This window comes from Erpetoichthys calabaricus, chromosome 1, assembly GCF_900747795.2.
Source record: "Erpetoichthys calabaricus chromosome 1, fErpCal1.3, whole genome shotgun sequence".
Lineage (NCBI taxonomy): Eukaryota > Metazoa > Chordata > Cladistia > Polypteriformes > Polypteridae > Erpetoichthys > Erpetoichthys calabaricus.
This window is the reverse complement of record NC_041394.2, coordinates 320894332-321038510: the sequence shown is the minus strand read 5'-3', so window position 1 is coordinate 321038510 and position 144179 is coordinate 320894332. Positions and strand designations below refer to the sequence as shown.

Below are 144179 nucleotides of genomic sequence, written 5' to 3'. Positions count from 1 at the left end.
CGTGAGCAATTGCTCAGTCGACACAAAGTCAAACCAACAGTACCCAAGGATTCTCCGAAGAGACACTGTATCAAAGGAGTCCAGGCTTCATCTAAGGTCATTGGATAGCATCCATGTCTTGCAACCATCTAGCAAGGTAGGAAGCACCAGGACTCTAAAGACTTGGACCTTTGTCCTTTTGCAAAGATATCAGGAGCACCACACAACCCTTTCTGGTGACCAAATGACCTCTTCCAATCGTCATTAAAGGCCTGGATCTTGGTCTGTGGATGATGGAGTGAATTTGTGTCTGAGCTTTATTTAAACACCTTAATAAGCCAGGGGCATATGCAAGCATCTTGTTTGTGGACTTCAGCTCTGCTTTCAATATAATCATTCCAGAGCTCCTAGATAAGAAACTCACTCACTTCAACCTGCCATTGGATCAGACTTTCTTACAAATAGGAAACAGTATGTATGGCTAGGCACACACATATGTCTGACCCCATTAGCCCTTAGTTCTGGTGTCCTTTCCCTACTACTCTTCTCATATTATACAAATGACTTCTTCTACCAATTTGTCAGTCAAACTTCTTAAATCTTTTGAGAAGTTAATTAAGCCAATTTTCACTCAATCCAGCCCCACATTTTACTCAAGAAACTGATTAATTCTGTTTGGACCCTAACTTGGTGGTTAAGTGTCAATGGCTGTTTCTCCAATAGCCTAAGTTCATCTGTTGGCACTCTACAAGGCTGCCATTTTTCTCCTACTTTGTTTATCATGTATACAAATGACTACAGGAGTTTATACAAAGATAGACACATCCTGAAATTTGTAGACGGAGTCTGTCATTGTGTGTCTTTCGCAAGATACGGAAGACCGCCATTGACCTATTGTCAATGAGTTTGTATAATGGTGTGATCGCTCTAATTTACAGCTTAATATTTCTAAGACAAAGGATATGGTTGCAGATTTCAGGTGCTCTCCACCATCCACTGTCTCAACTTTAATTAAAGGGGAGACATTGGAGATAGTAGAGCAATACAAATACCTGGGAACAATCATTGATAACTAAACTAAACTTTGATCATAACACAGTGCAAATCTGTAAAAAAAAAAAAGGGCAGTCACAATGTTTTTACAAGTCCTTTACTGAATCCATTGTTACATTTGCATTTATATATTGGTTTGGCAGACTCCACAATAAGAATATAAATCATCTCATCAACACTTTGTAAAAATTAGCAGTAAAATTATTGCTTCACAGCAGACCTCTATCACTGAAATGTATTGCAAACAGGTTAGAAAGAAAGCCAACTTAATTCTGTCAGACAGTACTCCGCTCTAAATTCCAATTGTTGCCATCAAGCTGCAGATTTAGATTTCCAAAAGGTAAAGAGCAACAGATTCAAGAACTCTTATTCCTAGAGCTATAAGCATTTTAAATTCTGTTACTTGTAGGGATGCTGCTAAATGATTATTTTTTTGTCTACTGTTGAAAATAATTATTCTCCGTGTACTAATCTTGAGGGGGTGTTTATGAAATATCATTGACTGACAAATGTTTATTTAATGGATCTCTGTAACAATGTCTTCTGTTTTTGTAATTTCCTGCTGCAAAGAACTTTCCCTCTGGGATAATAAAGTCTACATGACCTAACCTAAATTTGCAGATGACATAACACTAATAGGCTTCATCTCAAACAATGAGGAGTCCATATACAGACAAGAGGTGGAAAATCTAACATTATGGTGCAGCCATAACAATGTGTTACCTGAAATCTATGATCATCTCCTGAGGTTTTTTTTTTTTTTTTTGGAATGTTAAGGTCCAGTCTCCTGCTCACTTGGTTTAAATGGCTCAGCCATTGGGATGACATAATCATTTAGGTTTCTGAGCACTATGCTGTCACAAAACATTATGTGGGACAATAACATCCCGTGCATTATTATGAAAGCCCATCAGAAAATGTTTTCTGTTTGCATCAGCTGAAGAAATTCAATCTCCCTCAAGGAATATTGGTCCAGTTCTACACAGCCATCATCAAGTCCATTCTGACCTCATCTAGACATGTCTGGTTTGGTGCTGCCTGTGTTCAGGCTCAGGCCAATCTGTAATGCATCATCAAAGCCTGTGAAAGGATCATAGGCTGTAACTTACCGCACACTGAAGTCCTATACAAGTCCAGTGTAAGGTACAGGGCCACAAAGATCATCGCTGATCCGACTCACCCAGGGCTTCATCTGTTCCAAAGGCCTAAAGTTTGTTTTCCCCCCATATGCAGTTATTCTTACTAACCAGGTCTGAGCTTCTACACAGCATCTATGTATACCTGCACACAACACTTCGGATTCTGAAGTGAAACAGATCACTAAAATTCCATGAGGAAACAACAAAAGCATATGACAAGAGAGCTGCATATGATATTATTCATTCAGCATAACAGATTAGTGATTAAAGTAAAAGAAGTTGGACCCACCTACACACTACGCCCTGAACTCCAAAATGTTCTGGTGCTGAATGGCTTACTCTGCTTTCAAAAAAGTGTGCACATGAATGTTCTACAGCACAAGACTATCATTTATTTTGCACGGTATAATAAAGTGGTCAAATTATTAATAGAGAGATTAGAATAATTACAACAAAGTACTACTGGCAACTTTAAAAGAAATTTTTAAAATAGTGAATAAAAAATTGTATGCATACAGTGGGGCAAAAAAGTATTTAGTTAGCCACCAATTGTGCAAGTTCTCCCACTTAAAAAGATGAGAGGCCTGTAATTTTCATCATAGGTATACCTCAACTATGAGAGACAAAATGAAAAAAAAAATCCAGAAAATCACATTGTCTGATTTTTAAAGTATTTGCAAATTATGGTGGAAAATAAGTATTTGGTCACCTACAAACAAGCAAGATTTCTGGCTCTCACAGACCTGTAACTTCTTCTGTAAGAGGCTCCTCTGTCCTCCACTCGTTACCTGTATTAATGGCACCTGTTTGAACTCGTTATCAATATAAAAGACACCTGTCCACAACCTCAAACAGCCACACTCCAAACTCCACTATGGCCAAGACCAAAGAGCTGTCAAAGGACACCAGAAACAAAACTGTAGACCTGTACCAAGCTGGGAAGACTGAATCTGCAATAGGTAAGCAGCTTGGTGTGAAGAAATCAACTGTGGGAGCAATTATTAGAAAATGGAAGACATACAAGACCACTGATAATCTCCCTCGACCTGGGGCTCCACGCAAGATCTCAACCCGTGGGTTCAAAATGATCACAAGGACAGTGAGCAAAAATCCCAGAACCACACGGGGGACCTAGTGAATGACCTGCAGAGAGCTGGGACCAAAGTAACAAAAGCTACCATCAGTAACACACTACGCCGCTAGGGACTCAAATCCTGCAGTGCCAGACGTGTCCCCCTGCTTAAGCCAGTACATGTGCAGGCCCGTCTGAAGTTTGCTAGAGAGCATTTGGATGATCCAGAAGAGGAATGAAACCAAAATAGAACTTTTTGGTAAAAACTCTACTCGTCATGTTTGGAGGAGAAAGAATGCCAAGTTGCATTCAAAGAACACCATACCTACTGTAAAGCATGGGGGTGGAAACATCATGCTTTGGGGCGGTTTTTCTGCAAAGGGACCAGGACGACTGATCCATGTAAAGGAAAGAATGAATGGAGCCATGTATCGTCAGATTTTGAGTGAAAACCTCCTTCCATCAGCAAGGGCATTGAAGATGAAACATGGCTGGGTCTTTCAGCATGACAATGATCCCAAACACACCGCCTGGGTAACGAAGGAGTGGCTTCGTAAGAAGCATTTCAAGGTCCTGGAGTGGCCTAGCCAGTCTCCAGATCTCAACCCCATAGAAAATCTTTGGAGGGAGTTGAAAGTCTGTGTTGCCCAGCGACAGCCCCAAAACATCACTGCTCTAGAGGAGATCTGCATGGAGGAATGGGCCAAAATACCAGCAACAGTGTGTGAAAACCTTGTGAAGACTTACAGAAAACGTTTGACCTCTGTCATTGCCAACAAAGGGTATATAACAAAGTATTGAGATGAACTTTTGTTATTGACCAAATACTTTTTTTCCACCATAATTTGCTAATAAATTCTTCAAAAATCAGACAATGTGATTTTCTGGATTTTTTTTTCTCATTTTGTCTCTCATAGTTGAGGTATACCTATGATGAAAATTACAGGCCTCTATCATCTTTTTAAATGGGATAACTTGCACAATTGGTGGCTGACTAAATACTTTTTTGCTCCACTGTATATACACAATATAATGTACAGGTGCTGGTCATAAAATTTGAATATCATGACAAAGTTGATTTATTTCAGTAATTCCATTCAAAAAGTGAAACTTGTATATTAGATTCATTCATTACACATAGACTGATGTATTTCAAATGTTTATTTCTTTTAATTTTGATGATTATAACTGACAACTAATGAAAGTCCCAAATTCAGTATCTCGGAAAATTAGAATATTGTGAAAAGGTTCAATATTGAAGACACCTGGTGCCACACTCTAATCAGCTAATTAACAAAACACCTGCAGAAGCCTTTAAATGGTCTCTCAGTCTAGTTCTGCAGGCTACACAATCATGGGGAAGACTGCTGACTTGACAGTTGTCCAAAAGACGACCATTGACACCTTGCACAAGGAGGGCAAGACACAAAAGGTCATTGCTAAAGAGGCTGGCTGTTCACAGAGCTCTGTGTCCAAGCACATTAATAGAGAGGCGAAGGGAAGGACAAGATGTGGTAGAAAAAAGTGTACAAGCAATAGGGATAACCGCACCCTGGAGAGGATTGTGAAACAAAACCCATTCCAAAATGTGGGGGAGATTCACAAAGAGTGGACTGCAGCTGGAGTCAGTGCTTCAAGAACCACCACGCACAGACGTATGCAAGACATGGGTTTCAGCTGTCGCATTCCTTGTGTCAAGCCACTCTTGAACAAGAGACAGTGTCAGAAGCGTCTTGCCTGGGCTAAAGACAAAAAGGACTGGACTGCTGCTTTCTGATGAAAGTAAATTTTGCATTTCCTTTGGAAATCAAGGTCCCAGAGTCTGGAGGAAGAGAGGAGAGGCTCAGAATCCACGTTGCGTGAGGTCCAGTGTAAAGTTTCCACAGTCAGTGATGGTTTGGGGTGCCATGTCATCTGCTGGTGTTGGTCCATTGTGTTTTCTGAGGTCCAAGGTCAACGCAGCCATTTACCAGGAAGTTTTAGAGCACTTCATGCTTCCTGCTGCTGACGAACTTTATGGAGATGCAGATTTCATTTTCCAACAGGACCTGGCACCTGCACGCAGTACCAAAGCTACCAGTACCTGGTTTAAGAACCATGGTATCCCTATTCTTGATTGGCCAGCAAACTCGCCTGACCTTAACCCCATAGAAAATCTATGGGGTATTGTGAAGAAGAAGATGCAATATGCCAGACCCAACAATTCAGAAGAGCTGAAGGCCACTATCAGAGCAACATGGGCTCTCATAACACCTGAGCAGTGCCACAGACTGATCGACTCCATGCCACGCCACATTGCTGCAGTAATCCAGGCCAAAGGAGCCCCAACTAAATATTGAGTGCTGTACATGCTCATACTTTTCATGTTCATACCTTTCAGTTGGCCAACATTTCTAAAAATCCTTTTTTTGCATTGGTCTTAATTGATATTCTAATTTTCCGAGAAACTGAATTTGGGACTTTCATTAGTTGTCAGTTATAATCATCAACATTAAAAGAAATAAACATTTGAAATACATCAGTCTGTGTGTAATGAATGAATCTAATATACAAGTTTCACTTTTTGAATGGAATAACTGAAATAAATCAACTTTGTCATGATATTCTAATTTTATGACCTGTACCTGTATACAGTACAGGTCCCTCCACAAGTACTGGCACCCCTGGAAAAGAGGAGTAAAAAGAATTATAAAAATGAAATAAAAAAATCACTTTTTGGTAAATTTCTTTAATCTTGCACTGAAAAAAGAGAGAAATCCAACATTTGAGTGAAGTAAATTTATTCTGAAAAAAAAAAAAAAGAAAAACAACATCCTCATCAAGAAATAATTATGTTTAACAAATACACAACCAGGATAAAAAGGTAATAAACTTTATAAAAGTCAATGAAGATACTGTATGTTCAAAAGCGGGAAACTTAAAGGACATATTTCACTACCTGAGGCTACAGTCTGAGAGACCAGAGAATAAGGTTAACATAAGGAACTAAATAAGTATAACACTAACTTTTAATATTCTTAAAATTTTAATGAAAAATGACTGATCTAAAAGCTGGGCTGCTATGTAATAATTTCTAATTTGTATTTAACAACACACAAATTCCAATTCATTACTATTAATTCTGTTAAAAATTAAATTAAATTTTATGCATAATTTATCCATCCATTTTCTTTAAGCCACATTTATTTATTTAACTATTTAGGGTTGTTGGGACAGCAGCCTAAAGGCTAAAAAGCAGGGACCAGTTCTGGAGGGAGGTTTGCCATTTGTTCTTGTAGAAATAAAAGCAATGAGTATCACACAAGATTGACATTTTGTGTTGGTGGCAAAGACTCCCACAAACCAGTTTAAAGGCACTGGGCCTTCATGGCCAAAATAAGCAATATCAAGAACCGAGGGTACACAAAAGGTTGCATCACATGAAGAAAAATCCACAACATGGTGTCCAAGCTCCATCGAGAGGCAAAAGGTACCTGATTTAATAACCACACCCAAAACTGAAAAAGTATACATTTACTCTGATAATATAAAATTAAACATCTTTTTACAAAATTTCCAAGACATCAGCTACAAATGTTATGTCTTCAATGTAGTAGCAAAAACAGGTCCAACGTAAAATGAAAGCATCACAAACAAGATAAGTGTGGTGAAATTTAAATATACCACACATTAAGACCACATAAATTAATTAGTTATCTACCGAGCAGGCCAATAACAAGAGGAGGATGAAAATACATTTTAAGGTTTTTCTCCTCCTTAACATAAAATGCCTCATTTTTAAAATCTATTCACGCTGCCACTGTATAAAGATCAGACACAGTCCAGGAGGTGAATTCCCTTACTGTAAAAATTTCAGCACATTAAAGTTTACTTTTCTTCCTTTTCTTGCCATTTGCAGTGTCCTTCTGAGCCACCTCAGCAACTGGAGGAGCTCCCAGCTTCTTATTCTTGGCTTTCTTTACTTTCTCCTTTATTGCCTGAACATCTATTTTATCTGAAATTGCAACTATAAACAAAAAAAACAGTTTCAAGACAAGTTATACAGAGGGCATAACAGGAATAAAATTTTTTTTCACAAAGGATGAATATCTGAAGATAGATGAACAGTAGTTTGTTGCATTATCATTATCTGAGTAACAAAGCATATTGTTGTTTTTCTAACTGAATCAACATTCCTGGTCATCCAAAGTTAAAATAAACTGGATGATAAATTAACAGAAAAAAAAAAAGTTAAAGCTGATATAAATACCTGCTTGTTTCTTCACAACAGGTTTTTCTTTGGGAGGAATAAATGCTTTTTGTCTTTCTTCTTGCCTTTTACTTAGTGCTTCGGCTTGTTTGACCTATTAGTAAGATTCCATCAAAAAGAAAGATAACATTTACATGTCACTGAGCTTTAATGTAATACAAGATTGAGAGAAAAAAAAAAGTCACATAAAAAAGTAGCATGGTGACACAGTAGTTAGAACTGCTGCTTCAGAGGTCCAGTATCTTAGCTTTGAGTCCTTCTCCTATGTCAAGACTGCACATTCTCCACATGTCTGGCACGGTTTTCCTCCTGTCTTCTTAAAGACATGGAAGTTAGGTGACCAGGTGATTCTAACTTGCCTGGGTGTAAGTGTATATGAGTGGGTCCTATGATAGACTTGTGGTGCCCTGCCTAGGGCTGTTCCCTGCTTAACATTGGGGTTAATCATCTCTTTTTGAAGCTGTAGTGTAAAATAGAAAGGAGAGTGTGGGTAACAAGCTGGCCTAGGTCTCCAACATTGCAGACTTTAATATCTGTGTGGATCCCCATAAGTTCAGTTAATTTTCCCCCCTCATGTTTACCTCTCCTGCATTGTCAACTGGCCATATCATATCTCAATAGACATTATTACTGTCATGATGAGTTTCATTAATATAAACTGAAACTGCTCTGTTTAACTGGATATTTATATAAATGCTATACACTTTTACATAGTCACTGCTAATGCATCATGCCTGAAAATTTGTATTTCATTATTGATTTCAATTGTTCAAAATTATAAGGTTACAACAAATCCTGTATACTAACAAGGTGGATAGGAATTCCTCTCTAAGTGAATAGGTACGAATTACATTTATTTTATTAATATTACCAGTACTCAATACATTTACTGAGCACTTTTCTTTAAAGTGAATAAAAAAAAAAAAAAAAAAAACACACATGCAGTACAGGCAAATAAAGTGACTTGGACAGGGTCACACAATGAGTAAGAGGTGAGAAGCAAATCAAAAAACCTCAAGAAGCCTTAGAAGACTCTGCTATCTGTGCACTACAAATTTTAAAATAATATAATTCTGTAAATATCAATGCATGCATATAATTTTATCTGAAGTTTTCCATAATAATAAACCTACATATTTAGATATCATTAATACTTCATAATGAGTGATAACTACGGCCCAGGAAAAGTCTGTTTACCTATTATTATTGGAAGTATGCAATTCCAGCTTTGAAACATTACAAATTTAGACTGTGATTACTGTCTGGATTCCAGACCAATGTACTTTTCAAAACAGTTGCAGATGCACATGGAAAAATAATCCTTCCTATTAGCAGAAAATGTAATAATTACCTTGATTTCTTCAATCTTTTTCCTTCTCTTCTGACTCTCCTTGAGGAAGAATTCACCAGAAGCTAGTTCTTTGTCCACCTATTCAATTCAAAACATTCAAACAAATGTTAGAACATTTATCTCCTGATTTTTCATAGCTTCCAAAACTACCCCATCTTAGAATGACAAATCCCAATAAAACCAATTGCTATATACACAATGCCTATTACAGAAAAACTGAGTGCAAGGAGAGGGGAACCAACACTGAAAGGACCACCACCCCATTGGAGGGCAAACCTATAGACACCCACACATACAGGGACAACTTAAAATTATTCCTCCTAGCCATTAGACAAGGAAATTACAACCAAATAAAGGAATTGAACATTCAAAGTCCAATACAGCTTCATTCTACTTCCAGTGCAAAACGTGTGTACATGTATATCTAAATATGTCCACACCAATATTTTTTTTTTGCTTGAATGGAGACCATGTGCACTTCTAAGAGACAGAATAATCACAAGTATTAGAATTATACTGTGACTATTGCTTGTTTTTTCAATTACCACCTTACTCAGAGCTCAAGTCCTACCCTTTATTTCTCAGGAATTAAAACAAAACTGAGTGCCATTATGAAAAATGCTGCACATCCTCTCAGATATTTTCTTTTCAATTTTCTTGTTTTATAGTCACTCTGTGTGTGTTCAGACTAAAGTGTATGTGTATATATTTATCTACGTATTTATTTAAAGAGCTTCAATAAAAAAGCCACAATTTTCCCCTGGGAACATGTAAATTTCTCTCTCATTTTAGGCATGTTACACATTTTCCTTTATTTTAGAAGCTTGACACTTCTTTTCTTAACTGCTTTTATATAGTGCATTTTAACATCTTTACCATTATGTTTACCCTCAGAAACAAGAGATGAACAGAACAAAAATGGTCAATTTTTTTCAACAAGAGGTTATTACTTGTAACAGAAACACAAATTCCATAATGTCAACATAAAGACAGCAGACAGAGATGTGTAGAGTCCACTGCTGTAGTGATGCAGATTTAGAACACGTCCATCATGTAATATTTTGATACCATCACCAACACACAGCCAAAGTATGTTTCTTTGTGCACTTTTCTTATATTTTTTCTGTTGCTTGCATACAATGGGATAGAATAACAGTTCCTCATCCACACAATCAACACGTCCCTTGCGTTATTGTAGGCTACCAAAGCACAAGGCTTAGTGGCTTCTACATTTCCAACATGAACATTGACAGTCACTACACTGTGAACAACATCTTTTTGTCCTTGCACTTTATTTAACTGAATTTACCACAGTAGAACCACAGTAGCTAATCATAAATAGCAATGGTAGTTTCCCCATTGTCCTTTATTATATTTATAACAGTGTTCTGATGAGTGGCATGTTGATGTAGAAGTCAGCACTGCTGCCTTACAGATCTAATCAATCCTAAGCTACCCTGTGGTCCATGTGGAGTTTATAAATTCTCCCTGCGTCTATGTGGATTTTCTCCAGGTACTCTGGTTTTTCTCCCATACTGAACATCCACACATGTGATTGTTATGTTAGTCTGTGATTGTACATTAGACTGGTGTGTTGGCACTATGATGAACTGGTGCTCTGCCCAGGGCTAGCTCCTTAACCTCAAAGTTATGTTATCGTGATATAGATTTTTCTGTAAACTGCCCTGTACTAGCATATACCATGTAGGCAGAGAAGCAACTTGCTCACTGTTATGTTTTAGCAACAAGTTTTGGTCATAATATCTGTTTTTAAGGAATTTTAGCAAAATACTGACCACAAAGTTAGTAAATGGAAGTTAATGATGTCCTGTGCAATAAAAAAACTCCTACTGCAAGAAAACTTTATTTCTATCAATTTATACATTTTCATAACTGGAGCACTCAATTTAAGTGGTGTTTAAATATTAACGATGCCTTACTGCCAACAGTAAGCTCTTTAAACTTATTTTGCCAAGTATCCATTTCAACCTAGTGACCAAGTATAATGCTTTAAACAGTAATCAAAAATTCAGAACTCAAAACATAGCTCTGATATATGGAGTCAATTGGCCATATCTTAATTAGAATGTTAATAGGTCTTTATCATTTGTTACAATTTCTTCAGAGTGACATGCAAACCTTGGGGTACCCCTAAGTCAAAATTTCTTTTACTGATAATATTTAAGGAACAGATTAACTGATCTCTAGAAAAAGTATACAATTAAAGAATTTTAAGCAAGATTAGTGTTTTTGTTTTGTACAACTGCAAAGTGAAAAAAAGAAAAGGAGCACCATGCAAAAGTTCAGGCACCCGAAGGGATTTGAGGTCTTAGAAAACTTTCACCAAGGTCTCAGACCTTAATTAACTTGTTAGGGTTATTGCTTGTTCACAATCATTGTTAGAATTGGCTAAGTAATGCAAATTTCAAAGATGCATAAATATTCTGCAACTCCACAATCCAGCCATGGGCTCCTCCTAAGCAGCTGCCTAGCACTCTGAGGAGAAAGAAAAACAACACATGCCCACAAAGCAGGAGAAAGCCATTAAGAACATAGCAAAGTGTTTTCAGGTGCCCGTGTCCTCAGTTTTTAATGTTGTAATGGACAGCCGGGTCCCATGCCCGGCAGGGACGCCCCTGCTGCATCTGTTCCGGGGGAGCAGCCATGGACAGTTCAATACCTCCCCTGGGACGCTTGGTGGCAGCCTCCCTGGCAGACGATGATTCCCCAACCCGGCGCATGGCTCCATGGGAGATGGAGTCCTCCACAGCCTGGTTGGGGGGTCGGATGGCCGCTAGGGGGAGCTGCATGAAGTCTGCATCCCGGCTGGTCGAATCTTCAGCCCCACCCGGAAGTGCAATTAGAACCAGGTGGTCAAGCACCTGGAATGCTTCCGGGTGGGTTATAAAAAGGGCCAGCCACCACCACTCAGAGAGCAAGAGTTGGGAGGAAGGAGACGAAGCTTGAGGAGGAGTGGTGGTAAAAGGGAGAAACTGTTGGTATTGTATGGTGTGGAAAAGAGTGCTTTTGGGACTGTGTATTGCCTGTGGGTCATGGGGAAGACGTGTGCCCACGGGTGAAGTGAAAAATAAAAGTCCTTGTGCTTTATATGTGCCTCTGTGTCCTTCTGTGCCGGGTCGGGCGCCTATATAGCGCCTTTTCTACAATGTATTTAAGAAATTGCAGTTAAACAGTGGAGATCAAGCTGAGGTTTGGAATTCCAAGAAAACTTTGTCAGACCAGCTCATAGGATTGATAGAATAGCATATCAAAACCTCCATTGCACTGCAAAATACCTTAAAGTAGATTTAGCAAACTCTGGAGTGGTGGTGCACTATTCTACTGTGTGGCAAAACCAGTACAAATACATCCTTCATGAAAGCGTCATCAGGAAGAAAAAGAAAGAAAAGCAAAAAAAAAAAAAACCCTTTCTTGCATTCTCACCACAAAAAGTCAGCATCAGAAGTTTGCAAATGAACATCTTAACAAGCACTTTGGAAGTAAGTCCCAAGGACTGATGAAGTCAAAGAGTTCCATGACTAGAGCACCTCTGTAACTGTTAATTATGAAGGTAGACCAATCATGGTTTGGGTTTGTGCTGGAGCCAGTGGTACATTTCATTGGTATAGGGTAGAATGGAATCATTTAAATATGAGAAAATTCTGAAAGCAAACATCACACTGTCTGCTAAAAAAAGCTGAAGATGAAAAAGCAGGATGGCTTCTACAAAAGGGTAATAATCCAAAACACAACTCAAAAATACATAATGGACTGCCTCAAGAGGCGCAAGGTCAAAGTTTTGGTATAGCCCGCACAGTCCCCTGAACTAAACATCATTGAAAAATCTGTGGATAGACCTCAACAGAGCAGTACATGCAAGAATCTCACAGATCTAGAAGCCTTTTGCAAGGACGAATAGGTGAAATCCTCCAAATAAAAAAAGCGCTTAAAGGCTGTGATGCTTGCCAAAGCGGGTGTTAAGTACTGACAGTGCAGGTTTCCCAAACTTTTGCTTTGGGCCCTTTTCCAACTTTATTATTTTGAAACTGTAAACAATAGACATAAAGTAATCCTGCTAAAAATATTAAAGAAATGTGTTATCCGTAACATTAAGCCTTTTGGAAATACAGTAATCTTTCACTTGCTTAGCTATTCATAGTAACAGAAATTTTGACGACTGGTATCAAAACCTTTGCATGACAATGTTACGTCAATCATTGAGAATTCATTATTCTGTTTTAGCACGTATTTAACATAAATTGCAATATACAATGTGGGATTTAAAAAATGTATTTCAGTACCACAAAAGCAAGCAAGTTTAAGCCTGTACTAATTAAAGCACTAAACAAAAATAAATAGAACTGAACTGGTTTTGCCACAGACTGTGATATGGTTTATGATAAAATTCTGCAGACATTGCACATCTCTGGTTCAGTCTCTGAGTAAAACATTTTCAATAAAGATTCATTTTTATTTGTTAGGGCAATCACTCAAACACATTAGCAGTAACACTAATATTCTGATCAGCGATTACAAGTACATACAGTATAGCACATACCTGACTCTCTGGCTGTGGTGGCGGGAATGGTGTGTACTCCTTCTTCACCACTTTCTTTTTAGGAGCCTTGCGTTTGCTTAGATTTTTGGGTTTGAAATTGGGTAAAAATCTTTCCCAGCTTTGCATTCTCAGCTCAGGATCTTTTGACAATTCCCGCTTGATCATTAAAGTCTAGTTTATTGGAGAATAGGGAATAATTCAAGGAATGGAAAAATGTTACAGTTAATATAAGGTTATAAGCTATAACACAAAAAAAAATCAATGAAAATAAGGCGTTTATTTTAAGTACATCAAAAGTCTTACACAGATGTAATCAAATCAATCTTTTTATTGATTTAAGGCTAAAAATCAAAACACAGCATTTTTGTTCTGTTAAAGGAGAAATATCAACCAATTTACATTTTTACCCTATCTGTGAAAAATCAAGAAAATATTTTGTGGATCGGGGTGATTTACCATTTAGTCTATTACCTTTAATTTTAAAAACTGAATTAGAATAACTAATTATTTTAAAATGAACAGAACCAAAACTCAATATATTAAATTAGCCAATCACGGTCAAATCAACACAAACAAAACTATGTGATATTAAGGTAATCAGTTATTCTAAATAAGTTAAAGGATATAAAAGTTGGGGAAAAAAAGAGCAAAAAACGATGAAGCAAGAAAAATACAGCTGTATGGGCATGAAAAGCTATGACAATAAGTATATTTTTGGAACTTTCACAAGGTAGGAAAACCCAAACAAAATGTTGTGTGATAGAAAATAGAGGGTTGTGACAAATCATCCAAATTAAATAAGTATAATTAGGTGCAGTGGCTTACAGTAGTTGAAATTAAGAAACTTGTACTGAGCACCAACAGCCACAAGAGGGAGCCCTGGACTAAAAAAGATTTGGAACGATGGACAGGAACTAGCAGGCTTGAACAATTTGCTATAATTGTTCCTTATACTGTATTCTCTTTGTAGAAGAATGAATTAGAGACTGAAACTAGATAATAAAATGGTCCACTCTAGAAACAAATGAGGTACCTTAATGTTGTATATAGGATGAACATTCTTCATGGTATCCACCACTACTTTTCTGACCTGCAATTTTAAAAAAAAAAAAAAAATTTTATATAAAAAATGTAATAAATACATACATAAATAAAATAAAATACACAACACACATACATATACATATGCATAAAACACACAAATTTAACTTTCATTTAAAAATATGCTAACTACAAAAGTAAAATTTGACCACTGCTAACTGTATTACTCCACTCAGGATCATACACTTGAAGGAGGGGCAAGAATACAACTGGGAACCTTGTGCTTTACATCTTTCTGTGCTTAGCTACTAAGATGCAATCAATGCCCACTTACAACTGGATATAACTAAAACAGAAGCAAGAACAAATACATAGTTTGTGCCATGATTGCTTTTACTTACTTCCTTTAAGCCACCATATGGTCCAAGTGCAGATACAGTGTTCCCCTGTACCATAACATAACAGTTTGTCAAAAGCTCTAATGCCTGCAATGGAACAAAATAAGACAATTAAAGCAATACTGAATAATGTTCCAACAGCATATGATAAATTTAAAGAATGACATGCTTTTTGTTGAAGAATGATTGCATAATGGTGACAAGGGCTACACAGCAAAAAATATGTCTCTAATTTTGTGTTTTTTCTGTGTGGGGATAACCTTTACTTTTTTAATAGTTTTAGTTTTTTTTTTTTTTATATAAAGTCTTATTTGTTATGTACAGAATATTTAATAGCATTGCAAAGTTAATGATTTGTGTGACAGAATTTTGAGTTCAGATCCTGGTTGGAGCAGTCTCTGTAGGGGAAGATGACGAGAGAAACTAAATATGTTTTAGTTTGTTATACTGGTGAGTGTGCATTATACACATTTTCTCCTTCTTGTGCAATACTGATAGGTCTTCTCAGTTAGAACTGCACACAAGAAAATAAATTGGAATGAAGTCACATGCTGCTGAGACATCTTTGTTGATTGATTGTCAGGAAGAGTAACAAACAAGAGTACATGTAGCAAAACATCTCTGATGCTTCCCAAAGTCTGCCTGAAAGTTAAAGGCCTTTTTATAAAGCCTGCATTAACTTTGTTTGTCATTTCTATTAACCAAGTAGAAGTCCCTATCCACATAGCTCCTAAACAATCACAAAAGACACCATACTGTTGAAATATGTAAACAGAAAAATAATAAAAGATCAAAAGTAACACACTTGTGCCCCATAAGACACAAAAACAAATTAACTGCCAAAAATAGCAAGAAAAATACTATCAATCTGAGAGAATGCTGTTTTGCAAAAAAATTAAGAATGTTGCTGATCTATCTATACTTTCTGTATGGGTGGCTTGGAGAGTCAGTGACTGCTGAGGCATTTCACTGTTGTGTCCATCTTGGATAATTGAAGATGGTCTACCTTCCAAAACACAATAGAAAACTAAAGAAAACAAAACAAACAGTGGCATGTTCAAAAGATCATGAAAGTGCATTCAATCGGCTGTTTAGTGTTAGATTGACATGCCTCATAACCCTTTATTGGAGTAGGTGAGCATGGAAAGTAAATTATTTACTTTAAATTACTTTTGCAATGAGATTGACGCATTGATTTTTATACAACCACAGCATCCGTCCATCTGTCTTGCAACCTGTTTATCCAGTTCAGCATTATTGGGACCTACTCAGTCAACAGTGGGCATGATCCAACCACACTCATTCATTCATATTAGGCCAACACTATCATTATAGTACCAATAAAATGTATTTGGTCTGATATAAACAAATGTTTTATTTTCTGTGATACTTGTATGCCGAGTTAAGTATTAATTAGACTATATACTATTAATTCCACGGTACTGGAACCGGTTACTAAATGGTCATTATCTCATTGTTATTACTCTTTAGAATCTTTAGTAGACCTCGAGCCCTTGATGTGTGCTCTGGATTGTACATAATAAGTTCAGAAGTACTGATGAGAATTGATTCACATCTAACAAATTCCAAAATTTTACCCTAATATTTATTTGTTCCTTTAAAAAAAAAAAAAAAAAAAAAAAAAAAAAAAAAAAGAGCTCCCAAGGAAACACTGTTTCTCAAGAACAAAAATGTACACAATTTTGTGCAGACCACGTACTTTCAGATGCGCAACAGATACTATGGCATGCACCTATACATCATATCCCGAAAACCAAATGCACTGCTTAATAGTTTGATATTACATGATTATTTACCCTCTACAAAAATGGATATTGGCAAGTTTATAAAAGTATACATTCAAACTTAGGATGCTGTATCGATGAAGCAGCAGCTACCATGTAGTTGCTCACAGCCAGCTTCCTATTTGCACAAAGAAGGCTATACATACTCCACATTTTGATTGCTTGGAGATTTTTCGCAGTCAAAGGTAAGTACACTAATTAAATTTTCTGGCAAACTTGGCACACTCTATGACAATGGACTGTAGTTTTTATGTAACATGCACTGTAAAATGTTAAATTACAATTGATGGTTATTGCACAGTAGTGCTGCTGTCAATCTTCATTTTCTTTAGAGTATAACTGAGCATGAAACATCAAACTATTAATGTGTGTTCTGTCAATCAGAAGATATATATAGGTGCACATGACTGTATCTCGTACACATGTGGACGTATCTGGTGTGTATGAGATCTGGTGAGCATGCAATAGTTTCCTAGAAAAAAAATCTGTCAACTTCTCTGCAAACAGTCTAAATTGCCTGCTTGCTTGCTTTGCCAAGTGAGGCATGTTGCAAACTTTTTCTGTAGCAGAAAGTAGGAGACAGAGCTGGAAGCAGCAGAGTTAAAGATGATAAGATTTGCACTGGGTGTGACGAGGATGGACAGGATTAGAAATGAGTACATTAGAGGGTCAGCTCAAATTGGACAGTTGGGAGACAAAGTCTGCGGGGTGAGATTGTGTTGGTTTGGACATGTGCAGAGGAGAGATGCCGAGTATACTGGGAGAAGGATGCTAAGGATAGAGCTGCCAGAGAAGAGGAAAACCTAAGCGAAGGTTTATGGATGTGGTGAGAGAGGACATGCAGGCGATGGGTGTAACAGAACAAGATGCAGAGGACAGAAAGATATAGAAAAAGATGATCCGCTGCAGCAACCCCTAACAGCCGAAAGAAGAAGAGTAGTACAGGTAGCCAAGTGCTTCAAGAGAAGCAGCCTTTACTGGACGTGCCAGCACACAAACTGCTGATTGATGCGATGGCACAATGGAACAGTGCTTTAGAAATGCTGGAAAGGTTTTTGGAACAACAGCGAGTCATCTCAGCAGTTCTGCATATAGGCAGCAAGGCTGCTTCCGGTGTGACTGGCGTGCAGTGCGCTTGTCTGCAACTCATCCACCACAGGTTCCCAGTTATTTGTAATGTGCGATTGTCATGTAGGACTGCCCTGGGTGTTCAGCTATCCACACATCTGATTTAAGTGTCGAAGACAGTGATTTCTGTTTAAGAGGACACACCATTTTATGTGAGATAGTACAGTGCATTTCTCCTTAGAAAGCCTACAACAAGCACATTAGCGACATCATCATGATTAGACGCCCAAAATGAAGAGAAGCAAAAATCTACATATAGTAATTGAGCAGGATAGAGATTGATCTTGAGACTTTAAGAATCGATGTTGAATTGTTTAAATAAAAAAATAACCATTAACCTGAAAAATTGATATTTTTACCCAGGCCTAATAAGCATGTAGTATCGCTTTTCTGTATGTCCAAGTATTATCTTTGCTTTGTGGGTTATTTGTAACCAGCTCTATAAGAAATTTGGTTCTTACCTTGTTTGTGGTCTATAAAAAATGTTTTGGAGCTCTTTTGTGTTTCTTGTGTGTCGCCTACCAGCTAATGCAAAATCTTGTTTGGATGACTGAATTTGTTATACATAGTATGATGGCTCTTCAGAAATTTTGTGCCCTTCGATTTTCAAAAATATTATGGTTAAGTTGTTTTACATTTTTAATTCATTAATTCACAATTTGGGCTGTTTAATTTATAAAATCTGATTTCTCTGCACAGATAATGTGATGTAATGAACGGGAAAGTGGAACAGGGCACACTTTGCATTGCATCTCCATCCATCCATTACCCAACTCGCTATACCCTATCTACAGGGTCACGGGGGTCTGCTGGAGCCAATCCCAGCCAACACAGGGCGCAAGGCAGGAAACAAACCCCGGGCAGGGCGCCAGCCCACCGCAGGCATTGCATCTCTCTACTTTTTAATGCACATAGGAAGTTCAAACAAAACTGCTTATGACTGCTAAAATCCATTAAATATAGTAATTTTTACCAACTATTTTGACTCTCTATAATTGTCCCATTTATCTTTTTTTTACAGTATATAAATACATTGTAAGTTTTTAAAATGTTCTACAAGTGAAACAAATACATGTAATAAATTACCATTATAATGCAACATATAAGTATTTCATTTATCAAACTACTTAACAAAAATGTACAAAAAGAGTTTAAATGTTAATGGGGAATGACCTACAGTAGCTAACGTGTAGCAAAGAAAAATATTAAGAGTTTTATTTTAATGTGTTGTGAGTTGCAAAAAATAAAAATAAATTAATTTGTTCATACAAAACAAAAGGCTTTGTTCTACCAGTATGCAGCAGCACAGTGAATTGACATTGTGGAGAAGTGACAATCAAATACTGCATATCACACTCACTAGCCATATCCTGACCTAAGTTGGCAAACTATATCATAATGAAGAAACCCAAAACACTTGCAAAAACGAGCATGAAATATCTTAAAAGAAACGTCCCTGGTGAGTTCTGTTGTTAGGCATGGCCTTGGTTGAGAAAGCCAAGCCATTAATGTTCATATGACTGTTAGCAACATTGCACTGAATCTAATCTTTCAATGTACCTGGTGGTTAAAAATTTGTTCTATTCAGCAGTGGTTTGTCCAAAATAAAAGACATAGAGAAGATATTGCTTACCTTTAAAGTTGACCCTTTAGGACCAATTAGACGATGCCTCCTTTTCACAAAACTTTCCCTGTTTCTTACTAAGGAACCAATTTTAATTATATCACATGCCACATCATCCTGAAGAATTCTCATAGCCTAAAAAAATAAATAAATTCTCAGATATTTGAAATTATAACACAATCTTGAAAAGTGAGACCTAGATGGGGTGAAATATAGTTAGTCTAAATCAGTTATGGTTCTTCCCAGGGAAAGAATGGGCTATTCCATCCATTTATGAATGACAATTTGCCTCTTTTGGATGGTTTGGGTAAGTTGGACCCTTATTTACAAGATACATATTAGCAATCCAAAATGACTTCAGAGTAGTGCTGCAGTATCGTTCATCTCCAACCCTGGAAGGATGCAGTGGCTGCTGTAGGTTGTCCTTCCTGTCACTTTCTTAAGCGATGTTCAATTTCTGCTGTTAATTGATTTCTTTTCTCTTTATTTTAATTGCCTTATTTTGTAAGATTCAGTTCTGTAACTTGATTATTTTTCCTTACATGGCAGCAAAACAAAAATGTTGTTAAATAAGCCAACAGATAACCTGCCTCAAACTCCAAATAATTTCCCTCCAACCGGTTTCTAAATTAATTAGAGACAGATTTTTGTTGTTAATTAAACACATTATTTAATTACATGTCTTGTTAGTGCTCTCACTCTACTACAGCAGACATTTTCAAAACTCTACATGTTTGGTGGATCTTAGCAGATCATTATTACTGGGATATTCACTTTTCTTTATTTTCAAATAGTTTGATGCATGCAGGTTAGCTGAATATTTGTTGGCTTGATATCTCGATATTGTTTAGTTGCCATGTAAGGAAAAAATAGGTGGTCTGCATCTTAAAAAGAAATTAAAACTAAGACAAAAGTCACTAATTAACAACATGGCTAGAATGAAAATCTTCAGCCATTACGGCCCCCACGATCGGGGTAGGGCATCCAGCTAGACTATTACAAGTCATCTGAAGTGCATGATATGGTAAACAGGTGGGGATTTTATGTGGATATCTGCTGTTGAACTTAATGGTAAACAGGTGGGGATTTTATGTGGATATCTGATGTTGAACTTAATGGTAAACAGGTGGGGATTTTATGTGGATATCTGATGTTGAACTTAATCTGTGAAATCAGATCACAGCTTGAGAACAACTGCCAGAGGCACTAAAATGTATAGGTAGGGAAAAACGGGGTTTTGGGTCACCCTACTCATGAGGCCAACTGGATTAGAAATGAAGGGACAAATAGATAATATTTCTGATATTAAAATACAGAAAGAGAAAAGAGACTTCATGAAAATACACAAGACCTAAATAAAGAACATACCTGTTCAAAAGGAACACTTCTTGCAAGCAGCTTTATCAAATCTCTAGCTTTTATAATACTATATGGGTCAAAAGTCTTCTTTGACGTTGATACAGTCATACTGCCTTCAATCAAATCCAAGTCTGCCTTAACATGCTTAAAAAAGGCAAATAAAAAAAATAAATGAGTCAACAACTTTTTGCACAATACAATGTTCATCTATTCACTCAGTTGCTATCTTAACTACCTCAAGAACACAGGAAACTGATGCCCATTCCAGAAGCAAGAGGTAGATGATGGAAACCACAACAGTGAAAGGTACAATCTTATTTACTCAGTTAACTTGTTTTTTTTTTTTATTAAAAAAAACCCACATGAAATAGTCTCATTGCCTCTGATAATGTGTTTTTTGGCTAAGCACAGCCATGTATTAATTTGTACAAAGGTAAGAGGAGCTTGTCAGTTGGATTCAGGCAAATACTGATATTTACTCTAAATGTATAGGCCCAGAAGCTACTTTATATTGTGAATAAATGCTCCCAAATGGCTTTGTCAATATAATGTCATTTTTTTTTTAAATTGGAAAGGCAGGGCACTGCAAAAACCTGTAAAACACAATTTTACAGAAATTAAATATTAGCATGTGTTGCTCTAGATACATATTTGATGAAGATGGCAAAGTGATACTAACTGTAACTAAAGGACCCTGCCACCAATTCTTTGATGTTAGAAAATAGTCTATGCTTCTATTGTTTTGATTATCAATTGAACTCTGATTTGATGTGTAATAATGTATTCAAGTTTCAACTACAGTTATCATTTTTTCCCCCAGTCTAAATTCATTACCTTAACATTCTCCTGTTATGCTTCATTTTGGGCATCAGCATTTTAGGAACCAAGATATACAGATTATAGCCATGTTTAATTGTTCATTAAATATGCATTATATTGATCCACAATTTAGCCCTAAAATGTATGCTATCATATCCACTGTCACTCTTCAGATCTCAATTGCGATTTGTTCCACAGAGACATTTTCTTCTGTTGCTGACAGCCAGACATTAAATCATCTTGGACAAAAATCGCTGCCAACAACTGTAAGAAAGCCCTTATCTAAAAGATATATCCCTTTCTCACTACACATTGACAAGAACAGAAGAAATGAAGTGTAATGTTCTGTAGTTTAGAAGTTCAATGTCAGTATGTCTTTTGACTTTGCATTTTTCACCATTCATGCGGACATAGCTCTGAAAGAAAAAAAAACATTCAAGTTTCTAGTAAGCATATTTTAGTATACAATTACTACTCTTTGGCCACTTACAAAAGTTCCACCACTGAATACACCTTTCAGGGTTAAAACTTTTTTTTTTTTTTTTTTTAAACTACAAAGGATCGCCTATCAAAGAATCTCCACCCCAACCCACTTGGCTGCCTCTGATTCAAGCAATGACCTTGAGAAATGTGGTACTTCCTTTTTTGGCTCACCTTGTACTTGGATGTTTAGGGTCACTGTCCTGCAACATCACACGACTTCTAGTGTGTTTCAGCTGACAGACGGCCACTCTGACAGTATCTTGTTAGATGACCCGATAAACTTGAGAATTCATTTTTCTCTTAATAAGGACAAGCTGTCCCGATGTACTTCTTGATGTCCTGCATTGGACATCATGCCTGTTCAATACTTTGTGCATGCTAAACTCACAGACAAAGATGTTAACTTGTTGCAATGATTCCTTCAAGCTTTTCTCCGTTACTGTAGGGTTCTTTTTTTAATCTCATTGAGCATTCTATGTTGTGCTTTTTGAAGCATCTTGGCCGGGCATCCACTTCTAGGGATAGTTGCCACAATACTAAATTGTCCCCATGTATATAGAGGTTGTCTAACTCTGGACTGAGGAATATCTAAACTCTTTGAAGTTAAATTTGTAACCCCTTCCAGCTTTATGCAAATCAACAATTCTTGATCAAAAATCTTCAGGGATCTCATTTTTGCACAGCCTGTTTGTCATCAGCAGATGCTTCTTACGAATGGCAAAATAGTAAAATGTTGGAGTCTTATTTTGTAGTTCAAACTTCTAAAACGCACCTGCAATCCGATTCTATAGATTGAACTCCAAGTTTACTAAATCTTGACTCCAGTTAGCTTTTGTTAAAGTCATCAGCCTAGGAGTTCACATATTTCTTTTTGATCTACTCTTGTGAGTTTTTGAACAATGTCTCTCTATTATAAAAGAAAATCTAGAGATGAGACGAAACTATTTCCAAGAGATTTTTTCAAGTCCCGTGAGACAAGACTATTGCCAAGAGATTTTTTCAATCCCGGCCTCCTCTCAACCATTTACGGTTAACGCCCCACGCCCACGGTCCTCTCATTCATGTGAATGCTTTTGTCAAATACAGTTCCTGCGCTCTCAGCTCTTATAAATTTTTACATTTTCTTCACTTTAAGTTCCCAATAAAAGAAGACGTATTATGTCCATATCTAAATAAATTTCATCCTGAAGGGCTACCAACAGAAGAAATGAGTACACGGGCAATCCTAGCGCCAAGTAACGATGAAGTCAAATGAATTAATGCGAAAATTGTTGATTGGTTACACGGCAAATTGGTTAAATGCGTATCAATAGACTATGCTGAAACAGTTGGTGGTGATGGTGCGGAAGACGAAAACATCAACTTACAATAACCCGTAGAATATCTACAACCGTTAACACCGTCCAGTCTTCCACTGGCCGAATTACTGTTGAAAGAAAGATGTATCGTAATGTTATTGCGTAATTTATGTATGAGTGTTGGGCTATGCAATAGGACAACATTAGTTGTATTCAAACTTGGTTGAACAATTCTGACATGTAAAATTTTAACAGGCAACAAGAAAGGTAATGTAGTACATCTTCCGCGGAAAACGGACACCAATGGAGATCTTGATATGCCATTCATAGTAAAATGTGTACAGTTTCCCGTTAGAATAGCTTTTGCTGTAACAATTAACAAATCACAGGGACAAACATTTGAAAACTCGGTTTATTTATTAAAGAGAAAGAAACGATATTCACTCACAGGCAGTTACACGTTGCATTGTCACGATGTAACTCCAAACACGGAATCAAAATTCAAAGTGATACTGATGAAAAGTTAATTCCAAATATTGTTTTACTGAAATTTTAAAGTGTAAGTTTAAAAAGTATTTGTGTGTTAATTTCAAAGCCAAACAGAACAAAAACATAAAATGCAACAAATTCCTCTAATGCAACATAAGACATAATTTTCTTTCAATTTATTGTGTTTTATTGTTTTTTACTATGGTTAATTAATCACTGTAATGTAAAATAGTTAGGACTATTATGCATATGTAACAATTCCCATGAAAATAATCTGTTTAAATTGTACATCTGCTTCCCCATACGCAAGCGGCAGAGCCGCAAAGTGGCTAGCGCCCGGACGGGGTTGGCGAGCGAAGAAAACAGGAGGCAGAGCCATCTAGTATTCAATATGGACAAGAGCAATACAATAATGTGTGCATTATTAACTAAAGCAGATTGTGTGTATCAATATATGCAAAGGTGACCGACTCATTCACTTACCAACAAAAACACAAAGAAAGAGCATTCTGATACATCAATACTTAGGGGTTAAAACAACAAAAGAAAAACTAAATACCACAAAGTCTTAATACCTTAACATTTATTATTGAAATTTGGGGATGTTATAGAAATAAATTAGCCAAAGCTTTTTTTTTTTTGTTTTTTTAAATTCCCAAACATTTGTTGGTAATTAAGCTTTAGTGAGTGGGGAGCCCTTAAGGAGCATGTCCTTCTCTGCTTCAGCGGTGATCATGCAGAGAAACGGGGTTGTGCAGTTAATGCAAATGAATGCTGAATGCAGAACAGTGCTACTTAACAAGCGGAGGCTGTAATTGCATAGAGACATGGGGATGGCAATGAGTGAAAAGGGGCAAAGAGATGAGGTGGAGAGCTGCATGGATGAAGTTTTCCACTATGAAGTGGATGAAGGAAAGTTAGGTGTAAATTAAAGACGACATGGTTAGCAAGCAACCTCCTAGAGTACATACGGTACTCCCTATTTCAGGGTTTCTCAAGCTAGGTCCAAGGGACCCACTGTGGCTGCAGGTTTTTGTTCCAACCAGCTTCTGCTTTTAATTGCACTCCTGGGCTAATTGAGTGAACTGTTATTTCCCACTTTGTGTTTTGGGAATAATATAGAAATTAGAAAAACAAGTTTGGTTAAAAAAAAAACATATATATTATAATGTACTCAATGAGAAGTCAAGCAGAGTGATACCTTTTATTGGCTAACTGAACAGATTACAATATGCAAGCAACTTGTAATGTAAAAAAGAAGGGGCCTAAGCTGCCTCAAAAGCTTGCATATTGTAGTCTTCTAATTGCATCCATCATGGCTAACACAGAAAAACACCATTATACTATTAAAATGTACCAAACAGTTATATGGGAATAATATATATTTTTAACAATATTTTCATCTTGATTTTCATTCTACTTTTGCAAATCTTCTAGTTGTTTAATTAATCCATTTTTACTAATTAGTGGGTTTGACACTAAAATGCAGCTTCTCATGATTCAGTGTCATTTGTCTGGGTATCTGTTCGTTTTTAATTATTATTATTAAGATACAATGTAGGGAGCAAACTGCAGAGAGAAAGGGCAAAATATAATGAAAATCAACAAAAGAGAGTTAAGCATTTAAATCTATAGCAAAAACAGAATTATTTCTAAATATCTTACAAATGTAAAAATCATGCCGCTTTGCTTTTGTGAATGTAGAGTAAGAGAAGAGGAAAAAATACCAGCTAATTATTGGAGATCAGTGTTATCAGTTGTTGTCACGGATTACAAATCTGATTGGAAAAAAACCTGAAGCCATAGTGGGCCCCCAGGACTGACTTTAAGAACCTCTGCCCCATTCGGCTGGCTTTTCTTTACTCCTTCCAATGCAGTAGAAAAGACGTACAACTTCGAGCTGGACTGGACGTTGAGTGCTCTTATATAAATAAACTTCAAACAACAGGGGTTTGTGGGGCGGTTTGGTGGTAAAATACAAGCGATATAATGGAGACCAGGATTTCCCATACGAGGTCAGACTGTGATATGCTGCCACGCTCTGGCTTACAAAGATGAAACAGAGAACGGCCAGTACAGCACACCAGCCCACTTGAAGTGTTGGGTACAGCACAAGCCAGGAGCAAAGGCATGCCTTGGTCAGTACAAACACTTGCCCAGCTCAGTAAAGGGCAGAATAAAATTAATAAACTGAACATAGAGGAGGTAGACACTGTACATAGTTCACAATATTATTTCCTTTCATCTTTGTCTTTCTATACAATGCATAAAACATTGAAATCCACGGAACACAAAAGCACAGCATGTAAATGCCAATGCTGTATGTAATAAGATAAAGGAAACCACAATTCAACATTTATTGCTTTTGATCTAAACCCTCCAGCAGTTTGTAACGGTACAAGATTACAGATCAAAGCATTACATTCAAATCTGACTGAAGCTACCACTTTTACAGGACCATCTACATGGTGAAATAATACTTGTACTCAAAATTCTCATTATTATTCCTACTAATTAGCAGTTTGAATTCAAAAGAATAGTTTTCTGTGTTTTGCAATGACTATCAACAAAAACCAAGTCACTAGGAAATGCAAGAATTCATCTATGGCTGGGACATTTTAGTCATGTGCATTTAATTGTATGTAGCATGTTCAAGAGGAAAAAAGGGCTCCAGCGAGCTAATATTAGCCCACACGGAAAAGGGGAGGAGGTAACTGTATACAAAAAAGAACTCCGTTACTTACATAGCACTTCTCTTGCATTTGATTAACCCGCTGCACTACAACTGAGGCTCAATGTCTTAAGAAATTTAACACAGCCACTTTATACATAGTACATACAGTGATTTCCAAAAGGTTCACGTAATTTTTCTTGACACTGTATTCATAAATTTGAATTATGTTGATCATGCAGTACAGTAACATGCATTAATTTCGTGTGTTTATATTTATGAATGACTGGCCTTTGAAAGTATAGTGCTATCAATACTCTCTGCACAGCACAAGCTTATGAACGATGAGACTGCGGTAACTCTGACTCGACTTTTTAAAGCATTTAAAAATTTTGGTCAGGATGATTACTTACATTTATGACTAGACTAATATAACAAAATCCAAACTTTACAATATTTACATTTACTATACAATCATACATTAAGGAATAAAAATAAATCAAATATTAAAATGCATATAAAAATATCCACAATTAATCATGCTTTGTAAGTTGTTAAAAAGTAAAGAGTGTAGATTGACTTAAACTGGTTGGCATCTTACATGATCAGCCAATGCCTTCTGCACTAGAGGCCAGCATTCTTTTAAATACGCTTCTCTGTATTTAGGGAATAATGTTGCAAAACTGCTCTCTTCCAGCAATCCCCGAGGATTATCTTCTTTTGTAAACGGCGGTTCTTTCCATCCATCTGGTACAGTGAGCAGCTCGGATTCGTCTACTTGGGAAACGCATGAAACATAAAAGTTTGAAAAAAGCAAAATACATTTCAGATATAACATTCCAAAGCATAGTGTATTACTAATACTTTCAAAAATTGAGCTTTTCGTACAGCTTTACAGTAAACTTTTAGTTTCCACCTCCACGAGGAATACGTTTCAAATGTATACAAACTGATACCTCTACATAACAAATAAAAGCTGTAGTTCATTGTTTCAAATATTCACACAACAAACAAAACACGTTTGCACAGGCATTCTTCAGAAATGCATAATTGAGAACGCAAGCCCATACAACGATTGGTAAACAACAAAGAAACGCACACTCGCTCTCAAAATGCATATGCATTTAACATATAGAATCACATATTTTTTTAAAGGAAAAAAGAACAAACCTTCATCGCCTTTCTTTTTCCTCTTCTTCTTATCTTCAACATCCTGAGCGCTGACATCGTGCGATGTTGTGGACGACGCCATGCTGCCGATTTCACCTTCGACCTCAAAGTCAGCCAATAGGCCCTGATTAGTTCAACTGAAAACGCTGTCCGATGGGAAACAGCTACTTACCGTTCCAACCGGTAAGCTAATGTGATGTTTTGTATTCGATGATGTGTATATAGAAAGTCACTGTTTCACAGTCTGGTAGGGAAACCCGCTTTGCAGTATGTTTTGTCTCATAATCTACCTAGACAAAAAGGCAAAACTGCACTAAAGGCACACTTATACATTGCACAGTGGCATCGTCTCGTTGTCCCCTTGCCAAAACACACAAAACTGCGAATTCCAGTTTCTGAAAATGTGAAGAGTTAGCGATACGCGTATCGCCAGAATTTCATTGATGAGCGCTTAAACGATCTGCCTTATGCAGTGGTCAGCCTGTTAGTATTTTAAAGTTTAGTACGCGTTTATTCGAGTATTACGGTAGACTGCCGATTACTGTATTACAACCATGAAAAGAAGCCACCGCTTGCATTTTTGCGATGGGTCTATCCGCCGCTAGACTCTGTTGGGCTTTTCCACCTTCCTCCAGTCACAGTTTTTTAATGAACTTAAGAGACGTTACATATACAAACATTCAGCCTAAATTAAAGCTTGCATCCAATCCTTTTACACTTACGAATGAAATATTTACCATTATTGTTAAAAATTGGCCAGAAATTGCGTGGTATAATTAATAGACGTGTTCCAGTTAAAGAAAATAATATCCTTTAATTCGAAAATAAAAATAAATAAATAATAGAGAACAGTAAGATATGAACAAAGATGATCCGCTGTAGCGACCCCTAACGGGAGCAGCCGAAATAATAATAATAAATACTTACGTGCAAAACAAGTAAACATTTCTTTCCATAAGTTTCTAGAGACAGGAAAATTAAACAAAATATGTTGAACTTCTTCTGGTTTAGAATAAGAAAATGTGCAATTGATAACCTATAGCTGGAAACGGTTTACTTACAAGCACATTAACTGGGTCAATTTTATGAAAATATTGTTTTGGACTACGCATACCTTCAATAATTAATCAAGATTTCGGCCAATTGATTTTATTTCTCTTTATAATCGTCCCAAAACCTCCCATGTGCACTATACGGTATTTGAATTAATCAATTTTTTTTAAGGGAACATGAATCCTGATATATTTGTTACATTTTTGTTCTAAATATGTATAGAGCGCCAATAGATACATCAGGAAAGCTTGGGAACCTGATTTAATAGGTTTTACATACAAGTTCACTGGAATACCATTTAAAAATAAATTCCGGGAAAAACGTATTTTGAAATACATTAGTGGTCATCTGAAACACTGCCATTTGTATCAAATACTGTACATCCAAAATAAAAATAACCTTGTTATCCCCGCTGCAACTGCTCCGTTGATGAACTGTGTCCTCAGTTGGAGTCTTTTGGGGGTTCTTTAAATATGCCATGAAAATCAAAGCACACTAGCTGGTTAGTAGTGCTGGCTCTGCCTTGCTTAGTCATTCACTGTGTTGACTTTACAGGTTTTCCCCGTGTTCCTGTGGAGTTTCCTTCCATATCCCAAAGGATAGTTGATTCTGTATGCTGTGTGGGTGTACTGGAGCTCTGTCACAAGATGCGTTCTGCATTGCAACGCACGCACAGGTCCATTCACCCTGAATTTTATTTTAATTTAATTGGTGATGCTGAATTGGTACAGTACGAATAAGTGTACGAGTTTGTGATGGAGAGCATGATTTAAAATATACATGTAATATCAAAATCAAAATTATCTGTTTTTTCAAATTTCAAATCTATATAATATAGAATTAAAATTATAGGATAATTAGGAATTTTGAACAAATTACAATTTTATATAATTAAAAAATCCTAATTTTTCTATAATTTGAATTATATATGTATTAAAAAAATACAATTTGTTCCAAATTCCCGATTATTTTGTATTTATACAAGTAAAAAATCTAATTTGTAACAAATTGCTAATTTTTGCTGTAATGCTGGAAATTTTTACACTGGGCGTGTGCTGAAAATGTAATGCAGAGCTTGCCAGATTACCATGTACCTCCCCATTACTGTGTATTTAACATGCCAAATAAAAATTAAAAAATAAAGAAAAACAATTGTGACGTGCAGTGATAAACTCTGCTGCATTACAGATCAAGCACTCTGATCGAATACCCCAGTCTGAGGGTAATTTGCATCTCTCCACGTCACACATTGGAGTTTACAACATAACTGCTGTCCCGTCCAGGTCTGGTTGACCTTGTGCACAATTAAATTAAGTCAATCTGCGGAAATGGTGTTTTTGTATTGGATGTTTAACAGCTGTAAAATATATTTTCCCAAATAAACTTTTTTCCTCGATTGTTTTGACCATTTCTCACTGCTCCGTATTTTAAAAGCTAGTGGGAAGTTGTAGCGTAGTGGTAAAGGTTTTGGAACTAAAACCCTGAAGTTGTGGGTATAAATCTCGTAACTGACACTGTGTGACTACGAGCAAGTCACTTCACCTGCCCTTGCTCCAACTGGAAAAATATAAATTAATGTAAATAGTTGTATTTCAGATGTTGCAAGTCGCCTTGGATAAAGGAGTCCGCTAAATAAGTAAATAATAAAAACTGGATGCTATCATGAACAGTGCTGCCCCTTACCTCCAGGGGGTGCTTTCTTTTCGCCACATGCTCCTCAAATATGGTATAATAAGCAGCGCTCCTGGGGACCGTTTTTGCCTGCAGTCATAGCAGTTAACCATACAATACAATTTATTTTTGTATAGCCCAAAATCACACAAGAAGTGCAGCAATGGGCTTTAACAGGCCCTGCCTTTTGACAGCCCCCCAGCCTTGACTCTCTAAGAAGTCAGGGAAAAACTCCCAAAAAAACCTTGTAGGGAAAAATGGGAGAAACCTTGGGAATGGCAGTTCAAAGAGAGACCCCTTTCCAGGTAGGTTGGGCGTGCAGTGGGTGTCAAAAAGAAGGGGGTCAATACAATACAATACAATACACAGAACAGAACAAATCCTCAATACAGTATAAAAATTTTAGAAGTATGGAGCAGAATTTAACAGTAAATGATATCACATAAGAAGACTTGGATATATTTAGAGTCCTGGAGACCTCATCCATCAAGCTGCCTCCCCCATTTGGCCATTCCATGGCTGAAACAGCGCTGGGCCAGCCAATCTGATGAAAGGACCCCTTCCTTCCCCTGATTCCTGCGATCCTCCATCAGGGATGACTTTACCTTGGGCAGGCAAAACAACTTGGCAGGTGGGCTGTGGCACCAAGTGCCACATTTGAGTACCGAGAAGAGAAACAGAATAGGTGAGGGTTAGTATTCAATTATGACTATCATGTTATTTATGTTTTAGTGCTAATGACTAACAACAGAGATTCAGTCTGTACAGTTAATCAGCAGCTCTAGTCAGGATATGCTAAACTGAAGTAGTGAGTCTTCAGCCGGGATTTAAAAGCTGAGACCGAAGGGGCATCTCTTATAGTAGCAGGCAGACCATTCCACAGTTTAGGGGCCCTGTAACTAAAAGCTCGACCTCCCATTGTTATTTTATTAATCCTTGGAATCATAAGCAGACCAGCATGTTGAGATCTTAATGTGCGCTCTGGTTTGTAAGTCATGATAAGTTCCAACAAGTAAGCCGGACCTTGGCCATTTAATGCTTCATATGTTAAAGGAGGATTTTGAAATCTGCCCTAATCTTAACCGGGAGCCAGTGTAAGGATTTAAGAACTGGAATTATGTGTTCGTATTTTCTTGTTCTTGTAATAATTCTTGCAGCCGCATTTTGGATTACCTGGAGGCTGCATAAAGAACAGTTTGTACATCCAGTGAATACTGCATTGCAGATGTCAATCCTACTAGAGATAAATGCATGAATTATTTTCTCAGAATCCTGTTTATTTAGAAAGCGCCTTAATTTCCTAACATTTTTAAGATGGAAGAAACATGATTTGGACAACTTTGTAATATGCGCTTTAAGTGACATGCTAGAGTCAAAGATAACTCCTAGATTGCGGGCTGATTCAGTATAATTAATGGGGATTCCAACTGAGTTAAATGATGACAAAATATTGTTATGATCAGCGTCATTCCCTCCAACAATTAACATCTCTGTTTTATCTGCGTTTAAAGACAAGTAGTTCTCATTCATTCACTCCTTTAATTCACTAACACAACTAATTAAAGACAACATTGGAGAAACTTCATTTGATTTAAATGAAAGGTATAACTGGGTGTCATCTGCATACAAGTGAAAATTAACATTATGTTTCCTAATGATAGACCCCAGTGGAAGCATGTAAAGCGAAAACAGTAAAGGTCCCAGTACTGAGCCCTGCGGGACACCATATTGAACTTTTGTGTATAATGATGGAGTACTGCCAGCACATTTCTGTACATATTGGAATTGATTTGATAAATCCATATTACTAACCGAGAATGCTAAACCGGATGGACGCAGGGACATCCGGCCATGGGCCGTAGCCGCAAAAAGACGTACTGCGCAGGCGCAAAAAGAGTCCGCGAGAGGCGGATGAGGAGCCGCGAGAGGGGGACAAAAGAGGCCGCGAGAGGCGGATGAGGGGCCGCGAGAGGCGGACAAGACCACAGAAAAAAGGAGTGAGCACAGAAAAAAGAGAAAAAAGGAGTCAAAGAAATGAAGCGCAACGAGCACCGAAAAAAGGAAAAGGCACATAAAAAAGTAGTCAAACGCAGGCAAAGCACGAAACACATTGCACACGAAACTAGACCCAAAAAAAAAAAAAAAGAGGATCGCGCACAACAGCACCCCCCCCCCCCCTACAAGCCCCCCCCAAGAGGGGGATTCAACAAGCCCATGGAACACAAAAAAAAAGAACACAAAACTACCCCACAGACCCTACAAGCAAGGGACGGGACACACACAAAGAGGGGGATTCAACAAGACACAGGAACACAAAAAGAAAGAAGACGCTCGCGCAACAACAATCCTCACCCCCCCCCCCCCCACACACACACATCCATAAGAAGTGACACCCAAAGCCACATATTCTACAGTGAACGTCAACATCTTCACACTAGACAGCATAGGTGTCAGCATAGGTGGATCTCCTTACAATAAAGCACTATTAACCGTTCAACTGCAGAAAAGGAAACATATTAACAGTGAGTGCGATCCTCCTTATTACTTATCCATATTTCGCATGCTGAGAAAGAAACAAGTCATGAATACACGGTCACGGGTACAAAACGAAAAGGAAAGGATAACAGGAACAAGCACACGAACACGAAAGAAACAACAAAATAGACGGCTATGCAGCATAGGTGGATCTCATTACAATAAGGCACTATTAACCGTTCAACCGCAGAAAAGGCTCCATATTAACAGTAAGTGCAATACTCCTTATTACTTATCCATATTTCTAAAAGAAAAAATGTCTCGACTACAAAAACGCAAAGCTCAACTAAAGCTTCTAACTAACGATGTACCTAAAAGTAAAAACTTTATGAACTGCATTAGATCCTACAATAGTTCATTTGCTTTTGCATCTACCGGAGTAAATATCAGGCCACCAAAAGGCAAAGGCCCATACTGCTTTCGCATATGTGCACAAATACTGCATCGCATTGGAACAGTGCACCCTGAAACAAATCAACAACGCAAATATGCACAAATCTACATCCTACATCCACATGACGCAATCTATCAATCAAAGTGCTGCATCGCAACAGGCACGGATTCAAAACGAAACACCTCCCGTCTCAGACATACGTTAACGGCAAGGAAGGCTACAACGGGCTTCTCACACAGCACAGGCAAATCGATTACAGCTCCAAAACAACACGTCCCAAATACTACACATGCAACAACGCGCCTCTCAAACGGCACAAGCAAAACATACACCAGGAAAATTCATTCGGATTAATGAATGTCATTTGCAATCACTGTCATTCAGTTCACTTCCCTGAAGAAACAACTGGCAATACAAGTAATACATTTACACGTTGTTGTCAAAAGGGTCAAATTAGACTGCCTTCTTTACATTCATATACTGAATATCTACAGAAGCTTCTAACTAACGATGTACCTGAAAGTGAAATCTTTATCAACTGCATTAGATCCTACAAATCGGTATCTACTATGAACATTAACGGTGGCACTGCACGTGACATCCGTCTTGAAAAAATGTTAATTATTGATGAATGTACAATGGCATGAAGTCACTTACTCAACACCATTCATAAACTTCTACAAACGTTTATGAATAATAATATTCGCTTTGGAGGAAAGGTACTTTTATGAGGAGGAGATTTAAGACAGTGATTAGCTATTCTTCCAGATGCCATGCGCTCAGCTATTGTTCAGTGCACCTTAAAATACGCAGACAATTGGCATTGCTTTCAAAAGATACAGTTAGTAAAAAAGATACGATGTCCATAACCAGATCATAGCAATTGCTTATTACAACTGAGAGATGGTACACTCACCAATACAGATGGACTTCAGCCACATATTATTACAATTCCTCAAGCCTTTATCTGCGACGACTTAGTTACAGAGAGATTTGGAACAGCAATCTCATTAGACCAAATGCCCCTTTTAACACAACGCACTATATTATGTCCAAAAAATATTAATGTGGAAAACATAAATACCCAAGTCATTCCATTACTTCCTGGAGAGACACAACTCTTTCTAAGCTCTGACAAACTTGACTCTGATCACAACAATAACCATCTTCATTGACCTTACAAGTTATAACCTGGAATTACCTTTTACACTTAAACGGCGTGTACAAAGAAATTTTCAAATAAACCTTTACACTGTGCCACACACTTTATTGTTTGCTTTTTATTTGCATCATCTACACCGTCACACTATTCTATATCTCATTCATACATCACGCTCTTTGTCATTCCCAACACCAGGGGTTGGCGAGCGAAGCGAGCAGGGGGCGGAGCCCCCTAGTAAGAACTAAACCAAGCAAGCACGGTGCCTGTAAGCCATCCATCCATTTTCCGACCCGCTGAATCTGAACACAGGGTCACGGGGGGTCTGCTGGAGCCAATCCCAGTCAACACAGGGCACAAGGCAGGAACCAATCCTGGGCAGGGTGCCAACCCACCGCAGGACACACACAAACACATCAACACACCAAGCACATACTAGGGCCAATTTAGAATCGCCAATCCACCTAACCTTGCATGTCTTTGGACTGTGGGAGGAAACCGGAGCGCCCGGAGGAAACCCACGCAGACACAGGGAGAACATGCAAACTCCACGCAGGGAGGACCCAGGAAGCAAACCAAGGTCTTCTAACTGCAAGGCAGCAGCGCTACCACTGTGCCACCATACCGTTCTGCCTGTAAGCCCCACATCATTTTCTACCCTGTGTAGTAAAATAGAATGGTCAATGGTGTCAAATGCTGCACTTAAACACCATCACCGTCTCGTCCATCACTCTGCCAGAAGCCATAGGTAAACAGCACAAACATCAATTTACTACAATTATTTCTGGCATAATATAAATTGCATTATATGGTGTGTATTCTAGTATCTTGTATTGTACTTTAAGTCGATGTCTGTATACAGTATTTTATGTTTTTGTTTTGATGTGATATGCATTTGAATTTTCCCCTGGAGATTAACAAAATATATCTTATATAATGTAATCTAAATTGTAACTGAAACAATAAACAGTGATATTGTTCAGTCTTGCGTCTCTTCACATTTAACAGATATGGTTGGAATGGCTAATATGCGCTCTCGCCTCTTGTTTTTGACAACCCTTAGTTGGACTCATTGATCCCGTCTTTAAAACCGCACACATTCTCCCGTGTAGAGTCGTGGGGTAGCTGGAGCCAATTCCAGCAAGCATCGAGAGGTAAGCAGAGCAGGAACAATTTCTGGACGGGGCGCTAGCGCACTACATCCCATTTCGACCCGTATCATCGACTGTACCGTGTGTCTTGCGATTGACTGGCGCTCCGTCCAGGGCGACTGCAGGCCATGCCATTGAAGCTGCCAATACACATTCCCAAAGTATTCGCCTAACTGATCGTCGTGCTGCCACTTCTATCAACTCCAACAGACTTATCCATAGTGCAGTCAGAAGACGACACTGGAGCTCATAGACGCACAATTATCTTTCAAAAGACTGTCCGCTAAGCGCTAACTCAGCAGTCCATTGCCCCCACCAATATAACAAGTCAATTTGGTACAGCTTCCACCCACAACCCAAAAATGAACCGAGTTTTCGAAAACTGGCTGTTTGAATTTGGCAGTCCCGCCCTGAAGCCGCGAGTTCCCATTTCTTCCGCCTTCTGCTGATGTTGCCCGTGGTAGGCACCACCTTTCTTTGACTGCTTCTTGCATTTCTCAAAATAATTTAGAATAAATTAAGAGTACATGTATGCATGCGTTAACATTTCACACAAACTAAACAGTAAAAAAAAAAAAAAACAGTTTCCGCTTTCTGCTCTAATATCAGCGGCAGACCAGAGATATTTACCGTATTAAGCGAATAAACGCGCAGTAACATTTGAAACACAAACAACTGTACTTTTTGCCTCTTTTTCTTATCCTTTTGTTAATTAGAAAAAATAAACTTCTCTTTCTCCACGTCAGAATAAAGCAAGACTGCCAAAAAGCACACCCCCACGCTGACAATGCGATCCGCAAACCTATTGCACAACAGAAATCACCCTACACCTTGTTACTTGCCCGCCTGTGCACATTTGGCAGTCGTCCAACGCAACAGCCTGGTTCCGGCTGTTTTTCCATTGCACGCGAGAACGTTAAACGAGATGTTGTTTGTATTATAGGTACGTCATAACTAGGCGACGCGAATTCCTGTACCTAGCCACACAGACATGGAAGAAGTTACCGTGATACTAATATTAATTTTTACAACTTTTCAAATGTTATGGCTCAGAAGGAGGCAGATTGAAGAAAGTGAAAGGAACATAAGAGAACTGAAAAGAAGGAGAGAGAGACTGAGAAAAAGATTGGAGTTCACTATGGAGAGTGCAGATGCTTCACTTTTTGACGAGCTGCTGCGGCGCCGTAATCAAACATTAAGACAGGTACTTAGTGGTTACTTACAAAGATCGTACTACATATTAATAGTATTGTTTTCTGGAATTAATTTGTTCTTTTAAAATTCAACATTGCATAATTTCAGGTCATTGCCTCATTCAGACGCCGGAGACCCCCAGTCACCTGGATAAGAAGCAGGTCATCCGAATGGTGGGACAATACCGTGTCGGGATTCACCGACGGTCAGTGGATCAAACATTTCCGAGTGTCATCGGGGACTTTCCAGTACGTGTGCCACAAACTTCAGTCAGTGATGGAGAGGAGGGACACCAAGTTCCGTCTGTGCGTACCCCTGCGTAAGAGGGTTGCCATCGGTCTGTGGAAACTCGCCACTAATTCAAAGTACCGCAATGTGGCGCGCCTGTTCGGAGTCGGCATCACTACGGCGTGGCGCTGCGTGAGCGAGTTTTGCACCGCGGTTACTGAAGTATTTCTGCCCAGACTCATGCAGATTCCTGACCCCGAGAAACTGGCTGAAATATCTGACTACTTCGAAAGGAGATGGAGTGTGCCGAATTGTGTCGGTGTTGTACACGTGTCCCATATACCCATCGTGGCCCCTCAAGAATACCAGTGCGACTATTTAAATCAGCAGGATTGGCACTCTGTTATACTTCAAGCGGTTGTGGATGGAAGAGGATTGTTTTGGCACGTTTGTGTTGGCATCCCGGGAAGCGTGCATGACGCCAAAGTTCTCAAACAATCGGACCTTTGGCAACTTGGAAACAATGCATTCTTCCAACCTAACGAAACGAGGAACATCGGAGGACAAGAGGTCGGGTATTATCTCATTGGAGATGCGGCGTATCCGTTGCAGAAGTGGCTTATGAAGCCGTACTTTGACACAGGGACATTGACAGGGGCGCAGCGCACTTACAATTCCATCATTTGCACGGCGCGATCGGTCATTGACAACGCGTTTGACAGGTTACAGGGCAGATGGCAGTGTCTGGTGAAACGCAGTGACTGTAACGTGAATTTAGTGAAAAGTATGGTATTGACATGTTGCATTCTGCACAATTTATGCGAAAGCCGCGGCGAGGTCTTTAGGGAGGAATGGCGGTGGCCAGCCGCACCCCAGCAGCCCACCGTGCCAGTGTACCAGGAACGAGTGACAGAGGGGACTGAAGTGCGCGAGGCACTCCTGCACTATTTCGCATCACTTCAGCAGCTCACCATTAACAATTGTACGTAAATATTCTATTTGTACAGTTTGAAGTAACACATGCAGAGAGAGCAAAACAGTCTTGCATTTTACATGATGTGGCATGTAAAATGTCTGGCTCTTTCGGACTGAATGAGGCATAAAAGGTGAACAGAGAAGTCCTTCAAGAACATTAAAGGAGGGTACACTGTACATGTGGGATTCAAATGGTAAAAGAAAGTGGAAACTGTAAAGGTGCAAAAAAATCCTAGAACAAGACAAAGTTGGAAAATGTGTACAAAAAGACTTCACTAGAAAAGCGATGCCCATCAGTATAGTTGGTTCAAATTATGTATTGTGCCCAGAGCACGTTTCCAGCAGTAAAGCAACAACAAAAATAATTATATATTATACCCTGCTATGGATGGCTCAGAACTTAGACAACCTGAAATTAATTTCAATTCAATTCCATTGTCCCAAGGGTGACAGCCATCAAATATAAACATGGTACAAATAAATAAAATCTAGCAATAAGCAATAATACTTATGGTGAAACATTAAATCAGATTTATTAGACATAAAAATGAAACCAACATTTAGACTTGACTGATGAATGAAGCAAATGCTAACTGTTCAACCTATGATTTAAGCCTGTGGATGTTTATTAAAATTGAACTTATTTCAACGATATTAATAATAGCAGCTGGAATTAAAGAGTATTTTAACCCACTGCTTTTTATCCTGGGAACCTTGAACTTGTGACCCGATGGCAGCAATTGAAATTGAGAATGCGGTGGACCAGTCCTGTCTGATGAAATACACTCAGCTTTCTCTAATTCTTGGTTGTTAAACAGGTCTGTGAGACTGGACTGTTCAGACCCTATTATTTTAGTTCTCCATTTTCCAATTTGATTTATTTTGGTTTTCTTGCTGACATTGTTTTGTCACAAAATTAAGTGGTATCTATTGCCTGAAGGTTCACACTCTCATGCATTTTAATTTAATATTAATCTATGGCACTTCTTCACCATACAAAGCCTGTCAAATGCAGGCCAGTTTGCGTTTTGTTGCCCAGATGATTCAAACATTAATACAGTGCTTTTACATGCAGGTGTTTATATTTTTTGCATTTTGATTTCTCAATTATGACACTTGAACATTACCCTGTATATTTTGTAGTGCCTCAGAACCTACAAGAATTGCCCACACAAACAGTACCTGCACTGATCTTAGTCCAAAACACTCCATTTTTAGATTATGTCTTTAAGTGTCTTAGTGCTTTGACCACCACCACCTTAGGTGGCTCTGAGGCTAGGGATCTGCACTGGCAATCGGAAGGTTGCCGGTTCGAATCCCGTAAATGCCAAAAGGGACTCTGCTCTGTTGGGCCCTTAAGCAAGGCCCTTAACCTGCAATTGCTGAGCGCTTTGAGTAATGAGAAAAGCGCTATATAAATGCAAAAAAAAAATTTTTTTAGGTGTTTTTCTCTCTCTCAGTACATTCTGGTATTTGAAGGATTAGAACATTAAAACAGTTTTAACAAGAACAGGCCATTCATCCCAACAATGCCAATTCTGTTTACATGAGCTCTCCAAAGTAAAATAACAGAGTCAAGTTTATGATGTCTATGTGTATGATGACGTCTTCAGTTTCTAGGCCATTGGCTAAAGATCATTCCAGTGAGCTTGCGTTCAGGTATGGTATTTTTTTTTAAGAATATGCATTTTTAATGACAGCTAGAATTGTTCTTCTTTTTCACTCAGTTGTTGTTGTTGTTCATACTTGGCATGCAATCAAGATGGGCAGCATAATGGTGCAGTGGTTGCTCTAATTCTGTTTCTGCCTCTGCACAGTTTGCATATTCTCTATATATGTCAATATTTTTTCCTCCCACATACCCTAACGTGTCCTAGTATATCTGGTAATTTTAATTTGGCCTGAACCTTGCATTCTGACTGGTACATTGTCCAGCATTGCTTCCTGGTTTGTTCCTGATGATGCTGAGAAAAGCTTAATCTCCCTCATGACCCTGAAATAAAATAAGAATATGATATGCATATGTTATAGTGTATTGTCATATATTGTTGAGTTAAAAATGAAAACAAATCTTCCTTTATTAAAAATTTTTGGCACTGTAAATTAATTCAAGATATTTGGATAGATTTTTTTTTTTTTCAGTTTTTTTGATGTTAATGTAATAATCATCCAGTAGATGGCAGAATTGTATGCTTTATTTTAGCAATTACAAGATTGGGTTTTGAGGAAACATAATGAGGAGGTACATCACAATGTTAAAGGTTTAATTTTAATATTCAGGTTATGAGGGCAGCACAGTGGCGCTGGTGCCTCGCAGTTGGGAGACCCGGGTTCGCTTCCTGGATCCTCCCTGCGTGGAGTTTGCATGTTCTCCCCATGTCTGTATGGGTTTCCTCCCACAGTCCAAAGACATGCAGGTTAGGTGCATTGGCGATTCTAAATTGTCCCTAGTGTGTGCATGCCCTGTGGTGGGCTGGCGCCCTGCCCAGGGTTTGTTTCCTGCCTTGCACCCTGTGTTGGCTGGGATTGGCTCTGGCAGACCCCTGTGACCCTGTAGTTAGGATATAGTGGGTTGGATGATGGATGGATTCAGGTTATGCTTATACAATAGCCACTAATGTAGCATGGATGTTATTTAGTTGCATTCAATACAGTCAGCCTGGTGACCCTGTAGTCAATGCTACAGCCTCGTACAGGGTAGAATTTTTTCTTCTTCTTTTATATGGGACAATGTTTTAACCCCCAGATGAAATTCAGGGACATTTGATAATGGGAACATTAGGCAAAACAATATTTTAATTTATCAGAATAGTGAAAGCAACTATTATTTGGTCTCCCCAGCATCAGAAATAATGACAGATTAAGCGGTGTGTAGATTTAGTTTTCTTTCTTTTTATTTAAAAAAAAAAATCCCAAAAACAAACACCAGACAATGTACTAATCATGTCAAAAATGATGCCTATAAGTCAGTGGTACTAAGTATTTCAGACTGAGGACAAATTTGTTAACATCAAAGATACCACAGTCCATTTGCAGCCAACCGTGACTTGTTAGTATACTTCCATGTTACTGTTACCACCTTTATTTTTATAAAGGTATTTATGTGAAAAATACAAAATTTTGAATTTATTATTGTTGGATTTGCATTTTAAACCAACATGAATAGTATAATAGCACTCAAGCTGAGAGCAGTTGTAATGCAGCAAATGCTGCATTTCACTAACTGCATGAAATTAAAGAATTGCACTGGTGACAGGTAGGCTCTCCAGACTGGCACCAAAGTAAATTCAAAAGAGTTACCTGCACAATGACCAATCTCAGTCCACACTAGAATTTCACATTGGTTACAATAGTATCTTTTTCCAAACTAAAATGTGTATGATGTAGTCTTTCAGCTACAGTGGGCATTTGTACATTGAAGAAAATCTAATTGAAGGGAAGAAGTATGGTGATGCAGTGGTAGCACTGCTGTCTTGCAGTAAGCAGGTCCGGGTTCATGTCCTTGATCCTCCCTGCATGGAGTTTGCATGTTGTCCTTGTGTCTGTGTTGGTTTCTTCCGGGTGCTTGTAGGTTAGGTGAACTGGCGATTCTGAATTGGCCCTATTGTATGGTTTGTTCTTGCCTTGTGCCCCGTTTTAGCTGGGATAGGCTCCAGCAGACCCCCACAACCGTGTTCAGGACTAAGCAGATTTGAAAATCACTGACTGACTTATTGACTAAATGAAGGGATGGACTGTGTAGTGAAAAATTCCAGTGAAAATCGGATTCCGTTGTGCTGTATTCTTTTTCAAAAGTATCAGTACACAGGACTCAGATGGCGCATTCACAGCATAGAAAATCAATGAAATTGTTTGAGGAGCTACAGCAAATTGCTTCAGTGTCACATTAATGTGCTGATCTCACTTACAAGTAACAATCCTCAGATCTGGTGACGGTAGCCTGGTCGTTAAATAAAAATACCACAAATGTTAAAGCAATACAAAAAAAAAGTGATCAGTTTGATTTTTGTTTGTGACAGGAGTGATTATAGGCAGTCCACAGCAATTGGAGCACATCTTGGCCAGCAGCCATAGCACCTGCACTTCAGAACAGGTCTTCCACATGAAGCTAAGAATGTTTGGGCCCAGTCAGTACTTGAAGGGGAGACCATTGGCCGAGGTCTTGGTGAGACCAGCAGGGGACACTTACCGTGATTCTCAATACTCCAGTGCAGTGATAGCGGCACTGTGCTTAAAAAAAAAAAAAAAAAGGTCTTGTCTTTCAGATTTGACATACAATGGAGGTTCTGACTCTCTGTGGTCATAAAAAAAAATCACTGGATATCTTTCAAAACAAGTAGGGTGTTCCCCAATGTCCTGGCTAAATTATCCACTTCATTTTAACAATTTTGTCTTCTCCCACCCCCCAATCATCCCTTGTCTCTAATTGGTTATCTGTCAACCTTTCACCAGTTTAGTCAGTGTACAGGCACAAAATGGCTGCAGCTGCATCATCCAGGCGGATGCTACAAATCGGTGGAGGTTGAAATGGTTTCCTTCTGTCTTTGTAAAGCACTTTTAGTAGTGAGAAAATTGCTCTATAAATGTAATTATTATTACCAACCTGCTTGTGTAATGCCAACTGAATAGAATAAATGCACATGTACTGTATGTCTATATCTTCATCTTACTGCATTGTGGTTTTGCGTTTCTGCCCCAGACTCTTGTAAGCTTGGCTATATTCTACACTTTGTTAAGCACCTATTAATTTTGCTGGAGAAGGTGCCCCCTTTACCAAATAGATAATGTCTCTCTATTATAATAAAAAAATCTTGGGAAGAGAGACACTGTAACGTCCCGCAAGACGAGACTTTGTGCCAAGAGATTTAACCATGCCCGGGGCTAGAAATAAAAGATAAAGAGTAGATGACAAAGTAGGACATCGTAAAGAATTCAACAATGTTGACAACACACATGCAGAGCAGGTTAGAGATAATGGAAGTAGGAAACTTCAAAAGTCTCAAAAAATGATTGTAAAGATCGCTTTAGTGCAAACAAACGGAAATTATTACTCAGTGAAATAACGGAATTGTGAAGAGAGATTTAAACTAAGTCGGAGACTTGTAGACCATCTAATTTGTGTTGCCATCAAGGAAAAGTAGTGTTTCTTCCCGATGAGGAGGCCTGTCCGCGAGAATTAAAAGATTTGTTGTTTGGTGAAAGTGAAATCCTACAAGAGAAAATTTCAAGCCCCGTGAGACAAGACTTTAGGCCTATGCACAGAGATTTGGAAAAGTCCTGCCCACATCTAAAATATTTACAACCATGCACGCGGTTCAATCATCTCTCATTTGTTTGAATGCTATTGTCAGACACAGTTCGTGTAGAGAGAAAGAAACAAGTTATACGTTGCATCATCATAATGTAATTCCAAACACGCAATCAAAATTCAATGCGATATTGACGAAAAAGGTAAAAGCGAAAAGAGATCAAATATATGGACATAGGTGATATGACAGAAGTATGTAAATATTGTTTGGCTGTAAACTTTAAGTCAGAGACTTGTAGATCATTTAATTTGAGTTGCCATCAGGGAAAAGTAGTACTTCTTCCCAATGAAGAGGCCTATCTGCGAGAATTAAAAGTTTTGTTGTTTGATGAAAGTGAAATCCACATACGCGAGTGGCAGAGACACGAAGTTGCTGGTGCGTAGTGCAGGCAGGGGGGTTGGTGAGCGAAGCCCCCTAGTTTAAGTAAATAACATTGATAAGAAGCTGTCAACCGAGTTATTTACAATATGATTTTCAGGGGACTCTCCATTTTTCACTACAACGGTAATGCTGCCAGCATTGGGGTTTATTGTTAAGGTATGCAGCACAGCAAGCACCATGGAAAGCAACTCTTTTATGCTCACTGTCTGGGAATATGATGTTATTCTGTGGAGAGTGACAAATTAGGGAATGAGACATTGTAATGAGCAGGATCTAATCAGGGCAGGGCCGCATAATAAGAATAAATCAGAGCATGATTAGAGGTTCTTTTTTCGAAAAACTGTATTTTCATTCATCCACACTGAAATGCCGAGCTGGTGCTTTCAGCAGTATACAGCTCAGCAGAGCGATTTCAGGAGTTAAAAACGACAGGGTAGTTTGGATGTATTGCTAAAACAGAATCTGTGCATTTTTAAACAAAACCATAGTAGTGTGGACAAGGCTTATCTTTACTTTTTTGCAACTACAATGACACATTTCCTGTAATTACATTACCTTTTTTGAAACCTATAAACACAAACCAAAAACTTCTTACCTGCATTCTCCAAAATACATCTTTGTCTTTCAAAAACCAACAATTGACTCAAAATAATGTTAGCATTGCTCAAAATAAATCTTTGTTGTCAAAACACACACTCGTTCTTCAAATATATAGACGCTACTTCTGTCACTCTAACACTAGTGCAATCAATTGAACACGCTGTTGTCAAAACAAATATGTTGATAAACTGAGAAAAACTGCAAAAGAGGAAGTATGCAAATTGTAAATGTAGAAAGAACACAATGCACACAATCAAAAACATAAAATGTTTAAATATTTTTGGAAATCATAAATGTGTTTTATGAATACATGCCTCTCTTCTGCACCTCACCCCCAAAATATATCTTTCTGAACTGTATACTGTAGTTATAAAGTTCAACAGGAAAACATTCAGTACACCAAAAATGTAAAGTAATTCAGTCACCCAGCATCCCGTCTGGACTGGGTCAGGCCAAAGGGCCTCATCAACATTACATGCTACATCCTCCCTGGCAAGATTGCGTGAAAATGTCCCCTGCTGTGGCAAATCCACCCCAGTATGGACTTTGTGGCTGTGTAATCACAAGCCATCTCCATAGTATGAAGTAGATTCTCCCATATGAATGTCTATAATATACTTTCCACCATCACGCCAAGACAAAATCCTCAATAAGGTTGAGGAATGGAGAATAGAGTGGAAGGAGGACATTTAAGAAATCTAGGTGTGACACTAGAACCGTTCATGAACTAGAATACTGGGATGCAAAATGACATTGTCTGAAATGATGACATAAGAGTGCGCTGGCTCATTCTGCTGTTGATGTTTCTGTTCCATCAGCGCATTTCTAAGTCTACTCAGAAATGTCAGTAGATGTGCTGTGTTTTATGGTCTTATGGTAGCATGATGATGGACTCCATGGTGGCTGATGCCTGCACAGAGAGTGACATCGCCCCCACACCAGCCAGGAATATGTATAGTTGCAGAGTGGCCAATGATGTTACAACCTTTCATCCTTTGCAAGGTTAAAGCCTGCCTCATCTACATAGATAAATTCCTGCAGTGTCTCCATCAACTCCAGCTCAAAAAAATCTCTGGAATCAGTAAAAAGTAACTCTATAGCATATAAATAATATTACGAGTTTATATATATATATATATATATATATATATATATATATATATATAATCTTAAAGTTTACCATTGACATATCCATTTATGTAAAAAATGGTCTAACTTGGACATATTCAAACTGCAGCTCTTTTACTCTATTACTGTTGCATTGGAATGAAACACGATTAAGATAAAGCGGCTTCATACGCAGTCTGTTGCACTGCAGAACACAGTGAATGATACTCAGGCTCACACTAAATAAACTGAAACAGATTCTTGTCTTCTGTTGTATTTCTCTGTATTTTTATTAGCCTTATAGAGTTATTGGAACACATCATGTCAACAATAGCATTCTGCTGTCCTGCGTAAATATACTGTATGTTGTCTACTACCACTTACTGGCTGCCTTTTATAGTTTCTCAAAACTCCAAAACACAAACTGAAAAGAGTTAACTACTTGGTCAAAACTCCACAAATCTCCTGCAAAATGAAACAACACTCAAAGCCATGTTCTCTCTTCTCAAAACTGATTCCTTCCACCAAAACAATACACACAGCTATTATGTGTTTATGTCTTACAGAGCATCAAATAAACATCCATCCATCCATTGTCTCCCGCTTATCCGAGGTCGGGTCGCGGGGGCAGCAGCTTGAGCAGAGATGCCCAGACTTCCCTCTCCCCGGCCACTTCTTCTAGCTCTTCCGAGAGAATCCCAAGGCGTTCCCAGGCCAGTCGAGAGACATAGTCCCTCCAGCGTGTCCTGGGTCTTCCCCGGGGCCTCCTCCCGGTTAGACGTGCCTGGAACACCTCACCAGGGAGGCGTCCAGGAGGCATCCTGATCAGATGCCCGAGCCACCTCATCTGACTCCTCTCGATGCGGAGGAGCAGCGACTCTACTCTGAGCCCCTCCTGGATGACTGAACTTCTCACCCTATCTTTAAGGGAAAGCCCAGACACCCTGCGGAGGAAACTCATTTCAGCCGCTTGTATTCGCGATCTCGTTCTTTCGGTCACTACCCATAGCTCATGACCATAGGTGAGGGTAGGAACATAGATCGACTGGTAAATTGAGAGCTTCGCCTTGCGGCTCAGCTCCTTTTTCACCACGACAGACCGATGCAGCGCCCGCATTACTGCGGATGCCGCACCGATCAGCCTGTCGATCTCACGCTCCATTCTTCCCTCACTCATGAACAAGACCCCGAGATACTTGAACTCCTCCACTTGGGGCAGGATCTCACTACCAACTACCAAACATTGATGTGATAAATTCAAATTGTTACCATCAAAAGTGTTCATCTATGTCTTGGCTTTGTGAGGCCATGTTACATATTCAGATGCACACAAGTGCGTGGAAATAAGTTTCCTTTTCCTCAATTTGGTGAAGTGCAGGGTTTTTTTGTCCTGAAATAGTTTTTACAGTACTACGTGTATATGCAACACAAATGTTACCTATCTCACGTAGTAGGTAGCAAAGCTCAGTAATTTCAGCAATGTAATGTAAATACAATGAGAAACACTATGAAGAAGGTCAGTGTACAGATATATAAAGGTAACATAGGAAATACTTACTCATTACTACAAAACAAAGTGTCCAGCTGAACTGGCGAAAACAATTGCAAAATGCAATGAAACAGATCACTCAGCATCCAGACTCTGGTGCTGGTCAGGCCACAGGACCTCATCCACATCGGCTGTGATGTTCTCCCTGGCCAAGCAGCAGGGGAATAAAAATGCCTGGCATGGTGGATCCATCCCTGGCATTCATCTGTGTAGATGTCATCACATGCCTCCTCCATTACCTGGAGTAGTGGCACACACTTATGGGATCTGCATTCGTACACTTTCCACCACCATGCTGAAAAGAATTCCTCTACTGGATTTAGAAATGGGGAATATGGTGGAAGGTACAGCACTATAAAAACATTGGTTGTTGGCGAACCATTTGTGGACCAGAGCGGCCCAGTGGAAACTTGCATTATCCAGATGACAATGAAGGTAGGCTGGCTCTGGTTCCTCCTCCTGTGGGAGGATGAAGACTTTTTGAATTTGCAAGGAATGTTAGCAAATCGGGAGAGTTGTTGGGACCAAATTGTGATGTATGACCCCACGTGGACTAATAGCAGCACACATTTCCACCACACTGCCCAGGGACATTGATAATGGCACAGTTGCCAATGGTGTTCCTCCCCCGCTACCTGGTCTTCTGCAGGTGGAACCCTGCCTCGTCAATGAAGATATAGTCATATGGAACAGCACTGGCATGAAGTTCAAGCTCTCTCTAAAAGTGGGAGAATGTGCATATCAAACAAAAGATCTACACACAGGAACACTGAGGTACATAGTGACATGTCTATGCAGAGTACTTAGAGGATGCTGTACTCACATGTACATATCGGTATCATTGCTCCTTCACATGGTCAGAGTTGCACTCAAATAGAACACAATATACCTGTTTCATCCTCAGCTGGTGTTGATTCAAGACATACTCGATTGTGGATGTTTGCGAAATGGACATCGTCTTCCAGAACTCTGTTTCTGATTTCCCTCAGGGTAATGGCATTAATTTTCCAAAGCGATGTTGATTATAGTGGTGTCTTGTTCTCTGTGAATTTCTGGCCTCTGCCACCTCTTGCTGTCTGTCTTTCTATGAAAAGTATTTACACACATTATAGGATACACATTTTACTGTATAGCTATGTTAACGTATGACATTACACTACAGGGTACAGTTCTGTGAGCATTGTAGATATTCACAGAAACCATAAAGTTATGGTATACTGTAATTACGGTAGAGTACTGTAAAACGTCTCAAGTGGTTACTTACCTATTCTGTTCTCTAAAGGCTCGGATAACTAGGCTACTGTGAAGCAGCTCAAATTTGACTGTTCTTACTGCCCAGCTTCATGGTCCAACAAAGTTGCATGTATTTCATTGGGAATATTGGCTCATCTTTGCCTTTCTCCTCCTCCTCCTTGTCCTGGATGGCCTCCACTGCCTGCTAGGCCTCCTCTTACTTTCGCTCTTCCACTTCCTCTGTGTTCTTGCTGCTCCATCTTCTTGGCTAACACCTGTATAAGTCACTTGAGGCCTCTTTTTGACTTTAACACACAATTGAATTGTTCTTCCAACTGAGTTTGCACAGGTGTGACATGAGTAAGACTAATTTGTAATCAGGGTGTTGCATTTTGAACTCCTGTGTTTCTAGGTGAACAAAGCATGCAAAATGATGCAATTTGTGTTCAGAGATTTGCAAAACTGTGATTTAGAATATTTGAGTGAGACCAATGGCATTGTGCTGAGAGCTTAGCACTTTGGTAGTCATGCTGTTGATACATGTGCTTCACATTTTCAGAACTGTGTGTATAGTTCAATTTTTTTGTGTGTACAAAATGGGGAAAAACTGTAACAATAGCATTCTGCTGTTCTTGCGCAAATATATTTCATCTACTACCACTCACTCTCTGCCTTTTTAATTCTGTAAAAAAATAATTTTGACCACCAAAGTTAATTTTCTTTTATTCACTATGAGACAATTCATGGACACACATAAGTAGGTTTATACAAAATCCAATACTATAAAGTGAAGTAATGTGAATTACTGGATTTCTTTTCCAAATGTGCTGATTATGGATGCAACTGAGAAGCAGCTTAGATTTGCCTGGACCGGCTGGCCAGTTTCTCTCATACTCAAGCCATTGACAATAATGTTGTTTATATCTCATCGGTAATTTGGTATTGTCTTCTTCTTGTTACCCCTGATCTGATCCTATCCACTCGCTATTTCTTCCTCTACCCCTTCCTTGGTGGTTCTCTTATTACTGGGCTCCTTTTTATTAAACAAAAGATTATCTGTGTCCCTTTTACCTTTTGAACAATTTGCTAACAATTAAGCATATTTGTGCTTACACCATGACAGCTGTGTGCTCATTGTGTTTCATTGAGGGTACAGTTGTTTTGTGTTTAGAGTGGCAATGCATTCTGCATCACAGCTTCTTCTTTTTCCATTGGCTACTTCTGTTACGGGTCACCACAGAGGATCATCTTTTTCCATATCTTCCTGTCCTCTGTATCCTGCTCCATCACATTCGTGTCATCTCTCACCACATCCATAAACCTTTTCTTAGGCTTTCCTCTTTTCCTTGTACCTGGTAGCTCCATCCTTAACATTCTTTTCCCAATATACCCAGCATCTGTCCTCTGCACTGTCTAAACCAACGCAATCTCGCCTCTCTGACTTTCTCTCCCAGCCATCCAAACTGAGCTGACCCTCTAATCCACTCATTCTAATCCTGTCCATCCTCGTCACACCCAATGCAAATCTTAACATCTTGAACTCTGCCACTTCCAGCTCTGTCTCCTGTTTTTTGATCAGTGCCACTTCTTTTCCACTCCTCAGGCATCCTCTCACTTTCCAAGATTCCATTAAACAATCTGTTTAAAAAACTTCACTGCCGTCTCTCCTAAACACCTCCATGCTTCCATAGATGTGTCATCTGGAAAAATGGCCTTTCCACTCTTCATTCTCTTCATAGCTGTTCTTATTGCCTCCTTGCTAATCCACAACATTTCCTGATTCACTGTCCTGCCATCATCAACCTTCTCTCTCTCATTCTCATCAGCCTCTCAAATTACTCTTTCCATCTTTTCAACACACCACCTCAGTTGTGAGTACATTTCCATCTTTATCTTTTATTACCCTAATCTTCTGTACATCGTTCCCAGCTCGATTCCTCTGTTTAGCCAATCGGTACAGGTCCTTTGCTCCCCTCTTAGTGTCCAAATTCTCATACAACTCATCATACACCTTTTCTTTAGCCTTCACCATCTCTCTCTTCACCTTACACCTTATCTCCTTGTACTCGTCTACTTTTTGCATCTCTCAGAGTATCTCACTTCTTCACCAAAATCTTCCTCTGTATATTCTCCTGCGCTTCCCCATTTCACCACCAGGTTTCCTTTTCCCCCTTCCTCTGTCCAATTGTCACACCAAACACCCTTCTTGCTGTCACCCTTACTACTTCTGCTGGAGTTGCCCGGCTGTCTAGTAACTCTTCACTGAAACCCAGTACATATCTTACCTCCTCCTTGAACTCAACCTTGCAGTCTTACTTTTTCAACTTTCAACATTTGATCCTTGGCTCTGCCCTCACTCTCTTCCTCTTCTTTATCTCCAACGTCATCCTACAGACCACCATCTTATGCTGGCTAACTACACTTTCCCCTGCCACCACTTTGCAGTCTTCAGTCTCAGATTGACCCTCCTGCATAGGATATAAACTACCTGTGTACACCTTCCTCCACTCTTGTACAGTTGTAGCTAAAAGTTTTGAGAATGGCACAAATATTAATTTTCACAAAGTTTTTATGCAATTTGCATATACTCCAGAATGTTATGAAGAGTGATCAGTCCCTCTTTGCCATTAAAGTTAACTTAATCCCCCAAAAAAATTTCCACTGCTGTTGTGAAGACGGCTTCAGGGCACCCAAGAAAGTTCAGCAAGAACCAGGACTGTCCCCAAAAGTCGATTCAGCTGTGGGATTGGGGCACCATCAGTGCAGGGCTTGCTCAGGAATGGCAGCAGGCAGGTGTGAGTGCATCTGCACGCACAGTGAGGCGAAGACTTTTGGAGGATGGCCTGGTGTCAAGAAGAGCAGCAAAGAATCCACTTCTCTCCAAGAAGATCAGGGACAGACTGATATTCTGCAAAAGGTACAGGGATTGGACTGCTGAGGACTGGGGTAAAGTCCTTTTCTCTGATGAATCCCCTTTCCGATTGTTTGGGGCATCCAGAAAAAAAGATTGTCCCTACCATCAGTCCTGTGTCATGCCAACAGAAAAGCATCCTGAGGCCAATCATGTGTATGGTTGATTCGCAGCCAAGGGAGTGTCCTCACTCACAATTTTGCCTAAGGACACATCCATGAATAAAGAATGGTACCAAAACATCCTCCAAGAACAACTTCTCCTGATCATCCAAGAATATTTAAGTGAGAAACAATGCCTTTTCCAGAATGATGGAGCACTGTGCCATAAGGCAAAAGTGATAACTAAGTGGCTTAGAGAACAAAACATCAAAATTTTGGGTCCATGGTCAAGAAATTCCTCAGACCTTAATCCCATTGATAACTTGTGGTCAATCCTCAAGAGGGGCATGGACAAACTAAAACCAAACATTGATTATGCAAGAATGGGCTGCCATCAGTCAGGATTTGGCCCAGAAGTTGATTGACAACATGCCAGGACGAATTGCAGAGGTCTTGAAAAAGAGGGCCAACATTGCAAATATTGACTGTTTGCATAAACTTAATGTAATTGTCAATAAAATCCTTTGAAACTTATGAAATGCTTGTGATTATACTTCAGTATACCATAGAAATATTTGACAAAAAGATCTAAAAACACTGAAGCAGGAAACTTTGTGAAAACCAATATTTGTGTCATTCTCAAAACTTTTGGCCATGACTGTATGTCACCCTACGTTCCTCCCTCTTCTTAAAATATGTATTCACCACAGCCTTGTCCATCCTTTTCACAAACTCCACTATCATCTGATCTTCTTCATTCTTCTCTTTGACACTATACCTACCCATCACCTCCTCATCTCCCCTTCCATTTAGTCTCTTGCATGCACAATATATCAACTTTCCTTCTCTCCATCACATCAGTTAATTCCCTTTATCAGTCATACTGCCAGCATTCAAAGTTTCTACATTCAGTTCCACTTTCCTCCTGCTTCTGGGCATGTCTCCTCCCTCTTCTTCCCCTTCTTTGGCTAACAGTAGCCCAATTTCCGGCAGCACCCTGATCGCTAACAGTACTGGTGGCAGCTGTTATTAACCCGGGCCTCAACCAATTCAGTATGGAAATCTGTATTGCTGTCCACATATTGATATGGCAAAATTTTACATTGGATGCCCTTCCTGACATAACCCTCCCCATTTATCCTGGCTTTGGACCGGCACGAAGAAGCACACTGGTTTGTGCATCCCAACACAAATTGTGTACCATAATTGAAAAACAGTTTTTCTCACAAGCTTTGCTAATGTGCTGTTTATTTTTTATTGTACTAATATACATTAGAAAAATGTGTGATTTGTAGACAAGGCCCTGGCTTTAAACCACTGGGCACTTTAAACAATGTGTGACCCTGACCGTTTCTTTGCTCCCATTTTAAGCAATAAATGGAAAGAGTTATATTATAATACCATGGGAATATATAAAGACACTATATAATATAAATGGTATTTTACTAAGCAATGGTAGCCAGCATCTAAAATGATCAGACTTGAGTAGGGGGGTTTCATATTTTCTTTACTTAGAAAAGTCACCCCAGAGAACACTTACAAATATTAAAGTTTATAAATGTCCATTATAAGCGAAAGGTGGTTTTGATAAAGCACACCTCTCACAGGTCACCTCTCTTTTGAGCGTATAATGGCTTTCAATAATATTATGCCTAAAATTATTGAAAGGAGAATACCAGCCACAATTGCAACAAAGGCCAGCACGTTTTCATACTGCGCCCCTATAAAAAAAGGGAAAAGAGAAAGAAAAAGATGAAAAATAAGATTTTTGAAAAAATATATTGATTATTTTTTAGAGACAATTGCATCATCAGAGGTTTATGCAGGAATACTCTGGGAAACTCTGAAAGCATTTATAAGAGGTCAGATTATTTAATATCTTTCCCATAAAAATAAACTGGAGACAAAGAAGGCGTCAGAGTTAAATCATTGAAATTTGCAGAATAGATCAAGAATACGGCAGATCTGCAAATGAGGTAAAGACAGGCTCTACAATCAGAATTCAACCTCTTAACAACAAAAGAAATGGAACAACTAATCCTTAAATAGCAACATCATTATCATGAACATGGAGAGAAGGCTAATAAGATCTTAGCTAAATAAATCCACAAGCAGGACATTTGCAATGCAAAAGCAGAAATTGCTAACACAGATGGAATAAAAATTGACCATTAAAATATAACCCAAACATTAGAGAGTACTATAAGTCCTTATGTTCCACTCAGTTTAAAGGAAGATGAGACACAATCAAAGGAGTTTTTGATGCAATACAAATACCACAGTGATATTCTTAGTGCAGAGGCACCGGATAAACCTCTAACACTCTCAGAACTACTGGATGCTAAAAGCTAACTCCAAAGTGGGAAAGTAGCAGGCCTTAATGACGACCCAGTGGAACTTTACAAAACATTTTCAACTAAGTTAGCTCCTCTATTATTAGCAATATTTATAGAAGCTAAAGACAACAAAATTCTTCCTTAAACATTTCGCCAAGCATTAATTTATCGGCTTCCCAAAAAAAATAAGGACTTATTACAATGTGCATCATACAGACCAGTTTCACTTCTGAATAATAATGTTAAGATACTCTCCATGGTTTTAGCAAGAAGGATTGCGAAAATGCTTCCTTCTGTAAGACCAAACCAGATTTATTAAAGGCAGACACTTGGCTTCTGACCTTCGGCATCTGTTTAATATAATACAGTATGCTCTCCCATAAAATGTAACACAGCAGAGATCTTACTATCTTTGGACATCGAAAAATGCTTTGACAGAGTCGAATGGGACTACCTATTCACCACATTACACAAATATAGGTTTGGCCGAAATATATGTGCATGGATAACATTTCTTTATACCAGTCCAGAAGCCTCTGTCTATATGAACAACATGACCTCAAATTACTTCAAACTACAACATGGTACTTGACAAGGGTGCTCTCCATTAACATTTCTTTTTGCAATCGCCATTGGCCATTCACTTTCGATGTGCATTGGAGAAAAGGATTATCAGAAAATGACTTAACTGAAAATTTTTTTTTTTTTTTTTGTTCTTTATTTCGTCTTATACGATTTCTCGTATTAGAAATTTGTTAGTTTTCGCATACCCCTTGGGGTCAGAGTGCAGGGTCAGCCATTGTACAGCGCCCCTGGAGCAATTGCAGGTTAAGGGTCTTGCTCAAGGGCCCAGCAGAGTAGGATCTCATTTGGCAGTGACGGGGATTCGAACCGGCAACCTTCAGGATACCAGCGCAGATCCTTAGCCTCAGAGCCACCACTCCACCCTAAATATCACTATATACAGATGATATGGTACTGTATATATCAGACCCAGAAATATCTTTACCAGTAGTCCTTAATACTCTAGCAGAATTTCAAAATATATGTAGACTCAAAAACAATTTGAATAAACAGTGGACAGATTGATGTTTGATGATGAACACTATGTAAAAGCGTGCAACGTAATTTGAAAGCAAAATAAATAGATTGACTTATCCTTATTTGTCACCAAGGGGAAATTTGGCTTTTATCAGATGCTCAATAAATAAAACAATATTATTATGATAAATAACAAACCCCTCTCAAATAAGCACCAGAATGACTATAAAGAAAGAAAACATCTGACTTGGCAGTTTATATAATATGGTGCCAATCATATTTAAAACCACTGTAAAGCACTTACCATCATTATTTTATGCTATGACCTTCATGGTGCACACTTTCAAAAAGTGCTTAATAAGCATGTTTATAAAACATTTCACATCAATCACTCTTTTTATAACTTATCTCATTAAGGGCACTGTCATTCTGCAAACCAATCAGTCATTTTTTGAAGTATGCTTTTCAATGAACTGTATCTCAAAACACTTTATTATACAAGATGCCTTTCATAATCTCAGCTATGCATAGCACTTTGAAAAGAAATACAATTTGGCTAACCATGTGTCACCTTACCCAGTAGAAAGCTAGAATGCTATAGTGGTTAGGGCACAGGAATTTGAACCATAAGGCTTCCTGTTCACTTCTGCTCCTGACTTAGAACATAAAAAGTTTGACAAATGAGACCATTCAATCCACCAAGCCTATTTTTTCAGCTAAACATTATGCTATCCCATAAGGCCCGTAAGCAAGTACCTTCATCTTCCTGTGCTACACTTGTAAAAAGAAATATGTACACAATTGTACAGTATTCTAAAAACCTGCACGTTACATTTGTCAAAAATAACAACATATGCAAAGCATAGAAATGCTTCCCAGTGTAATTACAAGTCATATATACTTACAAAAAGAAATCCATGTCTTGGATTCATCTGTAGCATGCTCTTGATCTGGAACAATGATGGGCCCCACTGAAAGAATGGTGTTTACTTGCTGAAACATTCCTTTGTGAGACTCCCTTTTCCTTTTGTTTTCACGTTTAACACACTCCTAAATCCAAAGATATCAGATTGAAACATTGGCATATTCTGACAGAGAAGTATCTGTGGCCACATCCCTTGCCAAAAACCTTGATTCATTGAGGCTGGCACATCAGTCAAGATAGGATAAAATTAAAAATAATGAATGCTGTGCACTAAATTGTATATATTTCTGAGGTGTTGCATTGTCTTATGTGCCACTATAATGTGGCGAAAAAATGATTTGCAATGTATTTTTCAAATTGAACTCCGAGACAACTCCGAAGACTCAAGGGCACTGTCAGTTTCTCACTTCTTACCCAACACCGTATGAGTGCAGAGTCACCTTGGCAGTTAACCGAAGGTGACTTATTAGTACTTGGCTCTCATAGATTCAGTATTAGCTTGAATGTGCTTAAAATCAAATTTATTTTCAATGTCATTTTGGTGCATGCCCAACTAACATTCATTGCCTCTTCTTTCTCTTTCCCAGTGGCTTTTCCCTTATTCGAAGTGGCCACAATGGAGGTGTATCTGTCTTTTCCATATTTTATTTCTGACCATAGTCTATTTACACCCAATATTAATACATCATTTACTGATACATCGTTGTTTCTGGTTTTTGATTTCCCTCTTGTTCCTTTATCTGGCAACACCATCTCTAATGCCCTCTCTTTAGCACACTGTTTTCTTTTTTTTATCCTTACATGTCCAGCCCAAGTCGATAGATTCTCCCATCATATAATTGTCCCAATTTCACTGTACTTTGTACACACAACAGTAATGACCTATAAATATATAATAATTTGTTCACTCCACACATCTATCACAGCGTTTTCATCTCTTGAACTTCAGTCATTACTCCCATAATAAAATAACAAAATCATTGCAGTTGTAAGAGCAACCATTTCTTTGAATTGGGTCAGTGAAGGTATGGATATACAGTGGAAATATAGGGTTAGTGCCTCATTTACCTGGGCAAAAAGGCAAGAGATTTTAGCAATTAAAACAAATCCTCATTCTCTGGCCACTGTACAAGAAGATCTTGACTAAGCATCTAGTTATTTGGTTGAATATGAGGTGATAATGAACTATTAAAAATCACTATCTAAACCATTTACTACACCTGCTAACTGTCAGTCAGGGTTCCAGAGCACTGCAGGCTATGCTGTACAAAGGCGCACAGGGTACCACATAGCTCTGCAGGGAGCACCACTCAGTTACAGGGTACGCACACTGAAAGACCCATATACACATAAGGACAGTACATCTACTGATGGAAATTCAGGTAAATATGGGAAGAAATGCATACTGTACACAAAAGGTCCTTCCCTTGGAAACTGAACAGGCATCTCCGTGCCATGAAGCAGCAGTCACATTTACTTATTTGGCTGACACCTTTGTCCAAGGCGACTTACAACATTTATGATACAATTGGTTATGTTTCTTTTGGTTTTCCAATTGGAGCACAGGCAGTTCAAGTGACTTGCTCAGGGTCAAACAGTGTCTGTAGTGAGATCTGAACCCACAACTATCACTAATGGGGAGGACAAGTATTGCACACTAAAGACTCTCAACAGTTTTAATCATTTGGTGCTTTTATGTGCACATGTCACCAAATGTACACAAAGTAAGCTCAGTTATTGTGGGGCGTTTCAGTCAGCAGCCGGCTGTAATTGCTAGCAACCCAACTACGTGTCCCAGCCATGCTGTCTCAAGCTGTATATCTGGCACGCTTAGCAGGTGTCACTAAATGTAACTATCAGTATGCACAGTAGGCTCTTTCACAGGAAAGTGCAGCTAAATAGGCAGCTGTTCATTTAGATGAGGAGAGTTAGACGCTGCTTCTTGTAATTTCCAGCATCCTGCTTTAAGTGCGGCTCACAGCTGTGTTGTCTCAGGTAGTACGGCTGCTGGAAAAGCGAAGCAGCACTTTAGCAATCCCTCAGTAAAGACAACACGTCTCAGCTAAGGGGTCTGTCATTAGGTAATGCCTTCATTATGCCTTTTCAAAGACTATGAGGTACTTGATAATCGAAAAATGTAGGAAGCTTAAGGTCAACATACCGTACATATTTGTGTTTTATATTAGTTTAAGTTATTTGTATTTTGTGATTTAAAGTTCTTATTTTTCAAACAAGATTTGGGTATTTTTTGTGGGGTTGTTTTTGTTATTTTCGACTCTCTTTTCGTGTTTTATTTAATTCCTGTAATGTTTATTATTTAGTATTTACGTACTACATTCTAAGGTTTATATGTTATATACTAAGTTTATATGTTGCTTCTCTTCTGTGAATGGAGCCCTAAGAGGCTGAGCCACCATAATGTCATAATTTAAGCTGGAAAAACTGTTGCTTTGTTGCCTTTTTCTTTAAGGGAAGTCATATTGTGTTCCACTGTCAGGGTCGTGTCCCTCATTTTTAGGAGGTGGGGTCTCCAGGGCTGTGACCTCGACTTAATCAACAACCAGCCAACCACTATGAACCTCATCTGATCTGCGGATAAAATCCTTAATTTCATTGTGGTCTATTGTGTGTTTTCTCTGTTTGTATTGCTTGATTTTGACTTTTTGCCTGATAATTGACCTCGCTAGGGTTTATTTTTATTTTCTTTTGTTGTGCCTTTTGCCCGCTTTTCTTGGTTTATCCAAAGTTCTCTGGTTTTCCTGCTGAGGCAGGACACAAGACAGCACAGCTGAGAGACAGACCACCGCCTTTATTTTCTGATGGATGAGACTGCGTCCCTCAGATTGTTACTACGTGCTATTCGAAGTTTATAAGTATTTCATTTTCCTTTGATATTCTATTTTTTGTGGGTTTTGCTTCAGTTTTTGGACTCTGAGCTATGAATTGTGTATGGGGACTTGTTAGATCTGGATTGCCTTTTAGACAAATCCCTTTTATTTCTTATTTTTGCCTTTTTGCTATTTTTTGTTTATAAATATTTAATTTATAAAAGATTTATTTTTTGGTTAAAGCAGATGGGATGATCAGATAAGACTATGTTTTGGATTATCTCTATAAGCAAGAGGATTACGGTTACCCTCTCCCTTGTACAGTATTTAAGTATATTTTGGGACTTTTATTGCATTTTGCTTCTATTCAGGTCAGCTCCTTATTTCTAGAACTGTGAAAGCCAAAGTGTGCAAGTAGTAGTTAGGGGCTGGCTGCCTGGGGTGATGCCTTATCTAGGAGAGACCTGGTCTATGTTTTTTGGGCTTATGTTTTTGTCACCAGTATACAACAGAAGAACCAGAATATCGCTTCAATGTAATTTTATTAATATGCTTTAAATGTTTTTTCTGTAAAATATAATATGCTTCTATTAATGGACATTTTCATTGTAAGGTCATACTTACAGCAAATAGAAAATTGGGATATGAATTTCAGAAGGAATGAAGCTTGTTCAAACCTAATGGCCTCTAGCATATGGCTTTCCATGTCAAGAAAACTGTCATTTACTACTTTCTAATTTAAATGTTTTATAAAGTAGATATAAGGTGGCAATTGTTTTCCTTTGTCATTTTATATATATATATATATATATATATATATATATATATATATATATATATATATATATATATATATATATATATATACTAGCAAAATACCCGCGCTTCGCAGCGGAGAAGTAGTGTGTTAAAGAGGTTATGAAAAAGTAAAGGAAACATTTTAAAAATAACGTAACATGATTGTCAATGTAATTGTGTTGTCATTGTTATGAGTGTTGCTGTCATATATATATACATATACACACACATATACACACACATATACACACATATACAGATATATTATATATACATATACACATATTATATTATATATATATATATATATATATATATATATATATATATATATATATATATATATATATACACACACATACATACATACATACATACATACATACATATACACACATAGATGCACTTACAATAACATAGAAATCAATTTAAACAACATTAACATCATTATCATATGAGAATATGAAGTAATATACAAGAAGCACATTTCATATAAATATAAATTATGAAACAGTAAAATCTTTTTCTATAATTTGCTACCGTGGCTTTTCGTTGGTCTGTCCAGGATTTTAAATCACCTGTAGCTTGCAAACCGTTTCGCCTATTGACTTGAAATGTGGTACACATATAATACGTCACGTCTGCTATCCGCTTTATGGGTGATGATTGTATTACTCTTTTTATGTTTATTTTATTTTAGAATCAACTCCTATCTGCGCACACCAGGGCGGCCGTGGGCAGATGCGTATGGTGTATTCACTCCATGTTATCGTGCATTGCGCTGTCACTGGTATTTTGATAAAAGAATTTGAACAATATATAAGAAGCGTATAAATTATTAAACAGTAAAACATTAACATTTAAGAAGTAAAGTTACATTGAGTACTACTGCAGTGCCTTCGGGTATACCTCATTTTTTGTTTGCCCATTACATGCTTAAATGTATAAATTTTTTGGTGTACCTACCCGAGAACACGCGACATATAACCGACCGTGGGAGAAGCATGGATTTTAAACACGCGTTGAGTTCATCTGCTGGTCTCCCTCGTGGAATAACTGGTAATGTTTGACTAAAATCTACAGCGAGTAAAACGACATTACCTCCTTTTTTTTTTTTTACGATCTCTGAGATCTTGCTTTTTTCGGTTCAAGGCTTCATAAGCTCTTTTATGTTCCATGGTGTACTTAATAAGTACTAATTATCCCAAACCATCATCTTTGAATGTTGCAAGACTTTCGCCTTGTATGTAGATCGGGGTAATTACATTCATTGCATTCCTAGTCTGAATCACAATCTGATTGTATGGGTGGTTACCTGGCACTGTAGGGTTGCCACCCGTCCTTTAAAATACGGAATCGTGCCGCGTTTGAGAATTAAATTGCGCATCCCGTTTTGAATCAATACTGGACGGGATTTATCCCGTATTTTTTTTTTAAAGCAGCGTGTCATGCAAATCATCCCACACGCATTTTATGAAGATGCCTCCTTTCCTACTTTTGATTGGGTAATACTTGATGTCATCGTTAGTTTGATTGGTCTTTTTAACTGTCCAGTGAGGAGGGCGTGTCTTTTAAGTACAGTCTGCAAAGTGTTGGCACTGAGATGTGGCGTCAGCGCCATAGTTGAAGCCCCTAACGTTGCGGTCAGCAAGTCGGCTAACATCCGCCATGTGCCGTCTTTCAGTTGCGAGAAGCAGATCATAGAATGGTTGAAACTGTTGCCCCCAACGTTGCGCCACGGCGTGTGGTTCGTTTATACCTCGTGTCTTCTCATTAAACTTTTATCTCGCGAATATGTTATTGCAATCCGCAGCGGGAGCGTTTCTATAAACTTAATTTAAACTTACGTTTTACACCGTGCTTTGTTTCCCTTATGAACATGCTTGTATGCTTCACTCGCTCCGTTCTCAATTGTTTAATTAATTTTTTGCTGTTCGCTGTTTGCGGCTCTTCCTCCATTTCCCCCTACTTCGTTGTTTTATCTCGCGAATATGTTATTGCAATCGTTAACGGGAGTGTTTCAATAAACTGATTGAAAATAGTTTTGCATTTACCTTTTTAGTAAAAGGCGAGCTTTTAAGCCTGAGAAATCACCCCGTAAATGCACACGTTTAATTGTACATGTGTTAATATGTATGGTTACACAGTATTAAAAGACAGTGAACAACGTCAGTTACCTTTGTTCCCGCGTTTGATAAAAGGTGAGCTTTTAAGCCTGAGAAATCACCCCGTAAATGCACACGTTTAATTGCACATGTGTTAATATGTATGCTTACACAGTATTAAAAGACAGTCAAAAATTAACGTCATTTACCTTCGTTCCCGCGTGTGACTCGTGCTGTAAATCTCTTCCTTGTTTTTAGTTCACGTGATTACGTAGGAGGCGTGATGACGCGATACGTGACTCCGCCTCCTCCATTACAGTGTATGGACAAAAAATATGTTCCAGTTATGACCATTACGCTTTGAATTTCGAAATGAAACCTGCCTAACTTTTGTAAGTAAGCTGTAAGGAATGAGCCTGCCAAATTTCAGCCTTCCACCTACACGGGAAGTTGGAGAATTAGTGATGAGTCAGTCAGTCAGTGAGTGAGTGAGTCAGTCAGTCAGTCAGTGAGGGCTTTGCCTTTTATTATTATAGATATATATATATAGATATATATATATATATATATATATATATATATATAGATATATATATATATATATATATATATATAAAAATTAAGCCGACATGTAGGACACACTTAGTTTTTCATACATTTTTCTCCATCAGTTAAAATACCTTCAAAATACAGGATATTTACCCGTGTACATTTGTGTTTTCTTTTAGTCGTGCATATTTCTGTCCAGCAGTGAACATAGATGGGCTTATTTCGGGTAATGGAAAACATCTGTACAGCAAATCTGGTCCACTGCTGTATCCCATTTATTGAGTACCATCGAAATGTTTCATCCAGTGGGCAACTGTAATACAGGAGAAGGAATTTTGAATAAGTGACAGATTTAATTTATCTATCTATCTACAGTGTTATTGAACCCACTTAATCCAACTCATTTTATCCTGGCAGTACTGGACACAAGGCCAATTCAACACACTGGACAATGCACAAGTCACAAATACCCATCAGTCATTGTGTGTTATTGGTTTGTGGGAGAGATGGTGGAGGTAAACATACTTGCACACAATGATCAAACCAAGTAAACCAGACCCAGGCTGGAATTTAAACCTAGGACTGTGGAGCTTTGAGTTATTTATACTAACCACTTCCCCATCTGGTCACTTAGTTAAATTTCTTATCCTGAAAAACATTTATGTAAAAGTAGACTGTATGGATAGGAAATCAAAGAATAAGCAGATCTGTTAGACTTTATTAAATGATCTATTAATGTTGCAGACAAAAGCAAAAGGGTATGACAATTTACTCAGACTTCAAAAACACTTTGATACAGAATACCATCAAAGAAACTAGAGGCCATTGGCATCAAGGGTAACTTACAAACTTTTACTTTAAGCTGTTCAGTTGGCTGGAGAAAAATGGTACAGCTAAGAGGATGATGGGATGAGCCAGATGAGGGTCTGTTCTCTGACTTCTCTTCCTAATTAATGTTAATGACATACATTCTAATATAGTGTAACTGGCAGATGACACAAAATTGGGGGATAATGAATAAAAGATGGGTTATGCTGACCTATAGGAGTCAACATCTGGAAATGTTTCAGGGTTTTATTTTATTTTGACACAACATTCTCATTGCCTAGGCAGTGTGCAGAAGCAAATGAAAAACAAATTAAATATTACATAATATTGTAAAAACATGATTATAAATCCCCTCCTTTAACCGCCACCTTATCGTGGTGGAGGGGTTTGCGTGTCCCAATGATCCTAGGAGCTCTGTTGTCCGGGGCTTTATGCCCCTGGTAGGGCCACCCAAGGCAAACTGGTCCTAGGTGAGGGATGAGACAAAGAGCGGTTCAAACCTTCTATGATGAATGAAAACTTTGGACGCCGTTTTCCCTTGCCCGGACGCGGGTCACCGGGGCCCCACTCTGGAGCCAGGCCTGGAGGTGGGGCTCGATGGCGAGCGCCTGGTGGCCGGGCCTGCACCCATGGGGCTCGGCCGGGCACAGCCCGAAGAGGCAACGTGGGTCCCCCTTCCCATGGGCTCACCACCTATGGGAGGGGCCAAGGAGGTCGGGTGCAGTGTGAGTTGAGTGGTGGCCGAAGGCGGGGACCTTGGCGGTCCGATCCTCGGCTACAGAAGCTGGCTCTTGGGACGTGGAATGTCACCTCTCTGAAGGGGAAGGAGCCTGAGCTAGTGCGCGAAGTTGAGAGGTTCCGGCTAGATATAGTCAGACTCACCTCGACGCACAGCTTGGACTCTGGAACCAATCTCCTTGAGAGGGGCTGGACTCTGTACCACTCTGGAGTTGCCCCCGGTGAGAGGCGCCGAGCGGGTGTGGGTATACTTATTGCCCCCCGACTTGGAGCCTGTACATTGGGGTTTACCCCGGTGGACGAGAGGGTAGCCTCCCTTCGCCTTCGGGTGGGGGGACGGGTCCTAACTGTTGTTTGTGCGTATGCACCGAACAGCAGTTCGGAGTACCCACCCTTTTTGGAGTCCCTGGAGGGGGTGCTAGAGGGCATACCTTCTGGGGACTCCCTCGTTCTGCTGGGAGGCTTCAATGCTCACGTGGGCAATGACAGTGAGACCTGGAAGGGCGTGATTGGGAGGAATGGCCCCCCCGATCTGAACCCGAGCGGTGTTTTGTTATTGGACTTCTGTGCTCGTCACGGATTGTCCATAACGAACACCATGTTCAAGCATAGGGGTGTTCATATGTGCACTTGGCACCAGGACACCCTAGGCCTCAGTTCGATGATCGACTTTGTGGTCGTGTCGTCGGACTTGCGGCCACATGTCTTGGACACTCGGGTGAAGAGAGGGGCGGAGCTGTCAACTGATCACCACCTGGTGGTGAGTTGGCTTCGATGGTGGGGGAGGATGCCGGTCAGGCGTGGTAGGCCCAAACGTGTTGTGAGGGTCTGCTGGGAACGTCTGGCAGAGCCCCCTGTCAGAAGTAGCTTCAACTCCCACCTCCGGCAGAACTTCGACCATGTCCCGAGGGAGGTGGGGGACATTGAGTCCGAATGGGCCATGTTCCGTGCCTCTATTGTTGAGGTGGCTGACCGGAGCTGTGGCCGTAAGGTGGTCGGTGCCTGTCGTGGCGGCAATCCCCGAACCCGTTGGTGGACACCGGTGGTGAAGGATGCCGTCAAGCTGAAGAAGGAGTCCTACAGGACCCTTTTGTCCTGTGGGACCCTGAAGGCAGCTGATAGGTACCGGCAGGCCAAGCGGAATGCGGCTTTGGTGGTTGCTGAGGCAAAAACTCGGGCGTGGGAGGAGTTTGGGGAGGCCATGGAGAACGACTTTCGGACGGCTTCGAGGAGATTCTGGTCCACCATCCGGCGTCTCAGGAAGGGGAAGCAGTGCAGTGTCAACACTGTATATGGTGGGGATGGTGCGCTGCTGACCTCGACTCGGGACGTTGTGGGTCGGTGGGGGGAGTACTTCGAAGACCTCCTAAATCCCATTAACATGCCTTCCAATGAGGAAGCAGAGCCTGGGGACTCAGAGGTGGGCTCCCCCATCTCTGGGACTGAGGTCACCGAGGTGGTCAAAAAACTCCTTGGTGGCAGGGCCCCGGGGGTGGATGAGATACGCCCGGAGTTCCTCAAGGCTCTGGATGTTGTAGGACTGTCTTGGTTGACACGCCTCTGCAACATCGCATGGACATCAGGGACAGTGCCTCTGGATTGGCAGACCGGGGTGGTGATCCCCCTCTTTAAGAAGGGGGATCGGAGGGTGTGTTCCAACTACAGAGGGATCACACTCCTCAGCCTCCCTGGAAAAGTCTATTCAGGGGTCCTGGAGAGGAGGGTCCGTCGGATAGTCGAGCCTCGGATTCAGGAGGAACAGTGTGGTTTTCGTCCTGGTCGCGGAACAGTGGACCAGCTCTATACCCTTAGCAGGGTCCTGGAGGGTGCATGGGAGTTTGCCCAACCAGTCTACATGTGTTTTGTGGACTTGGAAAAGGCATTCGACCGTGTCCCTCGGGGAATCCTGTGGGGGGGTACTCCGAGAGTATGGGGTACCGGCCCCCCTGATAAGGGCTGTTCGGTCCCTGTACGATCGGTGCCAGAGCTTGGTCCGCATTGCCGGCAGTAAGTCGAACCCATTTCCAGTAAGAGTTGGACTCCGCCAGGGCTGCCCTTTGTCACCGATTCTGTTCATAACTTTTATGGACAGAATTTCTAGGCGCAGCCAGGGCGTTGAGGGGGTCCGGTTTGGTGGGCTCAGGATTGGGTCACTGCTTTTTGCAGATGATGTTGTCCTGTTTGCTTCATCAGGCCGTGATCTTCAGCTCTCTCTGGATCGGTTCGCAGCTGCGTGTGAAGCGGCTGGGATGAGAATCAGCACCTCCAAATCCGAGACCATGGTCCTCAGCCGGAAAAGGGTGGAGTGCCCTCTCAGGGTTGGTAGCGAGATCCTGCCTCAAGTGGAGGAGTTCAAGTATCTCGGGATCTTGTTCACGAGTGAGGGAAGAATGGAGCGTGAGATCGACAGGCGGATCGGTGCGGCATCCGCAGTAATGCGGGCGCTGCATCGGTCTGTCGTGGTGAAAAAGGAGCTGAGCCGCAAGGCGAAGCTCTCAATTTACCAGTCAATCTATGTTCCTACCCTCACCTATGGTCATGAACTATGGGTAGTGACCGAAAGAATGAGATCGCGAATACAAGCGGCTGAAATGAGTTTCCTCCGCAGGGTGTCTGGGCTTTCCCTTAAAGATAGGGTGAGAAGCTCAGTCATCCGGGAGGGGCTCAGAGTAGAGCCGCTGCTCCTCCGCATCGAGAGGAGTCAGATGAGGTGGCTTGGGCATCTGATCAGGATGCCTCCTGGACGCCTCCCTGGTGAGGTGTTCCGGGCACGTCCAACCGGGAGGAGGCCCCGGGGAAGACCCAGGACACGTTGGAGGGACTATGTCTCTCGACTGGCCTGGGAACGCCTTGGGATTCTCCCGGAAGAGCTAGAAGAAGTGGCCGGGGAGAGGGAAGTCTGGGCACCTCTGCTCAAGCTGCTGCCCCCGCGACCCGACCTCGGATAAGCGGGAGACAATGGATGGATGGATGGATGATTATAAATGAAGGAATGTTGTGCTTAGACTGTATAGTGAGACAGAAGAAATGACACAGTAGCACTAAAAATTGTGCAAAGAAGCAAAACTAAGTGAACCCCAGGAATAAAAGTGATGCAAACTTGAGTGTTCCTAAACAGAAAAACACAATAATGACTCAATATGCTCATTTGGATGGATGGATGGATGGATAGTTGGATAGATGGATAGATGGATGGATAGATACTTTATTAATCCCAAGGGGAAATTCACATTCTCCAGCAGCAGCATGCTGATAGGATAACTATCAAGCCCTGGCCAGTAATGAAAAGGTAAACACAGAATCTTTACAAATAAAAATGTTTCATATACAGAATGTTCTGTAATATTCAAAGCTCCATAAGCACAAAGAATTGTCGAAAAAACAGAGCAAGGGGTCAGAAAAGCCAGATATCCACAAAAGCCAAAACGTTAAACAGAAATCCAACAAAAGCACCAATGTCAGCATATTCAATGAACCACAAGGGTCTGGGGGTGGAAAACCACCCTCAAAACACATGGTACATAGAAAAAGATTTTTTAACTTAAAGAAACTAAATATTAGTTATTATTATATAGTGTGTGTGTATATATATTATTAAATTATATATTGATTATATTATTAAATATTAAATGTTAGATTAACAATGTTAATCTAAAAAATGAACCAAACAGACATAAACAACAACAATTTATTTCTTGTAAAACCCAAAATCATACAAGAAATGCTTCAATGGGCTGCAACAGGCCCTGCTTCTGACAATCCCCCCAGCCATTACTCTCTAAGATGACAAGACAAAACTCCCAAAAAACCTTGTAGGAAAAAAAAAATTGGGAAGAAATCTTGGGAACGGCAATTCAGAGAGAGACACCTTTCCAGGTAGGTTGGAAGTGCAATGGGTGTCAAAAAATGAGGTAAATATAATGCACAAAACATAACACAAGTAATCCACTTCACTGAGCTAGATGGCCAATCTATCATTGCCACTTCAGAAATGCAATACAATAGCACAAATTATTTAAGTTCTTGCACAGAGCTCCTTACCAAGTGCAAGCACAGAGCAATGTGACAACTCTCAAGGCAAAATAAAAGAATAGATTATACCACTCACTAAATACAAAACTATAACATAAGGATACAGATATGTTCAAATACTGCACATCAAAACTAAGTAGAAACTAATTAATATAAATGATAAACAAGAGACACATTTGAACTCCAGTAGAACCCTGGCTGAAACTCCCAGACACCCTATGCTGTACCCACCAGTTCAAAAATCACACCTTTCCTCTGCTGGAAAGGCAAAAAAGGAACTTTTGGTTTGACGGGATAGATGAGGCAAGACGACTTTGGCCTGTTGAGGTAGATGAGGCAAGAAGATTTTGGCCTTTTGGGGCAGACGAGACCATGCAACATGTTCCTAGTGGGGAGCACTTTGTTTCTTTTCGCCACAGTCCAAGAATGTAACATTCTGTCCGAGCTAGTACCTGCTTTGCTGCTGGAGTTCTCAGAGATGCCCTTACAGCTCAGATTGAGTGTAACAAGAAGCCATTGACTCTTATAGACTCAATCTATATTAAGGTGAGTTTCCTCTTACCAAACCTGCCTCATTTTTTCATCCGGGTGGTGGACATCTTGCAGTCAAGTCTTATCCACTGGGAGGTGGTATTTAGCTGTTTGCTGTCCAGCTGTGGTGCTGGGAGGCGGTATCCAGCTGCCTGTCTCATCTGCCAGGATGTGGTTTGCCTTCCTCGTCTGCCCCATTTGGACCATCAGGAGATGGTCTGCCTGCCTCGTTTGCCCTGTTGGGACTGCCAGGAGGTGGTCTTACTGCTTTGTCTGCCCCATTTGGACCACCAGGAAGAGACATTTGAACCCCAGCTGAGGGGGAAGCCAGGATGAAATATAAGGGAAGGGAATGACCTCTTCATTCTCCATCAGAGAAGTCTGTGTGGGGACTTGTTTAACTGTTTTGAAAGGTAGGGCATTTGTAATTTTTGTCTATTACCAAAGACAAATATATCATATTGTTGTTTAATAAATATTTTTCTTACAGTGAGTCATATCCACAAATAAATGTTATAATGAAAAGTAATTTCATTAGTACAGTACATAAAATGCATGTTTAATAGTAGTTTACAATATCATGTAGTTGAAAACCAAATAGGCTTGTGGTGGCAGGAATACAGACACCAAATTTCAACTCAAATGTTGTCAAAGTGGCATTAATTGATGTACTATTGCAGTGGTTCTCAAACTGTGGGGCGGGACCCCTAGGGAAGCGCGAAGTAACAAAAAGGGGGGCGCGAAGATGTGAAAAAAGAAAACAAGAATCAAAAATATGCAAAATACATCTATTGAAACCAAAACAAATTAACTTAAACTACATTCTGATACTAGAAAAATAAATATAGAGTTAGATAAATGTCGATAAAAGTTAAGTAGGTATAATAAAATATGCATCTATGATATATCATTAATTAAAAAAGAACAAATTGGTATTAGTGGGCTCCTTTCAAAAAACATTAGGGGGGGTGCGATTAAAACTGTTATGAAAACCTGGGTCGCAAATACTTAAAGGTTGAGAAACGCTGTACTATTGTTAGCTGTGGAGGGTACATGGCTAATTGTAGTTCATGTTTCTTAAACATAAATCTTTGAAAAATACCTGATGGAGAGTTTGAATTTATGGTATGGTCACCCATGCACAAATATGTTCCTGCTGCCATTTGAAAAAAATGTATTGGGGATTTGTCAGAAGCAGCTAATAGACATGTAAAAGAGCAAAATATAGAGGTTGAAATAACCTTTATGAAGGTAAATATGAGAGAGTAAACTACTGCAAATCGTAATCGTGGTCACACGGAATGTTTCCTCATTTTAAGAGTGTCAAAAACTTACCAATTTTTTTTTTAATTGAACAGCATTCTATTCTGAATATCTCAACAAAGACTGAACTTTACTTCAAAATTTCCTCAAAGAGGATGGCACAGTTGTGGTAGTGCTGCTGCCTCACAACAAGAAGACCACGTCCTGGGTGCTCCCACCATGGAGTTTATATATTCCCTCAATGCTTCCTCCCACCGTGTAAAGACATGAAGATTAGGCGATGTTAAATTGTCCCCAGTGTATGTGTTCATCCAGCAAAGACCAGGGGCCTCATCTATAAACGGTGTGCACGCACAGAAATGTTGCGTAAGAACGTTTCCATGTTCAAATCGCGATGTATAAAACCTAAACTTGGCGTAAAGCCACGCACATTTCCACGGTACCTCATACCCTGTCGTATGCAAGTTCTCTGCTTGGTTTTGCAGGCTGGTGGCACCCAGCCTTAAAGCAGTGCTACTGTTCCTGTGTGGTTTATCATTCTTTTTCAGATCCACTTCCCTGACGCGGCTTTATAAATACACTGAAATTAACTGCATATTGTTTATTAGTTTAATGCATCTGATTGTAATTAACCTGTAACAATATAATGGTCCATGGAATGGTCAAACTATTCCAAATACCATAACTGCTTTAGCGTTGCTACTCTCACTGCACCACCTTCTTCTTTCAGCTGCTCCCGTTAGGGGTTGCCACAGCAGGTCATCTTTTTCCATATTACTCTCACTGCACCACTTGGAGCAGCTGATCGGAAAGAGAATTATCGGTATACAGCATCAAGTACACGCTGCCTCAGTCATGCTTCCTATTTGAACTGCTTCTCACACGGCAACGCTTCAAACCTTTCCTGTACGGACCTCGCGGTTCAGAAAGAGTTTCATCCCAAGAGCTCTAAACGCACTCAATCAGTCCATCAACTGCTCCTTGTAGAACTGTTTGGACTTATAAATACAATCACCTCACTGTAAACTACAGTTATAATATTGCACAACCTGAGCCACTTTATAAATCTCGTATTTACATATGATGACGATATCATTTTTAAGATGAAATGCAGCAAAATATGTTTATTATATTATACAGATAAAAGCACTGTATGCTTCACTGGGACAGGCGTGAACTATAGAATAATTAAACATGTACTACGAAGATATTTCAATGTTCCTTAAAAGTTTTGAAGAATCGGCGTTATAAGCTTACAGATGGCTTAACGTCTATTACAGAGCTGATTGTGTAGCGATCGGTTACTTGGAGAAAGAAAAGGAAGGACAGGAATTGGAGGTTAGTACGTTTGAAAGAGACAGTACTGCAGGGGCGGACTTAGGCATGTGCAAACTGTGCACCTGCACAGGGCCGCTAAGCCAATATATATTGAATATAAAACAGAAAGAAAAAATAACAACACAGCTAAAAACGCAGCGGCAAATTTCGGCAAAAGTTAAACGCTTGTGTCATGAGCACGAGGCGGCTATGCAGTGTCCGCAACGGACGTGGCCATCTGCCGTGCATAAGATACCATATTGACATTGGCGGGCGAAGGGGCCACCAATTCTTTCTCTGCCCAGGGCCGCCACGAGCCTAGAGACGCCCCCGAGTACTGCTGCAATAAATTATTTCATCGAAGGTCGCGCACAATCACTGCACCACCGTGTTCCCATGTTTAATAACGTGCTTTAACTCCTATCATCATGAAAATGATATCAAGTATACATTTCAGTATTTTAATTATTCAGAGAGCTGTAATATCACAAATGTAATGGATTCTGTGTCCTGTTGGAGGAAGAGAAAGTCAGTTTAAGAAGCAGGTAGTGATTCACACACAGACCACATTGAAAAACACATACAAAGCAAAGCATTTAACATGCTACTTTAATTATGATGTGATTTGAGAAACTGGTTAATTAAACAATTTTAAGATGGAGTTTGTGACATTCTACTTTAATGACAAAATAAACTATGTAATTAAAGTGGAAATTTCGAGATTGAAGTTGACATTTCATGTTTTTTCCCCCACTGTGTGCCTTTTTTTTCTCTGTACCCTAATAAGCTTTCATATGACACTCAGATGGTGGGCTACGTCTCGCCTTTTCACGGCGACTTTGATATCTGACAACTTCTTTTTTTATTTCGGCACTGTGCGACTTTGACATCTTGAGCGTTCGAGTTTCCCCGACACTAAGTCAGTCGATTAGTTTCCTTTTGTTGTTTATATCACTGTTTAAACCAACAAATTGTACGTTTTTCCTTGCCTCTACTTGGTATTCGCTGAAGTTCTTCCATTTTCCCTCTTGCACGAGCGTTACTTTTCACACTGATCGGGATTTATATAGCGGAAGAATGTGGAAGTTTGCGTACGCACAGATTCCTGCATCTGGATTTTTCTGTGCGTAAGCACATTTCAGCTTTTGTGCTTACGTCATGTTATAGTGCGAATTCTACGCACAGCATTATGCATGAGGCCCCAGGTGTCCTGTTGTTGCTACCTTGCGTCTAATCATTGCTTTATCAGGCTCTAGCTTCCCCACAACCCTGCCCTGGATAAGTGGGTTAAAATGGATGGATGGATTTCCTTAAGATGCAATCATATCAAATTTCAGCAAAATTGGTTCACTGGGAACCAATCAGTTTCATATGGACAGATAGAAAGACAGATAGGACAACAGTAATAGGTGCTTTTACATTTTATGCAAAAGCTCCTCAAAAGTATCTGCATGAGCTATTACTACAACTTAGCTGTTAACTGACCAAACAGATTTGATGGTCTTCTCTCATTTATTACACTTCTTATGATCTTATACTCTAAACACCAAGTACGGTGTTCACTCTCAGTTTATGATTATATTAACCCTATTTCAATGGAAGTGGATAAATCCAAGGAAGCAAGTGGTGTATGGCAGGCCAAAATGTTTGCACCGTAAATTAGCAGGAGCTCTTTAGGCATAATTTATCAGCCTCCATTTATTACACATGGTGTACTTTTGAAAACCACAACTGAGAGCACTGGACAAGGAAGAGGTTCTAGTCACATTACTGAGATCTTGTCAGAGATACACAGTACCTTTGCATCTAAACAATTCAGCCACGCACATACTTCTTCATAATATATCCTAGAAGATGTTAGCATTGATAACATGACCCAGCCAAAACTGGGAACATTCTTTTACTACTGTTATTATACCATGAGTGACATCATCCTCAATCAAAAGTCCATCTGTCAGGGATTTTCTTTTTCTTAAATAAACAGTTAAAGCTCTAGATGATTTGAAGGTTCCTTTAAATTAGACCAAGATACCAAGGATGCCCCAATCCAGTTACCATATGTGGGTTTCAAGCTGAACTGAGAAAATTCAAAAATACCTGAATATTTATAATTCTTGAATATCCTATGACACTTGGTTTAATCATTCTAAAACTGTTACTTAAGGGTGCTTCCTCTTTCATTATTTCGTTATAGCAGTTTGTACTGGGCAAATCATTTTGCTAATCTTGCTGAATTCTAGAATATGGCCTTCAGGGCCTCTTGCAAAATTCTGCAGCCTTTGTCAGTTCCTGCAAAACACAGGAAGTGCTCTGAAGAGCGCTAACACTGCTTAGAGGCATATTAATAAACCCTATGTTCAGTTAAGTGTTAATGTTAATCATTTCTCCTTCATCCTTTCACTACAGGAAGTTTAATTCTGATGTGGTAATATGGCACTAAAAATGCCAATGAAGCATGAAGAAGTCTGAAGTGTTTCTCAAAATGACATCCATAATGGCACATTTTCTTGCTATTTTCTCGGAAGCATGGCAGTACAAAGAGTATAATTTCACTTATATATTTCTAATTCAAAAATATAAGTTCACTAGCCACATGACTAGACTAAATTTAAGAATGTTTGATATCTCTTGTCCTTTGTGTACCTTCAGTGCCTTTCCCGTTTCCACGTGTGTCTGAACCCTCTTGATCAGCGATCCCTCTCTCAAGCTTGTCCCTGTAAAGTTTGCTGTAAAGTTGCTTCCCAGGCTCTGTCATTATTTCCAAGTCATCTTTCTCACCTACTGTCTTGGTTATATACCTCCCGTCCCATCTTTGAAGGTGACTCTCAGCGTGCCTCCTATGCCTTTACTCCTTTTCGTAATTCTCACACTTCCTCTTTTGATCACGTCCACAAAGACAAACTGACCAATCAGATTGCTCCGAGGGACTGAACACACACAGACCTCAGCATTTTATTATATACTGTAGTAGATTGTTATTTAAGTGAACTACTTAGGAGTTTACATTCTGGGAGGATTTGAATTGGAAGATGGCCTTGTGTGCTAATCTGCACCATTGACTGTCACTATAAAAGAGTTAGCATTGGCTTGCTACTGAACACTGATGTGAAAACTAGGGTTGTTCCTCACTATTAAAGTGGATTAAGGAAGACCAAAAAAAATTACATTTGGTCAGACTTCTTTAATACAACAAGGCTGAAATGGTGTAAAACTCATTGGAATGGAGGTTTTCCTGGTCCTTGTAAAGAACACCGGGGTTCAAGGAGGTTCCCAGTTGTTCCTAAGGCAATTTCTTACCCAAACAGTTATTATTGTGACATGTCCCTAGAGTAATCTCTGTCCTTGTGTTAAAAGCCTCCTCCAAATATTCCAGAACTTAGATTTAACTGGAGGGCTTGTTGGTAGCAGGAGATGAACTGCCAAGGGAAAGATAGACGTTTAGGAAGGCCTGTCATAGTAGCAGGTTAGTTGACTTCCATTGTCTCTAAGTGGTCTCTTTAAAAAAAAAAAAAAAAAAAAAAAAAAAAAATCACACAACTTTGGCCTCCTTGGTTTTGTTTTAGTTCATGGGTGGCTTGAGAGTGACCATCTCTTCCAAAATGTATAATTGCAGTTTTCTTAGCAAAAAAAAGTATTTTATTTCTGCTTTGTATTTAATTTCACAGCTTTCTGTTGTATTTTGCACATACACTATGGATCTGGCGGCACGGTGGCACAGTGAGTTGCGCTGCTGCCTCGCAGTTAGGAGACCCGGGTTCGCTTCCCGGGTCCTCCCTGCATGGAGTTTGCAAGTTCTCCCCGTGTCTGCATGGGTTTCCTCCGGGTGCTCCGGTTTCCTCCCACAGTCCAAAGACATGCAGGTTAGGTGCATTGGCGATTCTAAATTGTCCCGTGTGTGTGTGTGTGTGTGTGTGTGTGTGTGTGTGCGCGTGTGTGTGCGCACGTCCTGCAGTGGGCTGATGCCCTGCCCGGGGTTTGTTTCCTGCCTTGTGCCCTGTGTTGGCTGGGATTGGCTGCAGCAGATGCCCATGACCCTGTAGTTGGATGATGGATGGATGGCCTATGGATCTTGTTCTAAAGCAACACATTAGAAGAATGTATTTCTTAAAATCCCATTTTCTCCCTCAGCATTTCTTCATACGTGTTTTGATCCCTTAGCCCTACAAATAAGGTCCTCCCCGAACTTTTCCTTCTAATGAGAAGAGAACATGTGTATTGTAGATATAGATAGTACAATTGTAAGGCTATCACCACTAGAAACATTTTGACACAAACACTCAAACATTTTTAAGCAAGCCATACAGTCTAGCACTTGGCATTGCTTTCTATTCACTGCATTTTTCCAAAATATCATTTGGTCAAGGGAACCAACATACTCCGGACAGTATAGATCCTATATAACCCAAAATCCCATTAGTCTTTTTAATTTGCTTCTGTTCCGTCCCTGTTTGAAGATCATCACAAGTCAACTAGATCTAACAAACTTTGCTCGTCTCCCCACACAGTTTGCATGTTTCTCCAACTCATCCTATTTGTGCACATATTTGTAATAATTTTACATTGCAATCTCAGTAAACAAATATCAACATTAAATCCCACCATCAATGAAAAAATGGAGACTTGTGCAGAAGGCTTACCTTTCATTTAAAAACACCACTTTTCTTTCATCATGTGGATTGTTTGTCTCTGTGGCCCAGCAGGAAACCACTGCTAAGATAAAGTCTTTGGCAAGCGTTTCTTGCGTTGAAAGGAGCTTCACCTCAAAAAAGAGGTCACTGGATGGCAAGTAGTTTATTTCACCCATGTTGAAGTAGTCAGGGTCAAATGTGCTGCGCTTGTAAAGGGTCATTGACAGCTTCAGAATCTCAGTTGTGTTGTGCTCAATCACAATCACAGACACAGGTCTGAAAGGAAAAGGAGGGGGATTTCATAAATTCATTACATAACCTTTACACTTCTGCAGCACAAATTATTTGCAGGGAATGTGTGGTAAAAATACACAGATATGTTGGAAGTTGTTAAAATCCTCCAAAATGAAAAGGCTTAATAAACCCTCCTGTCCAAGTAATGTTTACTCCAACTAAATGTATTTTTATAAAGTGAAATATTACATGTCAGAATATGTAAGAACTAGACTGGTTCAGGATGATGATATCAATAACATTGATGTTGTGAATGAGGTGGAAAAACTTGCCCAAAGGAACAAAATTTGAAAATCAAAGGGCACAACAACAGAATAGGATCTGGCAAAGTGAAAGGGGGCAAAAATCAAAAAGTAAACACAGAGAACTGATTGATAAAATTCAAGTCACTTGGCAAGAACTTTGAATCAAAAAGGAGAAATTCCTGGCTAGTTAATATCCTCTCCTGTTTCAACTAAGTGAACAAAGGATTGTTTCATTGAAAGCTTGTATGGTAATTTTACCTCTCCATTCTCTTTAATACTCGCATATTGGCACCATATGCTGTATTGCCGTCAAAACATACGCCCAAGAATGAGTGCTGGCCATGAAACAAAGCCTAGAGCAACATCATGAATGAAACAATAAGAAATAACAGTAAGAACAATAGATTTAATATACCGTATATACTCGCGGATAAGTCGGGACTTGCTTTTACTGTATAATTTCTGGTATTTTATAATGTCAGTCGTATAAGTCAATTGCGGAAAACTCACACTACTGGTCAAAGAGATTATGATATGCTAACAATAGACATATATAGATAGATGCCGCATTCACTGTGTTGCCCAGTCGACAAGATACATCAGCGTGTCCTCCATATTGTGAGTGGCAAAAGTGCCATTTAAACTAATACAGGTAGACGTGGAAACCGGGTTTTCTGATGAAAAAACAATAACGTTTAAAACAGTATTGTTGTAATCGTTTAAATGCAATTATTTATATCCATTTATACACTAATAATGGCAATTATTAAATAATTATTATTATTATTATTGTTATTATTATTATTAAATAATTCCTCCCGTATAAGTAACATTTCTCGGACTGCCTTCTTCCATCTCCGAAACATTTCTAGACTTTGTCCTGTTCTTATGTAACACAGTACTGAAGTATTGGTTAATGCCCTAGTCACCTCAAGTATAGATTACTGTAATGCTATTCTATCTGGCATCCCACAAAAACGTATCCATCGCTTACAACTTCTTCAAAATTCTGCTGCCAGGATAATAACCTGCTGTTCTAAATCCACTAAACATATTACACCTATTCTCTCTCAACTTCACTGGCTCCCTGTTAACTACAGAATACAATACTAAATACCGCTCTTAACATTTAAAGCTCTCCACAACCTCACTGATCTCCTCCAGACTTACACTCCTCTCGCTCACTCAGATCCTCACCTGCAGTTCTACTTTGTGCCACACATCAAACTCAGTTCTATGGGAGCTCAAGCGTCTCTCATAGTGATCCTCAACTCTGGAATTCACTTCCCTCTCATATACAGTGCATCCGGAAAATATTTGCAGCGCATCACTTTTTCCACCTTTTGTTATGTTACAGCCTTATTCCAAAATGGATTAATTTTTTTCCTCAGAATTCTGCACGCAACACCCCATAATAACAACGTGAAAAAAGCTTACTTGAGGCTTTTGCAAATTTATTAAAAATAAAAATAACTGAGAAATCACATGTACATAAGTATTCACAGCCTTTGCTCAATACTTTGTTGATGCATGTTTGGCAGCAATTACAGCCGCAAGTCTTGTTGAATATGATGCCACAAGCTTGGCACACCTATCCTTGGCCAGTTTCACCCATTCCTCTTTGCAGCACCTCTCAAACTCCATCAGGTTGGATGGGAAGCGTCGGTGCACAGCCATTTTAAGATCTCTCCAGAGATGTTCAATCAGATTCAAGTCTGGGCTCTGGCTGAGCCACTCAAGGACATTCACAGAGTTGTCCTGAAGCCACTCCTTTGATATCTTGGCTCTGTGCTTAGGGTCGTTGTCCTGCTGAAAGATGAACCGTCGCCCCAGTCTGAGGTCAAGAGCGCTCTGGAGCAGGTTTTCATCCAGGATGTCTCTGTACATTGCTGCAGTCATCTTTCCCTTTATCCTGACTAGTCTCCCAGTTCATGCCACTGAAAAACATCCCCACAGCATGATGCTGCCACCACCATGCTTCACTGTAGGGATGGTGCCAGGTTTCCTCCAAACGTGACACCTGGCATTCACACCAAAGAGTTCAATCTTTGTCTCATCAGACCAGAGAATTTTCTTTCTCATGGTCTGAGAGTCCTTCAGGTGCCTTTTGGCAAACTCCAGGCTGGCTGCCATGTGCCTTTTACTAAGGAGTGGCTTCTGTCTGGCCACTCTACCATACAGGCCTGGTGGATTGCTGCAGAGATGGTTGTCCTTCTGGAAGGTTCTCCTCTCTCCACAGATGACCTCTGGAGCTCTGACAGAGTGGCCATCGGGTTCTTGGTCACCTCCCTGACTAAGGCCCTTCTCCTCCGATAGCTCAGTTTAGATGGCTGGCCAGCTCTAGGAAGAGTCCTGGTGGTTTCGAACTTCTTCCACTTATGTGTGTTGCCCCTCTGTAATTTGAGAGTATTCAGTCTGGCAATATGGTGCAGCATTAGTTTGTGGCAGTCAGACACAACTAAAGACATGAACATAAAATGATGGTTGTCAATTTCAAACTGTGTTTCGTCAAGTGCTCCTTGAGAAAAAACACATCATCTGAACCAATCTCAGCCCGAACAAACTGATTGATCAAAGATACACTGACAGCTTGCCCTAATGTCGACTCTCAGATAACACGCTCAGCTACTTTGACCACCTTGACTGTACCCTCAGAAGGAATCATCAAACCTCCTTTGTTTTTTAATGTGAGCAAGTGGTAGCTTTGATCATGTGATGCTGGTACAGCATCTGTTACCAAACTAGCACGGCACACATCACAGGACAGCTTTCTCAAAATCCTATCTAAGGGCTACCTCTCATTACTTCCTGAGGTGGATTTCTTTGGGAAACTTTCAAAGTTTGAGAAATGTTAATAGCTAACAACAAGCTACATAGTGACTAAATATGTTTAGCCAAAATGTTGTTTGGAGGCTCACTTGAGCACATAAATGCGTAGCTTTGCTAGCTTAGCCTGGTGTAGCTAATGGCCAAATATAACCAAAACAATTGTTCAGCTTTACCTATGAAATGTAACCCCTGTGATCTGGTTTGGAGCGTACAGCGGTTTGTACAATCCCAAGCAGCACTGAGAAACTTGTCCATGCTTTTATCACATCCCGCATCGATTATTGTAATTCCCTACTGGCAGGTGCCCCTTCTAATCTTCTATCACAGCTCCCGCTTATTCAAAACTCAGCTGCAAGAGTCCTTACTCGAACCAGCAGCAGTGAGCACATCACACTCATCCTGCTCCTTCTTCACTGGCTCCCTCTGTCTTACAGAATCGAATATAAAATCCTACTAAATACCTACAAAGTCTTAAATAACCTCGCGCCAAACTACATCAGTGACCTTCTCCATCACTATGTGCCTGCCCGCTCACTAAGGTCCTCTGATTCTCGCAATCTTGTTGTGCCCCACACTAATCTACACTCCATGGGTGACAGGGCCTTCAGCTGTATAGTGCCCAGACTCTGGAATGACCTACCGAAATTAATCAGATCAGCTGACTCCATGAATTCTTTTAAAAAACAACTCAAAACTCATCTGTTCAGGAAGGCTTTTAGCTCTACTTGACTTTATTACCCTTCTCTCAGTTTACTTCTCAAGATGCTCATGTAACCTGTATGTGTGTGTGCGAGACCATCAATTATGTTGTCTGTTAGGCTTTTTCTCTGAAATCACTGTTGTAATCTTTATTTATTTATCTGGTTTGTACAACGCTATATACTGTATACCCTGCCGTTCTTCTTATATTCTTTAAGTGCCTTGAGCATGGGAAAGGTGCTATATAAATGAAATGTATTATTATTATTATTATCTTTATCCTGTACTTCACTCCACAGCAGTGCCACTCGCAATATGGTGACGACGTTGACGTACGATGCTGCGGGTCATGAGGAGTCCAGTAATTCTATGTCTATGATGCTAACGCCCACCAGAGAGAGTAATCACAGAGCGCACTGCCTTTTTTTTTCTATGTGGGTGTGGCAATGCGCTGTATCAGCCAATACTCACTCTCTCGCTCTATTGTTCTCAGCGTGACCACACGGTAATACCCGAACTATTCCAAAGCGACGTTTGCACTGATTTGTGTTTTTTGTATCTCACACCCTCATACACCTTTATCCTAACAGCATCCCTTATCTACGATGGATCGCTCGATCAGAAGAAAATATGAAGCTGGTTTTAAAATAAACGTCGTTGAAGTGGCTAAAGAAATTGGTAACTGCGTTGCTGCAGCAAAATTCAATGCATCTGAGAAACTGATGCGAGATTGGAGGAGGCAAGAAGATGTAAAAAAAAATTAAATAAATAATAATTAAGTGTTGCATTTTTGAACGGGCGTACAAGTCGGGGTCTGATTTTATGATCGATTTTTCGGGTTTCAAGACCCGACTTATACATGAGTATATGTAGCATTAGTAATAGTATTGTCGTGTCTACATAGTATTGTCAGATTTTTTTTACTTGCATGTCCAGCCAACGTGTAACATATTGCTGCCTTCCAGCATCATGATAAACAAGAATGTCATAAAAGATCTTCACATTAATTAATAAAAACAAAAATCAGCCCACCAGAGGTACTCCTTACTCCTGTTTCTATGTTCTCATTACCTGAAGCTTTGTGGATATAACCCTGAGAAAAGCTTTTAGTCGTCGAAGAAATTGTAAAATAAATCAAAGAATGAGCAAAGTGTTAAAGTCACAACCCCTGAGTGGTGTCTCTTTATGATAACCAAATACTAAGATTCATCAAACTTGGATTCTGGGGGTGGCAAAATGGTTTACTAATTGAGGTGTCTGCCATGTTAGGCAAGCCTCCTCTTCCTTTATCAATATCAATAGTGTGTTAGTTTTCTTAAGTAAAACATCTTCCAGTTTTACACTTGGTTTGACCTCCCTTTTTAAAATCACTACAGATAAAAAAAAAAAAAAACATGTATGGGTAAATTACTTGATGTGTTCTAACATGACACCCATTTCTCTTTTCTTCAATAGGTACAGAATATCATTTCTCATCTTATTCCCCAAACTTTATATCTACAGTATTTCTATACAACCTAACTTATTGGTTATTTTTTTATTCAATTCAAAACATATGCCCTGACTAAGTGACCAAGTCTTGATATGCATTGGCCATCTTTTCATCCCTTAAATATATAAATTACTTACTTTGAGTTGTATTTTGAACCAAAAAAGAGCTATTAAGAGCAATGACTGCAGCTCTTACCTGCACAATTTAGAGGCTTGGCTCTATAGTTGTTCACCCAAGAGTCGGTTTCTTGTACACTCCTGATCCCTGGACTCACAGTTCTTTTTTTTTTTTTTGTTGTTGTTGTTGTTTTTTTCCAAGATTATTTTTCTAGTGGATTTGAATTCTCTTTTTATATTTGATGTATTTTTATTTACAGTTTACAAGTGGTCTTTTTTCTTGTTTTGTTGATTTAATTGTATTTTTGTAGTATGATACCTTTTTTATGTAGGTTATGTGTACAGTATATCTTTTTTTTCTTTGTTGATGGGACTGTTTATTTTTGTTACATATTTGATTTGTATAGCTAGCTTTTTATATAAGATGTTCACTCATTTTCATTTTGATTTGTTGATGGGACTGCATATTAATATATTGCAACATATTACAAAGAATTACCTTTTTGCTTTGCACAATTGTAGTTTCTTATTACTTTTTTCTCATGTTTTTATTTCAATTTTTTCAATATTTTCTGATTCACATGCAATTCTGTTTGCTTTTTTTGGTTAGTCCTGTACTTGTTCGAGAACAACAACCTAGGAGCTTATTTTATCTTTTTTTTAAATTTAAGACTTAATGTTAAACAACACTTTTGCAGAGTTCTTAATCCTCCAGATAGCCAGTCATATAACTGAAATTCAGTGAATTACAATGAGCCAAGAGATTAAAGCAAATTAAATTTTAGAATTTAACAATTGTACCAGTAGTACTAGGGTGTTGTACCGTGTTAGCCATTATAAATGTAGTGAGAAGTCAAGCAAAATGACACCTTTTATTGGCTAACTAGAAAGATTACAATATGCAAGCTTTCGAGGCAACTCAGGCTCCTTCTTCAGGCAAGATGTCGAAAGCTTGCATATTGTAATCTTTCTAGATAGCCAATAAAAGGTGTCATTTTGCTTGACTTCTCACTACAATTGTACCAGGAAATAGAAAGTCATCTCTGTGATCCTGTCAAGTCAGGATAAGAATTAAAATAAAGAAATAAATATACAAATACGGAAAAAAAATGAAAACCATGGTCTTGTATGCTGGTCAAACCCAATCAGAGTTCATGGTAATTTGTGTACATTATTCAAACATTTAATCTCATCTTACCTATCATTCTGTACCTGCCCTATAAATGTATGCAGAAGATAGTTTCGGGGGAAGATGCACCTCCAAATCATCATTAGGTCACTGCGAGTAATCATCTGTCCCATTCGAACATCAGCATGGAGTGTATGTTCGAACACCACATGCGTGTCATTTCCCTGTAGAAAAGAAAAATTAAGACATTTGTTGGATTCAAAAACATTTTTTTACGTTGTATACTTAATGGATGGTAAATGTATCCTATCAAAGATGGTAGGATGTACAAGGCAAAATGATAATGTGTACTTTTGAGGATTATTTGTGTCCTGTTTTGTGTATTGTATTGACCCCTTTTTTTTTTTTTTGACACCTTCTGCACGCTCAACCTACCAGAAAAGGGGTCTCTCTTCAGATTGCCTTTCCCGAGATTTATTCCATTTTTTTCCCCTACAAGGGTTTTTATTTCGGATTTTTTTTTCTCGTCTTCTTTGAGAGTCAAGGCGGGGGGGGCTGTCAAAAGATAGGGCCTGTTAAAGCCCATTGCGGCACTTCTTGTGTGTACAAAAAGAAATGTTATTGTATTGTACAAGATAAGAATTTATAATTCAATGCATTTAAAGTTGACCAGTAAAATTTTGCATTCAGTTAGAACACCAGTTCATCTCTAATAAGGGTGGTGCAGTGGTAGCATTGCTACCTCACAGTTAGGAGACCTGGGTTCGCTTCCCGGGTCCACCTTGCGTGGAGTTTGCATGTTTTCCCCGTGTCTGTGTGGGTTTCCTCCTCCCTCCCGGGGCTGGCACCCTGCCCGGGATTTGTTTCCTGCCTGGGCTGGGATTCGCTCCAGCAGACCCCCGTGACCCTGTAGTTCAGAGATAGCGGGTTAGATAATGGATGGATGGATGGATCTCTAATAAGAGAAAGTTCAGATAAACAAAATCTGCAGTATCAGAAATGTCTGACAAGGCAGAATGACAATAATTAAATAACTTATTTCATTATCAGTAGGAACTGCTTGCCTCTAGTATCAGTCGCTTTCTCACTGCTGTACATTGTGTACAGGAAGCAATGAGATCCCGTATGATTTTTGTGGGTTTTATGACTTTTGTGGATTGCATTCGGCACTGCACAACAGGGGCTGTAACCTTTGTGCAAAATATATGACGTGCAAGGATGAGTGATGAGGTGTGAAGTGAGGCACGTATGGGAGTTCATGGAGGACCCTAAACCACCCCAAAAACCGCCACCACCACCGCCTTATCTATCTTACTAAACCACAGTTAATATATGCACGGCGGACGCACCGAGGCGCATGCGCACTGCGGCCTTGGCGCCCGCCCCAGAGTCCAGAGTCAAACACAGCGGCTTTCCAAAATGCGGCGGCTTCCCAGAGTCAGTAGGTGGCGCCCAAACAACACAACCTGTACAGTCAAACGCAGCGGCTTCCCAAAACACGGAGGATTCCCAGAGTCAGTAGGTGGCGCCCAAACAACACAACCTGTAAGCGCCCAAACAACACCACCTGTAAACTAGACTCACGGTGGCGTCCACCCCAGAGTCAAACGCAGCGACTTCCCAAAACGCGGCGGCTTCCCAGAGTCAGTAGGTGGCGCCCAAATAACACAATGTAATGTGCCGCGGCGCTCGCCCCAGAGTCAAACACAGCGGCTTCCCAAAACGCAGTGGCTTCCCAGAGTCAGTAGGTGGCGCCCAAACAACACAACCTGTGGGCTACACTTGCTCTAATCCACTGTGCCAGTAATATAGATCACATAACGGTCACAGACTCTAACCCAGCGGCTTCCCAGACTCAGTGGCTGGCACACGAACACCACAACCTGTAAACTAAACTTGCTGTGCTCCACTCTGCCAGCAGTCGGTGTCAGCAAAGGCAACGGAATCACGTCTCCACAAAACGAAACCGCTTTAGTACAGATATGCATATTTAATTAAAAGACATTTCCCCAGATGCACCCACCGTCCATGATATATCATCCATCCAGATATCGGACAGAACAGAAACTATTTGCTATTCTTGGATTTCCGATTCTCTAGCGAATCACGGGCTTACTTGTTGCTTAGATGCAGCTCATGGAGTGAAGTGCAATGTGATCAGAAGTTCATGGGATCCCCCGCTTATTGCTTCAACGTGATCATGACTTAATGCAGGAGATTATTGCTTCGATGCTTCGCATGGTGGTGGTGTACCAGGGAGGCAGCTAAGAAAAGGGATGTGTGGTGAAGTGTGGTGCACCATCTTCACTGAAAACTCTCCAAAGTCCAAACAACTAACAGGTTTGTAAGATGGCACCAAAGCTTGTAGTCAGACAATCAGCATAATACATCACCTGAGCCCTACCCATGATAGTTCCTTGGTGAAGGAAAAGTACATACCTTGGAGTAGGACCTACAAAAAAAAAAAAAAAAGATCTGCCAGGAACTACAAATGGCCCGAGTTCCTGAAGTTTAAATGGTACAAAAAATTTCTAAAAGTCTCAGGTTCCTGAAAAATGTTCCCGTGGTGGTAACACACTTCTAGAGATTGATTGTGGCATTAACCAGCACCCATTGAAATCCCCCAGGACTAAAGTTAGAAATTCTTTTCATTAACCATTAACATTTTATCTTAATTAGTTTAAAAGCAGTACAATAATGATATAAGTAAGCAACAAAGAAGTGGTTAGATAAGACTTGCCTTGATTAAGGCCCCACAGTATGTGTCGGTTTCCTGGACAATAAAAAAGAAATATTTCTCAGCTTCTTGTAGAGGGCAGCTGCCATCATTCAACATAAGGCTGGCATCCTCAGTCACATGCTCCCTTACAAACTCTTTAGAAACTGCAACTTTCATGAGGTCTAGTTCACAGTGAACATACATCCCACTTCCTGAAGAAGAAAGGATAACACAAAGGAGAAAAGGTCACAAACTGATCATCATCGTCATCAAAATCATTGGAAAAAAAAATCAGGTTTGAAATTACACTGTTTTAGCATCACACACAGAATGGAAGAAGAAAGATGGAAAAAAAAGCATTTGCAGAAAAAGGTGAGGAAGTTCTCATTTCTTCAAGACAAGGTTCAGTAGAAGTCTCTGGAATATTTTGTGTGTAAACAGACTTGCCAGAATTACATAATGTGACATAATACTCTCAAAACTGCTTGAACCAAATCATTTTTTTGGGGAATGTTATTACGTTTAATATATTATAATAAACATGAAGTCATCCTGACATCTACACCACTATCCTAATCAGAGTTAGACTAAAACCAGGTAAATAATCTATACCTGAATGGCATGCAGTTTATCCCTGATGATATAGTGGCAATTGTGCTAAATTAGTCGACATCTATACATTAGCCTAGCGTTAGTAAGTATGGATGTGTAATTAAGCATTCACTGCGAAACAATGACACCATTCAAGGTTGGTTCCAATCTTCTGTACAGTGCCATTCTAACTCTACACAATCCTGAATTACAACAAGCAGGTTTAGAAAACAGGAGGATGCATTTCTCAATATATGTATTATGGTTGTTTTATTTTAATAGACTTTTGGTTGTTAGAACCGGAGGGACAAATCATCGATGTTTTTAGAATTTTCCAAAAGAATAGTTGTTAAATACATATTTTAGACAGGGCCCTGAATTAAGCCAGGAGTAGACCTCCTAACATCCACTCTAAGAGTAACCCCATTAATGAAACCTACATCCTTTTGGTCCTCCCATTCCACTCTCCCTCACCAGTCATCAAACAAAATTACCCCATTTAGCAGACTGATCCTTCCACAGGAGCCTTTTTTTCCTAAGCCTCTCTTGATCTCCTTCTGTCATCCACCTAACCTATGCAAACTTCTTGTCTGCAGCTCACTTTACAGAGGAGAGCCACATTTCTCACCAGGCACTTTAAGCTGTAACTGTGTCACTTTGCAAATACGTCACCAACAACAAATATATTGCTGATAAATTCAATATTAAACAGAAGGCCTCTTGCCAGTTTAAAAATCGGATTTACTGCATTTCTTGTAAGAAGTGTCCAGCCATCTACATAGATGTAACAGGGAGATGACCAGCAGACCATTTCGGGTATTTGATCAAGCCATTAAAATTAAAGAACTTAAAAAGCCTATTGGAGGTCACTTCACATCCCTTGATTATAGCCACACTGATTTCTCCATTTGTGTTGTTTAATAAGGATTCAAAGACACTTTTAAAAGAATAAAAGAAGTTAGGCTCATTCTCACGCTGTGATTACAGATTTCTCCAGATCTTAATTACCAACTAACTTTTTCATCTAAACTTTCACCTTCAATAATGGCAGCACTTTCTCACCTACTTTCACCTTTTCTCCTTTCATCTGCCTTGGCTTTCTTCTTTCCTTCCCCTCCTATATATGTTACCTACTCTTTTGTTTTTAGTTACATGTCTGATAATGGTTATATAGCCGAAACGTTGCATCTTTCACCTTCTTTTCATCATGGAAATAACCTTTAACCTTTTTTCCATGAAGATACATACTGACACAGTCCCACACTACATTTACCTTAGTCAGTTGTGTAAAATAAATATCACATGTCAGCCAAAAATTATATATTTTTGGTTGGATTGCATTTGGAGCGAAGGGAAAACATGCCACTTACCTTTAATTACTGTTTTGCAAACCAAGTAACAAATCAACAGCCAATTCAAACATGAATGCAGCAGAAGGTGCGACAGGCGAAAACAACCATTATAGAATTAAAGAATTTGCAGCTGTTCATTGCAGATGAAGAACAGACATCAAAACTTAGTCTTAGCATTACTCCTGTTCATAGAATCTGTCTTTGATCAGGAAGTACACCAACCCCAAAATCTTGATCCATGTTTCCCATCTACTACTGTATCTTCTCCATGTCACATCGATAATAGTTTCCACATGGGAAAATGTCACCTCACTGAGAGTGGCACCCTTCAAATTAACAAGTCTAGTTTTTAGAGTGAAACAGCTATGTTAACAATCAATTTGGCAACTGGAATTCATTTTTTTTCTATTGTTTCTTAAGTCAGAAAACTTACCATCACAAATCTCTTTCTCATCTGGCTTGGTTGGATCTTTGACACCATAGAATCCATCCTGACAGACACAAGCAAACGAGTCCAGTGTATTGATGCAGTGAGAATTGTCATCACAATTATTAAGCTGGAAAGATGCACACTCATCAGTGTCTGCAAGAAAAATTAAAATTAATTAGTAATTACTGCAAAACAGAGATTATTAGCTTTGCAATTTTATTAGATTAATAAACTGACCGGTGGCACAAAATTATCAATAATCTTCCGCCAGAGTCAATATTTACTCAGTATTCAACCCCTTTCCATTGATTAACTTGTTTACCCTTGTTTCCAATTACAGTAATTACAATTTTTTTTTTCAGAACATTAGAACAATCTACACAAGAACAGGCCATTCAGCTCAACACCACTTGCCAGTCTTTTAAAACTCAACTTGATATTATTTTTGAAGTCCATAAAGTCTTACTGTCTACCCCACTACTTGGAGGCTTATTCCATGTGTATATCGTTCTTTGTGTAAACAAAAACCTCCTGATGTTTGTGCGAAATTTACTCTTAACAAGTTTCCAACTGTGTCCACATGTTCTTGATGAACTCATTTTAAAGTAACAGTCTCAATCCACTGGACTAATTCCCTTCATAATTGTAAAAATTTTAATTATGTCGCCTTTTAATCTTCATTTGCTTAAACTGAAAAAGCTCAGCTCTTTTAATCTTTCCACACATTTAATTCCCTGTAGCTCTGGAATGAGCCTAGTCATTCTTCTCTAGATTAATGATTTCTGTCTGTCCTAGGAGTATGGGTTACAAAGGATCATCTGGTTCCATATGGCACACATGTCCATAACAAAACAGTACGTAATCCCATACCATAACTAATGCAGAAATGCAGGAGGGAACAATTTATGCGGAGAGTAATAAGTGAAAGGGAGGAAACCGACACCCTATAGGAGTCTCTGTAGGAGCCAATCAATTTTTTTGCTATATTCATACATTTTCTGTACATACCACCATATGGTATATGTAAAATCACTTTTAAAGAACTTAAAAAGCCTATTTGGAGGTCACTTCACATCCCCTGATTATAGCCACACTGATTTCTCCTTAATGATTATTGTAAATAATTTTTCTCCAGGCTCTTAAATGTTTGATGCATCCTTAGGCTACAATTTGGCCTTCATATTATAAAGATGATTTTAAAATTGTATGTTCATATAAAACAGTTTCCTGGTTGTGGAATATATGCCTAATGGTACCTTCTCTTCTTTCTGTGAACTGTTTCCGTGGTATTCCTTTTGATTTTGGCTATTGACTAAAACTGATCAAAGTAAAAACCTTTTTATGTGGCAAATTCAAGTGTCACTGTTGGCATCTCTTCTTTGCTTGCATACATAACATGCACAGATTTGACGTGACAGACTCTTCACGACTTAGGAGGCCATTTTTATTCACCCTAGTATGTCCCATTTAGTTGGTTCTGACTTTGCTGATCTGGTGAAGAATATCTGGCTATGCTTTTTCATTGATGACACTGCTTTTCATCTATTTGTAGTGCATTTCAGACTCTTCCATGTTGGTCTACATGATTAACTTTTCAAGTAAAGCTTTCCTCAACTTATTTTTATCACTTTATTTTGACTCCAGATGATTTTAATGAAGCCAGATTCCATCTGACCTAAAATACACCAATTTGTCCATTTTAGAATGCAGAATAATCACCCGAAACAGCTCAAGGAAGATGACAGAGTAAATTCAGCTTAATTAAGTGACATTTCCAGTCTCAAGATCTCAGTCTGATTGAGTATCTATGGAATAAGATTAAATAAGATTTTTCAGGGCTGAGATCCACCTATCTATCCACTGAACCATTTAGTCCAATTATAGGATCATATTTGGAGTGATAGTCGATTTGGGCAACTTCTAGCAAAAGGTTGGAATCAGAGTTGAACTAGGGGGCTCTGCCCCCTGCTCGCTTCGCTCTCCAACCCCTGGTCTTGGGTAACTCGAAATACATTTGAAAGAGATTACTGTCTGTCTCGGTAATCGTAACATATGTATCATGTCCACAGTCACGAGAATAGCAGTGTAAGTGTTATGTTATGCAAGTATAGAATGTCTTTGAGTTTGCGCAGATCTATGCATGAGATATATTGGAGTGTACGCCAAAGACTTCTGTTTGTGTTTTCCGTGAGCACATATAGTAATGTATTACTGTAATGTGATTCACATATGCTGTGGAGTCCGGATGTTTGGTGCTTCTGTACTATCTCGGGTTATTGCTTGCGGTGCTTTAGAAGCGTGTTGTAGGCGCCTGCACCTTGTGCCTGCTTTGCTTGCGGCATTTGAGACACGCGTTGTAGGTGCTTGCATTGATTGATTTTATCCAGTTACCTCCGTTAGTCGAGCTGTATCGTTTTGGAGCCGTGACCGTGTCTCCATTAGTTATACGTTGTTTACCGTTAGTAATATGGATATTCGCACTTACTGTTAATACGGAGCGTTGTCTGTCGTTGTACTGTTAGTAATGGATCACTGTAATATGATTCACATATGCTGTGTAGTTTGGACGTGTGAGGATGCCGTATGTTTAATACGGAGTGTTCATTTATTCTTATTACCCATCTGCTGTCGAGCCTGTGTTTTCTGTGGTTGTACTGTTAATATTGTATTACTGTAATGTGATTCACATATGTTGTGGAGTCCGGATATTTGGGGCTTTTGTACCATCTCGGGTTTTTGCTTGCGGTGTTTTAGACGCGCGTGGACCATACTGTAATGTGCTTAATATTGTATTACTGTAATGTGATTCACATACGTTGTGGAGTCCGGATTTGTGTGGTTTCTGTACTATCTCGTGTTTATGCTTGCGGTGTGTTAGAAGCACGTGGACCATGCTGTGTAGTGTGGACGTTTAGTTCAGAAGCACGTTGTAGGCGCCTGTGCCTTTCGTACTTTCCCGCGCCTTCCGTACTATCTTTGTGGACCTGTGGGGCCTCCGTAGCCTGTTCCGTTTGACTCTGGGGTGCAGCGCAGAATCCTCTTTTTTTGTGTGGCTGTGTCGTTAGTCGTTAGCTATGGGCGCATTGTTGCTTCATGTTTTATTCACGTTAATTGAGCTCTTTCGTTTTTGGGCCATGACTCCTTCATTCGCGGTGGATCAGACTTCGCTTGCGGTTTATGAGACGCGCTTTCAGCGCCTGCGCACTATGTCTCATGGTCCCATCGCCGTGTACCTGCGTCCATGCCTTCCAGTTTACCATTCTCGGTTAGTAATATGGATGGGCACTCTGATGCACACACCTATACCAACAAAGGCAAAGTTGACCAAGAATCTCCAGTTAACCTAAGCACACGTATCTTTAAATAGAAGGTGGATTCTTACTTACAATCTATAACAGCTGTGAAACAAGATTACATCTTGCCTGAAGAAGGGGCCTGAGTTGCCTTGAAAGCTTGCATATTGTAATCTTTTTAGTTAGCCAATAAAAGGTGTCATTTTTCTTGGCTTTTCTCTGTGAAACATTAAAATTGAAACTTTAGTGCATTAAAGTATTGTTAAATTCAGGCTGCCCTTTAAGGGCCAACTTGCTTTCAGGTATGTGGCTACTCTCTATATAATAAAGCATTTTAAGAGATAGATACTTTATTAATCCCAAAGGGAAATTCACATACTCCAGCAGCACCTTACTGATACAAAAAACAATATTAAAGATTGGTAATAATGCAGGTAAAAAACAGAGTAGGCCTATACATTATCACTTGGGCAGCAACAGAAGGTGAAAAGGTGATTTAATTCAAGGAATTAACCATATTTATTGTAGTTACTAATAATAATAGGTAAACAATGCAGCACCTACTGGGTTATAGAAGGAAATATAGTCAATTTAGCATAACAAAATATTCATAGAAAGTTTATGTTCCAGGAAGAGGACTAAACTCATAAGATGACATTTTTTGTTTGGGATGAGTTTATTGTGACTGTTCTGACCAAGATGAAGAAGTCCAAAGATGATATACTGACAAAACTCCAAATACTGGTAAAAAAAATCCAGAGTCAAAGAACTCAAACAGATATTGTTTCTCCACTTTCATCTTCATTATTAACTCCGTGACTGTTGTGATTGTGGGAGAGACTCTAGAAATACTTCAAAAGCTTGGAATCCAAGGATGAAAAGTTTTTGTTCTTTTATGAGACTGACAAGTACAATCTTATACAATACTGCAGAATGCCTAGGAGAGGGCGAGTCGCTGGTTGGCGGAGGTCACCAGAATGGGGATTTTGTCTATGATTTTGCATTTTAAGCAGCCCATAGGTTAATTTTGTCAAGAGATTCTCAAAGATAGTATTAATGAACATATATTATTAAGATTAGTGTTGATCAGCAAAATTTGACAAAGTGTTTGCAGCGAACATGCATTATTCACTGGAGACCTTGTTCACTGAACATTTTCATGGAAATTCATCTTGAGGATGGCTTGGGTGAACATTTTTTCCCCTCAGAACCCCATGATGCTTTCCAATGCCAGCATAACATCATAGAAATGTGGCAGCCTTATACAGAACCTTCATACCCATATACTTTAAGATCATTGTGGAGCTGCTTTGGGCATGGCCTGATGTCACTACCTGATCAATATTCTAACCTTTCATCATGTATCGGGTTTAAAAAAAAAAAAAAAAAAGGATACATTAGCAGACCATAATAAAGAATATTATAAGTACTGCCACTGGATATATAGAACTAATCTCTGGCCATGCAGTATTACATTGCTAATTATAGATGAAAATTTCCTTCCCTGGGAAATAAAACACATACAATCCTGTGAAATAGCAACAACAAAAGATTTATTACTGTTTACAAGGTGTATCGATCTACTTCATGGAAGAAAAAAGGCATTTGCATAAAGATTGGAAACAAAAAAAAAAAAAAAAAAGAGACATTCAAACACCACCCGGTGTCTGGACTTCAAACAATGGAACAAGACTCCGCTTCATTGCACTACTAATGTGTTTCCCAAGACTGGAACTCTGTGAACGCAATGATATATATCTACTCTCTATATATAAAAGGATTGGCGAAATTGTGCAACATTTTCATGTGACATTTTCATGCAATGCTCATTTTTCTACAGAACCAAATGTCATAAGGCATACATATGCTGTATACATCATACTTGTCTTCATTAGGAGAAAACAGCAATTATACTTTCTTGTTATACAATCAATTTAATGTACATACATTAAACAAAATACCTTAAATACCTCTCCACTAAGAATGTTGGTAGTTCAGTTGTGTGTTAGCAGTCAACAAACAAAGCCTATGTAATATTCATGCACTTACAAATTGTAAAACCACATAAACATTCAATTGCTGGCAAAATTATGACTGCTGATCATGCAGGAGAAGTCACATTCCTTTTGTGTAAAGTTAAGGGAACACTTAAATCACACATTGGATCTCGAATAAAATATTTAAGTGGAAAATCTGTACTGAGTAATACTGTGTAATTCGTTGAGAACAAAATAATGTAACAATGGTCAATGGAAACCAAAAATCACCAACCCAATGAGGGCTGGATTCAACAGCACACTGAAAATCAAAGTCAAAAATTGAAATTACTGGCGAATCGAACTTGTGTGAACTTCATCACGGCAACTCAATGCGACTCCCAACAACGTCTGGGCATGCTTCTGATGAGATGACAGATGGTGTGCCAAGTGAATCTCCTCCCACAAATGGATCAGGGCATCAGTGAGCTCCTGAACAGTGTGTGGACTGAACAGAGTTGGATGCACCAATACAGAGGTTCTCAATTGGATTCTGGTCTGAGGAACGTGTGCGCCAGTCAATGGTATCAATGCCTTTCCTCAGCTAGGAACTGCCTACTGTACACGCTCTGGCCACAAAAGCGTTGTCGGCATTGTCCTGCACCAGGAGGAACCCAGGACCCCATTTTGTAGGGCTCTGGCAGTGCTCCTCCTGTTCCTCCTCACACAAAGGAACACATAGTCGCCCTGCTGCTGGGCTGATGCCCTTCTACGGCCCTGTCCAACTCTCCTCGTGTAATGACCCATCTCCTGGTATATCTTCTCTGGAGCTGGATGACCTGTGCAACCCGAATCGACTTCAGATACCACCTCATGCTATACCAGTAGTAACCAGGATACTAGCAAAACTCAAAACTAGATAAGAATCAGTCAGGAACAATAGTGAGAAAGCAAATGTCTGTGGCTACGACCTTCAAAACCATTCCCCTTTTGGGGGGTGTCTTACTGTTGCCTCGCCAGTGTTGTCACTTTCATTTGCACCAAAGCAGGCAAAGCTGATTCACAATCGCTTATGCTTCCTAACTGGACAGATTGATATCCCTGGAGCTTAATTAACTTGGTGCTCAACTTTGATAATTAAGTGTTCCCTTAAGTTTTTGAATGGTGTATTTTTACTTATTGCTAGTCTGATGGCATCTGTTGTATTATGTTTGTGGTTATCATTCCATTTACATCTTGGTTAGTACTGTTGCCTCACAGCTTAGATCACATTCTGAACCACAATAAACAATCCAGCATAGTTGGCAGATGCTTTGTTGGCCCTCAGGGACACTTAAAACACCATTGCACCATTATAAGTCACTCAAAAAAGTTCAGTTCCTCCTTCCCCATTGGCTTCAAAACATTTTGTGAAGTTCAATGAAATTTGTAGACATTTCCATGATTTTGTTGAACTTATGGCAAAGCAGTCCCTGTAGAGTTCGCTCATTGCTGTGTTAATCAAGATATAATTGGTTTGCTTTACTGTGTGTTTAACCAAATCTGTACTTTTATATGTATAGTATGTATTTTATAAAAGTGTATTTTACGTGTAATCTCAGTGTACAAAGCGTCATTTGATTACTCTAATTAACTCAATTTAAAAAATGTACTATACATTTTTCCTAATTTACTAGTTAATACTTACCATTCCAGTAAAGAGTGCCATTTTTCAAATCTGAAATATATGGGAGGTTTAAAGATTTAATGTGTTCCCATTCTTCGACATCAGATAAAATGGAGCTTGCATTATCAAAAAATACGCGAACTTGAAAATTAATCTCCGTTTTGTCCTCTCTTTTGGTAAAGTCCTCCAAGTTAATGTCCACTCTGCTTGCATTTTTGTAACTGCTGAATATGTTCTCTAGCTTAAGAAAACAAAATAATGGAAATAATATCATTATACAACATTGGTATAAATATGCATACAGTCCCACTTATTAAATATACAGTCCCACTTATTAAATATAATATACACACAGCATAAATAAAATGTATTATTATATATACACACACAACAACAACCAGGATAACTATAATAGAAATGCTTTAATGGTGGATGAAAAATAAGTTATTTGTCTTTAGACATTTAACAGGATTTTATCAGAGCTTAAGCAGCAACAAATAATGGATGCAATGTCTAATTCAGGGGTGAACAGGGTAAGCACACACATTCAATCAGGCTAGTTTGAGATTGTCAGTTAAGCTATCACATACACCTCTGGGACACAGGATGAAACTGAAAAGCTGATTATAATGGTATAAACTTAACAGCATTCTCAGACATGATTTACATCATATAATAAAGTAGGATATTGTGCACCACACATAGCAGGCATGTCTATTTAACAATGAATGATCCACAGCCATACTTTCAGAAGAATAACTTTTCCCAATGTTACAAACCACGGGAAACGCCTCGTAAAGTAACAGTTAATACTAAGACTAGCCAAAGTGATTCCAGCGCTGTTCCTGAAGTCGCATTTGCTCTTCCAATGTTCCCAATCGTCTTCTACTGTGATGCAACATTAGTCTCTCCATGATCCCCCCCTTATGCTCCAATGATCCAATGCTCTGGGAGTCTCTACCTGCATCTAAAGTGTAACGTAAACTTTCCATGGGGTCATGGATTGCAGATACTTGTGTGACATTTTGCTGTCAATCACTCATTCTACTCCTCCTACCTTCAGGGCAACATGTGGATTACTACAGTATATCACTTGCAATTCACATGTGTGCGCTTATCCACACTTGGGGCAATGATCTTTATGTGTGTGCTGAATTCTGCCTGAACGCCATCTTCTGGCAGCTGCTAGCAAGTTAGGACCGCTCAAGAGTTCTCCTAAATTCTGGTGAAGTTAGGAGTAGTTTCTTAAATTAGGAAAAATTAACACAATGCTTTACCTCCTGCTCTAAGAGTAGGACTGAATTTGCTTCACTCCGAGATTTTTGAGCCAGTTAGGACCATTTCCCTACTCTGAGACACTTGATAAATATGAGCACAGACATCAAATACAGCATAATGATAAGTAGGGTGCCAAAGAGACATGGAAGATTGGAGGTCAACAGAGTAGGAGTAATAATGTAGCCACTGTTGGCAGTTTGAAGCCAGACTCTTCAACAGTTTCAGAAAAACCCCAGGGTCTTACAAATGTCTTTCTTCTGGGGAAGCAGTGACTATGGGGTCTCGGTGTGGTTGCGCTTTACTGCATTGTTAGGTAAGCAGCTGAATTTTTAGGAGGAGAAAAAAAAAAAAAAGGACAACAGATACAGCAGGGGTGTAGGAGAGATTTTCCAAATTAATTCAATTCATATTTAACTTATTGTCTTTATATTGAACATTATAATTAAAATAGTTTTGTTAAGAATACAGGCAATGCAGTATAGGATTCAGCAACATACCAAACAAGATGCAATGCCAAAAAAATGTAACTGTACAACAATATTACTAAATGTTAAAACATATTGTATGCCAAACAATGCAAGTAAAACACTGCAGAATGATTAACAACAATTAAGTTCTGGAGCGTATTTACTTTGTAGGATTACCACACAATTATTACAACATTCTGGTATCCTACAACATTCCAAAAATATCCAGATTAGGCACACTGTTGAGTCTAAACTGGCACAATGTGAGCGAGACTGCCCTTTTACAAATCTAACATGAGTTAAGCTGGTGCGGTATAAAGAAATTCAGACAGACATTTGCATCTCGGTGTACTTGCACTTTACATACTGTATTTAATTTTCCAATTCTTGCCACTTACTCTAACACTTTAATAATTAGTAGAACACATTTCTTCGCAGTGAAACACTACAAGATTCTCACTACATTTCTTACTTGCTTTTCAGTATATTTTTCAAAAAGTTCTCTGGATTTTGAAGAGGCCTCTTGAAGGTAGTCTGGTAAAGCCCATGGTAGCATCAGGGAAAATGATGGTTCAAGTGACACATGCTTCTGATCATCTTCAAACAAACTTGGATCTAATAAAATAAACAACTTCGTTATCATAACAGAAAACCATTTCTAAGCTTATAGGACCAAACAAAAGAAAAAATGAACTGGATTGCAAAAATGCCTAGATAACAGTCTGGTATAACCTTCAGGACAGATTCCTGACTTGTATTATCACACAGACACGGTGTCAGGAGCGCACACACAAAGTGGCAGGATTTGGAAGGTTGCTTTTCCACAGAAAAAAATAAGAATTTGCAGGACTTCAGTGTGGCTCACCATCCTGCAAAATGTGACTGACAATGCAAAGCCTTGTTAGACTGTAAATCTAGCTGAACCATTAATGAACTGGGCATGATGATAAATACAAAATGTTATTTATTTAACAAATCTGTAATCCAAAAAAAGAATACTTAAAATGGGGGTAAGAAGACATATGCCAGATAGCCAGGAGATATGGTGGACAAATTTAAACTGGCTGGAGATCCAAACATGAACAAATTCACTAGACAGAATACTTAACCCAAACAACAAAGGTCAAAAAAGCACAAAAATAATAAAAACAAAAAGACAGTGGCTATCACAAAGGGAAAGTACATAAATGCTTATACCTACCATGAGAAACCCCCCTTTATTTACCCTGTACCCCCCAAACTCGTACATAGTGAGCACTGCACAGCAACAGAGAGATAGAAGAGGACAGGGGTCAAAAGCATGTGAATGGAACAACTGGGGTGGAGGGAGCACCAGGTCCCAGGACCTGGGGTCAATGTATTGGATGAGCTAGTTGTAAAAATATATGAATGGATCTGTGGATACTGACATCCCCGCATGAATGGCTTTATACCTGTCATTGCCTGGATTGCTTCCAGATCTCCACAACTCCTACAGAGTAACAGGTTTAGAGCATAGATAGAAACAAAAGATGTATTGTAGGCCATTGGCAACCACTTCAAGGATTTGTTTCCAGCTCATTCCTATTGCCACAGGGATTAGAACTTGCACCTGACCATTAACTGGATAAGGAAAATTAGAACATTGGTGGATTAAAGAATTAATTGTTGTATAGGCTCAAACATGATATCATTAGGATTGGGTCTAATCTCACATAAACCATGATAGTACTAACAGGTTTAGAAATAAATTAATAGATGGATAAACTGTTGGGTCACTGGTGATCACTTTTAGGATGGGTGTCATCTTGTGCTCATTGTTGACAAGCTACCTGTGACCCTAGAAAAAGATAATTAGATTTACAATAAGGGTGGAGTGATCTGTTAAATGCAGGGTACTAGCAGAGTTTCCCGTAGGGGTTGAACATCTAGTGTGCTAGGATTGGCCAACTTTATTTGACTGTTAACAGGAAAAGTAGGTTTAGAAGAAGGATGGACAGATTGTTGGAAATTGGATTCCTGATTCATGTCTATTGTTCCTTATATACAGTAAACTCCATCTTCTTGAAAATCATTAACAGATCATTAACTACAAACCCTTGGCACACTATAGAGGAAATATACACACCCCTGGGAAAGGCCCTGAGGAAGTAAGACCTCTCTGTCTGAAAGGTTGCAAAATAGAAACAATAGTTTAAAATTGTGAACATGTTAAAATCTATTGAAAAGAACAGGCCTTTAAAAGACAAAAATAGGTTTTTTTTTTACAGTTTCAGTCTTCTTAACTATGCTGGAACCATTAGAATGAAAAATTCAGAACCCAGGTTAATAATAAGTTTTATTTATGTAGCACCTTTCATACACTCAAGGACACTTTACAATTCAACAAAAACACATTAACAAGACAGCAGAAATTTCATACAAGAAAACTAATAATACTCATTGAAGAGATGTGTTTTTAATAGGAGTTTGAAATGAATAATAGATTTTCCTAGCGAAGACAAAGAGGAAGAGCATTCCAAATTTTAAGCGCAATCACACTGAAAGCTCTGCCATCCATAGTACTAACTTGTATTTAGGTACAGTGAGTAAGTTAGCATCCAATGATCTTAATGCACGGGCAGGAGTGTAAGGGAGCAGCAGCTCCGACAGATATTGAAGGGCTAAACCATGAAGGGCTTTAAAGGTAATGAGAATAACCTTACTGTATATTTGACTCTTGAAAAAACTGGTAACCAATGCAAATCATAAAGGACAGGAGTGATGTGAGCAGATATTTTAGTGTGTATAAGTAAACGAGCAGCAGAATTCTGAACATATTGTAATCTCGGGAGGTCGGGAGGCCATAAAACAATGCACTGCAATAGTCCAGACGGGTAGTGAAGAAAGCATGAATGAGTGTTTCAGTATCCTTCACACTGAGGAAAAAATGTCAATGTCAATTTATTTATATAGCACATTTAAAACAACATAATAATGCTGTGGCCAAAGTGCTTTACAATAATAGAATAAAAGAAAAACAAAACAAATTAACCTAAAACATAAATAGAAATAAAATATATGAACATAAAATAAAATACATAATAAATAGAAGTAATGTTATATACATAAAAAAATAGAAGAAATGTTATATAATCACAAAGAAGAAACCATCAGTATTACTGAAGGTCACGGAATGCAAGTGAATAGAAATGAGTCTTTAGTCTTGTTTTGAACAGTTCAGTTGTAGACGACTCCTTTATATGATGAGGTAAAGAGTTCCACAGGCGAGACGCAGCAGCTGCAAAAGCCCTGTCCCCCTTGGTTTTACACTTGGTACGAGGGACAACCAGAGACAGCTGACCAGAAGATCTAAGCACTCTAGATGGCTGATGTAAAACACACAGTTCAGATAAATAGGCAGGAGCAAGCCCATGTAAAGATTTAAAAACTAGCAGCAAGATTTTAAAATCAATTCAAAAACTGACAGGCAGCCAGTGTAAAGAAGCTAAAATAGGAGAAACAGAGTCATACTTTCTTGCCCCAACCAGAAAGCGAGCAGCAGCATTTTGGACCAACTGTAACCTGTGTATCAGCGATTTGTTAATCCCAGAATACAGCGAGTTGCAGTAATCAAGACAAGATCGCTAGAAGATAAAAAAGGCTTAATCTTACCTAATAGATGAAGTTGGAAAAAGCAACTCTTGACTACAGAATTTACTTGTTTCTCAAAAGAGAGGTTACTATCAAAGGTAACACCAAGATTGCGGACTTGATGTTTGGAAAAGACAGAGAAAGAGCCGAGAAGTCCAAGACAAATTTGGGCTTTAGCTGATGGACCCACTATGCAGAATGCAGATGAACAATGTGGCGGAAATGAAAAAAAAAAGCTGTCTGTACTATTGAGCTAATGTGTGGTTGAAAAGTATGGAACTGATCAAAAATGACACCCAAGTTAGAGACTGATGCTAAGGGTTCAACCAGGATCCCATCGACATCAATTATTAGCCCACAAAGGGTAGAGGCGCCAGATTTGGTAACAACCAATTGGATTTCTGTTTTTCAGGATTAAGTCGTTAAAAAAATCAGCTGTCATCCAATGATTGATTTCCCAAATACAATCAGTTAATGCAACTGATGAAAATGTTGCAGTTGTATCAACACTTATATAAAGTTGTACATCATCAGCATAGCAGTGGAAGCTTAGACCATACCGATGAATATTCTCACCTAATGGGAGCATATTGATGTTAAAAAGAATTGAACCTAGAACTGACCCTTGAGGGATACCTTGTGAGTGAACTAGTGGCAGATTTGTATTCCCGAATGAAGACCTAATTCTGGCAATCACTGAGGTATGATGTGAACCAAGAAAGAGCAGCACCAGAGATACCAATAGCTGATAGTCGGGACAGTAAAATGTTATGGTTAACTGTATCAAAATGCTGCGCTTAAGTCAAGGAGAACTAGAATAGCGGCCATCCCAGAATCTGTGGTTATAAGCAAGTCATTGGCTACCTTAAGTAAAGCAGTTTCAAGCAAGTTATGCAAGTTTAAATAATCATTGAGTTGAGCAGCATTAACTTTTTCTAAGATCTTAGCCATAAATGGAAGATTAGAGATTGGGCGATAAAATTTTAGCTGTAACGGATCTGAGCCAGGTTTTTTAAAACAAAGGTTACAACAGCAGTTTTTAAATCACTTGGAACAACGCAGGTGTGGAAACTACAGTTGACAAAGTGAGAAATGGGAGAGGAAAGTTTATCAGTACAAGTCTTAATCATTAAAGTAGGGGCAGGGTCTAAGTGGCAAGTAGATTGATTTGATTTACTGTAGATATTACCTCAGCAATATAAGTTGATGTAGTGGGGTTAAATTTAGATAAATAAACTGAAGATTTAGAAGGAGAATCGGTTGACGGAGGTGAGGAATAGTTAGTGGAGAAACTTTGATATATGGTCATAATTTTTGACAGAAAATAGTCCAGAAATCGATTACAGTGCTCAACAGTGGAATTAGGATTTTTAACAGCAGGTTGACAAAGTCTGTTAACTGTATTAAAAAAAAAGATCTAGGGTGACAAGTACCAAAGTCAATAAGGGTGGAATAGTAATTTAAACGTGCAGCCGATAAGGCACATCTGTCTTCCTTCAGGTGTTCGGCGTAAGCCAGGGGCGTGAACAACCAGACCAGTCTTCTTCCAGAGCCTTTCCAAGCGGCGACCAGTTTGTTTCATGGTAGGCAATTCTGCAGTGAACCATGGGGAGGTCAGGGTAGTAGAAACAATAGGTGCATAATGATCCAAAATTTGTGACATTGTGGAATTATATAGAGACAAAATCTACATAGAGTAAGACAACCCAGAAACATGAAGACAGGAAGCATCGACAGACATAGAAAAGGATAACTAATCAATATTCTTAATATTACGATAGGTTATTTTCAATTTTTGACTTGTTTTAGGCAAGGGATAGGTGAAACTAAATTCAATCAGCTTGTGATCTGAGATACCGATGACAGAACCAGATGTACAGACGTTCTGCAGACCAGTAGAACATACAAAATCCAGAGTATGGCCCTTAGCATGGGATGAAAAACCAACATGCTGCACAAAACAAAAAATCGAGTACTGAACGCAGCTCACAAGCAGATGTATGGTCAGTATCCTTATGAATATTAAAGTCACCAAGCAAAATAACAGTAATAGACATGCCACAGACAAGAGTGAGTATTTCATTAAGATGAGAGAAAAAATCCGGTGAAGCTTAGAAAGCCTGTAGATTAATATAATGTGCAGTGAAGGTACACAGCCAGGTATTCAAAAGATGCAATGTTATGAAAATCAACAGTGGTTGCTTTAAGACAATCACGCTGAACCACCGCCAATCCACCACCTACGTTACACATAAGAAACAAGAGTGATAAACAACAAGAGATGTACACAGTGTCAGTGTCTCCTTACCAGTTTCTTCAGTGTGGAATTCTAGAAAACTGGAGTGGCCCTCCAATTTAAAACATGTCTCTTGCACTTCCAGTTCATAGAAAGATCCAGGCCTTAAATTGTGAAGATATAGCTGTGGGTGGTTCCGAGAGCCATTCTTTACTATATTATGCATGTCATCAAACAGCCGGAAACGAAAGGTGACTCTTGGTCCAGACCGAGTCTTCCAGAAAGCTTTTGCTTGCAGCTGGTCGAAATACAAGTGTGAGACAGCACCGGGACCTAAAAATTAAATGAAAATTAGATAATTTAGCAAGTATTAGCAGCAAACAAAGTAACACTTTTTTTTTTTTTTTTTTACGTTGGAACAATCAACCTGGTATCACTTTCCTTTGTGACCTAGAGGCCTCTAGCACCTTTCACTATTAAAATTATCTTCCATTTGCCCGATTGTCTCAGCTTTAAGATTTGTGCATTTGTCTTATCAAGTAGAAGAAGTTAACTACAAAGTAGTATGTACAACCATACCAAACAATGGGCATCGAGAAACCTAGTCTTTAACTAGGGGGCTCCGCCCCCTGCTCGCTTCGCTCGCCAACCCCTGGTGTTGGGAATGACAAAGAGCGTGATGTATGAATGAGATATAGAATAGTGTGAAGGTGTAGATGATGCAAATAGAAAGCAAACAATAAAGTGTGTGGCACAGTGTAAAGGTTTATTGGAAAATTTCTTTGTACACGCCGTTTAAGTTTAAAAGGTAATTCCAGGTCAGAAGTTGTAATGTCAATGAAGATGGTTATTGTCGTGATCAGAGTCAAGTTTGTCAGAGCTTAGAAAGAGTTGTGTCTCTCCAGGAAGTAATGGAATGACTTGGGTATTTATGTTTTCCACATTAATATTTTTTGGACATAATATAGTGCGTTGTGTTAAAAGGGGCATTTGGTCTAATGAGATTGCTGTTCCAAATCTGTCTGTAACTAAGTCGTCGCAGATAAAGGCTTGAGGAATTGTAATAATATGTGGGTGAAGTCCATCTGTATTGGTGAGTATACCATCTCTCAGTTGTAATAAGCAATTGTTATGATCTGGTTCTGGACATCGCATGTTTTGTACTAACTGTATCTTTTGAAAGCAATGCCAATTGTCTGCGTATTTTAAGGTGCACTGAACAATAGCTGAGTGCATGGCATCTGGAAGAATAGCTAATCACTGTCTAAAATCTCCTCCTCATAAAAGTACCTTTCCTCCAAATCGAATATTATTATTCATAAACGTTTGTAGAAGTTTATGAATGGTGTTGAGTAAGTGACTTCATGCCATTGTACATTCATCAATAAACAACATTTTTTCAAGACGGATGTCACGTGCAGTGCCACCGTTAATGTTCATAGTGGATACCGATTTGTAAGATCTAATGCAGTTGATAAAGATTTCACTTTCAGGTACATCGTCAGTTAGAAGCTTCTGTAGAAATTTAGGATATGAATGTAAAGGAGGCAGTCTAATTTGACCCTTTTGACAACAACGTGTAAATGTATAACTTGTATTGCCAGTTGTTTCTTCAGGGAAGTGAACTGAATGACAATGATTGCAAATGACATTCATTAATCCGAATGAATTTTCCTGGTGTATGTTTTGCTTGTGCCGTTTGAGAGGCGCGTTGTTGCATGTGTAGTATTTGGGACGTGTTGTTTTGGAGCTGTAATCGATTTGCCTGTGCTGTGTGAGAAGCCCGTTGTAGCCATCACTGCCGTTAACATGTTTTGCTTGTGGTGTTTGAGTGCCGCGTTGTTGCATGTCCATTATTTGTGACGCGCTATTTTTAATTTTTAATTGATTCGCCTCCGCTTTGCGCAAAGTCCGTTTCACTCTATGTCGTGCATTGTTTGTATCGTGCCTTGTCCGTTTTTGTATGTCGGTCAGTTGAGCTTTGTGCTTTTGGAGTCCTGCTTGCTTGTTTTCTGGCCGGTCATATGCGCGTTGCTTTGCTCCCTTTTTTGTATGTCTGAGACGCTAGCTCTTTCTTTTGAAATCGTGCTTGTTTCGATGCAGCACTTTGAGACGCGCGCTGTATGCGTCTACGTTCAATGTGTCTGTCCATTTGGGCACGTCTCTGTAACGGGGTTACTTGAGCTTTGCGTTTTTTGATCCGAGACATTTTTTCTCACGTATTTTCCGAAGCGCGTTGTATGCGCCGCCGTGTATTTTTTTGTTTCATTCGTGTTCGTGTGTTTGGTCCCGTTATCCGATCCGAATCGTTTTGTACCCGTGACCGTGTATGCATGACTTGTTTGTTCCTCAGCGTGCGAAATATGTATAAGTATTAAGGACGATCGCACTCACTGTTAATATGGAGCCTTTTCTCCAGTTGAACGGTTAATAGTGCTTTATTTTAATGAGATCCACCTATGCTGCCTAGTGTGAAGGTTTTGAGATGACGTATGTTTAATATGGACGTTTCCTTTAAATATGTGGCTTTGGGTGTCACTTCTTATTGATTTGGGGGAGGGGGGGGGATTATTGTTGCGCGAGCGTCTTCTTTCTTTTTGTGTTCCTGTGTCTTGTTTGAATCCCCCTCTTTGTGTGTGTCCCGTCCCTTGCTTGTAGGGTCTGTGGGGTGGTTTTGTGTTCTTTTTTTTGGTCTTCCATGGGCTTGTTGAATCCCCCTCTTGGTGTGTGTCCCGTCCCTTGCTTGTAGGGTCTGTGGGGTGGTTTTGTGTTCTTTTTTTTGGTCTTCCATGGGCTTGTTGAATCCCCCTCTTGGTGTGTGTCCCGTCCCGTCCCGTGCCTGTAGGGTGTGGGGGGGTGTGGTTGTGCCTTGCTGTTGTGCGCTCGTCTGTTCTTTTTTTTTGGTGTGTTTAGTTTCGTGTGCAATGTGTTTCGTGCTTTGCCCGCGTTTGACTACTTTTTTATGTGCCTTTTCCTTTTTTCGGTGCTTTTTGCGACTCATTTCTGTGACTCCTTTTTGTATGTGCTCACTCCTATTTTCTGTGGTCTTGTCCGCCTCTCGCGGCCCCTCATCTGCCTTTGTCGCCCTCTTTTCTCCGCCTTTCTCCGACTCTCGCGGACTCTTTTTGCGCCTGCGCCTCTCGCAGCCCCTCATCCGCCTCTCTCGCCCTCTTTTGTCCGCCTTTCTCGGCTCCTCAGCCGACTCTCGCGGACTCTTTTTGCGCCTGCGCAGTACGTCTTTTTGCAGCTACGGCCCATTGCCGGATGTGCCTGCATCCATCATCCGGTTTAGCATTCTCGGTTAGTAATATGGATAGGAACAGGCCATTCAACTCTGTGGAACTTTTTAACATGTTGAGAAAAACTGCTGAGACTGGAAGGTCTCCATGGTGGAATTTTTAACATAACTTCTAGAAGAATATTAATTATGTAGCTACAGTTCTTTGTGATGAAATGTAGAAACATTTTCCAATATTTGTTCAAAATGTACTCTTATTCAGCTTCCATCTGTACCACCAAGTTTCTGTTGAAGACCGAATTTTAAATTAACTGATGACACATACCACTTTTACTCCCTTTATCATTTTTTAACACTTCTCTCATGTTGCTACATGCACTACAACCTCCATGTACATTTATTTACAATGAAAGCAATCAACATTTTCACGAAGGCTTTTTCTTATATTTTTGACACCTCTAAAGCCATTATGTTTTCCTTATGATACAGAGGCCAAGTGAATTCAAACTGCAGAACCACATTGGGTAGAATGACCTGTATTCATGAAAAGTTTTCATGGTCATCAAAACTGTCATATTCCAGAAATCTAAATTTGTGCCCTGTCTTGGGAGTGGAAAATCTTTAATTTTTAAAGTAGTTACTCTTTATATTAAGTTTTAATTATTTTGCTCAAATGAACCAAGATGAACTGAATTTAGAAGACTTTAATTATAGGCATTGCAAGCATCCTTTCTTGCACAAATCTTCCTGTATTGTACTAATAATTTATGTATCTGTTTCAGGAGATTAATTTTTCAATTAGTTTATGACCTGGAAATGGGAAAAATAGTAAAGATGCCGCAAAACCTGTTTTAATTAAGTTATAGCCTGGGAATGGATGGAACCTATAGGACTAAGAATTACAGAATTAGTTTACAGCTTAAGAAAGGAAGAGACACACAGATTCTTAAAAGACCGAACACTTTGATCAGAGTCATTTGTCATCAGGACAAGATCGCCAATCAAATATGTGTAATATCACGGGTCCAGAACCCCCACGTGTGTATTTTAACATAAACATTGCTTGTCTGAGGGACCAAAAATGACAACAGAAGGGCAATGACATAGAAAGTGAGATCAGACCATCTGATTTGAACATCAGAGCACGAAACCTGTGAATAACACCCATCGCTAAGTCAAAAACAGCAACAGGACACCATTCACTCCTTGACATTTCTGATTTTCAGTAAGCTTTTCTAAGACTGTTTATATCCAGATTTTACAATCTATTTTATTTTCTATTATATTAGCTTCCACTTAGTCTTGTTTTATGGTAATAAATATCAGATTCCTTTTAAAATTTTCTATGCATTGTCTTTTATCTAGAGTGATTGAAATAACAAATTGGTGTCAAATGTTGCCTCTTTCTTATCCACAGGGTTTATGAAGGCTACCGAGGTCACTCCTAAATAATTAGAAAAAGGCATTGTTCAGTTAGTAAGTGGTATGTAACCAAAAAATTAACTTTAATTTTCATTTGCATGATTCCTAGTGCTGGTGATAGTAAATCCCCATACAGAGAATCCTGTGCAGAATATTGTGGAGTGACTTGCAAATGGCATCACTCAGGACTTTGTCTGGGTAGGATCGCTATGTGTATGTGAGTGTGTTTGTGTGTTAGCCTTCAAGGACTGGAGTAGATGAACCTGATAAACGTACCTGCTAAGTCTCACAAACTTCATGATAATATATGCCCCTTATATGTGCTTTATGATCCTATTAGCCTTTTTATTCACTCTATCCACTGTTCTGCTTATAGTCAGCAAGTTGTCCATTTCAACAAGTTTCTTTTTCTACCACCTATAATCTGTACAATTGTTTTGTCCCATATGCAATTATGATGCTTTAGAAATTAAATGCTTTGAAAATTAATATTGTAAATATCAACTTGTATAGGAACTCTGTCTGTAGTCATGTCATAGGTATTTGATCAATGTATTGTTATACTTCTAATGACAAATTCAAAGAACTGTAAATATTTATAAATGTAATAAATTAAAAGTTTAAAAAACAATTTTAAAACAGGAAGCAAAACACAAAAATACCATTTGTAATCATCTACAGTGTTTTTGCAGAGCACAGATGCAAAGAGTAAAACTATTAAGTTTAACTTGGTAGGCAAACTTTGAGCAGAAGTGGCAAAGTCTGAAAGGGATAAGCTGGGACAAGCTTTTAAGTGAAGACAGTCGAAGAGCAGCGGAACAGGCTTAAAAATGTTTTACACTTAATGCAGGAGAGGTACATTCCAAAATTTGAAATCGGTAGGAAATTAAAATTATAAAAACAACTCTGTACTGGGCAAATTAGGAGATAAAGAGACTTAAAAGGAAAAAAAAAACTGTATAAAGGGCATGTAAGGCTACTAACACCAATACTAACCATAAAACATATGAGAGCAACCATTAAAAAAGGATATTAGGGAAGCTACAAGGCAGTTAGAAAGAAATACTGCAGAAAAGACAAAAGATGATCCAAACCGGAGCTTTAAGTAGTTTAGTAGTAAAACATCAGTCAAATACTATTACATGTAATTGTTTATATATTGTATATTTTTTGGTGGGCATGTCTTTTGTTAGTATTGTATTATTGACATTGTTCCAAAGAGACATGCAAGTAAGAACATCATCCTAATACTATGTACCATACACACTGTATTACATATACGACAATATACTTGAATTTCAATATTAGATTTTTTTTTCCTGTCGCTGTAATGCACTTAAAGTCTCACAATAGAAGCCACAGTTGTTTTAGCAGTCATATGTCAATCCAAATTCATGAGCGCTGCAATTAGCCCTGTTTATGGCCAGACCAAAGATTTTATTAATTGAGTAGATGAAAAACTAGCTAAGTATCCAGGATGTAATTCACAGTCTGCAACAGATGCGTTCAATAAAGAAAGTAGCTATCCATGTAAAAGCTAAAGTAATACACAATGTGGCTTGTTGGTCCAAAAATGGTTCGAAAAATTCTTTAATTTATACTTAAATGATTTCATGCAACACGCTCATTACGAGTAACATGTGCTGCCATATGCAGAATTGATTTGCCAATCAACCCCACAACAGCCTTTGAACTGTGGCAGGAAACCACAAGTACTTTTTTCAGATTCATTCAAACTCCACAGAGAAGAGCAACTACAATCAACAAGCTACTTAACAGCAACATTAAACTTGTCAACTAATAATGAAATCATTTATAAGAACTTGGATACATTTTTATTATTTCACTTTGCTATAAAATATTCATTTTCTATCTAGTAAAGCTTGATTTTAGGTGAATAGAAAAAGCAGAAACATCCTGAGAAAAAGTGATGAATGATGCTTTTACCTAAAAAGAACTTGAAAATTACAACTGCATAGTAAAATTTGCTTTCATATTTCCCACAAATTAATTTTGAGCACGTTAAGTGATTCACTTGAGATAACACAGGGTTTAAACAGGAAACTTTGTACTTTACAGTTATTGAGTGTAGCACTTGTGGGAAACAAACACCATTGAATCACCTCATGAGAAGATGAGTAACTGCCTAATCAAAACTAATTATGGTTTCCCATCTGCTCTGCCACCATCATTCTTGTTGTCATTACTGACTGCAGCACCACACAAAAATGTCTAATGAATTAAATTTGACTAATTGAACTCTTTCAGCTGGATGTCTTCAATGGTGAGCTCATCTCCCAGCAGCCTCTTTCATGGGACATCAGAATCACTCACATGTGTCCTAGCATCAACTTATATTGCCACCATGTGTTACCCTTCTAATGCTCATTACTTTCAGGACAATGTGGAAGTCATCCCTGAATGCACCATATCCAACATGGTTGAGATGTTTGGACCCTAGCCTTCTTATTCTTCTAAAGACACCTTATACATCTCACAGAAAAGTTTGTTTTTGCTTTGTGAATCTTGAAGAATCTTGACATCTATCCATCTGTCTTGAAGTTCAAAGCCAGACTTAAACACCTGGACTTTTTATTTCTGTGTTTTCCTTTACAAATTCCAACAGTACCTCCCATATGGCAGGACAGCCCAAACACCCTCAATACTTTACACTAGTTTGGGGTGCTAGTTGTCAAAGCTCCAACCAAACTGTGACCTTTTTTTTCCCCAATAACATTCTTTTCGGGAATATGTTGTGATTGTGTTTAACTTCCAAAGGTTCTTTGAATGGGACAGAGAGCAAGAGAGACAGACAGACATGTTGGAAGGCTATGGCTTATACAGTATGCAGAAATTAAACCACTGAATGTTTTTATATTCAGTGAAAAATTCTTCACCAGAATTTTTTTGAACCATTCAATGGTACATTTTATACAAAAAAGAAGACAATTCCCACCTGTCCAAGCTTCAATAGAATTTTCAGTCGTCTCACCAGTCCGGCAAAAAGCTTCCACTCGTGCCGTGTATGTTGAACAAGGCGTCAGGTTTGTCACAGTGTAGAAGGTCTGATTGGTTGACCTTTTCAGTACATTATTGCTGTAAACTCTATATATAATTTGAGAATGAGGACTTTTTGCAGTCCATTGTAAGGTAAAGCTTCCACTGGTAGCTGAAGTCTGCCTCAAGGTGTCTAATTCAGATGCACCTGTGAGAAAGAAATCACATTAGTATTGACCTGACCAAACATCCTCTACCTCAGGTGAATTAAAGAGCAGGATACATTACAATTGTTAACACAACCGTTTTGAATAACTTGCTCAAGTTCATAAGGGAAATCAATTGTGAGGACTGAACTGGAGTGTAAAAGCCAAACATCCTTAAGAATGGGCTTCTCCCCAGTTTTGTAAATGTCTTTCACAACACTACTTGAGAGATGTTTCATGTGATTTTTATGTAATATCCTTCAGGATGAGGATCATCACATGGAAGTATTCTAAGTAATTATTAAACTAATAGATTCAATACAAAGTATTACAAATCAGAAATTATTAACATTGTCCTGTTTGCTGATGACACAATTATGGTAGGCCTGATCTCCAACAACAATGAACAGGCTTACGTGACTGAAGTGGAGAGTTGATCACTCTGGGGTCAATACAACAGTCTACACCTGAATATCAGCAAGACATAGGGACTGATTGTGGACTTTGGTGGGGGGACAGCAGAAATATACCACTTCCCTCAGTATTAACAGCAGTCAGGTGGAGAGGTGGACAGTTTCATACACCTTGGTGCCCACATCACAGATAACCCAACCTGGTCCAAGCGCATTGACACCTTGGTGCAGGTGTTGACAGTGTCTTCACCATCTGAGACGCCTCAGGACATTCAGACTGTCTTTCCAGATACTAAAGAACTTTTGTATATCCACCATTGAAAGTATCCTGACAAGAAGTATTACACCTTGTTTAGAAATAACAGGAAGCTGGACTGCAAGGCTCTGCAGAGAGGAGTGAGGTAAGCTAAATGCACCCTTAACTTCTAGAACATCCACACCAAGCGATGCAAGACCACGGCAAAGAAAATTATCAGTGATACCAGCCATCTCAATAGTAGCCACTTCTCTGGGCTGCATTCAAGGAACCGTAACTGCTGCCTAAAGACCAGTTCAGTGAGACTGAGCAGGAGCTTCATTTCATTTTCATTACATCCAAAATGTGGACAGTGCCTAGATCTTCATGTTGCCCTGTTTATACATTTTGCACAAAGAAAATCTTGAAAATGAGCGTGATTTAGCAAATAAACTCAATGGAAGATTTTACAAATAAAAAAACAAGTTTAATATGTCCAACAGAAATCTCCAAACACAAGAAGTACATTTCCCATCAGGCAGCAGGAGTGTGTTGGAGCTGATGGGAGGACATCATCACCAACATACATAAACTTTTTTATTGACTAAAGTAGGATATCACTTAAGACCACCGGTACTGTGTTGTTTTTTTCCCTCAACTAATATGGGTAACCATTTCATTGTCTCACTGAATTACTGCTAAAAGACAGGGCAATTTGGCATCACCACTTAATGCTTCTATGTATTTTTTTTTTTAGTGCGAACAGTTCCTTGTATCACTAAAACTAGTTTCATATAGAAAGAAGTTCTTTATCAAGATGCCTACTGAAATGAGTTGGAAAAACAAAATAGACTCATCTTGTTGATCAAATATCTCATCTTATTAATGTTGCTTGATAAGATTACCTGTGCTGCCATCTAAATAGATCTTCTCACTGTGCGTTATCTCTCCTGCATCACAGATCGTTTCAAGGTTGAAGCGCACCTTGCTGCATGGAGGTAGGTTATCAACTTTGACCTCCATGCTGTGATCTGGGTATTCAAAGGGCTGCTCCATAGGCACAAAAATATCCAAAGAGGGGTTGTAGAGGAGGACAGTCAAATTAAACCATGAAAAACCTCCGTGGAGTGGACCATCCCAGTAAACTATAATACTGCTTGATTCTGAGCGAATTATGCTGAAATTTGTTGGCTTCTCTGGATCTGAAAAAAATGATAAGTACATAAATAAATAAATAAAGTGTACCCTTAAACCTTACAAACCTAATTCCAGAAATACAGAAATGTTGCGGCATCCAAGAAAGAACAAAAAACTCATGGTAGACGTTTATGGATCTAATTACCAGGTTAATTTGAATACTCAAAGTGCAAGCCTCGTTTGGATAGTAAGACTGATGTTTTTAAAATGATTTTCACTTGTTACTGATCAGTATTGCTAATTTGTGCTAATTAGAACAATCTAGACGAGAACAGGCCATTCAGCCCCAGAAAGCTCACTAATCCTATTCCCTTAATTCTTATAAAACAACACCAAGTCTAGTCCTACTTGCTATCACACTACTTGGTAGCTAATTGTATGTGTCTATGGTTCTTTGCGTAAAGAAAAACTTCCTAATGTTTGTGCGAACTTTAACTAGTTTCCAACTAAGTCCACGTGTTTTTGATTAATCTTTTTTAAAATAACAGTCTCGATCCGCTATACTAATTCCCTTCAGAATTTTAAACTCTTCAATCATGTCACCTCTTAATCTTCTTTGGCTTAAACTAAAATGGCTCAGTTCTTTTAATCTTTCCTTATAACTCATCCCCTGTAGCCCTGAAATCAGCCTAGTTGCTCTTCTTTGGACTGCTAGGTCATTTTTGTAACCTGGAGACCAAAACTGCAGACAGTACTCCAGATGAGGCCTCACCTGTGCATTTTAAATCTTGAGCAGAACATCCTTGGACTTGTACTCCACACAGCAAGGCGCTATATAGCCTGACATTCTGTTTGCCTTCTTAATGGCTTCTGAACACTGTCTGGCAGTGAATATTGTCGAGTTAACTACGACTCCTAAATCCCAATTTTTTGACCTGTCATTGCATATACAAACCTAACATTTTTACTTCCTACATGTAATACTTTACAGAGGAACTTGGACAGCATACTGGCTTGAGTGGATTTGTGGCAGATAAAATTTAATGTAAGTAAATGTAATGATTCAACAGATTTAAAATTATCTGCCAATCCACCGATTTTAGTATCATCTGCAAACTTAACCAGTTTGTTACTTGTATTTCAATCCAAATCATTTATATACTGTATATTAAAAATAGCATAGGCCCTAGCACTGACCCCATGTAGAACACCACTCTTTAAACCAGCCAGTTCTGATTGGGTTGCTCGCACCATCACCCTCTGCTTCCTGTGTTTTGGCCAATTCTGTAAAACACGACTTCCCTCTTCTGAACTCATGCTGATGGTTCAGTAAAACTCCTGTTTTTGCCATTGTTGCTCAATCTTTCCCTTAATAATTCCTTCCATTAATTTACCTGTGATGTGAGGTTAGGCTTACTTATGTATAGTTGTTTGGATTTGCCCTTTTTTATAACAATATTTGCCATTTTCTAGTCCTTTGGAGTTTCCCCAGCATACAGTTCCTTCCTAAAAATGTGTGTCAAGGGTTTATATATGTACTCCCTAGCCTCCTTAAGAACTCAAGGGTAAATATAATTTGTTCCTGGTGATTTGTTTGATTTCAGCTTATTTAATCTAAGCAGTACTTCTCTCTCTACAATTTCCAAATCACTCAGTACCTACTTAGTAGTTCATTTTTCTGCTGGGAGGATATTCTCAGAGAAATGCGATTTTAGAGCATCCGCTATTTCATTGTTTGTTATGGTTTTTAATGATGGATGAAGACTGATTGATAATATGAATAAAATCTCTGTATGACAGGAAGATGGTGTGTTTGGATTCACATTGGTTGTGAAGCTTCCATGTATGAAAAACTAAATGTATGTTATAGAACTAAAATGGTTATTTGATGAAATATGCCCTAACATGACCAAGAAAACACTACAAGCAAAACTTATGACAAAGTAATGCATTGCCTTTTTTCTATTTATTGTATGTTTTGCCATTGGTAATCTAAGATAATTTTGCTCATGTTGGTCATTTTAGATTGCTACATGTGTGAAAGCTGGGATTGAACATAAACCACATACAAATAAGTACAACTGGACAAAGACTGAATCTTAAAATGGCAACTATGTTTTTTTAGCACTGCAGTGTAAAATTGAATTATTGGCATACACGGTTTGATTACCATGACAACTTATAATACAGTAAATACAGTAAATTTCATCATATCTCAACACAATCAAACATTTATAAGAGATGCTGGAACAACACCTGAAGGAGGATCAATTTTTCAGTGTAAAAATTGCACTGCATCGACCATCTTCTAAGGCAGCGGTTCCTTTACCTGGGATGCAGATGGCATTTCAGGGGATGTGATAAAAACATGCCAAAATTGAGCGAGATGCATTGCCCGACTTTATTGTGGTGTAATCAGTGTCTTGTAGTGTGCCATCATTTGTAGGTCATTTTTTAGAATCAGGCATTGCACACGCAATTGTCTCCTGTGAATGAGCCGCATAAATGAGAGTTCTTTGTTTCAGGTGGAGCGTTTATGAAGGTGAGTAACTTTTTAAGAGAATGGAATTTAAATCATGCAATGATCTGTAGAGAAGGGTGAGATCCACAAACCTTGATTGTGAAATGTCTCCGATTTCAAGTTTTGATTGACATTTTTACCAGGGCAGGGATAAAGGGAACCAAAGTGGATGCAACACCCGCTGCTTACTCTCAGCACATCTCTCCTGCTGGTGGTCCTGGCAGTAGTGCAGCAATTTTAACTGTGTAGGTGGAGCACATCTGTTTTTGAACTGCAGTGCAGATGTTATTGGGGGACAAAGCTTGTCGACAGTATGTTCATTGCTTAGTGGTGTACTGGCACCCATTGCTTTATGAGGGTTTCCAGTTCCACAAACTCCTTGATCGTTGATCGTGTGTCATTTCCTTACAGCATATGATGCTTCACGGGATACCCCAGCCCCCAAGATCGTCAATCAAGTGTCTAAGCTTCACAGAGAACATATTTAAAAGATTTTTTAGATTTATAAAGATAAATTGCTCAATTTCTATTTAAATTTTATACACTGAGTTAAACATATTTTTGAGCTCAATTTGATCACCCACAGTACTGTATGTGGTTCAAAAATTTAAAATTTGACTTCATCTTCAAATGTGATATTACTTTTGTACAGGATGTGAACATAAGTTAAACATTGTCTAGGGGTCTGGTTAATAGAAAAGACTGCAAACCACTACCCTAGGAGTTCAATAAAAAAAAGTGTTGGCCGCTACACCCCAATTTGCAAGTTCATCATTTTGTTTCCAATTTTTTGTCTTTTTGTTCTACTACATGGAAGATGAACAGTCTATACCAATCACTTTTAAAACAGGACACTTCTAAAACAGATAAAGTAAAAATAGATCTAAATTCTCACTGTACATCTCACATACCTGTTAGGGTTGTTAAACATATAATGGATGGATAATTAGCCAAAGAAACACAAACTCTGTACTTATGGCATGGCATCAGGCCCACAATTTCATAGGAGGTTTTGTCAGTTGTGTTCTCCCATAGAAGGATATTTCTGACATCAAGGAGTAAGATGCTGTGAAGGTAATGTTCATCTGCGGAGTAAGAGCCCTTCCAGGAAAGCAGTAATGTGGAAAAGGTTCGAGCTTCTAACTTTACTGGAAATCGCTCCGTGTAACCTGAGGAGTTTAAAAAAAAAAAATAGACAGGGTGCTATGGAAAAAATCAATCCTGCAGAAGGACACAAGAGACTTGAAATCCACTTGGGGTGAATGCATTTTGTTGACATTTTAAAAAAGCCTGACAGAGTAATAGACAATATTAAGAGCCGAGTCAGGAAAAAGAGGTCCCCAAGTTATCCTTTTCCATTTACCAACAGCTATGAATACAGTGATAATTACACATCATCATCTCCACTTTGGAAGAACGGGGAGAAAAAGATGATCAGACACATTTCCCTGCACAACTTACCAACAAGTAATATCATGTCTCTCTCATCTACCACATAAACAGGTTCCTTTTCACACACATTGATATGACCATCTTCATATATTTGTTTTAGAAGTTCCTGATTAACATACAGAGATGGAGAGAGTTAGACATTGAAAGAGCATTAAGACAAATCTGGAAGAATTAGTTATACTGTAGCTCCAACATGTACAAGTAGTCTGAATACCAAAGAAAAATAATTGGTGGTCAGCCCGCCTTTAGCCTTACATTAATCTTTCTATACACTGTATAACAGATGTTGTATAAAGCACTTTGTACAATATGGAGAGTTTTTAAATAGGCTACAATCACACAGGACAGTCCTAGCTTTATCAGATAAACAATCTCCAGAAGCCACTTGTACCAAGAGGCTAACTCTAATCAAATCCCTATGCTCCTCCATTAACTCTGCACAGGCATCTTTTACTGCATCCTTTTCTTTTCAGATTTAAACTTTTACCCTTTTAAACTGTATAGTAAATGGTAGCAAAATATGTCTTCCCACAAGCCAGCCAGAATCACCCACATCACTTTTGCACTTAGTGATCATTTGGTAAATGCTTGCTCGGTGTTGCACATACATGAAGGGGTTATTTTATCAGTGGCCATTTTAATGGCCAAGGCTACTCTATTGTTCCATTTGTTTGTTTTAAAATGAATAAGTTATAGGATTTGGGCGTGCAGTCATGCTGAGGGTTCAATCACAGCGCATCATTTTTTTTTTTAAAGAAAAACAAAATGTATATAGAAACATGATTTCAGAAAGTGGTTAATGTCCTCAGCTAACTTTACTCTAAATGAGTAGCTTTTAATTCTTTACTTGTCCATTTTATGTTTACAAAAAGTAAATTAATTTTTTAGACAAAAAATTACTAGTCGTGCTTGGATGCAGTATTGCCAAATTAGTCCATCTTCTTTTTAGGATTTTCAATGAGTGACCACTCTTTTTTAAAGATATTGCAAAATTTTAGCAATCTTCACTCATTTATCTAACATCAGATAAAGCCTGGATATAAGAGTACTTTAAGTGCCAAAGATCCGTGTAATTATGAAGGCGGCTTTGAACAAGATTCTCCTTGAAAATCTTGCAAATCTATTGCCCACCCTAAACCACATGACAAAGCTTTTCTCCTTGTGGTGACAGGAAGTAATTTAATATGTTAATTACTTTGGTGGGATTGGGCACATGGAAATGTCATTTGATAATGATGTGGTTGTGGTTAGAAAACTTGCTAGCTTAATTAAAATGTGAAAATAAAATTTCTAAAAACACAGATTTGCTTTTTTGGTTTATTTAATTGATATGAAATTATATATATAAATTTTGTTAACATTCAGTAATTTGATTAAAAAAAACTGTTTTGCATTCACATATGTCAGCTTAAATACACCAATCAGCCACATTAAAACCACCGAGAATTGAAATGAAAAACATTATGTCGATACAATGACACCAATCAAGATAAGAAATACATATTAGGCAGTAAATGAATAGTCAGTTCTTGTAGGTGACATATTGGAAGCAGGAAAAATGGGTAAGCGTAAGGATCAGAGCGACTTTGACAAGGGCCAAGTTGTGATGGCTAGATGACTGGGTCGGAGCATCTCTAAAACACCAGGTTTTGTGAGGTGTGCACAGTATGCAGTGGTTAGTACCTACCATAATTGGTCCAAGGATGGATAACTAATGGACCAGCGGGTCACAGGCACCTATGGCTCATTGATGCTCTTTGGGAGCAAAGGCTAACCCATCTGGTCCGATTCCACAGAAGAGCTACTATAGCATAGATTGTTGAAAAAAAACTTAATTCTGACCATGAGAACACACAGTGCATCGTGGCTTTCTGCATTTGAAACTGTGTATCCAAAGACCGGTCAGAGTGTCAATGCTGACACCTGTCCACTGCCAAAAGTGCCTACAATGGATCATGGAACAGTGAATAAGGTGGCCTGGTCTGATGAATCATATTTTCTTTTAGATCATGTGGAGAGTTGGGTGCATGGACATCGTATGCATGAGGAAGTGATGGCAGCAGGATGCAAAAGAAAAAGGAGACAAGCCAGCAGAGGCATTGTGATGCATTGGGTAATGTTCTGCTGGGAAACCTCTAGTCCTGTTTATATAGATGTTACTTTCACATGTTTTAGGTATGTGGTACATTGTTGTCCAAGTTCCCCATATCTCAATCCAATCAAGTATCTGTGGGGTGTGCTGGAAAAACAAGTCCAATCCTTGAAGGTCCCACCTCTCAATTTATAGGAGTTAAGGGATCTGTTGCTACGTCTTGGTGCCAGATACCACAAGACACCTTCACAGGTCTTGTGAAGTCCATGCTTTTATGGGTCAGAGTTGTTTTTGTGGCATGAGGGATATCTTGACAATATTAGGCAGGAGTTTAAACTACTCAATACATGTAAGTGGACATTTTACACATAGCTGAACTAAGTTCTTTCAATTAATAATTTTTTGAGTGATGGGGACTAGAATTATGCTGATGATTAAAGCTAATGGAAACGGTGGACAGACGAGAATGAGGTTAAGACTCCAAACAGCAACACAAGAACAGAGTCTTTTGAAAGACTGAACATGTAGCACGACCAGGTAGTATGGTATGGATTACCACATCTTCATTTGCTTTCACTTTTCCATGCAAGATTATTTAATGTTATTATACTGAACATAATAAGAGTAAGTTAACTGCCTACTTGTATGGCTTGCATTTTTATTTATTCTACTGCTAGGGATTAAGTGCATTAGTTAGGTCAGAGAGTAAGTAAAAGGATGCTCCAATAGATTTCTATACAGTAACATGATAGAGAATAAAGGGTGGGCTATATACAGTTGATACTGCAGCACGATATTGAATTAAAGGTTGGCATTTTAGAAAAGACACAGCAGTATGACATAGAATTAAGTACAGGCTGTATAAAGAGAAGTAAACATTACAATGTGGGTCCACATTAAAAAGAATCTGTCCAGGTAAGAACAGTCACATGTTTTGAGGAGAGGTGTCTCCAAAGCCTTCCCACAACAGAACAGTTGGCATCTCTCTTATTTTTCAACAACTTCTTATTGTCAGAATTGACTTTTCATTAATATATATATATATAAATTTATCTTCAAACTTTATTTTTTCAATTCATGGGGGCCTGAAATTCAGGTAAATTATTCATATTTTCATAAAGCTATAGCACAAGTCAAACTTGCTTGTTTAATGATCTTATTTAAATACTGAAATAAATCTTCTGAAAGTAAAATTTTCAGGATAAAATTTTATACAGTAGCACCCGAAGCACACAAAATTGAATGGGCAGCAGAATTAGGATTATACATACAAAATTTACATCACTTTGTCAGTCAGCAGGCTATTCTAAGCAAGCAGATGCTTCACCAATGAAAATTGAATTATTTTGTGCCAGATTTGACACAAATGCTCTCTTGGTGATTGTGCTGTGTATGCCAGAGGATTGAATACCCAAGTCTATTAATGAAAACTGACCAACAGGCATATTGCCTCTTCAGCAGGTGGCACTCCTAATACGCCGTGTTCACATTCACACTAAGGCAGCGTGAATGCTGGCAGGGTGTTGCAATATGGTACAACAGCTGTTATGTTGCACCCCTCTCAAAAACCTGTTTAGCAACTCTAAATTAGCCTGGTGTAAGTGAGCAATGTCATGTATATATGGTGCCATTCAGTCCAAGGCTGGGTTCTCCCATGCTTAGCCTTAACCAGTACCAGTGCACATACATGAAATTTTCAAAAAGACTGCCATTTTAAAGTGTTTTCTTTTATTAAGCTAGAATGGCAGCATCTGAGCATAAAACCAGATTTGGTCATGGTACTCTCCTGTTATGAAGCGTGCTATGTTAAAAATCAAAGTAATTTGTCACATAAGTCATATGTTTAGCTCATACTCTGTATTTGTGTTTGCTACAGAAATAGTATAGGTAGATAGATAGATGTGCATAAACCTGAGGAGCCGCAATTAGGGCTAACCGCATGTCATGCACGATTTGTATTACTTGGCAGGTACTGTATGACATATCTATGATCTGCTTCTCGCAACTGAGAAAACATGGAGGATATTTGGTGTCTGGCCAACCAACCACAACCATTACCTGGTAGGTAACCATCCATATAATTTAGATTGTAATTCAGACCAAAAAGAAAAATTTATATATACAGTATATAAGAAACAAAATTTGAAATGCATATCCACATATTTGAAATAAAAAAGAGTAACTTTTCAAGTCTGAACAAAACTTCTGTTACTTAAACTTCCACTCAAGAATGATTGACCGTTCTTTCCACCAACCGGCATTCTTCTTTGGTTTGGAATCCTTAGCTCTTTCTTTGTTAGAGTCTGTGCCAATTTTACACGCAGGACTTTTTTAATGCTGCTACCCCACCAATTTTGCACCTGCTTTCTATTCAATTTTTGATTCTTTGGAACCTGTATAGAATTTTAGTATTTTATTTACTCTCTTCAGCCATCATTTTATCTAGCAGCCAGTTCTACATTACATTTTATTTGTTATTGTTACTCTTTTCTGTTATAATGGAAAGGATTTTGGTTCTGTTAGGCATTCTCTGTGACAAGAATCATGAGCATCCAGTGGCATGGCTAGATTTTCCAGGACATAATTACATTATTTTTTTATTTATGGACACAGTGCACTTTCTACTCACAACTTTGTGTGTTTTGTCCAGGTACACTAGTTTCCTCTCATAACTGTTAGTGTGTGTTAAACTAATTAACATCTCTAAACCAAGGTGAATATGTGTGGGTCGATATCAAAGGATGAGTCTTGCCTGGCAACTGATGCTACAAGAATATGCTGCAAATTGGATCATTTAGATAAAGAAATGGAGATATTCATTAACTTGCAAACAGGTTTCCCAAAATCTAAAACAAAGTTCACACTCCATACATTGTGGACTGCACTAGAGGCCGGCGTTTCAACTAGGCACTGTTAGCACTTCCATATTATGAGTCTGGGCAGTACGACATATCACAACATGTACATATAGCTAAATAAGAACATAGGAAATTTGACAAACGAGAGACGATTATTCAGTCCATCAAGCCCGTTTGTTTAGCTAATTGCTAAGCTTTCCCAATACCTCATCCAGATTCTTCTTAAAGGGTGCCAAACATTTTGCTTCTACTACATTTCTTGTTCAGAATTCTCAAAACTCTTGGAGTAAAGAAGTGCTTCCTGGTTTCAGTCCTAAATGCACTGCCCCTTAATTTCCACTGGTGTTCTCATATACAGTAGGTGAATTCACCATTAAGTTGAAAGAATTGGCAAGATCATGTGCACAATTCTTTTATGATTTTGAGGGTGTAGTTCATATTGAATACATACCTCAAAAGGCCCACATAACCAGTCAATATTCCAATAATTTGCTCTTCCATGTGTGTCTTTCAGTCAGTCAGTCCGACTGTCAGAGAAGAATGTCAAAAAATGTCTACCATCTCCCTTTTGTATCACTAAAATCCTTCAATTGCACTGCATGGGCTGCAAAGGCTATCCTGTGAGACTGTGATTTTGAAGAGATGCCATATCCACCTTATTGTCTCCACCTGGATCTTTGTGACTAAAATCTGTTTTCCCATCTCAAGTACTACTTCCATGGGATTTCCTATGTAAATGATGCAGATATCAAGTGAGCTATAGACATTTGGATGTAGGAGCAAGACAAAACATTTTATTTTTAGCATAAAACATTTTAACAAGTTATTGCTCGAGGGTATATTGTTAAAAAATAAAACATTAATAGTTTTATTAGTATTTCTCTTAATAGCTCAGGCTCCAACCCTTTTTGAGAACCCCTCATACATGCACTACATTACGGAGACTGTTTAATGCAGTTTAGAGGCACAAGGACTGGAAACTATCCTGGCAACATTAGAGATGGTCCCATTCTTGTACCTATGTATGGGCACCAGGCTATTGCAAGGACTACTCCCTCACACTGGGAAAATTAACCTGACACCATTTTAAGGGTGTGGATGTGGTAAGAAGAATGGACTACCTAGTGAAAAAGAGAAAGAGAACGCATTTCTAGCAAAATGGTTGTGGCGTTACTTAGTCATTGGCTTCTTACTTGTCAGAGTGGGCCATTCATTGTCTGTCTTGTCCCAGCCTTTGTAACCAACTTGCATTCTGACTGACAGTTATTTTTCTCCCAATAGGCTTAGGACTTTCATTACAAAGTGACTTACAAATTGACACCATAGACCACGGTGTTCTCATTAATCACCTTAGCCACTGGGTGTGTCTTAAACTGGTTTTAATCTTATGTAAAAGATAGAAAACTCTTTGTTAGATATGGTAATTGTAGTTCTGAGGTCCATGTTATTGCATATGGTGTACTGCAACATTAACGCCAATTGCATCTATTTAATTGAATGATATTTATATACAAAAATTACCTTAACAGTAAAAATGATTTAAAAATAAGTATACAATGCAGGCATTACACCAGAACTTTGACAGGTTACTTGACACACAGTGAGTTAGTGGTAGGAACTGAACAGACAGCATCATAGTTAATCTTAAAAAGACTCCCCCATATTTTAGAGCATGCCATACTCAATTCTTTAATGTGCATTTGGTTCCACAGTACTAACTCCCAAGTCTGGTAATCTGTCTCTTAATGTAACAGGCAGTACTTAGAATGGTTATGGAGCATGGCTTACAGATGTTCTGTTGGAAGGATGAACTCTATTAACTTGAGTGCGCTGCAAAACATTCCTCACAGTTGGTGGGCCTGAAAAAAATAAAAATCAGTTACCAAAAGTAAGGGATTATGTTCCTTAAAACTCACTTTTGCCACCAAACACACATTAACAGGTTTTTTTACAGAAGGACATACATTGACAGATTTTGAACATGACATGAGTGGGATGAGGCTGATCATGGTCTTTTTCTTTGTAAACCTAATTGCAAACTTTGTTGTTTTATGAACACCTCTTATTATGCCCACTAAACTATACAAAAGCTTAGGTTTTTATATACTATAGGTTTACCCTAGAATCCAAAAAAAGTTGATGAAAATAGGCAGTTCAGCCCAAATATTGCCATCAAGCACTATTCACATTCACCAACATCAAGTTATAGTTTTAAACTTCTCAGCTTTGAAAGCTGAAGAACACCAAGAATTAAAGTCTGCACTGTTTCAACTTAATTCTATCATAATAAAGTATAAAATATAAAGTGCTAACCCAGGGGTCTCCAACATGTCACTCTCGAGCTACTGGTAGCTCACCACCCCTTTCCAAGTAGCTCGCCAAAGGGTTAAAGAATCCTACATAAATTTGAAAACTTGGTAAATCAAATTAGGGGTGGGCGATCTTTCCAAAAAATCAAATCACGATCCTTTTAACACAACATCACGATCCACAATCTCAATTGCAATCTACCTTTACAATGTGGCATACACTTAAGAGAATATCCAGACTCAAACTCATCAAGACCTAAGTAATACCTTATTTTAAATATCAAATAAAGTTGAAGCAATTGTTCTATCGTTCGCTAGCTAAGTGGAATTAAGGAACACACCCCGTAGCTGGCGAGTGAGTGAGGAAGGCCCCTCCCCTCGGGCCGCTGCGTGTCTCGGATTCGCGTAAATAAATCAAAACCGCAAGTAAAGAAAGAAAAAGACAGACAGATACTTTATTAATCCCAAGGGGAAATTCACATACTCCAGCAGGAGCATACTGATAAAGAACAATATTAAATTAAAGAGTGATAACAATGCAGGTATACAGACAGACAATAACTTTGTATAAGTTTAACGTTTACCCCCCGGGTGGAATTGAAGAGTCGCATAGTGTGGGGGAGGAACGATCTCCTCAGTCTGTCAGTGGAGCAGGACAGTGACAGCAGTCTGTCGCCGAAGCTGCTCCTCTGTCTGGAGAGGATACTCTTCAGTGGATGCAGTGGATTCTCCATTATTGACAGGAGTCTGCTCAGTGCCCGTTGCTCTGCCACGGATGTCAAACTCAAAATGAGAGAAGTCGCAAAATCAACTGGAATGTTCAAGCAAATTATAGAAAGAAACCCAATCTAAATCCATTAAGTAGTTCTCTTGTGAAAAACAGACATTAGATTTTATATACTGTATTATATATTAGTAAACCTTCAAAATAATGTGCAGTTGAATCTTCACCAAGCAGCTCTGAAAATGTCTGCTTTGTTTGGGTCTACATACCTCTGAGTCTGACATGAATGTCATGAAATCAAAGTCCAGAACAAGACTGACAGATGAACATTTAAATGACTCCATAAGAGTGAACCTAAGTGGCTACACTCCACCATACACCTGCCTCTCTTGTTGACTCCATGCAGTGCCAGTCATCTGAGTAACTAAAAAAACACATCACACATGCAACTGGACATGTGAATAAAGTGAAACAATGACATGAAACTAAATGACAAATGAATGTCATATCTGTGTATTTGTAATTGCATTGTTTTGTTTTGACAGCATTCATGTTTTAATCCAATAGTGTGAGATACACTAGAAAATACTGTACATACAGACATATAAAATGCACTTGTAGGTGAACTAAATATTTTTGTGACGTTTTAATGCAAAATGTGACTTGTGGACACCAACATTTTGTAAATGTTCAGGCAAAACAAGCTTATTCAGTTTGTTTGGGTTGAAATAAGCAATGAGAATAAACATTAGAAAACATGAGTGGCTCTCGGCCATTTTCATTTTGTAAAAGTAGCTGACAGGGATGAAAAAAGTTTGGACACCCCTGTGCTAATCAGACCAGGCACCAAGGTGTAAATGACATTTCAAATAGACAAAATTGAATAGCAAGCAAGAACACCAGCAGATAAAAAGGTCAGTTAGGGGAAAATGTGTTGCTTCAAATAATGTTAAAAATGAATACAAATAAGAAAGATCATATCAATAAGATAAGCAACACTACAAAAGGAAGGTAAAAGCTCTCAAAACTCACAAGGCCATTCAGATTAGAAGAGCTTGAAATTTAAAATTCCACCAAAATAACTCAAGGTTGAGACTTTTAAAGTCTTACAAATGCCACTACACCAGTGGTGATTCCAAACTTTCCTCATTGTAAATGCAAGTATATCCATGAGTGGGCCCTACGATGACACTGTGTCCTGTGCTGGTGGAATAAGATCCCCCCCACCAACCCTAAATGACATTATATGGGTGTAAGTATGCGATGTTATATAACAGAAAAACCAAAAGAGCTAAAAACGCCAAAGAAAGTTTTCATCTCTCATTTTTATCTGCCAATTTCTCCACAATAAATTTGGCTTCTGCCTGGGTAAACATTATGCATGAGCTATACATACTTGCGTATGTGCAAGTTTCCCTCTAGTCCTCTGGTCTTCATAACATTTCATAAATATACAATTTAACTGGCACCTCTAACTGTTCCCTTGGCTGTTACTGTACTCTGTTACAGACCAGCACTCCACTGAAGAGAAGTTATTGCCTTGTACCTGATCCTGCTAGGATGGGCTCCCACAACCATGAACTACATTGATGATGGATTGATGAATCTGGTCAACTATCCAAATAGGAACTAATGACAACTTAATGAGATCTGAATGAATAAGGCACTTGTATATGCTGCTTTTTGAATTCACACTGAATTTGCAAAGGTATCCAGCCTGCCATGGCTTCATGATAAAAATGCAATGCTAATTACAGTTCAATTAGTCCCTTTCATTGTTTCATATTTTTTTTATTTACCCAAAACAATGTCAGAATAAAGAAACAAGAGCTTTTTTAGTATCCCTCTGTGTTACAAAATCTGAACAAAAACATCCTTACCTAAGTTTCCTCAGTTTTACCATTGATGAAACACAGAGAAGGAAAAGGACCCAACCAATCAAAAGGGCAAATGCTCAACTCAGAGTTAATGTGTTTAAAGTGGTGATAATGGAAAATACAGCACCAGTTGCCTTCTCTAGAGAACACTTCTTTCGGCTGCTCCCATTAGGGGTTGTCACAGTGGATCATCATCTTCCATATCTTTCTGTCCTCTCCATCTTGCTGTGTCACACCCATCACCTGCATGTCCTCTCTCACCACATCCATAAACCTTCTCTTAGGCCTTCCTCTTTTTCTTTTACCTGGCAGCTCTATCCTTAACATCCTACTCCCAATATACTCAGCATCTCTCCTCTGCACATGTCCAAACCAACACAATCTCGCCTCTCTGACTTTATCTCCCAACCATATTCTAATGTACTCACTTCCAATCCGTATGCAATATTACCTGCTCATGGTCAGACAGTATTTGACTGCAATGATATATGTCTGTGCGTTTCATGGCAGGAACTTAACTTCTATACGACAAATCTAAGAAACTTTTGAAATAACACAAATATAAACAGTTATTATTGGGTAAATATAGCTAGCTAGCTAGAGTTCTGCCCATTAATATATGGGACAAAGACACATTTTCTCTTGATTTACCCCCTCTGTTCCACAGTTGAAAATTACAAATCAAACAATCTAGATGTGAATAAAGTGAACATTGCAGACTTTCATTTAAGGGTATCTGCATACAGTTTTGGTCTCACCATGTAGAAATGAAAATACTTTTTCTACATGGTCCCCACATTTCAGGGCTCCATAATGTTTGGGCCATAGCAATGGAAGGTCTATTAAAACAGTCATTTGTAGGACTTTGTCACATATCCCTTGTATGCAATGGCTGCGTGAAGTCTGAGATTTTCTGGTGATGCTCTACAAAGTCTCTAATGCTTTAGCTCCTGCTTTTTTTGGGTGCTTGTCCCCCTTAAGTTTTCTCTTCAGCATATGAAAGGCCTGCTCAATTGGATTTAAATCAAGTGACAAGCTTGGCCATTTAAAAATTGTATTTTTTTTGCTTTGAAAAACTCCCATGTTGCCTTAGCAGCATGTTTAGGCTCATTAACTTGTTGTAGAATGAAGCACTGTCCAAGGAGTTTGGAGGCCTTTACTGGAACTTGAGCAGATCAGATGTTTCTATACACCTCAGAATTCATTGTGCCACTGCCAACAGCAGTTCCATTATCAATAAAGACAAGTGTGCCAGTACCTATGGCAGACATACTGTACATGTCCAAGCTATAACACCACCCCCCCCCCCCCCACCACCACCTTTGGATCTTGGGCAGTTCCTTTTTGTCTCTTTGTGATCACACTGACACAGGTTAGTTTTTGTCTTGTCTGTCCACTAGACCTTTTTCCAGAATTATGAATACTGTAATCAGGCCATCCTGTTATTTTAGGCTAACTAGTGCTTTGCATCATGCAGTATGACCTCTATTTCTGTTAATGAAGTCTTCTTTGGATAGTCATCTCTGACACACACATCTCCCTCCTGAAGCTGTTTCTGATCTGTCAGACAGGCATTTGAGGCTTTTTCTTCATCATAGTGAGGACTGTTCTGTTATCAACAGTGGAGGTGTTCCTTTGCAATTACTGAGCTCATCAGTGCGTTCTTTCTTCTTAATGATATTCTAGACATTTGACATAAATAATTCTATGGCTTAACTGATGTTTCCAATGGTTTTATTCTTATTTTTCAGCCTCGTAATGGCTTGTTTTGTCTTTCATTGGCACAACTCATCCTCATGTTGAACAGTGGCAACTACACACTCCAAAGGGAAGAAGCAAACGGAGGTGTCTTACAAGCAATGAAATACACCTGAGGAATCAAACACGTGACGCCAATTGTCCCAAACTATATGGTGCCGTGAGATGGGGGGACCATGTAGAAAAAGTATTGTCCTTTCTACATGGTGTGACCAAAATGTATGCAAATGCCCTTAAATGAAAATATGCAATGTCCACTTTACATCACATCTGAATGATTTAATTTATAATTTTAAACCATGGAGCAGAGGGATAAATTAAGGAAAAATTTGTCTTTGTCCCAAATATTATGGAGGGAACGATAGATAGACAGACGGATAGCATTCTCACAAAAAAAAGTTAAATTTAAATCGATTATTGGAAATGAAAGGTGGAGTAAACATAATCCATTGCTGGCTAACTAACACAAAGCAAGTTCTCTCCTTGATACGCTATTTCTAAATTTTCTAACGCATCTTCTTAAATGATTGCGTAGATGACCAGGCTGTAAATAATGAAGGAAAATGCAGGCCAGTTACACTCAGTAGAAATGTCTCTAACTTCGCTACTGATTAACACACTGATTTTTTTCAGCACACAGATTCAACTGGCACATCTGGACTCCTTCAGGAAGAGTCACAAGAAAACTCATTAAATATCTAAAAGCCGGGAATCACTTCTAAGGCCATTTCTATAATCAGAGGCTGCACTGAACCACAGTTTGAGATTTAGACCTGAAACCTGAAGGATTTGGGATAGTTCTGTATTCTTATCCTCCAAAATATTGCTGTCATGTCAAAAATTACGCCAAGGGCAAAGTGGAAATTACAGCAATGAGGAATCTGAAAACATTCTTTTTTTTTTTAAAGAATAATACACTCAAGAGTTTATGGCTTACAAAAGCAACAGCCCAACCCTTCAAACTCACCATGGAAAATATAAAAAAATAACCTGATAACTATTGTTAACAACTAAGCAACTAAGTACAACTAAGCATGGGCACATTAGCCATAGCCTTGGCTTATCTATGTCAGATTTAAATAAAATGAACATCCAAAAAGGTAAGTAAAAGTTGCAGCCATTTTTGTGGGGTACAGTAAATGGTTATCAGTCATGTAAAATCAGCTTTTGACACTATGTCTTACAGTTAACAAACCAGTTGAGTTCTGTTTTCAAAACAGCACATTGTATTTCAAATCTGAGAGCCACAACGTGATACTTGATAAGTACTCCTATTGCTAGAATATAGATATAGATGGCACCATACTATTTCTTCCTTCCTCTATACTGTTCATCCATCTCACAATCAGAAATGGCTTGCAGAGCCTATCTACAAATACAACAGAGAGAGAGAGATAACTCTGGAGGCCATTCAATTTCACATACGCAAACGGAAACATTTTTTATTTGCTAATCAGTCTACTGATTGCATGTCTTTAGATTATGGGTGGAAACAGGAATGCCACAAGATCTGAGAGGAGGACATGTAAATTTCACAAAGAAGTCATCTCATCCAGAAATCATACTGCGAGGTGGAAGTGCACCCTGATGCACTACAATCTTGACCTCATGATTGATCAAAGGGCAAGTATGAATAGGCACCATATTGCAGTTTGCTTTTTCACATATTTTGACTATTAAAAATTGCTGAGTACAGAGTGAACCAGTGGAAAGAAAATCAATTCAATAAAATATACAACTTTTTGAGGATACGGTGTGGAAATCTGTCTAACCATTTACTTTTTATTAATTAGGGGGGTTTGCCCCCTGCTTGCTTTGCTCACCCACCCCCTAACACCCATGGGCGTGCTACGCTCCTGCCACTTCACGTCTCTGCCACTCGCATTGTGAAGGAGGGGGGCATCTGAACACATGCTAAGGAGATGTGGTCGGATCAGCTGCTGTCTTTCTGCTGCCGAGCTGTGTGCTCTGCTTGTCGCACTGCGTGTCAATCATTTAAAAGCCTGTACAGCAACTGTCCTTTTTTTCTCACTGCCTTGTCTCGCGGGACGCCAAATTGTCTTCCAAGAAGATCACGTATCGTCTCCTTCCAAGCCTTCTGAGATTTTTTTTTTATAACAGAGATGTTTCAATCTAGCAAACAAGCCTTGGAATTTGTTATCAGCTTTAACATGCAGAGAATCTCAAAAAGCAACCACTATAAAGATGCACCCAAAATTTCCACGCTAACAATAACAGTTTCTAATACATTTTATTTACATGGTGACTCCCCACTTGTTAAAGCATACAAACTAAGACTTACAGGAGGCAGAAATGCTGTAGACGTCCCTCTTGCGTCCTTTTTCATATGATAACATGTATTTAGCATTCAGCATAAGCTGCAAAGAACCTGCCCGGCGCCTCTGATGTGTAGTCATAAACTCATTGCCATCAAGCAAAACCTTAACTTGACTGAGACTAAAAAAAAAAAAAAAAAAAGGAGAAAGGAAGAACAAAAGAAACAGTTCAATTATCCATGTGATGGCATTAAAAAGACAATAGAATATACACCTTTTCATTAAGCCACCAAGTGATATAATGATGCTCATTAAATGGACATGTGCCCCATCTGCTTCACTTAACTGTTAATGTAGCAGGTCGAAATTTGGCCTTGATGCTTTAGCATTGAGTCATTGAGTCGTGCATATGATGGTTGTTTAACCATCATATGCACGAAGACAAAACCAAAAAGAGTAATGCTATGACATTCATTCAACACTCAAACTGTCTTAACTTTATTTTAATCACCAATGGTAAAATAAGCCACTGATACTATGCATTGACTGCTTGTGAAAATTACATGCATCTTGCCTGAAGAAGGGGCCTGTGTTGCCTTTGAAAGCGTGCATATTGTAATCTTTTTAGTTAGCCAATAAAAGGTGTAATTTTGCTCGACTTCTCACAATAAAATTTAACGACTAAATTTAGCAGTTCAAAACTAACCAGTGATTCCCTTAAGGGTGTTGTGCCAGTAAGCCATTTATCTTATTCAAATACATAACCAAAAAAAATGAACATAGATGATTATACCAGTGTGATCCACTTTGCGTGTGGGGTCTCACTATAAGGCACTGCTGCATCGACTCGTTTCATTTACATCAAAGAACCCAGTCGCCCAAATGCTTAAGTATGTCCACACATTGCTCGTAACTGAGAATTCAAAGACTATCTTTGTGAAACAAAGTCTTTCAAACTGCATTTTTTTCCTATTTTCTGACTCTTCATTTTTTCATTCGAAACTAAAATCAGTCACTAATGGGGCAACGTCTTTTACCTTCCAAAATCATCACTCGAAAGAACCTTATTCAATGAAATTAATTTTCACAGCTTTGGGATGCTCAAAGAGTATGCACACAATTTTATTAGTCTTGGTTGGTTCATCCAAGTAGTGTTAGTGATGTGTACGGATTGTTTAGTGTTGCTGTGTCTATAACGTGTATTCTTAGGTTTAGGTTTATTTGTCATATATAGGTTAACACAGGGTCAACATACAATGAAATGTGTATGATGAGAAAAACAAGTCACTCAGCCTAGATCCAATAAAACTAAAAAAAATTACAAGTTAAAAATAGACTAGCAATATAAAATAAAATGTGTGTTTTAAAAGAAGTTACAGTGCATCCGGAAAGTATTCACAGCGCATCACTTTTTCCACATTTTGTTAATGTTACAGCCTTATTCCAAAATTGATTAAATTCATTTTTTTCCCTCAGAATTCTGCACACAACACCCCATAATGACAACGTGAAAAAAGTTTACTTGAGGTTTTTGCAAATTTATTAAAATCTGGAGCAGATTTTCATCCAGGATGTCTCTGTACATTGCTGCAGTCATCTTTCCCTTTATCCTGAATAGTCTCCCAGTCCCTGCCGCTGAAAAACATCCCCACAGCATGATGCTGCCACCACCATACTTCACTATAGGGATGGTGCCAGGTTTCCTCCAAACGTGACGCCTGGCATTCACACCAAAGAGTTCAATCTTTGTCTCATCAGACCAGTGAATTTTCTTTCTCATGGTCTGAGAGTCCTTCAGGTGCCTTTTGGCAAACTCCAGGCAGGCTGCCATGTGCCTTTTGCTAAGGAGTGGCTTCCGTCTGGCCACTCTACCATACAGGCCTGATTGGTGGATTGCTGCAGAGATGGTTGTCCATCTGGAAGGTTCTCCTCTCTCCACAGAGGACCTCTGGAGCTCTGACAGAGTGACCATCGGGTTCTTGGTCACCTCCCTGATTAAGGCCCTTCTCCCCCGATCGCTCAGTTTAGATGGCCGGCCAGCTCTAGGAAGAGTCTTGGTGGTTTTGAACTTCTTCCACTTACGGATGATGGAGGCCACTGTGCTCATTGGGACCTTCAAAGCAGCAGAAATTTTTCTGTAACCTTACCCAGATTTGTGCCTCGAGACAATCCTGTCTCGGAGGTCTACAGACAATTCCTTTGACTTCATGCTTGGTTTGTGCTCTGACATGAACGGTCAACTGTGGGACATTATATAGACAGTTGTGTGCCTTTCCAAATCATGTCCAACCAACTGAATTTACCACAGGTGGACTCCAATTAAGCTGCAGAAACATCTCAAGGATGATCAGGGGAAACAGGATGCACCTGAGCTCAATTTCGAGCTTCATGGCAAAGGCTGTGAATATTTATGTACACGTGCTTTCTCAATTTTTTTATTTTTAATAAATTTGCAAAAATCTCAAGTAAACATTTTTCACGTTGTCATTATGGGGTGTAGTGTGTAGAATTCTGAGGAAAAAAAGGAATTTAATCCATTTTGGAATAAGGCTGTAACATAACAGAATGTGGAAAAAGTGATGCGCTGTGAATACTGTGAATGCACTGTATAGAGCAATAGGAGTTGAATGAGCAGCAAGTACAAATGACAGTTATTGCACAGAAAATGTTTTATAAGTACAGATGCATATTCCATAAAGTGCAGATGCATGTTCCAGTCAGTATTCAGAGTGTGTGCAGGTACAGTTTGTGTGTGAATAGTGCAATGTAGATGTAATGCAATGTAGGTGTAATGTAAGTGCATGTAAGTGTTCAGGTGTTGCTGTTGAGGAATCGAATGGCCTGGTGGTAAAAACTGTTCTTAAGTCTTGTAGTCAGAGCTGCCAGACTTCTGTATCGTCTGCCAGACGGTAACAAGGAGAACAGCTGGTGTGATGGATGGCTGTGGTCCTTTATGATGCTGCTTGTCTTACGCAAGCACCGATGGAGGTAAATGTCTTCAATGGCAGGGAGACTCTTGCCCATGATGTGCTCTGCTGCCTTCACCACTCTCTGTAGTGATTTCTTTATAACCCTGATCATTTTTTTAAATGAACATTTTTAACAATGCTGCTTGATTATATTTATCCAGCACAGTGTACTATTATTCCTTCTTAAAAGAAAACCAAACAAAGAAAATTGCTAGTAGGTCAGGACAAGACACCATGGTACCAGCACATGCCTCACTGAAGAATTATTTACCTTCTGTTTTATTTAGCTGGACAAAATACAACAGGACAAAACCAACCAATGATACCATGATCCTCACTAAACAGTTAATTATCATCTGCTTTACTTTAGCACTAGTGTAGCAGGCCAAAACTATTTTGGGACCCTATGACATTCATTAACCAGTTGTGCAACATCAAACATATTTAACCACAAAACTGTTGAAGGCTAAAGCCAGGGAGTAATTGTAGAAAAACACATGGTCAAGCACATTCTTTATTTAACCAATAACCCAGTTTTCCACAATTGCCCAATGATGTTTTACCATAGATTAAACAGATGTGTTAAATTTATCTGATCTATTAAATGCATCGGGCTTATAACAGATATAAACATCATGACACTTGAATAGTCATGCATCTATCTCCTTTATTTAACTACTAATGCAGCAGGCCAAATCTGACCAGATAATATTCCATATACAGTTGTGCAACACCTCCTTTATTTGACTGTTTATTTCAGAAGAGAGTAATGTCAAGATACTCTGTAACTGCCTAGGACATTGTTGCTTTATTTGATTATTAATACAGCAGGCAAAAACTGACCAGAACACTTTGCCTGTATAATTGTGCAACATCTTTATTTTACCATTTATTTCAGCATAGTAACAGCAGTGAGTAATACCTCTCTGCACTCACCGGTTTATTTCATCATTAATGCAGCTGGCCAGAATAAGCCAGTGACGGCATAACATTTACTGAACAGCCATGTACTTTCAAAATTCATCACTAATGCATTAGGCAAAAGCCAGTCAGTGTTGTTAAATATGTAAAAGAACTATTGCTTAACATCTTATTTTTATTTCTGAATGCTTAAACCGATAAGACCAACATAATATCCAACATAAGGCAGTGCAGATCTATAGAGTTTAAGTGTATTCCAAAATAGATATATACTGTATAGCACAATTAATACATACCGTGAGGTAAGTTCTCAGCTTTATTTGCAGTTATAACCAGGGAACTGCCCAAAATGTTTTGGACATAGATACAATCATTTCACAACGACCCAGTTTGTAGTGCATACATTTTATATACCACTCTTATAAAGTAGAACATTATGATGCTGTGTACAAATTTGTGCAGGCCTATTTTAAAAGAACAGACATTTTCAATTTCCTGATTTTCCACCCTGGGTTTTATCTCTGCCTATTTTCAGAACTGAAGTGGCCTTTCTGTGTCGTGTAAGTAGTCCAGCAGCTTGGCTTCTCCTGTAAGGAACGTTGATGCCTGCTGAACATGTGTCTGCTTCTGTAGTCGTGAAACGCTGGTGAATACTGACAGCCATAGCGGGTTTTGAGTTGTAAGAAATTACTGTAGTAGATTAAGCATGTGGCATTTTGTAGCCACGCAAGTAGAACTTTCATACACAACTCGATCTTTTGGGCTCTTTTGTAGTACCAGTTCACTGACTCAGCACATTCTCCATGCAGTTCATAAACATTAAGGGGCTTCGTTTGCCAACCCCCCAGCCTGCACTACGCCCCAGCCACTTCATGTCTTTGCTGCTAGCGTTGTGAAGATGGAGGCTGAATGCACCCCAAGGAGACGCAGTCGCTCCTCCGAAATCCCCTCTTAAATGGCGATACAATGGGAAACAAATAGTTTGTTTTTTTTTACCCCCTATTTGCTCGATCAGCTGCCTTTAAAAAGCCTGTACAGCAGCTGTCCTTTTGTCTCAGTGCCTTGTCTCTCTTCTCCACCAGACATCCTCTGCTACTGTTAGTGGTCCCGCTTCCAAGGCGCACTCCTATGAAGAGGAAGATTTTCTATTCTTTTCATTGAGAGATGGAACTGTACCCTCCGACTACACACAGAGCTCGATTCACTCCTGAAAGAGACTTAGGTTTGTTTGAATAACGTCCATCCATCCATCCATCGTCCAACCTGCTGAATCCGAACACAGGGTCACGGGAGTCTGCTGGAGCCAATCCCAGCCAACACAGGGCGCAAGGCAAGAACCAATCCCGGGCAGGGCGCCAACCCACTGCGGGACACACATACACACACACACACACACACACACACACACACCAAGCACACACTAGGGCCAATTTAGAATCGCCAATGCACCTAACCTGCATGTCTTTGGACTGTGGGAGAAAACTGTTTGAATAACGTTTGTCTCTAAAATCTCCTGTGTATCTGTGCAACTCTGTGACCCAAGCATGACAGCGTATGTGAACTTCACTTTCGCCAAACAACAAATCTTTTAATTCTGGCAGATACGCCTCATCATTGGGAAGAAACCCTACTTTTCCCTGATGTCAACACGAATTAGACGATCTACAAGTCTCCGACTTAAAGTTTAAATCAGGCCCGGTCTTAGGTATTATGGTGCCCTAGGTGAAAGGTGGGTCCAGGAGCCCCCCTGGAAGCTCTGCGAAATGCGTGAAAATTAGACCAAGGAGACGATCCAGGGCCCCCCGGATGCCGGGGCCCTAGGCAGTCGCCTACTTCGCCTATGCCTAAGGCCGGGCCTGTTTAAATCTGAACAAAATATTTGATCTCTTTTCACTGTTCTGTTATTTCACAGAGTAATAATTTCCATTTGTTTGTGCTAATGCGATCTTTACTGTCATTTTTTGAACACTTTGTACTTCCATTATATCTAACCTGCTCTGCATGTGTATCGCACCAATGTTTTTGAATTCTTTATGATGTTCTACTTTGTCATCTACTCTTTGTCTCACGGGACGTGAAAGTGTCTCTCTGAGAAAGTCTCGTCTCACCCAAAGATTTTTTTTATATAATAAAGAGATATGTACTCTACTAGGCTATACATGCACACTGGACAGTTGTGCTCCATATGTGGTGTGCTATTTTTGTGTGAGAACCGAGTTCATTGACTTGGGATTGCAGAGAGAGCACAACAAACCAGAAAAATGAGCACTTAGCAGTTTCATAACTTCACTGGCCCAACAAAAACACACAAAATCAGAAGTCTTCTGTCTTCCTATAAAATTCATAAATGCATATCTTGAGCATTCAAATGTTGTACAAACCAATACAAAATCTCTTAAGATACAAGGAATTCAACTATAAACAACTGCACACCAGTACTGGACACAGTGAGTAACTATAGTATCTAAATAAATTAAGGTTAGATGCACTTACCCAATGATGCTCCTGGGAGATGAAATTACCCAGCAAAGTGAAATGGCGCTGCAAGATGCCACCTCTGTCTCTGTGTTTAAAACAATAAATAAATATTTAGGATAGCTTCCTGCACTGGCTCCAAGGGAGGCAGACTTTAATTATCACCCCACCTTTGCGAAAATGAGACTTCAGGTGCAATGATATTTGAAATGCAACTTGGGGATGTGTAACCATAATTTGGTGAGGGAAGAACTTGATTACATTGAAAACCAAGACAGAGATTGTGATCAGTAAGGCTGCCTCATGGTTCCAGGTTTACTTCCTGACTGTATCTCTGCCTGTATGGATTTGTATGTTCACCCTTTCTCCATGTTAGTTTTTCTCCGAGTAGCCTGGTTTGCTCCCACGTCAGATTGATTGGTGGTGACTTTAAAACAATCTTGTGAACATGAGTGTGCACAGTAACTTGTTGGTTCCTACTGCTGGCATATATCTTCCAGTCTCCATGACCCTGAATTAGACTGAGCTTGATAATAGATTGGATGAATGAATGAACCGATTGATCAATCCTAAGTAATGAATGTTTGCATGGCAGGGTGTCAAGCACTCCTTATACAAAGCTCCCGGGTCATATATCCTGGCTCAGTCCTTGTGGACTTTTCATATTCTCCTCATGTTCTCATGGTTTTCTCTTTAGTTATTCGGGATTTCAACACATATTCCAAACATAGGCAGGTTAAACTACCAGGTGGGCATGAGTGTGCCATATGATAAAATGGTGAGACCATTTACAGTGGAAGAGGGCGGAGTGGGGGATAACCATGTGCTCCTCAACACATCTTGTGAAAAGGTGAATGATGGGAAAAAAAAAAAAAAAGTGTAATCAGCAACAGAGTGAGATGTTTGGATGTTTGTTCTAAATGTTGATGCCAACTAATGTTAGAAATAGAAAATATAAGGTCACCCTGCTTAGTAATGACAAGGGCCCCCCTTTTACTTCCGAAAAAAGCTGCTTCAAGGCATAGACAGAACAAGGTACTGGAACATTCCTCATGGGTTTTGCTCCATGCAGAACTGATAACATCACACAGTTCTTGGAGGCTTTTTCTCAGTTACACATTTATGCTGTGATCCTAATACTGCACCACATATTAAAAGTACTCTATTGGACTGAGATATGGTGACTGAGGAGGCCATCAGAATAAACTGAAGTCCCTGTCATGGTAATGGAACCACCTCAAGGTGATGTGTGTGTTGTGATATGGCACATGGTACTGCAAGAAGTAACCTTTTGAAAAGGAAAGGGATGGACATGGTCAGCAACAAGACATAGAGACATTATGACATTTAAATGGCACAGTATTGATGTTAAGATGACTAAAGTATGACAAGGAAACATTCCGCACACTGTTACACTACAACAACCACCCTGCTCTGATGATGCATGGCGATATGGATTCATAGATTCACACCATGAACTATATTGGGACTCCTAACATTCGTCACAGTGCAAACTGAGATTCATCAGAGCATGTGACAAATTTTTAATCTTTAGTCATCCAGTATTGATGATCACATGTCCACAGTTTCCACATCGTTCTGCTCTTAACTGTGTAATGGAAATGAAAAGTGCTTGAAACTGCGTGCCCGGTAAACTAGGACATCCGGACTTCATTTGAACCAGCACATTTTAGATCAGAAAATTAGATCATATTTATCAAATGTAACTTCTTGTTTTGTTCTCTGATAACATGTTACATATGAGAAGTCTTATTTGCTACAGTTAGGACTTTTAATATGTTTAACTAGTTTGGGACTTAATACTTATTTCAGAGGTGTTTTTTGGAGTATACTATTTATCTAAAGCTGATTGGTGAAAATCCACCTTAATAAAAGGATAAATGTCTTTGTATCTGTCAGGTTGCTATGTCACAGGCGCACCAAAACATGGCACATCACATTTTTAGTATTAAAATACATTACATTTGTTATTCCAACTGATGGTACAACACAAACATTTACACTGCTTTTACAAATGACATACCAAAAGGCATAGAACAGACACATAGGCATTGCATGGTGCGCTGCATATGTTAACGCTGAGGTCCAAATTGATGCCTTAGACTTCAAACTGTTTTAGATGGCTAGCACAGCTACTTAAAATGTATTCAAATGTGTTATGTAAATGAACCTGACTGATTAAAGGAAGCTCTCTGGTAGATTGCTTCAGTCTGCAATGCTGCATTAACAAGAGCATACGAGGACTCCACCTGTAGATGTGAAATAAAGGATGTCCATGTTTAAAGTTCATACATAACAAGAACTCAAGACTCTTCTTTATAAACTGTGGTGTCCGGATGGGGGTGGTACCCAGCCGGGACACCCGAGAAGACCGGAGGAGGGCTTGTGCCTCCTCCAGACCTCGAGGAGGCGACCGCCCTGGTGGCCACAGGTACAGAGCTGGGAAGCTCGACCCTGTAGGGGCCCGTGGTCACCACCAGGGGGCACCCCAATACCTGGAGGACCCTGGACCTCAGCACTTCCGCCACACCAGGAAGTGCTGGGGGGGGGAGAAGAGAAACAGGGACATCCGGAGTGCTTCCGGGGAAGACAGCCTGGCACTTCCGCCACACTGGGGCGTGTCGGTGGGAGATTGCTGGGAACACACCTGGAGCACATCCGGGTGCTTATTTAAAGGGGCCGCCTCCCTTCAGAGATGGACTTGAGTCGGGTGGAAGAGTGGACAAGGTCTCTGAAGGAGAGAAGGAGGCAGTCTGAAGAAAAGAGAGAGAAGGTATTGTGTTGGCCTGGACTGAGGGGTATTGGGGGTTGTGAGTAGTGAATTTGTATAATGGAGACCCTAAATAAATGTGTGTGGGGTAAATCTAACGTGTCTGCCTTTCTGTGACCGGGTCATATTCCACAATACCAAATATTTTCCACAACATTTGACAAAAGTGAAACTTGCCATAGACTGCTGCTGCTGCTGCTGTAGCAGATTCAGTTCAAAGACCGACGTGTTGCATTTTTGGAGATGGGAAGGCCATATACATTTCTTATTTGAGTATTGGTGGCCTGTTACCCTGTTCAAGTCTGGCCATTCTCATCTGATCTCTCTTATTGATGCTTTTCACCCACTGGACTGCCAGTCACTGGATATTTTTTTTGTTGATGCCACCATGCTATGTAAGCTTTATAGATTTGTCTGGCACCAACAATCAATTCACAGTCAAAGTCACTCTGATCATGTGTTTTCATCATTCTAATGATTAGTCAAACAACAACTAAACCTCTTAACTATATCTTCTGGCTAAAATACCAAGCTTCTGCTACATAATTGGCTGTTAAGAGCAGAACATTATTTATGTTAATGAACACGTGTACCTAATATATTGGATACCAAGTGCTTAAAAAAATATCCAAAAGACATCACATTGCAGACTCAAACTCTAAATGCAACATATCACTTAATGGAAAATATTTATAGAATCCCATTGCTACATACACGGGACAACATATTGAAACTTAACATTTATTTTTTCCTTTTCTAGTGATGACTTCAATAAATCTTCAATCTATAAAAAGTGAAAAGGGTGAAAACTACCAAAAAGAATTTTGTAACCAAAATGTGCTGCATATAGTGCTTTTCTTTAGAGAATAACCCTCCCAAATAGCTTTAAGGCATTAGTGCTTTTACATCCAAGTTTTCTTCAGCATAGAGCAGTGGCAGGGTAAGTGACTCAATCAGAGTCAGACAGGTAGTCACTGATGTGTACTGCACCAATTGCCTAGTGACTTATAATAATAATAATAATAATAAATTATTATTATTTCCATTTGTAGAGCACTTTTCTCACTACTCATAGCACTTTACATAGCGTGTTGGGAGCCACATCAACCACCACTAATGTGTAGCATTCACATGGATGATGCAATGACAGCCATTTTTTGCATCAGTACGCTCACCACACAATGGTTATTAGATGGTGAAGTCGTGACACAGAGCTAACCAGTTAGACACATGAGATGATTAGGGGGCCAGAATGACTATGTTGTGGTGGGCAATTTAGCCTAGACATTAGGATACACCCTGCTCTTTACGAAGGATTCCCAGGGATCTTTTATGACAACAGAGAGTCTCAGCTGAAGGATGGCACCATTTTTACAGTACAGTGTCCCCAGCACTGCATTGGGATCCACATTTGGATGATAAATTGGACTGGACTGCCAATACTGATGCTCTGTGTAAGAAAGGACAGAGCCGACTATACTTCCTTAGAAGGCTGGCGTCCTTCAATATCTGTAATAAGATGCTGCAGATGTTCTATCAAACGATTGTGGCGAGCGCCCTCTTCTACGCAGTGGTGTGCTGGGGAAGAAGCATAAAGAAGAAGGACGCCTCAAGCTTGGACAAACTGGTGAGGAAGGCAGGCTCTATTGTTGGCATGGAACTGAACAGTTTGACATCTGTGGCAGAGCAACGGGCGCTGAACAGGCTCCTATCAATCATGGAGAATCCACTGCATCCACTAAACAGTATCATCTCCAGACAGAGGAGCAGCTTCATCAACAGACTGCTGTCACTGTCCTGCTCCACTGACAGACTGAGGAGATCGTTCCTCCCCCAAACTATGCGACTCTTCAATTCCACCCCCTTTTAAACGTTAACATTATACAAAGTTATTGTCTATCTGTATACCTACATTGTTATCACTCTTTAATTTAATATTTTCTTTATCAGTATGCTGCTGCTGGAGTATGTGAATTTCCTCTTGGGTTTAATAAAGTATATATCTATCTATCTATCATTCGGACCACAGGGAAGGGGTCCCCTGCTGGCCTCACCAACACCACTTTCAACAGTAACCCAAGCTTTTTCTAGATGGTCTTCCATCCATGTACTGGCTGGGCACAAACACCTTCAGGTGGATGATCTGTTCTGAACTTCAAGTGATATGGCTGCTAATAGAGCCCAGTACCTTAGCCACAAGTTGGAAAGAATGGCGATGTTCATCCCATATATGATGGATGCAGAAAATATTTTGACTCCTTCACTCTCTGCAGAATGTATTGTGGTGTATATTTAATTTTAAATGAACAAATTTGCCATTTGAGCCCATTGGGCCACGCTTAATAAACAATAAGTGAAAACATGCTTTGCATATATAGATAGACAGATTTTTATTTGTCCCCAGTGGGGCAAATTCCTCTTTAAATAAATACATACACACAGATTTTGGCCTGAACACACACCAGAATGACTATAAAGCAAGAAAAAGAAAAAGAAAGGAAAAGTTCTGACTTGGCTGTCACAGTTACAGATAGGACTGCAAATTTATTAAAAATCAAAAACTAAAATCTCTCATTCATTGAAGGATTGTGAATACTTTCTGGGGTCTGAATACTTTATGAATCCACTGTAATGTTTGCATTAACCAAATAAATTGATGAACCCTTGTCTTATAATTGCTGAAAGTGGACATAGTATTTCAGTCATTTTTATTATATATAATAGGGTGCCTTTCCTTAGTGAACATCATCTCAAGAACTTCTTACAATTGCTACAGTTGTAGACATATGGGAACACCCTGAGCTCTGAGTGGGTAACTGACCCTGGTGGTTAGCCAGGTTAAAAATATCTTAACTGCATGCTCTTTTATAGTGCCTTTCAAAGGCAAGACTATCCAGAACTCTTTACACATATAGCAATATTTGCTCTTGCGGGCTAGGTGGCTTTCAAGGTCACACCATGTGTGCCAATACTGGAATTGAGGGGATGCACTAAGAGTTAATACAAGGAGTTGGGGGGGGGGGGGGGGGGGTATCTGCAGCCCCACATTTCAGCCATAATTCCTTGTAGTGAGCAAAGTAGAAGGCCATTTGGGCTGCCATTCCATGCCCACCCATGTGGCTTATTTGACAAGAATTTGCATTACTTTCTTGTGTGTGTCTCTGTCTATCCATCCACCCCTATTACCAGAACTTTGTCACAGTGGCCAAACAGTGGCGTAGCTAGGGGCGACATTATTGGTCAAAAGGCTCAGTACAATTCATGTGTAACAGCAGGAAAAATGGAAAAAAAGTAAAATTCTCTAATTTTTATCCACAGATACTTCAAAAATAATTTTCAGACTGTCCTTCTATGACGGCATCAGACACAGCAGTTGAAATTTATGAGGCAGTAACAAAAATAAACATAAACATTACACCGATAATAATTTCTAGAAAGATAAACAACTAATTTACAATTTATAAATTTCGTTATCAATCCGAATGCGTTTTTGCTCTGCGCAGATAACATCCCCACCTATCCCTTGTACATTACACTGGTTCTGGTTTTCGTAGTGTAATTATATTAAACTAATAATCAGAACACAGTGCGTCTATACTATATTCTTGTCTAGCTGATGCTTATAAATAATTATATATGGAAAAAAATATTGCTGTTTCTCTATATATGAATAAATCTATGCAAAATTGATCTTAATTTTTCTCTATACGTCATTTAAATTTTCTATTTAAATAGGTTAACATATTCAGAGATGTTGGAGGGCGGCAAATTAAAGTACCGCCCCGCCCTGAGCGGCACGAACTCCAATATGCCAATATGGTAGAGCTCTGCAGAGGGTAGGTACCAGCTCTGGAAAGAGTGCCAGGTCATCACCTGACACGATCGCGTGTATAGGGCTAATTCAGAGTCCGGTGCCATCTTGCCAGTCACACATCATCTTATTTTGTGCATTTAGAACCGGTTTGGGGATTAAAATTGGTGAATGGATATCACTTTAATAGTCGTATCCGTACATTGCCTGGGATAAGTAGCCGCCAGTTGGGCTTTTTTCAGACCTTCTAATCTGTTCTTCTTAAGGTTTGGTAAATGATGCCTTTAAAAATTAAAATATCAGTAAACAGCCCACGGACAAATTTGGGTGTGTGTGCACTTTGAACTTCACTAAACTTCATTGTTTGTTGTCAAGCTCGAAATGCACTACATATAATAATCACCAAAATAAAACTACGCAGACCACGTGTGAAAACCTTGCCATGGATAAAATAATACATTTAAAAGAAATCTCTTCTGTAGTTGACAATACACAAGCCACACACATGCAGGGCAGTCGCCCGCAGTTTTCACGGGCAGCTGCGCTTACCTGCGTCCGTAACACTCGGGAGTTCGCCGATGATGAGATGGAAGCCCATTCCGGCTAATAAAGCCTTGAAAAACAGAAGTCGTACGCTTGTTTTACCAAACCTGCAACAGATTTGTGCTTGTCGCGTGTTCATTTTCAGTTGATATGAATTTACTTTTCCGTGACCGGGTGAAACACGAAGTCACAGTGGATTTAGAAGTGCGTGCCGTGAAATCCGCCTTGCGCGGCTCATTAGGCGCGTCTGATCAATTACGTGAGGTCACTGGTCACGCCGATCTGCCGCCTTACAACGGTTGGTTAAAAAATGTAGATATTCTTAAAAGAGATTTTGGAACCCGAGGCCGCTCGTCTTTACCAGATTTTCTGATTTGACACCCAACAAAGTTTTAGAAAAGAAACAGTCGATTTTCTTTCCAGGTACAAAGAAGGTGCAGCGGAATTTCCCTAAGTGATATTTCATTTTCATTTTTATGTTTTATTCTCTGACTTACAGGGCACCGATCCAATAGTGCACCTCACACATCCTGGATCAATTTTGGATCTAACACTCACGCAGGCAGACACAAGTGTGGGGAGAATTATTGTTCCGTTATATTTAAAGCTAAAAAGAAAATCACCCAGATCAGTTGTTCCTGAGCCCAATTAGCAAAAAAAAAAAAAAAATCTTAATCAGGAGGCAAAGGTGTGACTCTAGGAGTCTGTTCTGAATGACTGCCCAGGTCTGGCCCGGTCACTCACCAAAGCTACAATCGAATATTTTATAATCCACGTCAGAATTTCGCCAGTTCAGTATCACTTCACACGAATCCCGTAGGAAGAGGAGAACCATAGACACATGGGACAAGTTACCAAGTAATGGAAGAGCTTTTGGGACTTTCAAATTTGGAAGACATGGATGGGACTGGCGACCTTTGTTGGGCTAACTGGCCTGTTCTTGTCTAGATTGTTCAAATGTTCAAATAAAAGACCTGCACAGATCTGGTTCGAGTCGGTCGGAGCTGACGCGACAGTCAAAGGTTTAACAACGCTGTCGTCACCACGCCATTTGATTCTGATACACTGTATGTCAGAATCGCTCGTATTTCCTCTGATCATCCACTCCTTTACTGCATTAATCCCATTCTTGCAAATTGGTTTATAATTTTTTTGTAAAATAACTGCATAAGCAGTGAGTTATGCTAGTTAAAAGTGTACTCCATTTATCTTTTGTGATTTTATATTTTATTTTTTTGTGATTTATAACACTTTATTGGTCATATGCAATTTCTTGTATTTGGAATTTTCGCATACTCACTCTACAGAGACACACTTTTGGGGTCCAAGCGCAGGTAAGTTACTTGAACAGCGCTCCTGGAGCAATTGCAAGTTAAGTGCCCAACGGAGTAAAATTCCTTCTGTGGCTGCTAGGATTTGAATTGGCAAACTTCTGAGATACCAGTCCAGATCCTTTAGCTAGTTTAGTTTTATTCAACATATAATAACAGAAGAAAGGTGAAGCAAATATGTAAAAAAGGCAATCATAACATTCAACGAAACTTAAATAATCAATAATGATAACTGCCACCTGT

General features: G+C 39.1%; 4 protein-coding genes across 5 annotated transcripts; 1 reads left to right on the top strand and 3 right to left on the bottom strand.

Annotated features, from left to right (window-relative positions):
- Positions 1-6424: 6424 nt before the first annotated feature.
- Positions 6425-27851, bottom strand: krr1 (KRR1 small subunit processome component homolog). 2 transcript variants are annotated; one of them, XM_028818390.2, is made up of 10 exons: positions 27687-27851; positions 27118-27290; positions 20766-20900; positions 19407-19532; positions 14844-14927; positions 14435-14491; positions 13402-13572; positions 8844-8921; positions 7493-7586; positions 6425-7249 (listed from the first exon to the last, which is right to left on the bottom strand). In XM_028818390.2, exons 1-10 carry the CDS (start codon positions 27766-27768, stop codon positions 7104-7106), a joined length of 1146 nt encoding a protein of 381 aa, XP_028674223.1. In that variant the 5' UTR covers positions 27769-27851; the 3' UTR covers positions 6425-7103. The 2 variants fall into 2 exon arrangements, with proteins under 2 accessions (XP_028674223.1, XP_028674214.1); XM_028818381.2 differs by having other exon boundaries at positions 27118-27293; positions 27687-27846.
- An 8761-nt stretch (positions 27852-36612) lies between these two features.
- LOC114664298 (putative nuclease HARBI1) lies at positions 36613-39130 on the top strand. Its single transcript, XM_028818367.2, has 2 exons — positions 36613-36853; positions 36952-39130. Exons 1-2 carry the CDS (start codon positions 36641-36643, stop codon positions 38059-38061), a joined length of 1323 nt encoding a protein of 440 aa, XP_028674200.2. The 5' UTR covers positions 36613-36640; the 3' UTR covers positions 38062-39130.
- Positions 39131-52482: 13352 nt separating this feature from the next.
- On the bottom strand, positions 52483-82180 carry LOC114664278 (uromodulin-like). The gene is made up of 5 exons (XM_028818321.2): positions 82030-82180; positions 75166-75432; positions 61973-62132; positions 55520-55664; positions 52483-52958 (listed from the first exon to the last, which is right to left on the bottom strand). The coding sequence occupies exons 1-5, from the start codon at positions 82131-82133 to the stop codon at positions 52846-52848; spliced, it is 789 nt and encodes a 262-aa protein (XP_028674154.2). The 5' UTR covers positions 82134-82180; the 3' UTR covers positions 52483-52845.
- On the bottom strand, positions 82177-143151 carry LOC127525809 (uncharacterized). Its single transcript, XM_051931581.1, has 15 exons — positions 142612-143151; positions 135479-135548; positions 129122-129276; positions 121940-122010; positions 115211-115307; positions 114661-114918; positions 110997-111293; positions 109197-109445; positions 101653-101913; positions 96205-96347; positions 94009-94228; positions 87056-87205; positions 84701-84891; positions 84400-84412; positions 82177-82184 (listed from the first exon to the last, which is right to left on the bottom strand). The coding sequence occupies exons 1-15, from the start codon at positions 142742-142744 to the stop codon at positions 82177-82179; spliced, it is 2316 nt and encodes a 771-aa protein (XP_051787541.1). The 5' UTR covers positions 142745-143151.
- Between the last annotated feature and the right edge of the window lie 1028 nt (positions 143152-144179).

Bases quoted from the DNA above. Each gene is read 5' to 3' on its own strand.
- LOC114664298 (XM_028818367.2), top strand. From the start codon at position 36,641: ATGGAAGAAGTTACCGTGATACTAATATTAATTTTTACAACTTTTCAA. The intron at 36,854-36,951 runs GTACTTAGTGGT...GCATAATTTCAG, and splicing joins GTAATCAAACATTAAGACAG to GTCATTGCCTCATTCAGACG.
- LOC127525809 (XM_051931581.1), bottom strand. From the start codon at position 142,744: ATGAACACGCGACAAGCACAAATCTGTTGCAGGTTTGGTAAAACAAGC. The intron at 129,277-135,478 runs GTAAGTGCATCT...TTTTTTTTTTAG, and splicing joins TCTCCCAGGAGCATCATTGG to TCTCAGTCAAGTTAAGGTTT. The intron at 114,919-115,210 runs GTAAGTTGTGCA...TAAACTCCTCAG, and splicing joins AGACATGATATTACTTGTTG to GTTACACGGAGCGATTTCCA.
- krr1 (XM_028818381.2), bottom strand. From the start codon at position 27,768: ATGGCGTCGTCCACAACATCGCACGATGTCAGCGCTCAGGATGTTGAA. The intron at 20,901-27,117 runs GTAAGATGCCAA...GCCTTTTTTAAG, and splicing joins AGAAGGCATTGGCTGATCAT to CATGTTAAGGCAGACTTGGA. The intron at 14,492-14,843 runs GTAAGTAAAAGC...TTAAAATTGCAG, and splicing joins CATATGGTGGCTTAAAGGAA to GTCAGAAAAGTAGTGGTGGA.
- LOC114664278 (XM_028818321.2), bottom strand. From the start codon at position 82,133: ATGGGACAGATGATTACTCGCAGTGACCTAATGATGATTTGGAGGTGC. The intron at 62,133-75,165 runs GTAAGCCTTCTG...CCTGTATTACAG, and splicing joins GTGGTGTTTTTAAATGAAAG to TTGCCCACTGGATGAAACAT. The intron at 55,665-61,972 runs GTAAATATCCTG...CTTTGGATTTAG, and splicing joins GAAAACACAAATGTACACGG to GAGTGTGTTAAACGTGAAAA.